The sequence below is a fragment of the Paramormyrops kingsleyae genome, chromosome 10 (genome assembly GCF_048594095.1).
Source record: "Paramormyrops kingsleyae isolate MSU_618 chromosome 10, PKINGS_0.4, whole genome shotgun sequence".
In the NCBI taxonomy this organism is placed as follows: Eukaryota; Metazoa; Chordata; class Actinopteri; order Osteoglossiformes; family Mormyridae; genus Paramormyrops; species Paramormyrops kingsleyae.
In genome coordinates, this window is record NC_132806.1 from 2441209 (window position 1) to 2549897 (window position 108689).

At 44.5% G+C, this 108689-nt stretch overlaps 1 protein-coding gene and 1 long non-coding RNA gene across 11 annotated transcripts; one reads left to right on the forward strand and one right to left on the reverse strand.

Annotated features, from left to right (window-relative positions):
* The first annotated feature begins 18952 nt into the window (after nt 1-18952).
* On the forward strand, nt 18953-34518 carry LOC111834220 (uncharacterized). 7 transcript variants are annotated; one of them, XR_011993476.1, is made up of 6 exons: nt 18953-19017; nt 19485-19602; nt 27527-27581; nt 28787-28930; nt 31984-32034; nt 33854-34518. It is a non-coding gene; the product is annotated as an uncharacterized lncRNA (long non-coding RNA). The 7 variants fall into 7 exon arrangements; XR_011993479.1 differs by having other exon boundaries at nt 18954-19044; XR_011993475.1 differs by lacking the exon at nt 18953-19017 and adding an exon at nt 19264-19326.
* Nucleotides 25741-59475, reverse strand: LOC111834219 (galactose-3-O-sulfotransferase 3-like). 4 transcript variants are annotated; one of them, XM_072717154.1, is made up of 4 exons: nt 59140-59475; nt 47993-48325; nt 41396-41489; nt 25741-33911 (listed from the first exon to the last, which is right to left on the reverse strand). In XM_072717154.1, exons 3-4 carry the CDS (start codon nt 41473-41475, stop codon nt 32627-32629), a joined length of 1365 nt encoding a protein of 454 aa, XP_072573255.1. In that variant the 5' UTR covers nt 41476-41489; nt 47993-48325; nt 59140-59475; the 3' UTR covers nt 25741-32626. The 4 variants fall into 4 exon arrangements, with proteins under 4 accessions (XP_072573255.1, XP_023649027.1, XP_023649029.1 ...); XM_023793259.2 differs by lacking the exon at nt 47993-48325; XM_023793261.2 differs by lacking the exons at nt 41396-41489; nt 47993-48325.
* Between the last annotated feature and the right edge of the window lie 49214 nt (nt 59476-108689).

Sequence of the window (108689 nt, forward strand, 5' to 3'; positions counted from 1 at the left end):
GTGACCACGGGACACATTTCGATAGTATTAAGCTGTTACATTTTTAGCTTTGTGAGACAAAAACATTTCCTTTCCAGAAAGTGTATGCAGTTATACCTTCTAACACAAAAACCATATATATATAGCCCTAATGGAGGTCCCTATATTATTTCTATAATTATTTTCGAATTGTCATTTTAGTGTGACATGTTATTCTTAAATAACCCTTTTCCTAAGTAAGGTACAGCGCTAAAATCTCATCACAATTGCTACCTCATTCGCTCGGCTTTCCGGTATAAGGATGCACTTTCACCATGGAAACGTTAGATGTCGCCAGAGCTTTGTGCACTGTGCGATGCGCCCTAGACCAGACCATGGTTTCGGGAAACACTCGAGTCGTATTTGAATAGTTCCAGTCACGTAAGTTAGCAACTATGCTTTTGGGAAACGCACCCCAAGATAGGCGGTTAGCAAGATTATGGTTAACATGAAGATGAATAAGACTGACTTTATTAATCTCAGGGGTAAACTGTGGCGCATACAGCAGCAAGAGCGCAGTACACAGATGAACATGCACATAGTGCAAAACAGACAACGTGCAAAGACAGTACACATATACATGTAGAACAAACAAGTAAGCGTGGTGCAAATGTAACTCGGTGAAATATCCCTATTAGATAATTATACTACTATTATAAATACATAACTAAATTAATTAGAAGTAATACATAATTAGATGTAATAATTAATAAGTAGAAATCTAGAAAGAAAATATGAAAGCAGTGTACATTATTTACAATGTAGACTTTTGTTTATTTACTTATTGCACCAATATGAATTGGTAAAACTAGGTAGGAACCTTTCCACATTTCCTTAGTAATTTAGTAAATTTAATAAAGCCAGGACCATTCCCACCACCACCCTATACTTCAGGCGGTCTGCTAGACGTACAGTATAGAGAGAACAAACGCACCGTAGCGCAAAAATACGTTGTAAAATTTCTCGTTTTGCTCTTTTTTTGTTTTTTATTTTCGTGCCGATTGGTCGGAAAAACATAGTGAGTCACCGGAGGACCAATGCGCAGGCAGTTTTTTTAAGTGGACTGGGCCGAGTTATTCACGTGTACAGAAAATTTAGCTTGTGTCTGTTCTTGTTCATGGGCAGTATAGTTTGGAAGAAGAGATATATACATGCACGTGATTTCTTTTATAATTCATCTAATTATTTAAACAGGGTGCACCTGGAAAGTCAGGTATAACTGTCATACACTATATGGACAAATTTATTGGGAAACCTGGTCATTACACCTACAGGAACTTCTGTGACATCCCATTCTAATTCCATAGGCATCAATATGGAATTGGTCCCCCCTTTGCAGCAATAACAGCTGCTACTCTTCTGGGAAGGCTTTCCACGAGATAGTGGAGTGGGTCTGCGGGAATGTTTGCCCATTCATCCAGACAAGCATTTGTGAGGTCAGGCACTGATGTTGTATATGCAGGCCTGCCTTGCAATCTCCATTCTAGTTCATCCCAAAGGTGTTTGATGGCGTTGAGATCAGTCAAATTCTTCCACACCAAACTCACTAAACCATGTCTTTATTGACCTTACTTTGTGCACTGGGGTGCAGTCATGCTGGGACAGAAAAGAGTCTTTCCCAAACTGTTCCCACATAGTTGCGAGCATAGAATTGTCCAAAATGTCTTGGTATGCTAAAGCATTAAGAATTCCCTTCACTGGAACTAAGGGGCCTAGCCCAACCCCTGAAAAACAACCCCATACCATTATCCCTACTCCATAAAACTTTACAGTTGACACATTGCAGTCAAGAAGGTAACGTTCTCCTGGCATCCGCCAAACAAACACTCATCCATCTGACTGCCAGACAGAAGTGTGATTCGTAACTCCACAGGACACGTTTCCACTGCTCCAAAGTCCAGTGGCAGGGTGCTTTATACTACCCCATCATATGCCCGGCATTGTGCTTGGCTATATGAGGCTTGCATGCAGCTGCTTGGCCAGGGAAGCACATTCCATTAATGTCCCTGTACATAGTGTTTGTGCTGGGGTTTATGCAGGGGAAGTTAGGAACTCTGCAGTTATTAAGTCAACAGAGCATTGGCTGCTTTTATGCACTATGCTCCTCACACAGATTCTGTTCCTAAAAGCTTCCACTTTGCAATACTACCACTTACAGTTGACCATGACTATCAGTCAAATATAGTCCTATTTATCCTGTAACCCAAGTCTTCAGTTGTGTAACTATTATCCTGGGGAGCTGATGCTTAGAAAGTGATGCTGACAAAAACTATGCTTTGCAACAGTTTTCAATGTGTCATTTCTGAAATACAGTCATTATAGAAATACAAGTAAAATTAATGGAGTGACTTGATTAAAATATGAGTAGGCTACACAGCTTAACTCTTTTGTTCTACGTTACTTGTGCAGTACAAACATACCAACAAAAGCCAGAACATCATTGTAGCAGGATTTCTCATTGTTTCCTCTAAATGCCAGCTCCGGTTCACCTAAGAATCTACATAGCATGAATCAGCATTTTCACAATACCAGTTTTTCTTAACCAGTTTAGTTTTGTTTGGTTAACTGGAGACGGATGGCTTCATTAATCAGACAATCAATTCTCATTAGGATTGTCATTTTCTGTCACGACTTGGACTCACAGCACACAGATTAATAATGTTTATTAAGCTTCATAAAACCAGGTCTGTGACAGAACACCTCACCTTGGGCTTCCCCTCCATCATGCCTGGTTTTCTGCCCCCTGGTCCACAAGACCTACAATCCCAACACTGCTGTTAAGAGGGAACCGGGAGGATTGGGCCACTGATTGGGTGGATAGCTCCAGGGAACCAGAGAATGAGAATAACTAGAAGACAGACTCAAATGCAAAGGACTGGTAAACAGGAACCAGGGAACCTAAAAGAGAAAACATAAAACAAAACCTAAGACACTGGTAAAAAAAAAACCCAAAGGCAGGACTGCAGCAGACAGCACACCGGCTATTGAAGGCTGGCCATTTGGGGTCATGAAGCCCCCAGCACAGAAACTGGCTAACCAGAAGCCCAAGGCCAAATGCCAGTGAAAATGTACCATGAATCCCAAGCTACCCCAACCCACCAAGGCAATACCTGCTGGCTACTCCACAGGCACAAATGAAACATATCTACAGAATAAAAAAAACCAAGAGATGATGACAATAAATAAGGTTGAACCCAGCCCAGATCAGGCTGATTAGAGAACCATAAAACGTATTATAAGTGGGTAAAGTTTCTTGGGAGTAGTACATGAAAATATCAGTCAAAGGAAAACTTAGATATACAAAAACTCTGGCATTTAACTTACCCCTACATTGCTGTTTCTTAAAATAAGGTTAACACACGACAACATTTGTTAACACCATGACAACATCACAGATGAGATGCACATTGAGGGAATAAAACTGGTTTCTGGTCAGAAAAGCAACTTCATTCTCTGATGGTGTTTTTGTTGCAACGTGCTTGCAGTCAACAGCATGGACAGCATTAAGAAAGCTGGACATTGCTGCAAATTGCATTGCGGTGTTTGTCTGTAGATCCACGCCATAGGCAAACTTAATATACTGTCTTGACAGTCTCTTAACATCAGCCACAACCTGAGGAATAATGGAACTCGATGTAGACTGGGATATCCCTGATATGTCAGCCTGTTGGTATGTTCCGAGGTCAATTCATCACACAATTCCAACAGAATCACTCTTCCCAGTCTAAAACAACTGATAAGCCACAAATCATCAAAAAATAATCATTGTGATATCTAAATACTTGCTCCCTTTATATTTGGCCATGCACAATGTCCTCTAACAAAGCTAAATATGCCTTTATGATGCTGCATGTGACATATTTATGCATGGGCCTGTTACATGTGGGTGGACATTTGATTTTTCAGTTCACACACCTGTATTAGATTATACACAATAATTGTATTGATCTATAGAAGGTCGTTCATTTAAAACAATATGTTGAATTATGCAAAACAAAGGCTGAATTTTTGTTGTCAGATATAATACTAATGTTTCTGTATTCCTTCATAAACATTTCACCAAGTGATAAAACTAGCTGTAAATGCAACTTACATGCACATTTCCATATAAGCTCTAGATGTTCCTTTTTTCTATTTCCTTCAAAACATTTGTAAAACAGCTCTGTTCATAAAGTTCATAAATATGCAAACTTTTCAGTGTAATTTTTTCTTTATAAATCCCAAGACAGTCATAAGAAGGTGCTAATGATGGTTTCTCATCTTTCTAGTTTGTATGAAGCCTTTATAAATCAGCTCCAAAATGCCTACGCACTGGAACCAATGTTCAATGGGAATGGTTACACAAGCAGCACTTCCCAATGCGAGCAATGGGCAGCTCGGAAAGTGGAAAAAAATGTTTAATGTCAGCAAATCATTTTGAGTACTGTATAGTCTGCTGCCTGGGTCCCTCAATGCAGCCAGGTGGGCAGGTCGTTTTGTGTAATCCAGAGGCACTTGAAGTTCAGGAATCTGGGGCCTCATTTATGAAATTCAGTATAAATTTCATTGTGGAAAAAAAAAAAAATCAAACTTATCAAATCTGCTGTATGCACATTGGAACTATCTTGCCTGAGATCCTGCCCAGTTGCTGTCCACAAATAACCCTAAATGGTCAATGCAAATGAGCTGCATGCTTATATAGTATGCAGATCAATGATAGCGACTGTAAATAGAGATAGAGGCATGACAAAATGTTATATTTAGGGCACATTTATCACAAACAAGAAAATGTATAGACATACATTGTGTAATGATTTATTTATCACACGTTTATATTGTTGTATCTGACAGAACAAAGGACGCAGGAGCAGGCGAGGTTCAAAACAAAAGTGGTTGGCTGAAGAAACACTAACAGAAAATAAACAGAACAGGGATCCAGACAGGGGTAACTGAGGAAGGCTGGGAACGGACAACACATGGTAACAATGTCAATGATAGACCTGAGAAACACTGGACTGGGAGGTGCTTAAATACAAGACTAACTAAGGAGCAAACAGGAGGCAGCTGGAGTGATTAACACGAGGCGTACCTTGTTAAAGCAACACCAGGGAGGAGACAGGAGGCAGACATGACAGGCAGGACATGACAATTGTACAGCTGTTTCTAGCACTTTTGCACTGTCTAACACTTTTGGATTTTGGCGTCTCCATAGTTGTACTTTGTGCAATGATAATAAAGTTGAACCTCTGATGTGGTACGTGAAACACATAATGAACCATAATCATAAGGTCAATGTCATGTTGGCGTCAACTTGCACATCAGTAGAATTAAATTAATTGCAACTGACAAAAAGCAGCTTCATTAGTACTTATTTCTTTGTCTGCATCTACTGTACTGGTATATGCTGTACTGTTGTGCATTTGCTAAACTATTACTTGATTAGAGGTGCCGTTATCACAATGTCAGTGCAGTCAATGCCCCAAATTGGAAAACGACAATACTGTAAATATAGTTTTTACATTTGCCTGTTCACGCACAGCACAGAGAAACATACATTTTATGCAAAACAGGCAAATTGCAAAGACATCACACAAAGAGAAAAAAGTAAAAATCTTAGTCGTCCATGAGAAAGCTGTTTTTAAATAAGTTGATCCATGCATGCAAATCTCTGACGCCAATACACATTTATTGCAATTAGTGACAGATATTTCCAACTTATAGGAAGAGGTGACGAATTAAAGGAATACTTTGAAAACACATCAGTCTACAATGGGGAAAAAATCATGCTGGATATCTACAGTATACTGATATGGACTAGGTAATGTGTTAGGAATGAAAGGATGCCACATTGTTTGATGGAAATGAAAACTATCAACCTACAAATGCTTAATTCAAAGACACCCCGAAAATCAAAGTGAAAAAATGATGCGGCATGCTAGTCCATTTTGCCGAAATTTCATTGCAGCAACTCAAAATTGTACTCAGTAGTTTGTATGGCCCCCACGTGCTTGTATGCATGCCTGACAATGTTGGGGCTGCTCCTAATGAGACACCGGATGGTGTCCTGGGGGATCTCCTCCCAGTTCTGGACAAGGGCATCACTGAGCTAAGGTGCAACCTGGCACCTTCGGATGGACTGAAACATAATGTCCCAGAGGTGTTCTGTTGGATTTAGGTCAGGCGAGCGTGGGGGCCAGTCAATGCTATTAGTTCCTTCATCCTACAGGAACTGCCTGCATACTCTTGCCACATGAGGCCAGGCATTGTCATGCACCAGGAGGAACCCAGGACCCACTGCACCAGCGTAGGGTCTAACAATGGGTCCATGGATTTCATCCCGATACCCAATGGCAGTCAAGGTGCCGTTGTCTAGCCTGTAGGGGTCTGTGTGTCCCTCCATGGATATGCCTCCCCTGACCATCACTGACCCACCACCAAACCGGTCATGCTGAACAATGTTACATGCAGCATAATGTTCTCTGCAGCTTCTACAGACCTTTTCACGTCTGTCACATGTGCTCAGGGTGAACCTGCTCTCATCTGAAAAGCACAGGGTACCAGTGCCGGATCTGCCAATTCTGGTATTCTACGGCAAATGGCAATCGAGGTCCACAGTGCCGGGCAGTGAGCACAGGATTCACTAGAGGACGTCGGGCCCTCAAGCCACCCTCATGAAGTCTGTTTCTGATTGTTTGGTCAGAGACATTCGCACCAGTGGCCTGCTGGAGGTCATTTTGTAGGGCTCTGGCAGTGCACTCCTAAAGTAACTGCCTGTCTCCTGGAATCACCTCCATGCCCCTGAGACTGTTCTGGGAGACACAGCAAACCTTCTGGCAATTGGCATGTATTGATGCGCCATCCTGGAGGAGTTGGACTGTGCTGTGCAACCTCTGTAGGGTGCAGGTATCACCTCATGCTACCAGTAGTGACACTGACTGTAGCCAAATGCAAAACTAGTGAAAAAACAGTCAGAAAACATGAAGAGGGAAAAATATCAGTGGCCTCCACCTGTTAAACCATTCCTGTTTTGGGGGTCGTCTCATTGTTGCCCCTCTAGTGCACCTGTTGTTAATTTCATTAACACCCGACCGGCAAGATACCACCCCCAAGCACTGCTCCCCGGGTGCTGAATTAACTGCCCCCTGCTATGTCACAATGTCACATACGGGTTAAATGCAGAGGACACATTTTGTTGTTGTGTGCTGTGGTGTGTCAACAATGACCACTGATCACTAAATTCTAAATCCGAATAGGACACCATTTCACCAGGACCAGAACCTCTTTTTTTTTTCCTTTTGTCCTGTCTGGCATCTTTAGCAAACAGAATCATGGTCTGAATGCACTGCTGTGCCAAACGTGTTTGCTTTACCATGAGAGGATCTATAAACTCTGTATAGGCCCCTCATGTTGATCAACTTCTTTTTATTTTATTTATTCATTTATTTCAGTCTTAGCACATGTAAAAAATTGCAGTGGCTGAGCTGGCGAAAGAGGAGGGACAGATTAGGAGGGGGAAGAAAGAAAAAAAAAAGGAGTGAGTGAGAGAGATAAGTCAAGAACGATAGGAGTAAAGTAGAAAGCATATAATCTCCAATTGCTGCATTTGTAAAGTGGGGGGAAGAAAAAAAGGTAAAAGATCAACAGCATCTGAAAGAAGTGCAAAAATTGATAAATACATAATCACAAACAAAAATAAAGAATAAAGAAAATAAAAAAGTCAAAGATATTTTATTGTCAATTCACAATATGTGCTAGACATACATGAGAACCGAAATGCTGTTTCTCGCTCACTGGTGTGTGTACCAGACATTCTATACAAAAAAAAGACAGATAACAAGACACAGAACAAACTGACAAGGCCAGAGACATATCGACAAGTGCAAATGGTGACAATAAATATATAGTCAGTTGTGCAAATGATAGCAGTTTAAGAGGCAGTTGTGCAAATGGTAAGAGTAGAAGAGGCGATTGTGCAAATGGTAATAATATTAAGGTAGTTATGTAAATGGTAAACATAGATAAAGTAGTGATGCAAATGGTGAACAATATAGTGCAATACAGTGCAATCATACAAGTCAAATACAAATACAAATTAGCAGCGGAAAGGTATGAGTAAACAGTTCTTGAGGTAGTCAGTGAATAAATAAATTACTGTCCAGGGGCAGGAGGCAGAGTAGGGAGGTAATGGACAGACTTCAGCCTCCTTACAGCCTGGTGGATAAAGCTGTTTAAGAGCCTTGTGGAGCGGGCCCGGAGGGTCCGGTACCTTCTCCCTGAAGGCAAGAGGCTGAAGTGGGAGTGTAAGGGGTGGGAGGAGTCACCAACAATGCTGATGGCTCTGCGGGTGAGGAGGGTATGGAAAGTGTCCGTGAGGGGGGGCAGGGAGGTGCCGATGATCTTGCTGGCTGTATTCACAACCTGTTGCAGAGCTTTACGTTAGGAGGCAGAGCAGCTTCCAAACCACACAGCGATACAGCCAGTGATGATACTCTCAATAGTGCCTTTGTAAAAAGAGAGCATGATGTGTGGTGGAACTTTCGCCCTCCTTAGTTTGCGGAGGAAGTAGAGGTGTGTTTGTGTCTTCCTGGTCAGTGATGTGGTATTATTGGTCCAGGAGAGATCCTCAGAGATATGCACCAGCAGAAATTTGGTTGTTGTCACCCTCTCCACAGTAACACCATCGATGGTCAGTGAGGCATGCTGAGGAGGTCTTCTCCTGAAATCTATCACCATTTCTTTGGTCTTCCTCACATTGAGGAAGAGATTATTCGTCTTACACCATTGGACCAGGTGGCTCACCTGACTTCCATAGTTGGTTTCCTTGTCATTGTTTATGAGGCCCACTACAGTTGTGTCGTCCGCGTACTTGACGAAGTGGTTTGTGCTGTAGGTTGGCACACAGTCGTGTGTCAGTAGTGTAAAGAGTAGTAGGCTTAGCACACACCCCTGTGGAGCCCCTGTGCTGAGCATCCTGGTCCTGGAGGTGTTGCTGCCAACCCGTACTTTTTGTGTCCTCCCTGTTAGGAAGTCCAACACCCAGTTTCAGACGAATGTTTTGAGTCCCAATTGTCCAAGTTTGTGAGTAAGCTGCTGGGGAACAATAGCATTGAATGCTGTACTGAAGTAGAGGAACAGCATTCGTACATATGAGTTCTTTGAGTCGAGGTGTGTGAGGGCTGGGTATAAAGCAGCAGAGATGGCATCATCTCTGGACCTGTTTGACCTGTATGCAAACTGCATTGGGACACAGCTATACAAACGTAACACAGCTATACAAACATACAAAATGGTGGGAGGCCGCAACCACACCCCACAAGAGCCAGAGGTCAATGGAGACAGGCCGAGAAGGCCCAGGACGTCTGCAGCCCCCAAAGAGCACGGAAGAGCCGGAGCCCCACGTCCCAATGACAGCCGCGCCCCCACTCCAGCTGGGGGAGGAGGGAGGACCCAGACGCAGCCCCCGCAGCCAAAAGGGCATGAGCCCCAGAGAACCAAAGGCAAAAGGCAGCTGACCCCGAGAGGGGGCGGCCACACCCATATGAGCCAAGGCCAGGGCCCCTAGGACCCCAGATGGCCGACCATTCCCCGTTAGAGAGCCCCGCCCATGCGGGAGAGGCCCAAGCCCCCCCCGGGCCACCACCCCAAGGAAAAGAGCCAGCAACCATGCCCAGGAGGCCAACCGTCCCCAGGACGGAGCAGCAAGCTCTGGACCCAGGCCCACACCAGCCACACAGACACCCTGCAGACACACCTCTTAGCCATGCACATAGACCATACAAAAAGACATAAGCCCATCCACTCCTGTCACGGATCAACCCCGGGGATCCCCAACTGACGTCAGGAAGACCATGCCTCCGGAGATTCCTTGATCCACCTTTCTCCGTAGCTATACAGGGTTGTCCGGTTTTCAGTGCAACCACCTACCGCAAGCTGTTGCAGGTTATTTCTAATTTAGGGAGACTATTTTAGCCATCGGATCTTGCACTCTGATGCGAGATCTTCTAGAGTTCTCTCTCAGTTTTGCCCTGGTTTATCGAAGATTGAAGAAAACGGTGACAGCCGCTCAAATCCCCATTATGCTGGCCGGGATGGCAGAGCTGTTGGCACTCAGACTGTGACTATAGATCGCAAATTGGATACATCACTGTGACTATTGATCGCAAATTGGATAACATTACGGAGAAGCTCACGGCTTTGCAAAGGATTTTGGATGGCGGAGACCAGCGTGGACATTAGATGAGCTGTGAAATTACAGCTTCTCGCCCGAAAACCCAAACAACCGTATTCTATCTGCTTTTGGCTCCCCACTAATCAGCCCTGGCCTTGGCCAAGGCCGCTGCTGAATTTAACAACACCCCCAGAAGAACAAGGCAGTGAGACTCTCTTGCATTCCTCTCCCCCAATCCCAAGGACACCTGGATACACACACACATATACATATGTACAGTTACGCACTCACCGCACCCTCCCCCCAACCCACGCCTTCGCGGCTTCATACCCCCAGCGTGAACAGGCGGGTCTGTGACTTGCGCTGGATTTGGCTGCAGGACCGGATGGCTGTTTGTCTATGCTGGACTACCTCCACCTCCCCATTTCCCTCCCCTGTTACAAGTCGCAACTTTTTATGTTGTTGGTGTACTGACCATGTGCTTATGTTGCTGAAGTGTTTTTTTCGGTTCCTACAGTCCGTACAGTCCGGGGGCTGTTTTTTTTATTCTCCTCCTCTCTCCTCATGTAATTCTGTTTCTCTCTGTTCTTTCTATATCTCCTGTCTTCCTGACCTGTCTACCCCCCTGTAATGTTTGTGCCAGGGTGTGTCTGTACTGTGGACAGGCTGGTCAATTTATTGCCCAGTGCCCAGTAAAAGGGCACACCCACCAGTAGGGAAGAGGGTACTTGTGGGTGTGGTTCCGGTCAATCCCTCTTCTGTGCAGCGGACTTTTCTCCCAGCAGTATTAATGTGGGAGTTCTCCTAGCAGTCCCTGGCCGTCCTTATTGATTCCGAGGCTGACGAGAGCTTCATAGATTCCACGCTGGCTCAACAATGGGGGATCCCCACCACTCCCGTCCAAGGTTACACGGACACGGAACTTAAGCTCTGAATGGATGGAAAATGGCTACTATCTCCCAGGTTACGGTTCCGGTGAGTCTGTCACTAGAGGGAACTCATGTTGAGACCCTTTCTTTCTATCTAATCAACTCACCCCAGGCACCACTGGTGCTGGGGCATCCTTGGCTTGTCTGTCATAACCCACACATCGACTGGGAGAGGAGCACCATAATTGCCTGGATTTCATTCTGTTTTTCCGTGTCTGCATGCTAGCCAACCACTAGAGGTGCCTGCACAAGATGAGGAGTTCCCGGATTTGTCAGGCATTCCGGCAGAGTACCAAGACCTGAAGCTTGCTTTCAGTAAGTCCCAGGCCGCCTCCCTTCCGCCGCATCAGCTGTATGATCTGCTACCAGGAACCTCCCCTCCCAGGGGCCATCTCTATTCAATTTCGGGCCCCGAAAGAAGGGCAATGGAGGAGTATGTTAACGGAGCTTTGGCTACAGGCATCATCCGCCCTTCTTCTTCCCCTGCTGGGGCAGGTTTCTTTTTCATAGATAAGAAGGACGGCTCTCTTTGACCGTGCATTGACTATAGGGGTCTGAATGAAATCACCGTTAAGAATCACTACCCCCTCCCTTTGTTGTCCTCGGTCCTAGACCTTCTCCAGGGAACCAAAGTCTTTACTAAATTGGATCTTCGTAATGCCCACCACTTGGTGAGGATCCGGGAGGGAGATGAATGGAAGACAGCCTTCAACACCCCTACTGGTCACTACGAGTATCTAGTGATGCCTTTTGGGCTAACTAATGCTCCAGCTGTGTTCCAGGCCTTAATTAACAATGTCCTTCGGGATATGCTGAATAAGTATGTATTTGTGTATCTAGACGACATCTTGATATTCTCGCAGAATGAGCAGCAGCATGTTCGGGCAGTTCTTCAGCGCCTGCTGTCCCATAGATTGTTTCTTAACCCTCTGGAGTCTGAGGCCTCTTTTCCACTTTCAGGGTAGTCTGACATGCCTTGACATTTCAAAATATTTCACCTATCTAAAAAACATTTATCCCAAAGTATTACATTTGCTTTTATTCAGCACAAACTCAGCACCAATAATCTGAGACCACTTAGAATGTTATTATTCTATTTTTTGTTAAAATCAACTTTAAACATATGCTTTCCAAAAACCTATTTTCAGGCATGCTGAGAAATTGTAAAAAATCATTATAGACATTTCTAGCCAAGACTTTTGAGCTCTGAAGCTTATAGACACAGGGGTTGGCTACACATAGGTGAGATATTCTGAAATTTTATGTGGTTTGATTACTAACCACATAAACTACTACTTACTAACTACTTTTTCTCAAAGTCAGTGGCCTGGACAATGAATATTGATGAGATAGGTGTCCTCACACCTGTAGTAGTTTGCATACTGTCAGTGGCCCATCAGTCTGGAATGTCACTGCACCCCACACCCATCACTTTGGAAAGGTAGTTTGAAACGCTAAAAAAGTAGCAACAATAAAATCCGTTTCACAGTTTATTGGTAGAGGGAATGAAAAATGAAAAATTGTGACCATATAAATATAAGAACATAAGAACTACTGTATACAAACGAGAGGAGGCCATTCGGCCCATCGAGCTCGCTTGGGGAGAACTTAACTAATAGCTCAGAGTTGTTAAAATCTTATCTAGCTCTGATTTAAAGGAACCCAAGGATTCAGCTTGCACTACGTTATCAGAAAGACTATTCCATACTCTGACTACACGCTGTGTAAAGAAGTGCTTCCTTAAATCCAGTTTGAAATGTTCTCCCACTAATTTCCACCTATGGCCACGAGTTCTTGTATTTGATGCAGTGCCTATGCAGAGTTAACGGAAATAAAAGAATTCACAATTATTAACGCTCTGGGGACGAGGGCATCGTCGACCGCGTACCTTTCTCGTGTATTTCAGTTTATATCTCGCTGAAATCATTATGTAGAATCATGAAAAAAAACACTGACTAAATCCATAATCTTCCATTGTCAGAAATATTAAAGTTTTTAATATATTTTTTTATATATTAAATATATTTTAATATATTTTTAATATATTTGTTATGCTCGGGTTGCAGGGAAGCAGGGGAGAGGAGCCAGGAAGTAGGGTAAACGTGACTTTATTGCACGTAGACTGGACCGGTGAAACACGACAGCAACGTCAATGACCGGACTGGGGATACAAACGGAAATGCGGACTAAATACACTGAACTAATGACAACAATCCGAAACAGCTGTAAAACACTGGGATTCCACATGAGGTTAACGAGGGGGCGTGGCACACAGTAGGATCGGACGGAGCGGGGCATGACAGAACCCCCCCCCAAAGGCGCGCACACCGGGCGTGCCCAAGAGGAGGCGACGGATGAGACGAGACCGGGGAACAGGACCCGAAAGACAAAAACCAAAAAACATCAACGAGAAACAGGAAACAAGACAGAGACACAGAACAGGAACAAGGACAGGAACCAAGACAAAACCCGACAAAGGACCGGGAATGCAGAGAGACAGACAGAGAAGGGAGACACAGAGGGCACAGAAGGAACACTGAACGGCGACACAAAGGGGCCAGGAGTGAACACAGGAACCACAGGAGGAACAGAGGGACAAGGAGCAAAAACAGGCGGGACTGAGGGAAAGGGAGGAGGAGCCAGGGGAGCCTGAGAGAGCCCAGGCGGGCAGCGGCCGGAGGGACCGCAGGCGACAGGGAGGAGGGAGCAGGAGGGAACCACACAGGGGCCGAGGGAACGGGACGAGGGAGAGACGGAGGGGACACGGAGGGAGCAGGAGGGGACACCAGCGGAGGCAGGTAGGAGGGGGAAGCCGCGGCAGGCGATGGCGCAGCCGGAGCCGGCGAAGGCGCCGTCCGACGCCCCGCCGAAGCAGGGGGGCCCGGAGGCGACCGACATGGAGCCGGAGGCGACGCCGAGGACCGGCACCGAGGCACCGGGGGGGGGACCCGGAGGGGACCGCCGACCCAGAGCCGGAGGACCCGCAGGCAGCCACCGAGCAACAGCTAGGGGCCGAACGGGCGAGCCAGGGGGCAGGGCGGGCGGGACCCGGGCCCGACGCAGGTGTCCCCGCCCTTTCCGGGAGACAGATAGGCGGGGACCTGGCCGGGGTCTGTCACACCGGGGTGACGGTGGAGGAGTCACAGGGGAAGTCAAGGGGGCAGTCACAGGGAAGCCACGGGGGTAGCCAAGGCAATCCCCGAGGGGTCCCACTCAAGCTCCCCCTCCGACTCCACTATGGAGGGAGGAGCATAAGGGCAGCAGTCCGGGACCTCCTCGGAGACAGGGGCCTCGGGAGCCGTGGGGAGCTGACCCGAGAGCTCAGGGGCCGCGGGGAGCTCAGGGGCCGCGGGGAGCTCAGGGGTCAGGACCTCCGGCGAGGTAGCTTGTGAGGCCGCGGGCGAGCTGGGCTGGACAGGCAGAGCGGCGGCCTCAGGCAGGGCCGCGGGCAGAGCGGCGGCCTCAGGCAGGGCCGCGGGCAGAGCGGCGGCCTCAGGCAGGGCCGCGGGCAGAGCGGCGGCCTCAGACAGGGCCGCGGGTACACGGCCAGCAGGCAGCGCCTCAGCAGGCGCGGGAGTCACCGGGGGCGCCTCAGCAGGCGCGGGAGTCACCGGGGGCGCCTCAGCAGGCGCGGGAGTCACGGGGAGCACTGGAGTCACGGGGAGCACTGGAGTCACGGGGAGCACTGGAGGCTGCACAGGGGACTGGGCAGGGGGCACCCACTCCAGGCCAGCAGGGGGTAGTGCAGCTGGAGCAGGTGGCACAGGAACCTCGGGGGGTGCTGCAGGTGGCACAGGAACCTCCTCTGGAGGGGTCAGCTCCGACCGCAACCGGAGCAGCCTTCCCAAGGTCTCCTCCGCCCTCTCCAGCTGTGGAAGTGGAGCCGCTGGAGAGACGGCAGCAAACTCCCTCCGGAGCTGCTCCAGGAGCGCAACTGGCCCCTTATGGCGGGTTCACCCACCTCCCGCCAGTACAGACCCTGGAGGGTGAAAAATCTCCCAGCCATCTCCAGACAGGGCCGTGACTCAGGAACCACGGAGGGAGCTGCAGCCTCAGGAACCACTGGGGACGCTGCAGCCTCAGGAACCACGGGGGGCGCTGCAGCCTCAGGAACCACGGGGGGTGCTGCCCGCTTCCGAAATCGCGGCACCCGCGGGATAGCGTCCTTAATGGACCTGGCCCCTTTAAGGGCCAGGCGGGTCCCATGGAAGGGAGAAGCTGGCTTGGGCAGCGAAGCGGTGGGCGGACGGTCTTCGGGCGTCCGCTTAGGGGAAGCGGCGGTGACGTCACTCGCGAACACCGCCGGGTGGAGAATCGGGCAGGGATTCTCCCTGTGCGCAGCAGGGCATGCAGCGGAAACTGAGACGGCCCCCAGACAGACCTCATGCATGCTCTCCTGTCTTCTGCTTCTCCGCTTTCTTCTCCGCGCTGAGGCAGGCGGAGGCAGGGGCACAACGGGTAGCTCGCTGTCTGTAGGCCCGCAGTCCCAAGCAACCTGCCTCAGCGATATCCTGGCAACCCCCTCCCAAAGCTGCCGCACGTTGTCACGCACCTCCCCCGCAAGGTGCGCGTCTCCGGGCAGGGACATCTCCTCTAAGACGTCCCTGCTCCGGCTGGCTATAGCCCGAAGCAGGGAATTCTCCTGGACTTCAGGCTGGGCAAGCCAGTACAAAACCTCGTCGGTGAGGTCAAGGAAGTCAGCCTCACCGATCTGGGGTTTCTTCTCGTAGAGTCCGGTCATTCTGTTATGCTCGGGTTGCAGGGAAGCAGGGGAGAGGAGCCAGGAAGTAGGGTAAACGTGACTTTATTGCTCGTAGACAGGACCGGGGAAACACGACAGCAACGTCAATGACCGGACTGGGGATACAAACGGAAACGCGGACTAAATACACTGAACTAATGACAACAATCCGAAACAGCTGTAAAACACTGGGATTCCACATGAGGTTAACGAGGGGGCGTGGCACACAGTAGGATCGGACGGAGCGGGGCATGACAATATTTAATTTCATTGTAATGAAATTGTTTTCCACCTGCTTTCTGGAATGTGCTGAAATAAGTATGCAAGAGGAAAAATCTGTCATATAAAAAGATAAGAATACAATAACAGTAAATTAACAATCAAGATCTTTCATGTGTGCTGCAATCCTCATTCTCTGGCACTTCTGACTTCATTTTAACTGAAGATTATCCCACTTCTGCTACCTAAAATTAGGTATAGACTGACTCTCAGTATGCTTGCATGAGATTATTTTAGATGTTGTTCCCAGTTTTTGTATTTCTGGCTCCGCTGAGTAAGCATTTCAGGCATTAAATGTCAGTTTTCACCCAGCAGAGACACAAGCAGTTGCTATTTAGGAACAGTTTAGATTTGCTATTTGTGAATGTAGTGCTGGTCTGGTTGCCTTGATTTTGAAAGTAATTACAAAATATGAACTGTAACATTGTATACTTTTCATACTCCACAATATTTAGTGAAGAAGTTAAGGGTAGAAAATTGACTAATTTATTTCAGTTATGTTAAAACACGCCACAAAAATACCAAAGATTATTTTAAAGTGCCATTGCATGATGTGTACCTTAAGTCAGACCAGTCCCTCCTTGAAGTCTGGAACCGAGTTAAAGCCGTCTTCGGTTGCTACTGTGGATGTTGTGCCAGTACCTGCTGTCAACCTTGAGGATGATGGTCTTATAGGAGTGAACTCCTATTTGACCATATGTGTGTTCGATTGTGCAATTCTGAAATTTTGTCACATCTGGGTTCCCGTTTTAGTCATTTGACTCAGGAACAGGCACAAAATCTCATTCAGTTGATTGAGAGTTTTCCCTCTTTGTTTGGAGATGTTCCTTCTCGAACTACAGTATTAATGCATGACATTCAGGTAACTATTCCTATAAAACAGCGTGCATATCGTGTAAACATGCAAAAACGGAGATTTTTTAAGGGAGAAGTAAATTATCTCTTGGAGCATGGTATGGCTGTGCCTAGTTCAAGTCGTTGGAGTTCCCCTTGTATTGTGGTTCCAAAACCTGATGGAACTTCTTGTCTCTGTACGGATTACCGGCACCTAAATTCTGTGACGATCCCTAATTCTTTCCCCCTTCCTCATATGGAGGATTGCATTGATAGTGTGGGAACGGCCAAGTTTATCACAAAGTTAGATTTACTTAAGGGTTACTGGCAAGTTCCCCTTACTCCTAGAGCTTCTGAGCTCTCTGCTTTTGTGACCCCAGATGCTTTTCTCCAATATACAGTAATGCCTTTTGGTCTGTGAAATGCTCCGGCCACGTTCCAACGACTGGTGAATTTACTGCTATCTGGTGTCGATAACTGTTCAGCATATTTAGATGATCTTGTTGTGTACTCCTTGGATTGGGACCATTATATGTCAATTTTGATTGTGGTGTTTCAGCGTTTAAAAGATGCCTCTTTAACCCTTAATTTAGCGAAGTGTGAATTTGGAAAGGCAACGGTCACCTATTTGGGACATGAGGTGGGTCATGGTTGTGTGCGCCCTATAGATGCTAAAATTACTGCTATCGTTGCCTATCCTGTGCCTAGTACTAGACGAGAATTACGTCGTTTTTTGGGGATGGCCGGTTATTACCGGAATTTTTGTAGGAACTTTTCGACTGTTGTGTCTCCATTAACCTCTCTGCTTAGTCCGAAGAATAATTTTAATTGGACAGAGGCTTGTCAGCATGCTTTTGATAATGTGAAGACTCTATTGACTGCTGAGCCTGTGCTTGTTGCCCCAAATTTCTTCCGCCCTTTTAAATTGGAGGTGGATGCCAGTGCTATGGGGGCAGGAGCTGTTTTGTTGCAAGAAGGTGAGCATGGAGTAGACCAGCCTGTATCTTACTTTTCACGTAAGTTTAATTGTCATCAGCTTAAATATTCCACTGTGGAAAAGGAAACCCTTCCTATGCTGTGGGCATTACAACATTTTGATGTCTATATCGGCTCAACTTCACTTCCTGTGGTCGTTTTTTGGATCATAATAAACACTTCTGGCACTTTTTTCGAGTCTCTTCATTAGTTTTGTTTTTCCTGTAAATGATTCAATAAATACCGTACCGTGCCATTCATACCGAGGTATTACCGTACCGTGAAGTTATTGATACCGTTACATCCCTATTAGAAATCCAAACCTCCCGAGGAAAACCTAAATTTACAATCCCACCACAATATCGACTTCCCCAACACAGCCACAAAATCACAGAAGAGCCAGTGGAAAACGAACGCCGGCATCTTGCCACGCCGGAACATTCATATAGGCCAAGCACCACCCCCAGTCCACTTCTGATCGGATAAGGGCAACGCCAATCTTCATCACTTCATCAGGACAACACAAGACACCTGAAAAAACACACACGTGCCTTCTACAAGCACGTAACATCCCCCCACATAAAAAACACAAACCCCAGTTTGTACACAAAACAACCACTTAAACACGAGACAAAGCATAAGCGACTATATTATCCAAACCCCTCTTATGGCGAATGTCTAACTGGTAATTTTCAGCTACCAAGGCCCACCTCATTAACCGCTGGTTATGATTATACATCCGTGATAAGAATACAAGAGGGTTAAACAGTTTACATGAACACTGAACATATCAATGGCATACAAATTAGCCATCTATCTGTAAACTATGAAACAGTAACTTCAATTTTTCAATTTTAATAACAAAAAATTATTAAACCATGTAAAAAAATAAAGTTTCAATTTAGTATTTCCATCTCTTTTCCTTCGCCGCTACTAGCAGCACCCGCCATTTCCGCATTACTGGATCTGTAGCGACAACAGACCGCAAAGGATGATGACCACGCCTGGGCTGATGGGAATTGTAGTTCCCGCTACCTCCCGTTCACTCCATTCGCCTGAGCAAACCTATCGTTTTATCGAGTCATGCGACCACGGTAGTTTCAAAAAAATTTGCTATTGCGGTACGACGGTATTTACAATACCGTTACATCCCTAATTTCTAATGATGTTTAATATGTAATTATTATATATATGTATATTTATAAATATTGTCAGATGTACCTAGCCCTGTTTTATACCCATTTGGCGTAATCGTGAAGTGGAGGAGTAAGTTAGTTGTGCGTGTAGACTGGAATCTGTCTAGTGACGCTAGCTGAAGTGGGCGGGCGCCAATCCCTGTAAGTTTTTAAGAGAGAGCTAGCCTAGTTAACTATATTTTGTTTAGACAGTTAAAGCGGTATAGGGTAAGTGTTGTTTCTTCGTTTGTTTCTTTGATTTAGCGTCGCCTTTTGCTCCTCCCTAAGGTATTCTGGGTATAAACAGAATAAAATACGCATGTGTTACTAATCCCTTTGGTATTTTTATGGCGTGTTTGGGTTGGTTAATGGTTGCCTTTGCACAGTTGGCGAACAGGTCCCACGTATTCATATTCGCTACCCTGCCCTAGACCAGGGGGTGCGTAACAGTCATCCTGGAAATTTTAACGAAAAAACGAGCGTTTTGGGAGAGTTGCTCTGAGGGTGAGTAGCTTCCCATGATCCCCCACTTGCTTGCTCTGATGTTGCAATTTAATTGATTAATTTTGTGTGTTGTTATATTCCTTTCACTTTGTTAATGGTACATAGTTATAGTGTGTTGTCTTCTTTAGTTAATCTGTATGCTTGTTGGTGGTTTCACGTGTCTTTCTATTTTCAACTGTGATTGTGCCTTGTAGCTTCAATGTTTAGGTCCTCTCTCCATTAGTACTTGTGCATTTTGGTTTGTGTGTAATTATGACGCAATAAAGCCATAGTTCTTAAAGAGGAGATTCAGGTGCTGTTCTTCCACATTGAACCTTGATGTCCTAAAGGCTTGCTACAATATTGTACTTCCAATTAATTTGCATATTAGTGTAAAAGACTTTCGATCCCTTTAATAGGCAAGTGTATGGTTTCAAGCAAGTTTTGGGGCCATTCCGAAATGCATTCATCAATTCCAATCCAAATCAGGAAATGGAACTGTTGGGATCTCCCTGAAATTCAAATCTGTTCCCCATAGTTTTTTTTTCCAATCCCAACTGCAGTTCCATTTCCTAATTTGGATTGGAATTGATGAATGCATTCCGGAATGGCCCCAACCCTGGTTTAAAGTAAATGCACTCTGTAAATGCAACTTTTTTTTTTCTAAGATGGTGTGAAATTTGAATTTGGGGATGGTGTGTGCCTACATTAATTTTATTTTGTTATGACTTAATTCATTCAGTTTCCATAGCTGTTTGTCCCATGCAGAGTATCGGGGTCTGGAGCCTATCCTGCAAACTGTGGGAGAAAGGCAGGGAATGACAGTCTACTTAGTTTGTTTAATGACAGTTGTTCTAACACCGTGGACTTTGTTCCTCCAAAAAGGTTAAGCACTTAAAAGCTAAACCTGAACCATGGCTAACTGATGCCACTTGTGCTCTCAGGCAGGGATGTAAGTAAGCTGAGCTAAAGTGGAAACAAGACCAGCTTCAGGTGTCTTTTGATACTTTTGAACATTTGTCAAAATATCAGAAAGATGTGAAATACAGTGGTACCTCAGTTCTTGAACTCATTAGAACTTGAATTTCTTAAGTCGAACCAACCAGTTTGAAAAAAAATTACCTAGGACTCTATCTGAATCTCAGAAGTCAAACCGTGAACGCCGACCTAAGATACGCGCCGGGAAATGAGTCATGCCGAATGTCTCTCAGCGGATACAAAGGGTAATGCTTCAGTCTCAGCCTCGCATTAGCTGTGATAGCATCGTGCATTTTTACACTAGCTGAATACATATATTTAGACAGTAAAATACATTTAGACAATGATAGACAGTAACAGTAATTATTATTATATAATAAAATACATTTAAAAATAGATTTCTTATTAATTATTGTAATATCATTAAGAATAAACCATTAATACATTTAATTATAATAATATTTTCGGAGACAAAGGCGCAGACGTCAGGGTATCGGGGAATACGGGTTTAATTGCAGGTAAGGCAGGCAAAACGCAGACGGACAATACAATAACCGGACTGGGGAAACATACTGAGACGCTGACTAAATACAGAGAACTAATGACAACAACCAGAAACAGCTGATCACACGGGGATTCCACACGGAGTTAACGAGGGGGCGTGGCACACGGAAGGAGCGGATGATCGGGGCAGGATACATAGTTTTTTTTTTTTTAACTTTACACATTGTTTGGATACATTTATTTTCTTACTTTACAAATTACTGTTTTGATAAATGTGCTTAGATGTGTTTAGTACAGTATATGCTCTTCTTGTTTTATCCAGTTCGTTTTGTGTTGAAATGCTAAAAAACATATTTAGGTGTAATTTTTTGCGGCCGGGAACCAATTAATCGGGTTTCCATTATTTTTTTATGGGGAAAATTTGATCAGAACTCAAACGTTTTAGGATTCGATCTGGAGTTCTGAACGGATTAAGTTCGAGTTCTGAGGTACCACTGTATAACAAAGAACTTTTCAGATATTACTTAAAATAACAGGTCATAGTCCTAGAGTTTTACTTGACACTACAATCACAGTCCTTAATCCTTTTGTTCCTTCATGCCCTAAAATGTCATCAACAGTTTGTGAGGATTTTCTCAGATTTTTTGTTTAAAAAATTGCTGATATGAGATCTCACATTATACCTGCTGTTGATGATCCATCTGCCCTTCCTACAAGCTCCACTGTCTTTCATCACTTTGAGCCTGTATCTCTCCCTTTTTTAGCCACCTTAAACGGAGAACCTGTAATTCAGGTATTGTTCTGTCTTGTTTTCTTAAAGACGTTTTTGATACAGCTGGTCCTAGCATTTTGGGCATTTTAAATAGCTGTCTTAATACTGGTTCAGTCCCAGCTTATTTTATAAAAATGCTGTAGTACACTCTTTAATAAAAAAAAAACCTAATCTGGATCCTACAGATTTCATGTCCAAGTTGCCTTGTCTCCAAGTTGTAGTACTACTTTTTTGAATGAAAATAGCATTCCTGAAGCTTTTGTAATGATACTTTATTGATCCCCATGAGGAAACTCTTTTGCCTACCCTGTCTTGTTCTCCATGATACACAGACACATGTAGGCTTGGCAGTGAAGGGTAACCACCCGCAGCAGTGTCCATGACTTCCACTGAATCCAGGCTCAAAGTGGCAACCTTCCAATCACAGGCACAAAGACATAGACATGTTGGGTTTTAAGGTACAACAAAGCAGGGAGCACTTCTAAGCATTCTTAATGATCTTTTATTCAATGACTCTGGAGGAAGACCATATTTATTTATGATCATGTCACGTTTCGTCTTCCATAAAGGCATGGGGTGAACTCCATCAGGCATATGATCCTTAGCTAGGGGCATGACATCTACTGGTATGCCATGTTTGCTTGCAGTATTATGCAGTACACTGCATACCTTAATGGTGTGGGACACCTAAATCGAATAGGAAAAGTGATGTCAGACATGGCAGTAGTGAGGCGAAGTAACCTCCGTTCACAAATATAGAATCTTATCTAGTTAATACTGCAGTGTGTCTCCTCTCTTAGACTGCAGAGTAGTGAGTGTTCAGCATTCCTATTGCTAGGTGTACTGTTCTTGGAGGTAGCTGGAGTGTATGGTTATAACTGTGCTCCTGCTGAGTTGCAGGATTTGCTACAGGAGTCATCAGCCAGGGCTTTAGGGCATATCCACGATCTCCTGCAATAATGCAGCCTAAAACACAAGGCATTGTGCACTGCATAATGAGGGACAGTCACAGTTTAGCAGTCACACACTTACCAATAAGCAGCCATTTCCTATTGAAGTTTGCTGTAGGCGACATCCAGTGACAGTATTTGGCTCGATGAAGGAGCTGTGTGTCCTACCAGGCCAGTTAACAACAGCATTCAATAGGTTCAAATGTGCATCCTTTTCAGTTGACATATGAAAACTCCTCACCAGCGAGACATGTGAGTGCAGTGTGGGTGCAGTCAATAGCCCTAACTACATTTGGAAAGCCTGAGATGGCATGGAAGTCATTCATTGCTGCAGTTTGTTCTGCTGCAGTATTTGGAAAAGTTGATGTATTGCGACATAAGGTGGGTGGAAAAATGCCTGACGTCCCCAATTTCTCGTGGGAATATCACGGGCAGACAGCACTTGATTAGCCACTGGCTGTACTGGTGTGTCTTGTCAGCTTCTCCAAGAGTTGTGCAAACTCCTGGCAGAGACCACAGAAAACTGACTGATGTGCTATTCATCACTCTCACCAAATATATCTGTGCGTCTCTGCCCAGAGCTGCATGTTCCAAATTCACTAGAAGCCCTAGGTCTGCCATCCTGTGCTTTGCTCATTGAATCTTTGGGCATGTACCTTATAGAATGATTCCTTGTCATTAGCATGACCTGCCTGCACATATTTTGTGTGAACAAACTAGTTCACTCCATTTGTCAATCTGTCAGGGCTGATATTTAAGTGGGAGTCTGTGCATATCCCATGTGCATGTCTTTTTGCTTCAGTTACACTTCTCTGCCACTAGAGGTTTGTGTATACACACGGTCAGGGGTGTTCATAAATATATGCACATTTCTATGCACAGGAATTGATAAATACCATTCTATGTGTAAAAACGTGTGTACGAATGCTTTATGCCACAACTGTATGTAAGCACAGTTGACAAATGAGACCTAAGGTCTGGGTGCGAGAACTCTATTGATGGAAAGAAAAAAACATTCAACTATTCATGGATCAAAGGACCTCAGACATTTTGATCAGAAATTAAAGACTTTTCCCTTATGCTGTTTGATCAGTAAGAATAGTTGTTTTGGTCCTCTGTGCTTAGATGAAGCAGAAGGGTTTTATTGCTGTTGGTAAAAATGGATTTGATTCTGCTGGGTTCAATATTAGGTAAAAGTAAAAGGTTTGCTTCTGAAAAACATCATCAAAGCAGAGGAAATGCTTGTCAGAAAATATCTGTAGAATGAAAAGGGGCAAAAGGAAGAATTTTTTCATTGTTATACTTTTTAACACGTCACCTTTTAGGGAATGTATTATGTTAAATTATAAATTAATTTATTGAACCTTTACTGAATAGTGTTTTATGGATTTAATACTGATTTAACTGATGTTTTGTTGCCCACTGATTAACATAGACAAACATTTCTGGAAATTAGACCGGGGACATCCTGTGCAAGGCTGCAGTGATGTTTACCATGTTGTAACTTCTACAGTCTTTTTCCTTTGTTTAACTTTCTGGGCTGTTCTGAAGCTGTATACTTATATTTCTTGTACAGTGGAGGTCATACCTGCTAAAATGAACCACCATAACTTTTACCTGGTTTGAATCAGGGTATAGTCCATCTGCTTAATGCACAGACATGTCAGTGAAGGCCAGTAATTGTCTGATATTTGATTATTGTAATAAAGGGTCCCCTTTGCAAGCCAAAAGGATGAGCCTTTTTGTTGTTTAAGCTGCTTTCAGTCAGTTATACAGGAATAGTGCTGACATCTGCTGAACTTCAGCCTAGATGCTGATATCAGTGACATGGATATAAGGGGCGTGCTCTCCCTGGGGGGGGAGTAAATGATGATTCTGCATTTGAAGTGTCACCATGGCAGCCTGCCCTCATTGTTTGGGCCAACCACTCGGAGCTGCAGCAATTCATGCACTTTGAAGGAGCCAGAAGGGCTTTGGCAGGCTTGAAGCTTTACTGTTACACACAGAGAAGGAGATCAGAGTGATGCTGATGTCTGGCTCATAGACCAGGCCGCAGGGCCACTTGCTCTGGTGCCGAGCAGAGGGTTGCCAGAGCTGTCTGCATAGGTGGGCTCCAGCAGAAGGGAGCTGGAAGGATGCTAAGAAAAGATATCATTCATTTTCCCGTGAAATAAAATATTTAATGTTTTAGCAAGTGTTCTTCTGGCAATGTGTTGGCACCCCAATGCAGGACCACCTTGCAGTGTTCAGTGTGCCTGTGAACCAGTGTGCTTCTCTTTCTCACGGTAGCTAGGGTAGGTCCTGCCTTGCAGGTGACCACGAGTCCCTTGGCACAGAATCAGCGCTTTACTTTGATCTGATGTAACTTAAAAACTGCTCTTAGTGTGACTCTGTAAGCACTGCCCCACAATGCCGCCCACAAGCAAAGGCAGCATGGAAATTTCAGGTCAGATGTTTGTCACTCTGCAATAACACCTGTCAGTATGTGCAATTACTCAGCTCTGACAGTGACTTTATGCAGACTCACTAAGCCACAAGCAGTATTCTTGCTCGCTGAACCATTGAAAATGTTCAGCTCTTAAACGAGACACCATTTCCACTGACGCCAGCTGTAAAGCTATGAGAGCTGTGCCTCTGGGAGACATGGCTAACAATGTGTTTTCAAAGGGTTCTAAGCCTTCACTCTCCTGTTTATTTAATCATATTCCCTCCATGCCACTTCTGCCCACCCACAATATTCCTTGTTTATTCTCTGTGGATTTCATCGGTTCATGGTGTTCTGTTCCTTGATAAATTTGCATAGCACTTCTCTTTTTCAGCCATTTAATTTTATATTCCTTTGACCTTGTGCTAGCATCTCTTTCCAGGCCAGCAAACACTCTGCTCTTGATGTGAATCCTATAATATCTGTTTGCCAGATAAGAGTTATTGATGTAAATATGAAGCTTCTAGACATTGGATGGATCCATTCCTGTATTTGCAGACATACCTACTGCTCCAGTCACCTCCCCACATTGACCTGCTTCCACCATACACTCCTCACCCCCTCCTCACCATACAGTAACCTGTTTCCAAACCTGTGCCAGCCACATCCTTCCTTCCCACCTTCCCCGCTTCACACAAAACAGAAAAAGAACCAGATCTGTGCGTTAAAACCATACATTTCACAGTAAAACAAAATATAATGAACATGTTTTATACAAACTAAAAGGTTTTATATGAAATAAATACATTGTTCATTAAATATTCTTGATATATTTATGTTTATAGGTTTCGTAAAATCCTCCTAATTCGATTTCATGCACATCATCAGTCAGCTGAAAATCAGGCAGCAGCACAACACCCAGGGGAGAATGTGCCTCATGTTCTCAGAATACTTTAATTTATTCTGGCAGGACATGATGCAGGGGACATCCTATACAGGATGCCAGTCCATGCTAGAGGCATGAGGCAGGGGACATCCTATACAGGATGCCAGTGCATGCTAGAGGCATGAGGCAGGGGACATCCTATACAGGATGCCAGTGCATGCTAGAGGCATGATGCAGGGGACATCCTATACAGGATGCCAGTCCATGCTTGAGGCATGATGCAGGGGACATCCTATACAGGTTGCCAGTCCATGCTAGAGGCATGATGCAGGGGACATCCCATACAGGATGCCAGTCCATGCTAGAGGCATGAGGCAGGGGACACCCCAGACAGGATGCCAGTGCATGACAGGGCATGAGGCAGGGGGCATCCTATACAGGATGCCAGTCCATGCTAGAGGCATGAGGCAGGGGACATCCTATACAGGATGCCAGTCCATGCTAGAGGCATGAGGCAGGGGACATCCTATACAGGATGCCAGTCCATGCTAGAGGCATGATGCAGGGGACATCCTATACAGGATGCCAGTCCATGCTAGAGGCATGAGGCAGGGGACATCCTATACAGGATGCCAGTCCATGCTAGAGGCATGATGCAGGGGACATCCTATACAGGATGCCAGTCCATGCTAGAGGCATGAGGCAGGGGACACCCCAGACAGGATGCCAGTGCATGACAGGGCATGAGGCAGGGGACATCCTATACAGGATGCCAGTCCATGCTAAAGGCATGATGCAGGGGACACCCCAGACAGGATGCCAGTGCATGACAGGGCATGAGGCAGGGGACATCCTATACAGGATGCCAGTCCATGCTATAGGCATGATGCAGGGGACACCCCAGACAGGATGCCAGTGCATGGCTGGACACACAGTCACACAGAATTGGTGATTTAGAAATACCAGTTCACCTATAGTATTAGCATATATTTTGGATTTCATAAGGAAGCTACAGAGCCCAGAGGAAGCCTGCATGGCCTTGAGGAGAGCATACACAATGCAGATAGAAAGAGCTAGCAGGAGTGATGCTTCTGTGCTGTTCACTTGGCAACTGCATACAATATCATATTTAAAATATAGCTACACATTTACAGCTGATTTAAATTACATATACTTATTTACAAGACTTTTTCGATCTCAAAATGGCATGAATATATACAGCATGAACACTGACCACACATATACAGCCATGGCCAAATGCCAGAAATATAGATTTTCACAAAGTCTGTTGCCTCAGTTTTTATGATGGCAATTTGCATATACTCCAGAATGTTATGAAGAGTGATCAGATGAATTGCAATTAATTGCAAAGTCCCTCTTTGCCATGAAAATGAACTTAATCCCAAAAACCCATTTCCATTGCATTTCAGCCCTGCCACAAAAGGACCTGCCTACATCATTTCAGTGATTCTCTCGTTAACACAGGTGAGAGTGTATACAAGGACAAGGCTGTAGGTCACTCTGTCATGCTGATTGAGTTAGAATAGCAGACTGGATGCTTAAAAAGGAGGGTGGTACTTGAAATCATTGCTCTTACTCTGTTAACCATGGTTACCTGCAAGGAAACATGTGCAGTCATCATTGCTTTCCACAAAAAGGGCAAGGATATTGCTGCTAGTAAGATGGCACTTAAATCAACCATTTATCAGGTCATCAAGAACTTCAACACTTTCTGTTGTTGTGAAGAAGAAAGTCCAGAAAGTGCCAGGACCATCTCAAGCTGATACAGCTGTCGGATCAGGGCACCAGCAGTGCAGAGCTTGCTCAGGAATGGCAGCAGGCATTATGACATGCTTGTAATTATACTTCAGTATACCATAGAAACTTCTGACAAAAAGATCTACAAACAATGAAGCAGCAGACTTTGTGAAAAACAATATTTGTGTAATTCTCAAAAGTTTTGGCCACTCCACTAATCAGATCGCTTGTTTTGTCATGCATATTTATATTTAACAATCCCTATTCAGTCATTTTGAGTTGCATGATTACAATTCATGCTTTTGCATGATTTTGTTCTATTTATAGAGTATGTTTCAACTAAATTTATAGAGTGCAAGTGATAAATAGTTCAGGAAAGAAACCAATCAATTTATTTATTAAATGTAAATCCTTCACTGTGATGTGATTTTGAGGTATTTTGACAGATATTTCAGCCTACCTAGAGATTTATTTTGTTCATTCATCCAGGTTAAAAGTGAGTTTCATCAGCATTTCCACAGAAAGTAGAATCACTGACTTGTTAGGCTCTGTGGGCAGCAGAAAGTCTTAAGCTCCTTCTATTGGGGCTGCCCTAAATTGAGTTGGTATTTCAAAACTAAAGTAGTAAATTCAATGGCAGTGCATTGAGCTACCTTGGTGACTCTGACTGAGCCAACTCTGTGTCCTTGGTCTGAACCAGAGGTAGGTGCCTCAAGGTCAATTTAGACTGCACTTCCAGTCTAAATACTGGGCTCAGTCCGATTGCTCTTTCGAGCAATGCTCAGTGCTTGGCTAGGTTCTGTCAGTTGTTCTTTTTTCTGGGGCTATTTTTGTCCATTGTAGTTTTGTTTGCAGGATTGTTTACTGTGTACATTCTCCTCTAGCTTTCATGTCTGAGTTGTTGTGGTGGGTTTTCTGTTTTTATATTTCAGCCCCATCTCCTGGTCTACGTGTCCTAGTTCCTGTTCCTGGTTCCTCTTGTTCTGAGACTTCTTTGGACACCTCATCCAGCACCAACAGTTACCTGTTTCCTGTTCAATGGACTTCGAGCCCCTCGGGCAGAATGTCTGGCATAGGTGAGGCCCTCCAGTTCAGATTTTTCTTTACTTTTACTTTATCAGTTGAGGAAGCAAATAAAAAGAATATTACCAAGTGCCTGGAGTCCTTGTGTGACAATAGATCAGTTACAAATTTTTTTATAAAGCTGGTTGTTTTTTCTTTCAAATTTACATTCATCTGAAGTACAGTAAAATCATAAACTTTAGGTTTTGTTTTTGCAGTCACAGTTGTTACCTGTGTTGTAGCATTTAAAGCTGACATGCATTTGTGTACGAATGTGCTGTGCAGGATATTAACTGCAGGTGTTGTTCATCACTTGTTATTTCAAACCAAATAAACAATGGAATTTTTAATGAAAAGCTTAAATACAACATGCATGTTGTTTTAACAACAGCTTTAAATGAGCAACTAAGTGTCTTACATTTTTAAAAAATAAAACATGAATTAAATGCTGCATAACGTGCCATAAAGTAACCATGGAAAAGCAGATGCTGACAGAAAAATGCACATTTCATAACAAGCAATTTAGTGCAGAAGCAAGGTAAGTGCAACAATGTAAGTTATTAACATTATGTACCTGCATTCTTATTTATGAACACCTTTTATCAGACATTAACATTAAATGAAACCGAAACATTAAATGTTAATTTAGAGCAACCCAACATTTACAAATTTGCATTGACCATTTATATCTATCATGAAAAAAGAAACTACAATAAATAATGAACAGAAACACATTATCATATTATCATGTCTGATATTTGCCCGTTCGGCAGGGAAAAATTCCAAAGTGCGTGTTTTCTCAGCCTGGAAAATGCATTTTGAGTAGGAAATCTCACAGTCTTTGCACCATGACTACTTGGCTCCTTAAGGGTTTTTTCTAATTGTAGCAAATGGCATGCAAGTGGATAACTGCAGATAAAGTATCTAGACTTGTGTTGCCAACAACTATTTGGTTTTTATGACATACTGTTTATGACATGTTTGTAATTTTTCATTTCTTGTGGCTTATGTGGTTTTGAATTATACAGTATTCTGATAAATCCAAATTAGTTTGGGGTCTAGGTTGATATATTTTACACAGAAGGTCTTGATAATTATTGACAAAATACTATCACAATAACTTCTCACAAGACAAAAAAAGACATACCTACACAGGTGCACTACAGGTTTGTTGAGATACAGTGGATATGAAAAGTGTGCACACACCCCAGTTAATAATGCCAGGATTTTTTGAGGTAAAAAAATCAGACCACGATAAATCATTTAAAAACTTTTCCCACCATTAATGCAACCTAAAACCTGTTCAATTCAATTGAAAAAAAATCTGTTAGGGTGAAAAATATGTTAAAAAAAAAAAAGTACAATAAGCTGGTTGCATAAGTGTGCACCCCCTTAAAGTAATACAGATGCTCCTCTACTTACGAACTCTCAACTTACGAGCTTTCAGACATACGAACAAAGAGGACTGTAAGTCCAAATTGTGTTAATTGCGCTCCTGTTTCCTGTCTGCAACATCATTTTTTTTTTCCGTGCGGCAATTCCGGGTAGTACGACTTCTGGCCGCTACTCCCGCCATGCAGCAGCGTAGCGTGTGTACTCCCAGCATATCCTAGTTATCTGTACTTGTGTATACCCTTAAAATTATGTTGAATAACGACTTACGAACATTTTAAGTTATGAACGGCTGTTCGGAATGTATCTCATTCGTAAGTGGAGGAGCATCTGCACTTTATTGAAGCACCTTTTGATTTAATTACAGCATTCGGTCTTTTTGGGTAGGAGTTTATCAGGCAATATTTGCCCACAATTCCATGCAAAGGCGCTTCAAATCTCTTCAAAGGGCATCTCTTGTGCACAGCCCTCTTCAGGGTCACCTACAGATTTTCAATTGGATTTAGGTCTTGGCTCTGGCTGGGCCATTCCAAAACTTTTCTTCTGATGAAGCCATTCTTTTGTTGATTTGGATGCATGCTGAGGGTCATTGGTGTGAAAGGTGAAATTCCTCTTCAGCTTTCTAGCAGACACCTAAAGGCTTTGGGCTAAAATTTATTGGTATTTGGAAGTATTCCACCTTGACTAAAGCCCCAGTTCCAGCTGAAGAAAAACAACTGTAAAGCATAATGCTGCCAACACCAACCTTCACCGTGGGTATGGTGTTCTTTTGGTGATATTTTTGTGTTATTTTTGCGCCATGTATCTTTTGGAACTGTGGCAAAAAAGTTCAACCTTGGTTTCATCAGACCATAAAACATTTTCCCAAATGCTTTTGGGAGACTATGTATTTTTCTGGAAAATTTAGGATGTTTTTCCATCTTGCAACCCTACCCCATAGTCCAGACATATGGAGAATAAGAGAGATTGTTGTCACATGTAGTACACAACCAGCACTTGCCAGAAATTCCTGTAGCTCCTTCAGTGTTGCTGTAGGCCTCTTGACAGCCTCCCTGACCAGTTTTCATCTTGTCTTTTCATCAATTTTGGAAGGACGTTGAGGAACCGATAACCACTTTTGTCCCATATACTCTCCACTTCACTCCATGTTGCAAGGTATATCTAATGCAGTGGAATTGTTTTGTACCCTTCTGCTGAATGATATCTTTCAACAATGATCCCTTTGATGCTTTGTTAGCTCTCTGTGAACCATGGCTTTTGCTGTAGGCTGCAACAGAGTAAATGTCAGGAAAATTCTACTACGACAACTGAACTTTATTTGGGGTTAATCAGAGTTAATTTATTTGATGGCAGGTGTATATCCAAAAAGACTGAATGCTGTAATTAAATCAAAAGGTGCTTCAACAAAGTATTAGTTTAACGGTGTGCATTTTTTGCCCTAACAAATTTATTTTTCAGTTGAACTGTACAGGGTATAATAATAATAATACATTTTATTGATCCCTGTGGGAAATTGTCTTTACACCTCCCTCAACTTGCTCTATTTTGTAGAGTAAGTTGTCCGTGAAGGGCAGTCACCTGTAGCAGTGCCCAGGGAACTGGGGATTATGGACCTTGCTCAAGGACCCGCAGACATGCTGAGGCTGGGTTTAAACTGGCGACCTTCTGATTACAGGCACACAGGCTGAGCCCACTGAGCCACACACTGCCCCAGGTCACATTAAAGGTGAGAAGTGTTTTTAAATCATTTATCATGGTCTCATTTTCAACATTTTGGCATTTTAACAGGGATGTGTGTACTTTTTATATCCACTCTAGATCCTTAACCTGCTTATAAGTGTAGAAAACTTACTTAAGTGTTCATAGCCTGAGACCTTCCTATTCAATGTGCATTGGTATACAAAAGTTACGATTTGAACTAGAGGTTGCCCTCTAGTGCAGTGTTTCCCCTGGTCCTCGGAGACCCCTAGACAGTCCACATTTTTGCTACCTCCCAGCAAAAACATGGACTCTCTGGGAGGAAGTAAAAACAGACCGTCTAGGGGTCTCTGAGGACCGGGTTGGGAAACACTACACTAGACCTTGTCCGATGATAATCCAAGGGTTAGTTTGAGGGCTGGGGTAATTCTGCACTGCAGCAGAAGTGTGTAATGATGCCAGCAGTGGAAGATGAGAGGGAAGGTCTGTAGTGAGGAGGAAGTGGAGAATCTGTAGTGTGATGGTGTGTGCTCTGAGAGGATGGATGAGGGTCTGTTGTGCACCAACCACTCCTGTGAGGGCAGAAAATTTGTTGTTAAAAGCATGGAGTCAAGTCAAACCTACAGCAGCTCTTTGTGCAGCACCTGGGGCACAGCCCCTGCCTGCCTCCGGGCATCGGTAGCCTGGGAGCTGAGAGTGGGGCTGGGAAGGGTCAGAGGAGACCGTACTGTCGAGTGAGCGTGTGCCAGGATGGGACGCTCAGGCGGAGGAACCCACAGCGAGTGGCTCCGGCGGTAACGTTGAGACTGAGAGCGGAGGAGTAGCCGGGAGTACTGCACCTCCGGCATGAGGAGCTTGACGCATAGGTCATGTGACATGGCGCCTGCCCCTCTGCCCAGGCGTGAGGCGTTGGGTGGCAGGTCATAGCCCATGATATCCACCTTGGGGCTTGGCTGCCACGGCCGGAGCTCCTTGTTCCTAATGAAGGCAGCAGGTCGCAGCTGGGGAAGGCGGCCCCCAAAGCAGCCCTGTACCAGTCTGACCTGGGCACTCTGGAGCAAATGCACCTCGCGCCCTACACTGCTCAGCCCCAGTGCTCGCAGCCGCTCCCACAGTGATTTGTTAAAGTGCTCGTAAAGCGCCGTGTCTAGTGCATTCCAGCTGCGTATGCGAGCCGGCAGGTCAGCGCCCAGGCTGCGACGGGAGCTCGGCCTGCGCATGTTCATCCTCACATACAGCATGTCCTCCAGGTCCCAGGCCAGCAGGTGGCGCAGCAGCACCAATGACTCGTCAAAGTGCTCTGCAATCATCACCAGCGAAAATATGCGCTCCACCTCGCCAATAAAGCCTTTGATGTAGGCTTTGTCCTTGGGTGACCGGTCCTTATCCCCTCCCAGGTCAAAGGTCAGCGTGTTGCGAGCATACATGGAGTCTTTCTCATGTGGCCGGTAGTAGTGCCATGGCTGCTCCAGGAAAGCTTCCAAAGATCCATTAGGGACACGCTTGAAGCTCAAGCAATACTGGTTGTAGTAGCTAAAGAGGGATTCAAACATGGAAGTCGGCTCCCGCAGAATGGTTATATAAACAGTGTCATTGGGCATTAAGCGACGCAGCTCAGAATGATTAAAGCGCATATGACTAGTGATGACCTGGGGGGACATGGTGTGAGAATGCACAAAGCGGGTGCTGAAAGTCCGTGGGTAGCAGAACTGGTGGTCACACGCCTGGATTGGCAGCGCCACCGTTAGGTTATTGCGTTCAGCGAAGCGGAAGAGGAGGTTCTGTACAGTGGTGCTGGCTGTTTTATGCGTCTTCAAGAAGGCAATGCTAGTGTGCTTGGTCTTCAGGCCTGAGGCAGAGGATGACTGCAGTGAGGAGTAGCCCAGGTGGAAAGGCCTCATCGTCCTGCATTCAAGGTGACGAAAAAAGATGGGGGAAGTCAAGCATGGAGCAAGACAGTTAATGCATGAATAATCAGTTACATCAGGTGTTATTGTCACAGTAGGTACTTTACTCTTACAATCCTAAAGTTCATTTGTTTCTGGGGAAATTCTTGATTTGATTCAAGGAAAATAAGGCAATGCTTGGTGTCTGAAAGAACACACTAAGTATAGAATTCAAAAACTAATAAAATCAGACCAACTTCTTTATGCATAATCGTATTCTACATCGTAAATTCTTAAACAGCATTTGCTCAGTCCATGATTTAATGCCTACCTGATAACTTTAAAGCTATAATTACATTCTGAAATTATGCAATGTATCATTGTGGAGTTATAAATTTACCTAACATAACTTTATTGAACTTTCCCTTAGTAATGTATAAACTATTTCCCAAGACAAAACTATGAGTATCAATAATATATCTTGCATTAATTTATCTATGGAAAAAAATCACCATAGTCACGTTAACAGTGCTGAAGAGGAGAATGTAAAACCACCCGATGTTGTTTATAAAAGATATTGCTTTATCAGGAATGTAAATTGCTCAATAAATTATTATAGAAATTAATTAATTAGCAATGATAAATACCTTACAGTATTATGTCAGTTTTGCAACCATGACATGTTTGACAAAGTGCAGGTTGTTCACTCTTAATGAGACAATCAGGTACAAAAACAAACACAGTCACTGAACTTCAGTCACTGTGTTTCTTGAAGACTTGTGTCATTGCTGGTTCATATGTAATTGGCACAAGAAAATATCACTCTATGGATCTTTTAATGTACAAACCTGTATAATATATTTGATCCGTAGCTGAGCAGTATATAAAATATGATGGTCCTCAATTATGAAACAAGTATACGACAGAAAAGTGTGCATACATTTCCATGCAAAGCTTGCCATTGATCAACTTGGATGTGAGTGGAAGCTATGACCTAATCTCACACAGAGTGCGAATTACCCCTCCATAATTGGGGGGTACTGCCTTCATAACACTTCTATGACCATTATGGTTCGCTACCGCGTCAATATGAATAGTTGCCACCAGGTTCAATGTTAAGAGTGCAAGATGCGTAGGGGTGTTTACTAACATGTTTGCAACACACGGTCATGGTCTGGACATGCGACAAAATGAGAATCAATACAGAAGATCTCATTATCCTTATCCCAATCCAAAAGATTTTGGTTTTGATAACTCCCAGGAATTATCCTAGAAGAAGTATACTAGTAAAAGTAATAAGCCTATACATTTACAAACAGCCTGGTCTGGTCCAGCAGTCTGGTGTTATTCCTGCCCTCTCAGTCCCCCCAGCTCCAACAGCCTCCAGAAATAAATATTTGCCTATTAGGCTAATATATGTCTTGATGACACAGTAGATCTTAAAGCTCAGCCTAATTTCTAACTCACCTCTTGGCCCTGCGCTCTGTCCTCATCCTGCCATCTTCCTGCTGTCTGCTCACTGTCCTGCACACTGTCCTCATCCTGCCATCTTCCTGCTGCATGCTCACTGTCCTGCACACTGTCCTCATCCTGCCATCTTCCTGCTGCCTGCACACTGTCCTCATCCTGCCATCTCCCTGCTCCTGTGCCTCTCCTGCCTTCTGCTGACCACCACTTTCCTTCATACACATTAACAGTTTGCAAAATTGCACCTATACTTTTAGTGTAATGTTCTGTAGCTCTTAACACTTATGTTTCCTACTTACTCTTCTTTTACCAAAAAAAAAGGGTCTGATGTCTCCATCTTTCCTTTTCCTCATAGTGTGTCTGTGAATAAAATCTAATCTATGTTTAAAAAATCAGATGAAGCTTCTAAAAATGTCAATAAATATGAAATTGTGGAGTGCAGAATCAGTACTACTAAAATTCAAATAATAGGGCTTATTATTTGCTAGCTATTTTTTTTTACATTGCCCCTATAGGTTTCACTTATAGTAATGTTTTTTCAGAGCATAACGTTAGACCTTCTTATGCATTAACATTAGCCTAATAACAAACCACACAGGCTAAGTGGCGAATTAGTTTCATAAAGGCACAATTTATTCATGATAAAATGAGAATGAAAACATAGGGAGTTCATCTCCTTGGAAACTGACCATGATTTTACCTCACCAAATAAACCTGGTTTAAATAGAGAACTTAGCTTATCTTGCTTGCTAACGTCACATAACTGACTGTAGCGGTGTTCTGTCAAATTGAGCTACTTTGTCGAGGTAAGCAATTGTTAGGGCTATCGATTAGCACTACCGTAGCTTACCTCGACAAAGTAGCTCAACTCGACAGAACACCGGCCTCAGAAGGACAATGGTAAGTAATTCAACTTATAAAGACGGCAGCTTGCATTAGTAGATGAAACACTTAAATGAATAAATGAAGGTTGTAAAATAACACATTTTCAACAGGCTAGACTTCTGCTGGCTACTTACATTTACCAATGCACGACAAACAGTATCATGACAGACGAACACAATGAGAATGAATGATGCAACCGACTGGCTGCTTCTAGCGCCGAGGTAGTTAAAATGGTACGGTCCACATTAGGGGTGTCTGAAATCGTTTTACATAAAATATATATATATTTTTTTACAACAAAAGAAACATTTTAAGACCCCCTCAAACTGCTATTTTTGTCTCTTTGGGGGGGTCTAGGTCTTGATCAGGGGGTACAGTATCCCCCAGTACCCCCCATAATTCAAACCATGATCTCACGTTAGCTCCCAACTTGTGTAAGCAAGTTTTCAATTCATCCTGGTCTGGCATGCAGCATAGCAAATCTGTTGGAGTATGAGATTTATCATATATTCTGACTTAGAAATATGTAGGCTATGGCAAAAAACTGCAACGTGAGAGCTTAGATGCTAATTCATTCTCCTATTTAAACGAGAACCTTGACATTCATCAAATCTTGGGAATGGCAGATTGGGCTCTTTTAGAAGATCTCTGTGCATCCCATATGAGAGGGTTTTTCTGGAGGGTGACAAGTGGTTATTAAGTCAGTTTTGTCTCCCAAGGTATCACCTCACTTAAGGAGAGAATGCCACACCTGCTAATGCAGGTGCTCTTCATTCTGGGATTTTTGGCTACCAGTACCTTTCAGTGGAGATCGGGGAAAGGTCTGGAATATCACAGCCCACAATTAGTAAAACGATGTCAGCAGTATTGGAGGTTGTAAAGTCCCTTTCTCTTCAGTACATCCAATTTCCCTACAATAAGTCCCAGAAAACTGGGAATCATGAGTAAGAAAGAATTTTATGAGATTTCTGGGTTTCCTACTGTAATTGATGTGATTGATTGTACCCATGTGCGTCTGAAGCCACCATCCATGAATGATTATATATATGCATTCATCAATCTCACCTAGACGTGGAAGCCTGGTGGCCTGGAGGTATGTACTACTCCTTCATTTCCCAAAATAACAGTGTAGGGACACGGCTACAGGAGGGCGCCCTGCATCTCCTTGGTTAATAACTACTACATTGAATTTTCCCATTAGAAATAATGGAAACTCAGATAATTCGTTCCGCAACCCAAAAATATTCATATAAAAATGATTCATACAAAATATAAAGTAAAAATACATAAAACCAATTATCCTGCACTTTACCTTTGAAAAGAATTGTGGATGGTGTGAGGGAGACAAGAGAGAGGAGAAGAGGAGGGTTATTTTGTAGGACAACTTTCACTATAACTAACGGAATCACTACTATCTGTTGGCTCACTGGAATCTTTTTCTTTTTGTGCGACTTATCCAATCCAACCTATCCAATAACAGCCACTTTTGCCTCCTTTTCGATTTTGCGGAAATGTGGACATTACACTGTTGTTAAACAGATTCATCACTCGCACTGCTACACCCTTATTTGGGTGGTGCTTTTCTACAAAATTTTGACTATACGAGTGAGGCACGCCAACTGGGACCGAGCATAGGAAACAATTACCTACAATCCCGCAGCGAGAGAGAGAAGAACCATCGGCTCAGTTGTGATTACGTGACGCTCAGCAGACAAAGCGTATACATAATACTTGTATTGCAAGACCTCACTCGTTTATCAAGTTAAAATTTATAAAAAAAAATTGCTCATCTTGCAAAACATTCGCAAACCAAGTTACTCGCAATCCGAGGTTTGACTGTATGGGGTACAAAAATACTATCTCAGCTATTCTTTATTTTATCTTTTTCTGACTGACAAAACTGGTGCATCTGTGTGTCCTCTGACAGTCGTTATGCCCCATATTGAGACTCGTTAAGCACAGCCACACACTCCTCAGTCTGCAACAATGCAAGTCTGGGGTCTAGCTGGCCTCCTCCAATCAGCATGTTGCTGTGCCCATGGGCCACAGCATCGTGGAAAAAGATTATAGGCTATTATTAGGCTATTATTACTATAACGTACCGTACATATGCTATACGTATCACAGGTGTATAAATAAAATAATCAAACCTCAGCTGGAGTTCTGCTGTCAATGGCAATGCCAAGTAGAACCAACTGGTTCAACTGAACTTGTGACATTAACGTGTCTATTTCCAAGCTGGAAAAGTTCATCTTCTTTGCCGTATTTCATTTCTCCATGTTATAAATTATAGGGGTGAGGCTTCAAAAGTGAGAATAAATAGGGGCGTGATATTTAAATAACATTTTCATTCATCAAATTTATCTATTCCCGATCATTCGTATGCTGTGATTGGCGAGATACGAATGTTTCATGAATCACACATGAACAATGTTGTGTGATGATTTCTGCTTGCAGATCTGCACTGGTTTCTACATTAGACTAATAAGTGAGGGCTGATGTCATCCTGTAATCAGTATACTCATGCAACCCACCATGTTTTCTTTTGGAGCATCAGAATTGACTTGCAGTACATCCCAATACACAAATGAAAAGGTTCCAATCGTTCAAAGTAACTGGAACTAATTTTCTTAAAAGTTACTATTAAGGTGCTTTGGTAAGCATAGTAAGTGCTATCACACTATTAATCCATCCATCCAGCCATCCACTTTGGGCTTTTTCAATGCAATTCAATTTTTAATACTTCCATCTGACCAACCTCAGAACATCACTGACACCAAAGACTAGTAACAAAAAATATCAACAGAATCAAGATAGATGAGAAAGAGAATGGTAAGCAAAGAGCAAAATTATCCCCAAAATACTGAATGTTTAGAGTAGACATATTTTAATTTTAGTGTAAAATACTTTACCTTAGTGTCAACAAGCTCATTACTTGTATTAGAAATAAACACAAAACATGATGCTGCAGTAAAACATTCTAAACAGCTTGAAGTTACCGATGCTGATGTTTCAGAATAAAAGAATAACTAAAAACTGGATAGTTCACTACAGTAGGTATACTTTATACTTGAAACACAATATATCCATTCTTCAGTTTGCAAATGTAACCATTTCTCTAAAATCAGATTGAATGGGGGAGAGAAGTCACATTTGAGAGACATTAGGCTATGCAGTGCCGATAAAAATTCATCATACTCTGTGAAAATCTATAGCCTACCTTTTGTCACATTATACCCTGGAAAATTAAAAAATGTAATTTTTTTAGCTATATGTACAAAATACAGCCCTCATTGTCAATATGACAATAACATTTTAAAACATTTTGGACAATTATTAAAAATCAATAACTGAAATACCTGGTTTGGTAAAGTGATCAGCCCCATAGAATGTACAATTCTAAAGTTGCTCAGATGCAACCAATCAGCTGTCAGATCACACACTATGCTAATTGCCCCACCTGATGTCACTTGTAATGGTTCTGATTGTCTCAGAACAAAATCAGCTGTCTCTTGAAGATTTCACTACTAGTAGTGCAAGGTTCGGAAAAAGAAAACAACATGGTTGGAAAAGTGCTTTCAAAAGGCCTCCAGGATAAAGCTGTATAAAGGCACAAGTTAGGAGAAGGCTACAATAAGATTTCAAAGGCTTTAGCTATCCCTCTGAATACTGTTCAGAGCATGATTAAGAAGTCGAAGGTGTATGGCACCACCAACATGTTGCTTAGATCAGGCCATCTGTCCAAACTGGATGACTGAGCTAGAAGGGCATTGATCAGAGAGGCTACCAAGAGGCCAAAGGCAACTTTGAAGGACTACAAGGCTTCATGGCTAGGGTTGGTCAACCTATGCATGTGACAACAATCTCTCAAGCTTTACACAAAGCTATCCACACAGCATACTATCCAAAAAAACCATACCCACTATGGCAGCATTATGTGTTTACTCAGCAGGAACAAGATGATTGATCAGGATTGAAGGGAAATGGATGCTGCCATGTACTCCAAAATTCTTGAGAAAAACCTGCATCCCTCATCTAGAAAGCTGAATATAGGTTGGTCATTCGCCTTCCAACATGACAACAATTGTAAACATAGCACCAAAAGAACAACACTGTGGCTTAAGAATAGGAAAGTGAATGTCCTTGAATGGCCAAGTCAGAGGCCTGACTTAAATCCAATAGAGAGAGCAGTCCATTGCTGCTTACCACAGAATTTTGCTGAACTCAAACAATTCTGCAAGGAAGAATGGGCAAACACTCCCCAATCTAGGTGCGCAAAGCTAGTGGAGGCATATCCAAAAATATCGACGGCTGTAATTACAGCAAAAGGTGGCTCTACTAAATCAGGGGATTGATAACTTTTCCAAGCCTGTCATTTTGCTTTTTCATTTCTTAATAAATTTTCTCAGTTTCTTTTGAATACTTTGATGTTGTAAGGCAAAGTTTGTAAATAAAGCTGGTTAAAGTTTTTATTTTCAGAATAGGTTTTGAATTCAGGCTGAACGATAAATAAAGTAACTATTTCAAAAGGATATGATGACTTTCTATAGGCACTGTATATTCCATGTATTCCAGACCAACACAAGCGCACTCAAAGATAAACCTAAAAAAAAAATTAGAAATGGTAATGTGTTTCTTCAGCAACACGATTTCCTCAAAAGAAGCTGACTAGAGATGCAAGATAGTTATAAATGAAATAGGTAGTTTGTCTTTGCACAATAGGGTCATATGTTTTTGGATTATGTGTACATAAAAAAGTGAATAACATAAAAAAAAACTATTACACAATAATATGAGGAGGAGATGGGAAAAGGATTTTTCAGGATTTTTGAGAGAGTGTACAGTACAGAAAAAGGTGGGGAATACAGCAGAGACATAGGTAGGGTGAACAGTACAAACAAAGGTAGGGGTATACAGCACAGACAAACAGAAGTCAAATGATCCATATAGTAATTCATTTCAAAACACTTCTTTATGGTTTGAAAGCAGTAATCACCAAACAATAGTGAAAAATTCTGCATCACAAATGTTATCATTTCATGCTGTCAAAAAGATTGCATCCTTAAACAGGCATGCCTTGTGTGTCTGTGTGTTCATATGTTCATATGTACATCTGTGAGTTCAGATGCTGAATGCCAGAAAAGCTCTCACCAGCTCACATGACCCCCGTGACGAAGCAGGAGCGCGCTGCTAATCGCCACCAAGAGCAGAAAAATCTTCTTCTGAGACATGGTCTGCCACTCAACTAGGACAGAGAACACAGGCATGACAGTAAGTGGGTGAAAGTAGATAATATGCTGTACAGACAAAAGAGGGATTTATTCAGTTATATGCCTAAGGATGCCCGCTCTTCTGAACAAGACAGAAAGGCTGACTGTATCTGTCTGTCTGTACGCGTACAAGCCTGACAGAGGGGCTTAACCATTTTTACATTGGCACCTAGGGCCAGATCCGGATTAAGAGTATTACGTCACTTCAGAAAGAAACAGAGCTGATTGTTGGCTCACAAAATACATAAATGCACCTAACACAGGGAAAACATTACATAGGCTTTTTAGTGACTTCCATATTAAAATATATAAAATATATAATCTTATTAAACGTATTAGATATTGAACCGTATAAACTTGTAAAAAAACATTTGGGAATGGGACTGGGGGGGAGGCTTATGGGGGGCTGCTTTTCTTGGTGCCCCCTAAGGACGAGGTGCCCCTAGGCACGTGGCCAAATGCCCATATGGTTATTCGGTGCCAGCCTAGGGCTGGGCAATATGATGAAATTATTTGTAATGGACAATATCAGACAAGTAACCCGACTAATTGGCAATTATCACAGTAATTATGTGTTCGCCATTCTCTTAAGTACGATTTCTAGAAGTACTGGATGGATCACCTGGAAATGTGAAAGCCAACAAATGTGTTTTAATGTGTTTTCTGAGTCCTAGTTGTGATAAGTAACTCTGAAACTATACCTAATCATTTATCGCACTTCCACTTACAGTACTGTACATGCCAATTTTTTCTCCAGCAGTTAGATGGTTTTGGGTGGCACAGTGGTACATTGGTTAGCACTAATGCCTCACACCGCTGGGACCAGCATTCGAATCTCATGGCTCCATGTGTGTGGAGCTTACACGTTCTCCCTGTATTGTCATGAGGTTTCCTTTTGCTACTCCAGTTCCTCCATTAGCCCCTCACAGTCCAAAAACACACTGAGGTTAATTGGAATTTTCAGATTGTTAAAGGTGTGTTAGTGTGCCCTGCAATGAGTTGGTACCCCATCCTACGTTGTTCCATGCCTTGCACCCATAGTTTCCAGACCTCCCACAACCCTGAATAGGACAAGCAGTTATAGAAAATGAATAGAATTAGTAAATTACTTGTGTTTCTTTGTGTGTCTTAATATACATTACCATTTACATTGACATGCTTTGGGCTGCTTTAGTTTTGGAGATATAAATGTTTGTTTACATGGTGATCTCACCACCGTGTGTCCTGTTTGGGCCAAACCACTCTCAATTGTTTGTACCATGTTTGTGCTATTTAAAAATGTTTGTGTTTTTGTTATTTCAAAGTTATAGCTCTTGGTTTACGCCATTACATGTAAATGTACTGGAAAAAAACACCTACATTAGTTGCAAGACAGATTTTTATAGAACATTGTATCAACTTATCAAAATATATAAAATGTAAATGTGAAATAGAATACTCAGACATCTGCAGTTTAAACTGACTGATCTGATTCTACCTTCAGAATATCTCATCTTTAACCATTAAGCGATAAAAAACAATTTAGGGTACAGGGTATTTAGGCCACTCCCATACCATACCATGTATAGAAGCAGTCTCTCACTTTCCAAATGAAGTTCAGAAGGTTTTTGTGACTTGTGGCCTCTCAGTATAGCTGATTATTACTATTCCACAACAAATCAGGCAACGAAAAACACATTATATGCACTTTATACTAAGGATGCATCAGTACCATTTTTTTCTGACCGAGTATGAGTACCAAAAAAGTAATATGCAATACTTTAATTAAAAAATCCAGGATAAACAATAATATCAAAATTACCCCCCACACACACACCCACATGCACCTAGCACAAAGTGGGGAACTGTTTTTTTCTATAAAATATGTAAATTCATGTAAAAATGACATATGGACATTAAAATTTGTCAATAGATCAGTGCACCAGATTTATTCATGATTCAATAACATGCCACAGGGTATCTAAAAACTTATAAAGCAGTGGCTCACAAACTTTTTACACCACATACCAACTCAACTCAAAAATTACTACAATCTCGACACCGTTACGGCACCTTATGTTCAATCGTCAAGAACAATATATTGGGTTAGCGCTTCTGTTAGTTTCACTGCACAGGGTTTATCGTTTGACATTTTCTCTCTCTGTGCTAGTGTTTGCTGCATGGTGGGTTGTTGCAGAGTGCTGCTGGGGGCAATTGCATCATAATCTTACTTCTGTTTAGCTTTTACATGTTTAATTGCATTATTTGTGTTGTATGAACTTGTTTTCATACATGCTCTAAATCTGGGGTCTCAAACTCCAGTCCTGGAGGGCCAGAGTCCTGCACAGATTTTGGTTTCCCCTCATTTAACACATCTGACTCAGCTCCTTGTGCTAATTACCACACAGCCCTTGAGCTGAATCATTTGAGGTGGAGCAGGGGAAAAAAACTAAGCTACACACTTTTTTTTGCTTGTTAGTGACATCACTAATACGTGATGACACGGTGAAAATTATAGGCATTGGGGCATTGTCACAAGGAAGAGAACAAGTAAATGAGTTTTGTATCGACCCTAGTACTTGCACTAGGGTATCAATGCACCCCTATTTTACACTATATACAAATAACCTGTCCACAGTTTATATATTTCTAATGCGGATTTCAGGAATAAATACTCTAAGGTAAAAGAATGTTAGAACAGTAATGGATAAATACAGGCAAATGCAGAAGCTCAATCTGCATAAACAGCAGAAAGCTGAGCTTTGTTTGGAATATAAAATTGGTCCCTTCAGGGATACTGTGTCACATAGAGTTAATGATATAGGAACCTAATCGGCTCTACGTCAGCACAGTCATCTCACACCCCTCTCCCTTGACACTTGAGGTGGGGGTGGACTTTCATTCAAATGAACTGTCTAGCCATCTGTATATATCTGAGAGCTGGGCCCAGACTCGTCCAATATTTTTTTTTTTTGCTTGGTGTGTCACTGTCTATCACCAAGTGTCTGCTGGCCAGATCATTATCACAGCATTATTACAGCATTATCACAGCACTGGGCTTCACCATTAATCTGGTAACATAGTTCAATTGTAGTTCCAGCATAGCTTTCCAGTCTTGGTTCTTGTATATAGCCATATTATTATTAATTATTAATGAATAATATTATTAAGAAATTCTTAATATAATGTTACAAATAGTTTACATTTAGCTTCATAGTATAACTAACATGTTTTATTAGATTATTAATATATATTCAGCTCAAGAGCAACATGTTTTATTGATTATAACCATGTAGCTCGAAAAGAATTTTTAAGGAGTTATATATGCGAAATTGTTGTGTTATAAAGTTACAGCTGTTAGTCAGTTTGATACACACAGTTAACAGGGGTCCCCTCTCAATACAATCTGCACAGCGACCCATAGCACTTATAGCAGCAAACAATATTACATAATTTGCTGCATTTTGAAGCATTACAGCTGCTGTTTCAGCTCTTGGTTTATGCCAGTACATGGAAATGTAATGGAAAAAACGCATCCATGCTAGTTGCAAGGCAGATTTTTTTGTAGAACATCATATCAGCTCCCATACCTAGATGTTTTTTCTGACCAAATATGAGTACCGAAAAAGTAATATGCAATACATTAATTAAAAAAATTCAGGATAAACAATAATATCGAAATTACCCCCCCCACACACACTCACACACACACACAGACATACATTTTCCATAAAATATATAAATGCAAGTAAAAATGACATACAGATTGTACATTAAAATTTGCCAATAAATCAGTGCGGCACATCTATTCATGATTCAATAACATGCCACGGGGTATCTAAAAACTTATGAAGAAGTGGCTCATAAACTTTTTACACCACATACCACCTCAAAAATTATTACAATCTCCACGTACCACCATTACATTCAATCGTTACGGCACCTTATGTTCAGTCGTCAAGAACAATATATTGGCTTCTGTTACTTTCACTGCACAAGGTTTTTCATTTGACATTTTCTCTCTCTGTGCTTTCCAAGTAGCTGTATATGAAAAATTCATACCGTGTGGGAAATACAAACCAGTAAACAGGTATACCACTCAGCACTAGTTCACACATACACAGGGAATTTATCTCCAGTGGTTCTCAGTGCTCACATACATACAGACACAGCTAAGACAAGACAAGCAGGGAGAAAGAAAAACATCAGGTCAAATAGCAGCCCAACCCCTCCTGGGCATGCTAGCATATAGAATAAACAAAAACCAACAAACAAACAAATGAGAATGAATGAATGAATAAAAGTAATCATCAATGGTGAGGTACTGGACAGAGTCTATAATCTTGAATTCTTGTGGGTGAATATCGCCAAGGACCTCTCCCGGACAACACACATCTCCCCTGTCACACAATGTACTGGGAAGTCTACTGACGTGCTACATCCCAGCAGCAGGAAGGAGGACCAGAAAGCTCTGCAGCAGGTTACTAAGATGGCCCAAAACATCATCAACACTCAACTGCCGGCATTTAAGGACCTCTTTCTGTCTAGATGTAGGAACAAGGCATTCAGCATAGTTAGAGATCTTGCCCACCCTGCAGTTGCTGCCCTCTTCTCAGGCGCCACAAGACTGAAAAATAGTTTGGTCCCCAGCAGTTAAAACTGTTGAACACCGTTTGACGCTCCAATGGCTGGTGACACATGCACACAGTTACACACACACACACATGTGTGTATGCATTCTTTAAAACTGCATACACAGTTTTACAGTTATTTTAATTTCTCATTTTTTAATATGCTGTAATCACACTTGATTTATTGTCGTTTTTCATTATTGCACTTTATAATGAGTCTGGTATCCTGGGACCTCGACATTTCAATTCAAGAGGCCCAGTGCTACAAGCCCATGCCTACCAACTATCCCCCAGCCAAGCGCTTCATTCCTGCCAACCACTGGCTTGCAGAGCTACAGTGGATGCATACCTCCTTCAGCTCGGGACACCCCAGGGTAGCCACCACAGCCTGTCTTCTGGCCCGCCCCTACTGGGCCAGGCTGGAGGGAAGCCATAGAGGAGTATGTCCTATCATGCCCCATCTGCGCCTAACATAAGGCGAACATCTGCCACCGTGCCAGCCTACTGAAGCCCTTGCCTGTGCCCCAACATCCTTAGTCCCAACTGGCACTGAGCTTCATCACGGACCTGCCCTGCTCCCAAGGTATCACGGTGATCCTCACGGTGGCGGACTGCTTTTCGCAAATGTACAGGCTGTCACCTCTGCCCAAACTCCCCACCACAAGCGACCTGGGTGAGATCCTACTAACCAAGGTTTTCAAATTCTCTGGGATCCCAGAAGGCCTCGTTTTGGATCAGGATCTGCAGTTCACCACCAGGGCCTTCTGTGCCTTCTGGTCCCGCCTAATCTGGTCACACTCCAGCTACCACCCCCAGACTTGCTGAGCGCACCCCATTTCCTGTGTGCAGACCTTCCTGTGCACTGCGCCTGCTTTCTGCACTGGATGGAATAAACCATGAGCTCCCACATACTCCCCAAAAAGGGGCTCTCCCCTTTCCAGTGAGTCCTAGATTACAATCACTGTTGTTCCTGTGGGACTGCCCACCCAGCTCTGTCCCTGCTGTGGAAGACTGGTTCAGGGGAAGCCACACAGTATGGAGACAAGCCCACCGTTAAATGCAGATTTCTGACAGCAAAAGCTACAGGCTGACTCGCTCCTGACAGAAAAAGGTGCAGACTGACTCGCTCCCACTGTCCGGCCCAGACACCAAGTACGGCTGTTCATGAAAAACCTCCGCCTCCCTAGGATGCTGCAACCTGACACCCCGCTATATAGGGCCCTTCCACATTCTCCGCCAAGGGAGCCCAGTCACATATCACCTGCAGCTGTCTCAGATGTACCGGATTTCCCCCATATTTCATGTGTCCCTTCTCAAGCCAATTCGGTACTGCATGGCTCGCCTGGCGAGGGAAGGTGAGGCGATGCCTCCCCCTGTTCCTCTGAATGACGGAGAGGCCTATGCCGTCCCTGGCCTGCAATAGCTGGTGGATTGGGAGGGCTAAGGCCCTGAGGAATAAGTCTGGGTGTCTACACACATGCCCTTTATAAATCCCAATGAGCGTGAAATTTTACGTACATGAAGGAGTCCACAGTCACCACCCCAACCCGCCCATAATTATGTATATTTGCATATGTAGATCTGTATAAATAACCGCTTTGTTCTATGCTTTTCTTAAACAACGATGGATAAACCACGTGGGGAAAAGAAGTATTTCAGCGAGTGCGAAGTGGAGGTCATGTTAACAGAAATCGAGAAAAGAAAAGTGATATTATGTGGTGGTTTAAGTGGCATCAGCAATAAACGAAAGTTGACGGAGTGGCACAGCGTGGAGTCAGTTAAAAGTGTTGGTTCCGAAATTCGCACGGTAGCCGAAATTAGAGAAGTAGTCGGACATTAAAGTCGCCGTGAAAAAACGAGCCACTCACCGTAAGAGTCTTAACAGCACAGACGGAGGAAGTGGAAGTCCCGGTCTCACACTTTTATCGGGGGAGGGGGTCGCCGATGTCAGCGCAGGTGAGTTTTTCTCGTACCATACTTGTTTGAATTACTTGCATGTTTATGAATAACAAGTAAGGTGCAGATGCGGTGTTACTTTTGTTTATTCTGTTTGTTTATTCTTACAGACAATAGTACAAGAGGTGCCCCCAGTGCCGAGGACGACACAGGTGGTGATGGTGCTGCTGTGCCGAGCAAATCTTGGGGCGTTGGCTGCACACATTCCCATGCCTCAGAAACCGGGGGGCGACCATCCATTTGTGCTGCAGTCACAAAAAGAAATCATGAATGCTGCAAGGTGTTGCCAATGAATTAAAACATCTAAATGATACGCTGTGTGATACTTAAGTTGTAACGCTGTTCCATTTGACGGAAAATTTGGTGGCTCAGGGTCAGGTTCATCTTGCCTAAGCTCTTCAGATACCAGCAAGCCACGATTTTGTGCCAGATTATGCAACACACTACATACGTGTACAACGCAACACATTTTCTGCTGGCTGTATAGTGGCACCTCAGCGGTCTCGTCCAGGCAGCGCCAACAGCCTTTAAGCTGCCCTACAGTGCGCTCTACCACCGCCCGAGCCCGAGAATGCAGGGCGTCACGCCTCCTGTTCATTCAGTGGGTTTGCGAGCGGCGTGAGAAGCCACGACTTCAGTGGATACCCACTGTCCCCTAAGGAGTTGTCAAATGGTTAAATCAAACAAAGCTTAGAATATTGGGCCAAATTATAAAATTGGGAAAATATTCTTACCGAGCAGCCAGCCATCACATACCACCCCATTTTCAAGTTTGTTTCCAACACTACTGTTTCTGAGAATGAACGAATCATGGGTTGAGCCAGGCCATCTCACCACTACATTAATGAAGGAAGCATTTTGAATGTGGGGTGGGGGGAGGACACACTGGCATGAAACAAATATTTTATGTTAACTGTGGGGGGGACACGTCCCCCTCAGATTTAATGGCAGCGACGCCCATGCATTAATGAGACGCATGTTCGAATCGCACATAATTTGTACATTAATAGAGTGAAAGTGCTTTCTATTTACATAAGCAAATTCATTCTCTGAAGGTGCTTTTATAGCAATGTGTGTGCAGTCGATTACATTTGGAAAACCGGTCATCACTGCAAATTGCACTTTAATCTTTGCCTGTTCAACCACAGTGTAAGGAAATTTCATATATCTGGGTGATAAGCGGATTATGTCGTCCCATACAGCTGGCATGGCACAACTTGGTGTTGACTGAGAAATACCCGATCGGTCCGCAAGTTCTCGCTGAAAAGCACCTGTTGCTAAGAACCCGAGAGTGGACAGAACATGTAAAGGAACAGGTAGCCTATAGCGCGATTCCTCATCGTCTGCCTTTGTAATGCTGGCCCCAGTTCAGCACACAGCTCCAAAAGGATTGCTCTTGGAAATCTGAATCGACTTAGAAGCCAGTCATCATCATGGGCCAAGAGATCACTATGATCCCTGAATATGCGCTCTCTTCTAATTCTTCCATAAGCTATGTCTTCCAATAACGCAAGAGCTGCCATGGTACTGTAGTTGTAATAGTTTAGTTATTTTCGGCACCGTTTTATTGTTAGAAATTGAATAAAATCGGGTGCCGTACATTTATAAACAAACAATTAATGTTGGTGTATTTGATAAAGTCAGCGTCATGATTGTGAGTTTAAAAAGGGAAACCACAGTAGCAATTACTTGCCACTGGGTGCCGTCCGTTTACAAAACTGAGCACAAACGTGCGTGTGCCGTGTCTGGAGTTGCCATGAGAATGTGCGTGGCGGTACGTCAAGTTTCATTTTTATACATCTCGACGTGAGCGTGGAAACGGACGTACGCAACATTTTCGTATATACATGAGGCCCCTGGTGATGAAGGCCCAGCACCCTCCTCGGCCTCCAGGAGGCAGCCATCAGGTGGGGGACTTGCTGTCACACCCACCCAGTGAGCTGGCCAGTTTACCAGCAGAGCTTAACTGCACCTGTGCCCCGCTCCTTAAAAGAGCCCTGCAACTTGAACTCAGTGCGAGGTATTGTTGAGTCTCATGCAACTCACAGAGCGTTTCTCTTATTTTTTATTTAGCCCTAACCCCGACCCGCCTGCCTTATTCCAGCCCGCTCAATCCGCCTGCCTTGTTCCATTCCTCATCCCAGGATTCCTGCCATTCCTGCCTGTATTGCACCTCAGTACTGTGAATAAAGCTGTGCCTGGGGATCAACCCTCTTTTGCCTTCTGCGAGTGTTCTGTTTGCTTGACAAATACAAGTAACTCATACTACATGTATAGTTAAATTAACATCTCTTTTCTTACGCGGATTATTAATGAAAAGGTGCAGTATCTACAATTTCCCAAGAAACACAAAGGAAGTTTAAAATAATGAAGACCTGTTCTGCCTGCTCTAGGTCAACCCGATCTCACGAATTTTCGTGCAGCCATCACGACATAAAATCTATTTAAACGTGCTGTGATCACGCGACCTTGCAAAACAGCGCTTGGATTTTACTTCTGTTGTATGAATGAGTTAGTGTATGGAGGGAAATCCCGGACATTATTCAAAAGGAATTATTATCAGAAGTAAAATCTAAGCGCTGTTTTGCAAGGTCGCGTCACACGAAATGGAAAGCGTTATCAGATCACAAAAAACAAAATATGATTCTGGCCATGCATGACTTTCCCGTCCCTTAGTCACCAGTTAGCGCTCATAGTGGCGGTGTTAGGCACTGCCCATTAAAACACATAGGGAGGGGAAACGTTACCCCAGCACGTAAAAAAAGCCGAAAACGTGATCACAGCACGTTTTTATGTCGTGATGGCTGCACGAAAATTCGTGAGATCGGGTTGTCTAGGTAGAGTGCCATGTACATCAAACTAAACTGATGCAACATTATTTTAGAAATCCATTTTAGCTTATTTTTGCGACAGACTTTTTTATTTGTTCTGGTCCCACCCACTGTCCGTGACTGGCTGACATAAATGTGATGCCAAAGTCAGCAGGACTAATTATGCAGTTAGCGGCATGCTTTGCACCACACCATTGGTATCTTTAAACAGTGTAAATTAATATATATATTCATGTGTTTATGTTCATACTAAATGTCGTAACTGTTTGTTTGCCCCATAATGTGTCTGTTTCATTAGCATGTAACCATAATTGTTGTGTACATTGTTTGCTTCCCTGACTTCACCCCTGTTAGTATTAAACCAACAGCAACTTCCATTTAAAATGACTCATAGACTTTTTACAATAAACTTATTTGCCAGTCCCTCCAGGATTTTGCATAAATTAATGCAAAATCAAGCAAATGCTGCAATATTTGCAAAAGCTGGCAATTTTTCAAACTAGCCACAAGTTTCCTGAATGAAATGGCCAAATCATACTGACTGCCCTTGCTGACAGGGAACATTCCCAAAACATTAGGCAATGTTACGTGATGTTCTTCTGAAAGTTCTTAGTAAGAAGATAATTGTCACGCCCACAAGGGTGAGGCCGAGCGCCGGTAGACAATCGGCAGCTAGTAGCGCTTCTATTTAAACTGGCATGTCCCAGAAGCCTGTGTGAAGTATTGTTGCCGTTTCCGAATGAGCCGCACTGAGCGTTTTGCCTGTGTCTTGTCTCCCCTGCTTGTCCTGCCCTGCTTTTCCACCTACTCTGCCTGCTCCTCGCCCTTCTCCGACCTGCCTGATCCCACCTGCCCTGCCCTCCTGCTCCGTCCTGCCCTGCTGCCCTGACGATCCTGCTCCTTCTCCTTCGTCGTCCCCACCGTCTCGTCCATACGTGTAGGATTGACCTTCCCGGTGCCCGACTTCTGCCCGTACCTCGACTATTCTTTTGGATCTCCCTTCTGGTTTTGGTTGTTCTCGGTTCTATTAATAAACCCTTTGGCTACTGCACTTCGGGGCCTGCCTCCTGTGTCAGGACTGTACCTGACAATAATGTTCTTACTGTAACATTAATGGAACGTTATTTCCACATAAAAAAAAATTAACAAAGGCTCTGTCAATGTCAGCACAATAAAATTAATACCCAAATATCCTTTAAACACAATTAATGCTGAAAAATATTGTTTCATAATAAACTATTATTTTATAGAGATGCTTTAAACGTATACCTACTACGTGCACACCATCCAGCCTGGAACCCATGATCTTTGATGTGTAAAGTGACAGTGTTACCTACTGCTCTACCATGCCCTTCCTATATTTTTATTTCATTACTATATTATTATTATTATTAGTAGTAGTAGTAGTAGTAGTAGTAGTAGTAGTAGTAGTAGTAGTAGTAGTAGTAGTAGTAGTAGTAGTAGTAGTTGGATAACATTCTGGGAACATAAGGAAAACTGGATACTTTGAACATTTCCAAACCATAATTTTAATGTTTGGAAAACTTTCCTAGAATGAAAACTTGTTAATAGGGGGGCCACATCATATGATGCCATCATACTGCACATTAATGTGTGCTTTTTGCTAGACTGCACTGCATGTAAGATGACCACAGCAACATCTAATTTACCAACAAAAAAGCAAACTGATCTGCACACATCTGCAGCACTGTGGTAGAGTACAAGCAGAAATCAAATCTGGGCAGTTAATTTTTGTAACTATTTAAAAACTGTGTATTGTGTTTACTCAGATTATCCTTTATATTGAAATTAATTTGTTTGCAGATCAAGCACAATTAACTGTTATAAATAAGGAAAAATAGAGGAAAATAAGATGGGGGCAAATAGTTTGTCATGGCACTGTAAGTAAAACAATGGGTACTTTGGAAATGAAAAACATTTTTCTTTATGCAAATGTTCCACAAAAAAGCACATACAACGCTACTTGTTGCACTGCAAATTTTGAAAAAAGTCACGGCAATATCAAGCCTTTTTCACTGCAAAAATCAGTGAAATCTTGTTTTTTGCACCCTGTCTGCTGCATCAAAAACATTGTGTCCTCTAGGGTTGTGGAGTGATATAGAATGAACAAGGTGGCTGCATTGTTCTTGCTGACTTGTTTGATTTCATTTTGTCCAGGTGTCATTTGAAGTATGTGGCCAGACAGTACATTCTGCAGCTGAAGCTTAGCTGATGCGCTGCTGTTAACCAGAGATCTAGTATGGAAAAGAGTACCTCTGAAGAAAAGGAAGCCTGATGACTCAATATACACCTGGGAAGATTAATTAAATGACTGTTGTTCCAGGGAGACCCTTGTCCCTGCTGTGCATGGAGGAATATGATTCAGTATATCAGCAAAGATCACACATGAGGATAGCTTGAATTTCTGTTATTATAGGTCCTAACTAAACCTTCACAATATACTTGATGCAAGTTCTTCAAAGTTGCAACAAAGTAATCAATGGCAATGGCATTGTGATTGAAAAGCAGTTTTTACTAGTAGCGATTTTATTTTCTTGTTGTTTAAAGTCTGAAAGCATCAGCCAACAGTCAGTATCGCAGAACAGTTGTGAGTACTCCAAGGTTCTCCCTGGTGGTCACATTATGTTCTGAAATGTAGGATGTGTGACTCAGCTTCCTCCAAGTGCTGTGGGACTTGCAATTCTGATGTACAGGGGTCTTTAAAAATTATGCGTTTTTAAACTCTAATTTACAACATAATTTATAACTAATCTTAAAGGGACTATGTATTTATACAAACACACACACAGACGTACATACATACATAGAGAGAGAGATTAAGACTGCAACAATAATATAAAAATTTCAAATATTACAATGTGATTTTTTCTTTATAAAACAAGAAATGGGTTGAAATATACTCATTATCTACCAATTAGGGGCATATCTAGAAATTCTGTGCACCATGAAAAAATCTGGACGACCTGACAAAATTTTTCATGTAAGTTATGTATCCAAGGGCCCCTGTCAAGTGCCGGGCCCCCTGAATCTGCCAGGATATTCATGCTCCTCTGATGCCCCTGCTATCAATAGAGTCTGTCAACAAAGTTGGCGGTGTTACTAACTTAAAGCAGTGCTGACAAATAACTTGCTTTTGCTCAATAAAGTCTCTATGGCAGCCAAGACAAATGCCTTTTATAGACCAGCTCTTGTTCGTGTTTCTACTCCATACTCATTTTTGTTAAATTTCTCACAAACGTGCCACAGTATCTATCAGTGAGTCTGAAAGCAGGGAGAGCATGCAGCGGTCATGCAAAAGCAATAGTAAACTTTACATTGTTATTGAATATCTATGTTCAGTGAATTTTACTGCCAACATTTTAAAGGTACCAATATATATTATTTGAGTAATGGCACAAAATTCGTGATTGAGTATAAACCTTGATTTTCGGTACAGTAGATCTATCAACCTGTCTGAATAACAGAACCTAAAACATTCTAAAAATAAATATGTAAAATAAAAACATAACATCTTAAACACAATGACATAAATACAATATCGATTCTGTTTTCTTTCGCAGAGTATAGTCATATTATCTTTTCTACTAAACACCCCTAAAGCCGTAATTATTATTATTATCATTTGCCCAGTCTGAATATTCTGGCAAAAGCACCTTAGATGCCTTGAAAAGACCAATTTGCTGAGGCTGTTTCTGCCTTGCTCTGGTCATACACACACTCAAATGTTTTAGCCTCAAATGAATTAGCATGTTGTATATGTTTCTAGCAAGGACAGTATAACGGAGCTGACAAACACTCTTGATCTCATCAACTACTCTCTCTCCAGTGCTGGTGTTATTTATTGGGAAATCAAAATGTTCCCAAACTGCCAATTATGACTGACTGTGACCAGCAAGCTGTAACCACCTCACAGCCACAATTAGCATAATGTTTTCAGTATTGAACATCTACTTGTGAATTTAGGTTCTGCCCTTGTCAATAAATGTATTAATTCATTTCATTATGTATACTGAACCAAATATAATGTACCAAATGGTACACAATGAATACATGTACTATTGCAGCCCTATAGTATACACTATATAGAATACACTATTGAACCAGGGCTCGATACACAGTGTGTCGTGACAAATTACTCTTGTGACCATCATTAAAATTATCTGTGATTTGTACCACAGTAGCCCTTCTGTTAAATCTAAAATCAGTGTCACTTAGGTCTTTACCCTGCCCCATTTCTTCTTCATTCATGGCTATGAGTATTGAATGTTAGGTTACCATCTAATATATCTCTGTCCTTGACATGCACTGTTTTATGAGATAGTCAACATTATTCGCTTCATATGGAGGTGGTCATAATGTTTTGGCTTATTGGTGTACAGTCACCCCTTCACATTCACGAGGTTTAGGTGAAGAAGATCCCCCCGACTGGGAAAATTCACATATTAATACTTGGGCACATTATTACAAGTTCAAAATAGATGTTAGTGAAAAGTTTAAAAGTTACCGCATGAAATGTGAGATTCCATTTTCACAAAGACAATGAGTGAGGCTGGATGCCAAGACAAAACTGTGTGCCGTACCCAAGCCAAGATGCATAGATCTCACAGATCTTTTTATTAACAAAAATAACTTTTTAAAGATATACTATGCGCTTACACTAACAGAGAAAAAAATAACACTAACATTCATATATTACATGATTTCAGGTGATCCAAATAATTTTCAGTACTGTTGTTTTTGACTTACATCTTATCCGTGAGATTCTGTGATCTTTCAGCAAGCTTCAAAAATATTCCCATTTAATTGTTCATGACAAATTTCCAAGTAACTTGAACCACAAATTTTGAGGGGAGACTGTATATATACAGTATGTATGTAAATGTGTGTGTGTGTGTGTGTGTGAGAGAGAGAGAGAGAGAGAGATCTAGAGAGGGATGGGGGTGATTATATATACATATTTTTGCACCATATATATTACACATGGATGCATGTACCTGCGAATTTCACATTTTATTCACCTTTATTAGCAGTCATATTTGTCCAAAGTGATGTACAAGCAAGGACAGCTTGGGAATTGAGAGTAGCGTTAGCCATCATCCCAGGCACAGCTAAGGTTAAGGGCCTTATTCAATGGTGATATGTTTACTCTTCTGGCCACAGAGCTGAACCCCAGGACCTTCTGGACATAAGTACACTCCTCTACCCTACTAAGTGATACAGTGCTCTCACTAACCAGAGCCAACCTGCCTATGGTGATGTAAAAAGTCACAGATTGTGAAAAGGAACAACAGAGGCAAAAATGTATTAGGACGTCTGTATTAGGTTGTGAATTCAATTTTAAGCTAAAAAGTCTGTGCAACATTTTAAGACTGTTATCTTGTTTTTCTATATAAACTATGGTGAAAAACCATAAACCTACAATTCATTTTACAGCATGAATTCAATATCAGGCACGGCTTGCTGTCTTACAGTGATACAATTTCTATAATGCTAGCTCTACAGCCAAGTGATGAACAATCACAGACTCCATCAACAGATTGATGTCTGCAACATTAGTCCCAGTTAATTTTGTCATAAGGATTTCAACATACTGTGGTATGACTTATTACCATAATAAGGGCAAAGTCTTAACTAATAACTTTAAAACTGTTCATAGAAGTTTACCCATTTCACTACACTGCTTATATTTGTGTTTGTTGCAATACATCTGCCTTCTCCTGGTCTGGTGGATTATCACTGCTGTATGCATGCACCAACTGCAACCACCTGCATCTACAGCTAAATGTAGTATGAACACAAGTTGCTGTGCAGACAACCATCCCCAGCCCAAAGTGCATGTGGAATAGTGAATATTAAACTAGGCTTTAGCAGTAATTTTTGTACCAACATTTACTTGTTTGTTCAAAATTACACATGTGAGGATCATAGACCAGGTCAGTCAGAATTCCTGTAGGAATTGGGGAAAACAGCCTTGCTGAAGGGCCCAGTATAGGTAGCCTATTGTTATTCCAGTCCCGCGGACCACATCTGGCCTGGCGTTCAAATATACCCGGCCCGCAAGATCATTTTATATATCTTTCTTTTTTTTTAAAGGCCCGGCGATATGAAGCGCAGATAACACACAAACTACAAATCCCACAATGCAGTGCAACAGCTGCCTTACCGAACCTTACCGATGCCTACCTGCGATAATTCCCGCGTCAATTACGTCAGATCAATCAAACGTCTGTTGATGTATACAACCCTAATTTCAAGTCAAAGCTAGCCCCTAACAATGGCAAAGAGAAAAGTTGATTCTGAAAACAGAGCCTTTCAAAACCGGTGAGAGGCTGAGTATATGTTTACTGCCATTGCCGGTAAACCCGTGTGTTTTGTTTGTGGAGCTAATATAGCTGAGAGAGAATCTATACAACACAGAACCTTACCCCAAACATAAACGAACTTGTTACCAAGAATGGAGCATGCAGCTCTGACAGAATGGCATAAGAGCAACGAAAATGTAATGTTTTGATTTGTTATTATTTTAACTTTCACTTAAAAGCACAATTTGTATTTATATTTTCAGTTTTTTTTGCAGCATATTCATATTTTGCATTTGTATAATTTTGACAGGAGATATTTTTATGGAGAGCAAAATATTTTAAGTTATTTTAAGTTTAAGTTTGTTCATTTTGGAATAATATTGTATCCTATCTGTTTCATTTCATATTTATGTGCAAAAAACGTTCAGTTTTAGTCTGTTCAATGGATGTTTATCCTGTTCGGTCCGTGACCTAAAGTGTGCTTTGAGTTTTAGCCCCCTGTGCGATTGAGTTTGACACCCCTGTTCTAGCACATCCCACAACCTCCCAGACATGACAGTTCACTAACTCATGAAGCTTACACACAGCCCTATAATAGCTTTACATGCTTCTACAATAAATTACATCTCACTACATCAGCATGTAAAATAAACATTTTACAACAAAGGAAGAGGACATTGCACAGCATAATTCAAGCTATGGAGACTTTCCAATGACATATTACTGTACAGTATTTGGTTATCCTTTTCATATCTTCCTTTTTGGACTCTCCTTTTTATTGCTATTAATCAGGCATGTGCCCCCCCACCCTCCCTTTGATGCTCCAAGGGCCCTTTTTCAATAACGGATGATCGAACAAATGACGCAAAGAAAAAAACTTACTGAGGGGGACTACCCCCCCCCCCCCCCCGAATCGTGAAGATTTACCCCATGGCCGGCAAAAAGTAAAAAAAAAGTTCGAGCACCTGCACCTCAAAAAGTCTGGCCACATCAATGCTGTTAATGCGTTTGATTTTCAGTTTCATGGTCATATTTTCATGATACCATTCTGAAATACACAGTATCTTACTTTTGCAATAACATTCCCTGTTTGAGTGTCTTATGCTGGATCACTGTTAACATTAAGCATAAGCCCGTAGGAATGTAGGAAAACTTCTTAGGTTATGGTAATGTAGCTATGGTGCACAAGTAACAGTTTAAAAAGGTAAACTGCATGCAACAGAAACAATACAGTTGCTACAGTTGTGAAATACCGCTACTTTTTAAAATCAAATTCCTTTAAGGTTACTTAGTAGACGAGTTTATCTCACTTATATTATAGCCTCTGGTAGGCTCAAAGAAAACTAGAATAATTTATCGCAATTTTATTTGTACTTAACACTATACCCTCATCATTCTCTAGGACTGCGTTTTTATGAGAATGACTGTCAAATGTTATGCAATTATTAACGTTGTAATTCCGCAATGATTCAATTAATACTGAGAATGTTAGGCTACTGCTTTGAAAACAAACGTGCTCTTGGTGATAAACTGACATTACCGAGCTTGCAAGTCGAGTAGATATTATTTTTCGCGGAAAAATAATATTAATTATTGGAAGTACAATTTAGTCGACGAAGGAAGCAATAGTGTGTATTTTCATTCATTTATCTTGTCATTTTGCTGTAAATCGGGTGAAAGACTCTATACATCATTTAAAAGCAAGGAATTTCAGTAAATAATGCCATCAATGAAATCACGATGTTGAATCGCTGGCATTTTACACAAGCAATATAGAGGAGGTAGGCTATATTAATAATAACATGAACAAAATAGCCGCAAATCGATAGTCTTAACAGTAAAATTCAATTGCATGGCATGTCTGGGTTAAAACGGCATGCAGTTAACACAACATGTCACCCTCACCTCTGTCACCTCACGACGCAAACCTAGAGAGGACCGTTCTTGTTGGCCGCTTTTTGTAGCGACAGTAAGGTCGCCTCCTGTTCCCGAGTAAGGTTTCAGTCACAAGGCAGGTAGCGGAGCTTTGAGGGTGAACGGCTTCTCGGACGCAGGGCCGTTTCGAAAACACCGTCACCGCCATCACTGTGACAGCGCTCCACGCCGCCGCTGCCGCAGTCCCGAGGCCGTGTCTCTCATCGTCGCCACGAGACCCTGTAAGCGCGACCGCAGGGGAGAGACTATCTCCAGCCCGCTTTTCTTCAAATGGACTGCGCGCGCACGTGTAACCACCCGCCACCTCTCTCTCTCTCTCTCTCTCTCTCTCTCTGTGTCTGCCTGTCTCTCTCTGTCTCTCTCTCACACACACACAGGTTTGTAATGATACCTTTATGGGGACTCTCCATTCATTCCTATGGGGAAAACTCTAATCACAACATGACGACCTTAACCCCTTTCCCTACCCAGCCCTATCCTAACAAAATATGAGACTATGGGCATTTTTAGTTTTTTGATTACAATCACCGATCTTTGCGGAGATCTGAAAAATTTCCCCGTTGTTCCCACAACGTCAAAATAACAGGTTCTTGTCATGGAACGTGTACGCGCCCGGAGCACAGATAAACAGGGCAGGATTCCAGGGATCAGGAACAAGGGCTTTAATAGCAGCACGCAACGAAACAACGTCACAACGTCAATGACCGGACTCGGGAAACAAACGGAAACGCGGACTAAATACAATGAACTAAAGACAACAATCAGAAACAGCTGTAACACACTGAGATTCCACATGAGGTTAACGAGGGGGCGTGGCACATGAGAGGAGCGGACGATCGGGGCATGACAGAACCCCCCCCCAAAGGCGCGCACACCGGGCGCGCCCCAGGGGAGGCGACGGATGAGACGAGACCGGGGACACGGGACCTGGAGACAAAAACAAGAGCAAAACACATCAAGGAAGCACAGGGAACAGGACAGACACGCAGAACAGACACAGGGACAGCAACGCAGACAACCACCGACAAACCACGGGAAAAGCAAACAGACACAGGGGCAACAACGGAGACCCTGGGGAAACACCAACGGGAGGAACGAAGGGACCAGGAGAGAACGAAGGAGAAACAGGAGGACGAGGAGCAGACACAGGGGGCACAAAGGCAAAGGGCGGGGGGAAACAGGGAGCCAGAGGGAACCCCAGCAGGCGAGGGGCGGAAGCCGCAGGGGCCACAGGCGACCGCGAGGAGGGAGCAGGAGGGAAGGCCGAAGGTGAGGAGGAGGAAGGCGAAGGGAGCAACGGAGGAGTCAAGGAGGAAGATGAAGGGGACACAGGCGGAGGGAAGGAGGGAGCAGCAGCCGCGGCAGGCGAAGACGCAGCCGCCGCCGGCCAAGGCGTAGGCGACCGACGAGTCGGAGGCAGGGGACCCGCAGTCGACCGACGAGGCGTCGGAGGCGGGACCGCAGCTGGCCGACGAGGCGCCGGAGGCGGGACCGGAGGCGACCACCGAGCCGAAGCCACGGGAACTGCAGGCAACCGCCGAGCCGCAGCCAGGGGGACCGCAGGCGAGCCGAGGGGTAGGGTGGGCGGGACCCGACCCCGGCACAGGTGTCCCCTCCCTTTCCGGGAGACCGAGAGGCGGGGACCCCGCTGGGGTCTGTCACACCGGGGTGACGGTGGCGGAGTCACAGGAGAAGCCACGGGGAAAACCAAGGCAATCCCCGAGGGATCCCACTCAAGCTCCCCCTCCGACTCCACTATGGAGGGAGGAGCCTCAGGGCAGCAGTCAGGGACCTCCTTGGGGACAGGGGCCTCGGGAGCCGTAGGGAGCTCAGGGGCCGCGGGGAGCTCAGGGGGTGCAGAAAGGGCCTCGGGCGGCGGGTCAACAGGGGGCGCCGTAGCAGCAGCAGTAGCAACAGGGGACTGAGCTGGGAGCTCAGGCTTTGTAGTCACAGGGAGCACGGGAGTCACTGGGGGCGCCACAGCGGGCACTGCCGACACATGGCCAGCAGGGGGCGCCACAGGGGGTTTAGCTGGGAGCTTAGGGGCCGAGGGGAGCTCAGGGGCCGCGGGGAGCTCAGGTGACGCCTGGACCGGGGCCTCGGGAGGGGCAGCAGCCGCTGGCTCAGGAGCCTCAGTGGGCGCTGCAGGCATCACAGGTACCTCGGGAAACAGAGCAGGGGCCTCGAGGAGCTGAGCAGGCAACACAGGGGCGACGGGGACCTCGGGGGTCGCAGCAGGCGCCTCAGGAGCAAACAAAGGTGCCTCTGGGGGTGCCGCAGGAGCCTCTGGAGGAGCCAGCTTTGACCGCAGCTGGAGCAGTCGCCTCAAGGTCTCCTCCGCCCTCTCCAGCTGTGGAGACGGAGCCGCTGGAGAGACGGCAGCAAACTCCCTCCGGAGCTGCTCCAGGAGCGCTAAAGCCTCCGGGGAGTCCCTTATGGCGGGTTCACTCACCACCCGCCAGTACAGGCCCTGGAGGGTGAAAAATCTCCCAGCCTTCTCCAGACTGGGCCGTGACTCAGGAACCACGGGGGGCGCTGTAGGCGTCTCAGGAACCTCGGGGGGCGCTGTAGGCGTCTCAGGAACCTCGGGGGGCGCTGCAGGCGTCACAGGAACCACGGGGGGCGCTGCAGCCTCAGGAACCACGGGGGGCGCTGCAGCCTCAGGAACCACGGGGGGCGCTGCAGCCTCAGGAACCACGGGGGGCGCTGCCCGCTTCCGAAAACGCGGAACTCGCGGGATAGCGTCCTTAATGGACCTGGCCCCTTTAAGGGCCAGGCGCGTCCCGAAGAAGGGGCAGGCTGCTGGCTCAGGCTTGGGCAGCGAAGCGGCGGTGACGTCACCCGCGAACACCGCCGGGTGGAGAATCGGGCGCGGATTCTCCCGGTGCTCAGCAGGGCAAGCGACGGAGAGAGAAACAGCCCCCAGAAAGACCTCATGCTTGTCCTCCCGTCTCCTGCCTCTCCGCTTCTTCCTCCGTGCTGGGGGAAGCGGTGTCGAGGGCGATCCGTGCTGGCAGCAGTCTGGCAGTCCGCTGTCCAACGCGACCTGCCTCAGCGATATTCTGGCAACCCCTGCACGAAGCTGCCGCACGTTGTCGCGCACCTCCCCCGCAAGGTGCGCGTCTCTGGGCAGGGACATCCCCTCTAATATGTCCCTGCTCCGGCTGGCTATAGCCCGAAGCAGGGGATCCTCCTGAACTTCGGGCTCTGACAGCCAATATAAAACCTCGTCGGTGAGGTCGAGGTATTCAGCCTCACCGATCTGAGGTGTTTTCTTCCGTAGTCCGGTCATTCTGTCATGGAACGTGTACGCGCCCGGAGCACAGATAAACAGGGCAGGATTCCAGGGATCAGGAACAAGGGCTTTAATAGCAGCACGCAACGAAACAACGTCACAACGTCAATGACCGGACTCGGGAAACAAACGGAAACGCGGACTAAATACAATGAACTAAAGACAACAATCAGAAACAGCTGTAACACACTGGGATTCCACATGAGGTTAACGAGGGGGCGTGGCACATGAGAGGAGCGGACGATCGGGGCATGACAGGTTTTATCACATTGTGGGGAACATGTGACACCCTCAATGTAATATAAACATAATACATACACACACACACACCAGATTTTTTACAAGCACAAAGAAATACACGGCACGTAATATTAATATACGTAGCATCCGCAATGGCCGACTGTAGGTCTATAATACCCTTTACACTCTAATGCAATAAATTAATTATCCTCTACTGATATTTCTGCATATTGTTGTTTATCTGTGTATGCAATATTAGTTTTTCATAGTTGGTCACACATTTCTCAGTGTACCACAATTTTACAAAACTATACACACAAATCTCCATCCATCCATCATACACCGCTAGTCCACCGCTTATCCGAGGTCGGGTCGTGGGGGCAGCAGTCTAAGCAGGGAAACCCAGACTTCCCTCTCCCCGGCCACTTCATCCAGCTCCTTTGGGGGAATCCCGAGGTGTTTCCTGGCCAGCCGAAAGGGACTTGCCCGCAACATCTCACCAGGGAGGCGTCCAGGAGGCATCCTCAGCAGATGCCCGAGCCACCTCATCTGGCTCCTCTCAATGCGGAGGAGCAGCGGCTCTACTCTGAGTCCCTCCCGAATGACCGAGCTCCTCACCCTATCTCTAAGGGAGAGCCCAGCCACCCTGTGGAGAAAACTCATTTTGGCCGCTTGTATTCACAATCTCGTTCTTTCGGTCACTACCCACAGCTCGTGACCATAGGTGAGGGTAGGAACGTTGATCGACTGGTAAATCAAGACCTTTGCCTTTTGGCTCAGCTCTTTCTTCACCATGACAGACCGATGCAGCGCCCACATCACTGCTGACGCCGCACCGATCCGTCTGTCGATCTCCCGCTCCATCCTTCCGTCACTCGTGAACAAGACCCCGAAATACTTAAACTCCTCCACTTGGGGCTGGACCCCCTCCCCAACCCGGAGAGAGCATTCCACCCTTTCCCAGCTGAATTCAAATATAACATTCCCAAAAACCTTAAACAAAAAAATGAGAAACAAATCTGTACACAGATGTCAAAGGTAAATGTATATTTGAAAAATTACATAAAGCAAACCGCAGAGAGCAGAAAGCCACAGAGAGCACGGTGCTTAACAACTGCATTAAAAACAAATAAAAGCTAAAGAACAGTTATGAGCACAAAATAAGGCAAGAAACCAGAAAACACTGCAAGGGGCCTGTGTATAGTACAGCTAACTATAAGATGCAGTACAACAGCTGTTCCTTGTGCTTTTGGCTTGTGGGAGTCAGGGAGATAACCAATCAGATTGTAGAGGAGGAGGATCCAAGCGACTAGAGGAGGCAGGACCAAGACACCTGATTGGTTAATACCACCTCCTCTAGTTGCTTTGACCCACCTCTTCTACAATCTGATTGGTTATCTCTCTGAAACAATCATATTTTTCTGCCCTTAGAACATTTTTGTGTAAGGAAAACTCCCATGAGCGTGTTTTTGTACTATGGTTTGAGGTTTAGTGTTATTCTTTGCCCTGTCTGTGCCTATAGATTGTATCTACGTCCTGTGCTTCTTGTATCCCCTGGTGTCTGAGTCCCTAGTACAACAATGATTGTTAATGACCCTCACCTGTCCCTTGTTGAGACCTCCTTCCCTGTGTATATATGTGCCTACCAATGCTTTATTCCTTTTAGTACTTGGTGTTTCCTTGTATTTGTTTCTAATCTTTGTTAGTTCTTGGGTTACCTGCCTGCCCCTCCTGGTCTCATTTTTTTCTCAGTGTTTTGAGTTAGCAGTGTTGCCACATACCTCTGGGACTAGGGTTCCGCTCTCTACCATGGCTCCATGTGTGTGAAGTTTGCATGTTCTCCCCATGTTATCGTGGGGTTTCCTCCAGGTAATCCAGTTTCCCCCCACAGTCCAAAGATGCAATTAAGACTATAAGAAACCTAATGACAAAAACTATGGACATTTTATATTTTACCAAAACCTCAGGGCAAGGTGCTGGCCATCAAAAATCATGGACCCAGGAAACATTAGCACCCAAAACCACAGAGCCAGTGACAATGCTACCTACTGCACCTAGCCCCACAAAATAAATTATACTGAATCTGAACCGAACTACCCTCCATCAACCATCTGTACCTTACTTTCTGTCATAACAAGGTTCAGTCTATAATCCAAAACCCTATAGCCTCCCCAGCCACAAACTCATTAGTCCACTGTAGTCTAGTAGGAGGTTCTACAGCAGCAGAATACAGACTACCAGATTCAAGAACAGCATCTTTCCCTAAGCAATTTGCATTTCCATCATATACATATTAATACATACTAATCATGATTAATCACACATTTAAAATGGTAGTAGGCTATTTGCTTGTATTTTTTGGAAGATGACACAAATATACGTATGGTCTTGGAACAAAGAAATGCATGACAAACTGGTAAGAGGAATCACACTTTTTTTTAATATGACATCTTGGTTTTGATAGAGAACACGTAAGTTGCGTGTGAATTACACAAGTGCAGTGTTATTAGTGCAAAGCTTAATATGTTACATAAAATGTCTTATTTTCAGCAAATATAATCCATACTATTTTAGGATATTTTACAACATGCATTTTGTGAAACATATTAAGTTAAATAAAACGACTGGTTTGTAGTCTTACACTTGTAAAAAAAAAAAAAAGTCTCATAAACGTAGTGAAAAATGCTAAAAGAACAACATACGAGGTAGTTAATTACCAACAGTTTACATATATTTTTTGTCTTTTTAAAGACAAGTTTTTACAGTAATTATCAAAGTTAGAAAACAAGTGTCATTCGGCAATTTACAAAGTCATGGCTTTTAGCAGTTATCCACGAATTGAAAAGATGTATTTTTTTATCATAACTGTTATGTTCGGGGTGACTCGAACCAAGGAAAACAGGAACAGGGCTCCAAAATCGGGCGAACGAAGTTTTTAATCACATGGAGACAAACAGAACTATATAACACAACGTTAATAACAGATCTAACAAGACGGACTGAACGAGGACTTAAATACAGGACATGACATCAGAAGAATGCACGCAGGACAGCTGGTACGTTGGGAATACACACGTGGGTAAGGAGGTGGGCGTGGCACGAGAGGGCTGGACGGAGGGACTTGACAATAACTCTCACATCACAAAATAAAAGGTTAAAGCTCCTCAGTCAGTGTTAACAGAGCCCAGACATGTGCTCTTGTTTGTGGGAGGTTTATGGGAGTTTTCACATGTTTGCGTTGCCCAGTAACAACACCGGGATCATATCGTTAACATATGAATAGTGCTATTTGCAAATGAGTGGTCAGTACTGCTTTTTCATTCAGACACTCGAGTCAGTGAGTCTTGCAAAACTCTAAAGATATATTTATTTTCTACCTATACATATTTGAAAAGTAGACTGTTCAAGATTTCTGGGGTGGTTTTAAAAAAAATTCTATGACAAAAACTCATAGTTTTTTAGGCGGTTTGGCGAGATGTCTGTTTATCCCATAGGCAGGATCGCTGAATGCAGAGGCTTAATTTGCGTTAAAACTCAAATAGGTTTCCAGATTAATCACAAGCGTTAACCTGTTAACGTTGACAATACACACACACACACACACAAAATAATATATATACATTCATTTTGGTTGATTGTGTTTGTACAGGTAATGCGTGTGTTTGTGCATTCACACCTCATCGTGTCTTGATTGCTGGCTGACTGGTGTTTCTTCAAAAAGAACTGGTGTGCTCATCATGATACCTGTGCTGTTGCACTGAGATGTGTGTAAAGTTTTGAAAAAAGGTGTGTGTCATAGTTATGATGAAAACAGTGTTTCTGAATTGCTTTGGCACATTTCTTGAAACATATTTATTCTCACAACTATAAGAGCATTTTTCAAAATAGTTTAAGCATAAAGAACAACACTATGGTTTAGATGAAAAAGACCACAACTCACTCAAAACAATTAACTCATTTGTCAAAAGTAAATAATTTTATCAGTGAATTAGTTAGCGCCACCAAAATGAAAAGTACCTTCAGTTCAGATTTATTGTCAAAATGTTAGCGTAAGTATCCTTCTGAGCGCCACAATCCTGAATGATAATTCCCACTTTTCCACTGTCATTAACTGATCGTAATTTTTAGCAAAATGATTCTTATTTTCATGTCAACATTACAAGGCTCGGCATTACAATACGTAAGGTTCACTGGCAGGAGAAGGCACTCGCATGCGCATGTACTTTCATCAAATCTCAAGACACTGTACAATAGCAAACACAAAAGTCACACAGAATGGTATAACACAAAAACCGCAAAATGGCAAAATAATAACAATAAAATGGCAACAAAATCATGTGCTGTAGGAGCCAAAAAATGAATGGAATATATTTTAGAAACATTTTTTAAAGTTTGGTGAACTGTATTGCATGTGGTGGTTTACACAATGATCACATACATATATAGTTTTAGGTGCAAAATTATTAAAGTGGGAACCTACACAATCTCTTTTGACCAACAAGCCTGAAGCAACTGAAATGATGTCAAATGCAATTGCAGAAGAACATTTGCATTTGTGTAGTGAAACATTTGGAAATTTGTGTGAAAGAATAGGAAATGACATTCTGCTGTGCAGTAGTGACATTATGGTGGGGGAGTTACACTTGTTTTGCAAATGTTAATTGTCATTTGAGAAATGTGCCATAGCAATCAAGAAAAACTGTAGTAGATAATGCATCTTGACGCTGCAGGGCCAGGCAATAGAGACTTAAGTTATATGCATACTGGCACGCCTTGCTCAGCACTGTCACTGTAAATTAATGTGTATTCGTGTATTTATGTTGTAAACAGTAAGTGGTATCACTTTGTGCTGTAAGTGCTGAATGTAATATTTTACTGTGGTGTACTTGTGCCTGCATAGCGGTTAACATGAATGTGCTTAATGAGTAAACTTTTGGCTTCCCTTATGTGCCGCTGAAAGTTATCTCTAGCAGTACAATATTAATAAAAGTTAACTGCTCGCTTTTATGCTTATTATTAAACATGATCCAGTGCATTGATCAGAGTAAACTGGTGTCTAGCGTGGGATGCTTGATCATCAGACTTCACCAAGCCAGACTTTTAAGACGACAGCGAGAGGAAGCAGCAGCGAGCCAGAGGGAAAACCTGCCAGCTGAGCATGGTGCCTTGCCTAGGGCGGCCTGACGGATCTAGTGTGCTCTGCCTATCATACCCCCATGCCTGCCGGACGAGAGAGGGGTGAGGCAAAGACCCCATTGAAGCTAGTGTGCAGCCCCTGGAGCCTTATCTTGCCGAAGTATGTCTGGCGGGCCAGCACAACGTATGGAGTGATGCAGAGATGACAGTGCACCAGGTGTTGGACAAGAAAGCCTTCCAAGTCTTCCTTAACCTGCCTCCTAATAAGCAGTAGGGCTGCTCCACTCTGATGGTGGCATGGGAGCAGTGATTTAGCTGGAAGCCATTGGAAGAAGCCATGAGAGGACAGCCGGACCCTGGGGATCTCTGCATATATGCATGGAAGGGCTACCCACTCTTCCCTATAAGGTGCTATTTGTAAGAACTGGCTCTCCAAGCCTTTGTAAAGTAGTGTTGTTGCCGGAGTGTTTACACCAGCACGTCCAGCTGTGGGCCCTTGACAGAGGCATAGAGAGCAGAGGTAATCCTGTCCCTGCGCAGAAAATCACACCAACCATGCACCAGTCTCACTATGTCACCGCTGTGGAATTACCCAGTTAGAAACACAAAGAGTTACACAGCAATCAGATAGATAAAGGCCATCTGCTTGGTACCCAGACATTTGGAGAGGAAAATAGGTAGGTAATTTACATACTGATCTGTGCTGTAATTTTGCAGTGCTGTCCCCTTCGCTATTACAGCACATGCATGTACTGCAGCTGTTTGCTCTCTTGTACTGCATGAAATGCATTGTCTTGCTGCATTACATGTAGTTACTGTAGTTTGGACACACTGTATGCTCCTGTTTTGTAAAATGAATGATTTACAGTAATGTTTCACCTCTTTTGTACAGAATCTTTGAGGTTGATGCTAGACACACTCCTATGAACTTCTCTTTGATGAAGCAGGATTCAGTCTCACTAAAAGGAAGAGAAGGGGTTATTTTCACATAGCAGTTTGTAAAGATGAGTTTGCAGTTATGCATCTGTGTTTAGAGTTTTGTGAAATGGAGCATAATTTCAAGTCTTGGCAATGAAGAAAAACTGTAATAAAAACAAATTGCTTTGAGTTTTATTAAACTTGACCCACCGCACTGATCTGCCTATATTTAATTTAGAAAGTTTGTTACTGCAGTTTGGTTAGAAACCAACGTTTAAAATACATTCTAAATATATTCTAAAATACACAATCATTGATGAAAACATACTAAAAGTATAAGGAAAGTCATACGTTGTATATGTGCCATTCGTTTTTTTAATTGTTCACATACTAAAACTGAAACAATTAGTAAGGTATCTTAACATTTCAGTTTTGCTCTCAAAAGTTTCCCAGAACACACTATCACTGAATAAAATTATCTCAAGTCGCAACCTGAATTCAAATCACCTACAGCTCTCCAGATGTAAACACTAAGCTGCAAAATGATTCATACACCAATCAGGAGCCAAGTTTATTTGCTCTTCTTGTTCAAAAATGGGCACTCTGGCCGCCAGAAGACTGAGCTTGAAGAGGAAGTGGCAGAAGAGTGTCTTTATTTAATAAAATCTGTGCCATACTGGTTGACTACGTGCTAGACCTCGGACTAACAGCGAGAGAAGTGAATGTGAACTGATTCACCATTCCTCTGATATTCATACTTAAAGAAAGGAGAACAGGGAGAACAGACAATTTGTACTGCAATCTGCTTTAGACAGATAGTTTTCAGTATTCATATTAACATTACTGGATAGTTTACTGTACATGTCTGAAACAGCAAAACTGTAAGCTGGTGTTGTCATATATATGCTGTAAGGCAACTGGTTCCTGTTCATACTCCATGTACCATACAAATTATATATAATAGAACAGAGTATTGTAACCTTTGATACACTAGGAGTACTTCTCATATTGTAATACAGGGGTGGCAAACTTAATAATTGAAAGGGCCATATTATAGTTTTTCTCAGGTGCTGAACTGCATTGAAAAAGCCATCAGCACATCTTGTTAATTCTAAACATGTATGAGTGAAACAGCAAACAACAGTCAACACTGTCTCATTCCTCACACATCGGTCTAATGGAAAAGAAAAATACATTATAACCACAAAGTACATTACATTCAATACCCAAAAAAAAAAAAAAAAAAGCCAAATAGCAAACTTTCACTGTATATAGTCAAGTATACTGTTGACCTGGCCTAATCCATTCGGTCCTCTGCATTCGGCCATAAATTTTCATCGACATCACACCGTGTCAGGGTCAGCCCCTGCTGTGGTCCTTCCGTGTCCCTTCCCCGTTTGACCAGCAGGCATTGCTGGTCATCCCGTACTTCATGGTTGTCTTTGAGTTTCCTCTGTTACTGCTCTGGTCTTGTGGCTCAATGTGTTGAGCATGTGGTTGTCTGTGTACCCTTCTGTCCTATGTTTGAATCCCACCTCCTGTTTTTGTATTTTGCTCCCTAGTGTTTCATTTGAGTTTCTTTAGTTCTTGTGTCTGATTTTGTATATGGTTTTTGGTTTTGTTCCTTGTGCCCCTGCTTGTCTTAATTACCTGTCTAATTCCCCAGTGTTCTGTTTCCTTGGTTAGTTATTAATTTCCCTGTTTAGTTCCTTTGAGTATTAGTTTCACCTGTACCCCGTTTCCCTGGTCTTTGTTAATCAGTCTCACCTGTCCTGTGTTAGTCTCGTTACCCCTTTAGTATTTTAGTTCCTGCTTCTGTTTAGTTCCTCAGTGGTTCATTGTTGTGGGTGTGTGTTGTAGTTCTTTGAGATGTTCAATGGTTTTGTTATTTTCGGTGTTTGATCTGTATTATGTTTCCCTGCCCTGTTTATGTTTATTTGTGATTTGTAGTCTTAGTTTAAGCCCCTTCAGTTTTTGACCCCCTTTTTGGTTTTGTAGTTTTTTTTCTGTTTTGTTTAATAAACCCCTTTCTGTTCTTGGAGCCGCAAGCGGGTCGTTCGCCATCCTTTCTGTGCCTGCACCATGCCTCGTTCCCGTGCCCGAACCGTCCGGATCCCTGACAGAATGAACCACTTGCAAGGATGATCCCCAGGCTCCACAACACCCCTCATGCTGGGATATGTGTCCCTAGCACCTGCTACTAGGCCTGCAGTGCTCCAGTTGGAGCACTCACCCCCTGGACCTGTTCCTGACTCACCCCGACTTCGTGATGTCCGTTCTCTGAGTGCCTACTATGGTACCCGTCTGGCTTTTAAATGTTCCCGGTCTCCTGTGGATGCCATCCCTCAAGTCCCCAAGTTCCCTAGAAAAGGGAGTGGGCAAATTTTCTCAATCGCCGGCTGATGGATTGGGCCAAGGGTCTCTCTTCTCCAGTGTCTTGCCCAGCTGCAGCCTCCGCCGCCCTGCCCAGGGGAAGCCGCCACCTCCGCCGCTCTGCCCGAGCCCTGCCCACAGGGGGCAGCGGCCTCTGCTTCTGCTCCGCCCTGGCTGCCCGCTCCCGGCCCATAGGGGGCAGCGGCCTCTGCTTCTGCTCCGCCCTGGCCGCCCGCTCCCGGCCCACAGGGGGCCATCGCTTCCGCTGCGCCCGGCCCACAGGGGGCCGTTGCTTCTGCTCCGCCCGCGCCCGGCCCACAGGGGACCATGCCTCTTGGCTTAACTCCTACCTCCACCCAAGCGGACCTTGCATGGCGCTGGTGGAGGTCCAGCAGAGGGCCAGGCCGGTTCTCTGTCTCCCGAAAGGGGAGACGGGGACACACTAGGCGGTCCAACCGCCCTGACCCAGTCTCCTCCTCGTCACCCTCTGGTCCTAGTTTCCATCCCAGTCCTGCAGTCACCTCATCACCCTCCAGTCCTGCACGCCCTTCCTTGTCACCCTACCGTGTCTTTACCGTGTGTTTGTATTTGCCCACAATAAATCTCCTGTTTGTTGGACTTCGGTCTGCCTGACCTTGATTCCGCGCTCCCTGCTCGCTCGACCGGTGCGCGGTCATCCTATGTCCATACACCTAGCAGCCATTGCATCTAAAAGTGACATCTGATCATGTGGCCGATGGTCATATACTGTACCTTCCATCTCCATGCAGAAAGAAATTCTTCAATGGGGTTCAGGAATGGAGAGCATGGTGGCAAGAATAATGACATCATCCTGGGATGGGCAGTAAACCACGGACTTGGCGGGAATGATGAAAGGTCACATTGTCCCACACAATCACAAATACTGGAAAATTCTGCCTCTTTCACTCTCTCGCTGCTGAAAGTTTTTCATACAGTTCATCAAGAAAAACAATAAGGTCTGCTGTATTGTATGGGCCAATGACGGCCTTCTGCAGCTGCAGTCCATCATTAGATATTGCTGCACACATGGTGATGTTATCCCCCCTCTGGCCTGGAACATCTGCCTTTGCCCTCTTCCCAATCACATTTCTTCCACTGCGGTGCCTTTTTGCCACAAGATAACTATGTTCATTTTCACTGGCTTCAAGCTCCATGACTCTCTACAGTAAATTAGAAAATACCCAAGGTAACACAAGACACAAATGGCATAGCATACTATATTGTGCACAACAAATGAAAGAAAATGCCTGTGTGTGTTGCACTGTTCAAAATCACCATAAATACCATGACTTACATGGACGTATTTATACCTGAGTTCCTTAACCTTCCCCCTGTGGGAGGTAAACGCTGTGTTCTGCAGTAGTGAGCCAAAACACCATGTCAAATCATATTACAGTTTTTCTCAATTACTAAGGCATATCCTGCAATACTGAAGTAACTCTCTGAAAACTCTACACAGTCGCCATAACAGTGTATGTGGGCTAAACTGAATCCTTTCTCATTGCTTTGATACAAAATGCATTCAATGACTAAATGCCTCAAAATTCATAAATACTTTCCTCGCTCAAAATCCACCACTATCAGTTACAAAATTTAGTTTTTCTTGATTGCTTTCATGCAGCAGTCAACTCAAACTCCACATTTTCAAAAGTTAACACACAGGCCTAAACAGTGGCACTCATGGTCAAAGGGGCACATTTTGTTTGCGAAGGGCAAACAAAACCTTGCCAAAACATTTAAAATATGAAACAAAAGCAAATTTTGCTTTCAAACAACACAACTTACAAACAAGTGTATAAGCCCCTCCAATCAATCATTACACAATGGACAACAAAATACAGCACTAAGTACGAATCAGTGCACCATTGCTTGTCATTGTAGCCTATTACATAGCTTTCATGCCATTGCCATTTGTTATCTTTCTACATAGGCTGTGTCAAATTTGTCAAAATTGTGTCAAATTAGGACACCATCATTGGAGATGGCAGCACGCATGGTTATGTTGGCGCCCCGCTGTCCTGGAGCTGCAAGTGGCCCTGTACCCAATGAGGTTCCTTCCACGTCTCCTCAATTTACAGAGATTGAAGCCGGCTTCATCAGCATAAATGAAGACAGGATGTGCTACCTCAGCTTCAAGCTCCATTATTCTCTAAGTAAAAAAAGGCAAAATTACAATGAAAAGTGACTCCAGTTGACTAACTGCATGATATGACAAGGTATTACAGTATAGTAATGTTTCCTTACCTCCACATATTGGCATCTGGCCTTCACAACATCAGAGTTCCTTTGAAATGGAACTCTGTAGAGCTGCTTCATGGCCATATGGATGCTTCTTAGGACGCGATCAATGGTGGTCAGGCTCACATTGTTGATTTTCCTCAATATGCCCTGATCTCTGAGCACTGCCGCCTTGATTTCACCCTAGATATGCCCTGATCTGCGAGCACTGCCACCCTGATTTCACCCTGAATATGCCCTGATCTGCGAGCACTGCCACCCTGATTTCACCCTGAATATGCCCTGATCTCTGAGCACTGCCACCCTGATTTCACCCTAGATATGCCCATATCTGCGAGCACTGCCACCCTGATTTCACCCTGAATATGCCCTGATCTGCGAGCACTGCCACCCTGATTTCACCCTGAATATGCCCTGATCTCTGAGCACTGCCGCCTTGATTTCACCCTAGATATGCCCATATCTGCGAGCACTGCCACCCTGATTTCACCCTGAATATGCCCTGATCTGCGAGCACTGCCACCCTGATTTCACCCTAAATATGCCCTGATCTGCGAGCACTGCCACCTTGATTTCACCCTAGATATGCCCTGATCTGCGAGCACTGCCGCCCTGATTTCACCCTAAATATGCCATGATCTGCGAGCACTGCTGCCCTGATTTCACGCAGCCTTATGGCATTGTTTGCCATGACCATGTTCACAACGGCTGCCTCCTGTTCAGCACTAAAAATTTATTTTCCCTCTACCACCAGAAAATGGCAGCCTTTGGATTCCATAAATAATACATGTAATGGGAATGAGGAAACAATTACATAATGTATATCACTGAATATATTTCTGTATATACTGTACAGCAAGATTACCTGTTTTCCTGTTGAAAAATTCTGACAATGGATGCAACAGTGTTTCTGTTTAGAACAGGTTGTACTCTTCGTCCAGCCTCTCTACATGAAAGGCCATGATTGTTAACGTGATCAATAACAGTTGCCCGAATTTCTACTGAAACTTGAGCCCTTCCAACTACACCTCCACCTCGCACACGTACTCCTCTTCCTTGGACCCCTCTCACTCTCACTCTCACTCTCATCTGCCTTAGACCTCCTCCATCCATGCTGGTAAAGAACAACACAGACGTGGCACCTTTTAAGACCTGCAGACTGATTGCTAATTGAAGACTTGTGTGAAGGAGTGATTTCATACTGATCTAGGTAGTTTCTAATAGTTAGGAACAGAAGATTTCTCTTTGGTTACCATACCTAAAACAATAGAGTTTGGACTGCTTGAATGACATCCATGTTAACTGTTTTGCAAAGGGGGAGGGGGGAATGTGTCAATTCAACGAGAAAGGGTTAACACATTTGCAAGAGGTGTCTTCTGCTCTGCTGAGACAGTGATGATGAAAACTGAGTGGATGCCAGTTCCTTTAAGCAGGTGAAAGCAATCAAGAAAAACTGTAATATTTTTAGAGGGCATTTTGCAATCCTTACATACTGTTAGCAAAACGATTAAACATATATTCAAAACTAAATTAGTACAATTTACAAGATTACTATCAAGGCTTTTATGAAATAGATTGTAAAAATGACCAGAGGATGAAAGAGAGCGAGTGAGCACAAATGTTTTGGTATTTGTTGTGGTGTGGGATAATGTGGCATTCCAGCACTCCAGTGCAGTCATAGAATGCTGTAGTGCATTTTGGTGGAGGGATTAACTGTTTGGCCAATGTGTCTTGGTTTTGCAGACTATGTGTAGAGTTTTGAGAAAGTGATCTCAGTATTGCAGAATGTGCCTTCGCAACTGAAAAAAACTGTATTATAGTACTGTGCATATATATACACACATCAATCAGTCAAAATACTGTATAGTAGCCTACCTGTTGGTTTGCCTGAAAATCGTTTCTGTTGATGCCACTTTGGATCTTGGTAAGTTTGGTTGTACCCTTAGACCTGCATCCCTGAGGGACAGACCATGGTTTCACAATTATAGTGGCTCTGATTTCATCAGAAACAAATGTTCTAGCTCTTCCGCATCGACGTCTCCTTCCTCTGCCTCTTGCTACATCCATTTTATTCACACTTCTAGGTAAGGAACGCAAAGGGCAAATCAAAGATGGCTCCTTTTGTATATGTGGTAATTAGACACAAACTTTAGCTGAAATGACAGTCAAGTTTTTTCTATACTACCACTACAAGCTCATCCATCCACTGAAATTGTATGAATTTCACATGTGCAAATACGAAACATACAGTAAACAGCACCACTTTTGTACAGACTGCAAATAAACTGAATTTATTTCAGTTTATCTGAAACTTTCAACTAAAATCAAAATAATCTGACTGATAGTAATTCACAGTGCTTTTACAGTAGTCTCACTTGCAGAAATTTAGCATATTAAATATAAATATAAAGTGATTTCAATTTGGTTAGCTTTTGAAGTTAATTGTAATTAGAAAATAATTTAAAATGATTGTAAGTGAAAAAGTGGACATGGTATTGAGACAAGTGTGAAAATGATTGTTGGTCTAAGGGTACAGCCACACAGTCATGTCATCAATTATTGGAACATTCAAGCAGGAAAAGAGGTATGTGACATTTACTTGCTGTAATTCAAATATAGGCCACAGTTCATGCAGTTATCAGATCTATATTTACTGCAGTATTCTAGATTACATATTTGCCTTTATAGAATTGAAAGAAGACCTGCAGCTGGTGGGTGTGGCAAGATTTTCACTGCAGAGCAAAAAGCAGCACTTGTTCAGATGGTGCTGAGGAACAATAAACTTCATTTACGGGAAATACAGGCTGCTGTAATTGCAGACCACACAACATTCCACAACATTCAGTCAGTCAGTTTATCAACTATTGATAGGGCCTTGAAATGCTCCAACCTAAGCATGAAACAAATCTACAGAGTGTCATTTGAAAGGAACCGTGATCAGGTGAAGGAGCTGAGATATCGCTATGTACAGGTAATGAGTTGTTCACTATATGTTTACTATAACTCTGTGCAGGACCTGTTTCATTTCACATGCTTTCAGGTGTTTCCCTTTGGAATGCTTGTTGTGACTTCAGAGAATCATGGAGCTGGAGTCCAGTTCTGAGCCTCCTACATTCATTTATGTGGATGAAGCTGACTTCGATCTCGCCGAGACCAGGAGGCGTGGGGGGAATGTCATTGGGCACAGAGCAACAGTGCAGATACCAGGGCAAAGAGGTGCAAACATAACAATGTGCGCAGCTATATCAGAGACTGGTCCTGTAGCATACATCCCAAGAAGATGCTACTGTCACAGCTCAGCATTATGCTATTATATGGGACAATGTTGTGTTCCATCACACAGCTGCAATGAGGGACTGGTTTGTGCCTCATCCACATATGACAATGGAATTCATACCTCCATATTCTCCGTTCCTCAATCGAGGAACTCTTCTGCATGGCAATGGAAAGTTTATGATCACCATCCATATGAGGAAAATCCACTTTTAGATGCCATTGTGACAGAATGGCTATTTTGGATCGCTGTGCCTTTAAATTTGCGGGGCGATCATTGGCTTTCAAGGTAGCACCCTATAAAAGTGGCAGTGGTTGGCTGGGGATCTACATGTAACGCTGGCAAGGTGTTCTTCCGGTTACCTGACTTCGCTGTTTAAAGGTGTGCAGCGGGCTGTTTCGCGTCTGTCCTTGTAAGTCACCCTCGCGGCTGTTTGAATTTATGGTTTATTTTATAGATCTGCATACGACGGATTCCTTGGAAGCTACTGTTTGGCAACGCGGAGGGAGTTTATCCGGCCGGTTGGGAAGATCATGACGTGCCATTAAGTGCTGCTGTTTTGCCTGCTCTATTACAGCTGTGGTCTGGATTGCCTGCCCTACAGTTGCTGCTGCTGCTTTGCCTCTTTGGTTGTATTGTGAATGTGGATTGTAATTCTCTGTTTTAACTGGTTCTTCCAGGTTTACCTGTTTAGAGCTAGGGTTTTTTAGTTTTGTGTGTTTTAAAGACTGTTCTGGGTTGGTACGCCACTAGGGAGGAAGGGAGCTTTGATGTGGTGGTGTGGTGTGTGTGTGGCAGCAGGGCCCTGGTATGTGTGCATGGGAGTTGTAGTGCTTTTGTTCTAGGATGTCATCTTCTGCCTGACTGCTTTACCTCCTGTCCTGTGTGCGGCAGCCCGGAGGTTCTACTTTGTATTGTGGACGGTGTTTTATTGTGATTGTTAATAAAAGATTGTAAGTGGAGTCACGTCTCTTGCTGCCGTGTATAACGGACCTGAGTGCTTTTCTTTGTGGAGTGTTAGGAACTATTTCCCTGGGTGTAGTTCCCAGGGTGGCGTAGTCGGTGTCTTAAGGGGTGGTTCCCCCAAACTCGCAGCTTAGCGTCGCGACAACTTGGCGCAGTCGGCAGGATCTTACTTTGGTTAGCAGAGACGTGTGCTCCATTTTATGTGTATACATTCTTTTTTTTTTAAATTGTAAGAGGCAAAGCAATAGTTGGTTTGGTGGCTAACTGGTGAAGCGATTAGGTGGGAGCGAGAAGGTTTGCCGAGTGGTCATGGCCGAAGTCAGTCTGTTCCATCAGCTTGCGGTATCCAGTATGGAGTACAGGGCAATCCTCGGGGTGTGGGTGATTCCGTCCAGGGTTCTGAGATGCGTGAGCTGAGGGAACTATTAAAGGGCCAGCAAGAGCAATTGCGCCTGCTGACCCGGAGTGTTGAGCTCTTACAGAGCTCTCGTCAGCGTAGTCGTTCACCTCACAGCAGTTCCATCATTTGTAGACGCTGCCAGCGGCCTGGGTATACTGCTAGGGAGTGCGATCGGGTTCATGCTCCTCGGTTCCAGTCTTCATCTGTACCCCCATACTCTGGGGCAGAGACTCACCCAGCGCCAGCATCGGGAAACTAGTGCCCCCCGGATTGCAGAGCCACGGTTCGGGTGGGGCTTTGACTGGCTCTGGGTTGGTTCCTAGCAGTTTAGGCGCTGCCTCCAAATTGATGTCCCCATGTTCACATTTAGATGTGGTGTTGGGTGGGGTTATAGTACCTTGCTTAATAGACACTGGGTCTATGGTGTCTACCATTACAGAAAGCTGTTTCATTCAGCACTTTGGGCAGTGGGGTCAAGAACGCCTTCAGGCTTGTCACTGGCTACAACTTCGGGCGGCCAACAGGTTAGCCATTCCTTATATTGGCTATCTAGAGTTGGAGGTTGAACTTTGCGGTAAGTTAATGCCACAGTGCGGGGTGTTAGTGGTTAGTGTCATGCAGGCGTTGCAACAATGCCATCGTTCTAGGGTGCAGTTCTCCAGTGACACTTCAGGTAAAGTCAGGGTTCGGGGCCGTAAGGTATGTCGTGTCCCAGGTGGTACGATGAAGTTGGTAGCAGCTACCTGTTCAGGGCAGTATGCGAGTGCTACGGTGTTTGAACCTACCTTCTCTGGCCTACCTGGTGGGTTGCTGGCTTTTCCTGCATTAGTCCGAGTGGTAGGAGGCACTGCTTATATACCAGTAATCAATGTAGGTTTTACTGATGTGGTGTTGTATCCCCGTACCATTGTGGGTACTTTGAATAGTGTTCATGTGGTCAGTTTACCTGCTGGTGTTGCTGAAGTGCCTTATATTGCAGATATAGCATCTCTATCAGTTGCCCCCGCCATGTTGGACCAGGTAGAGGCCTTGGATCTCTCGTAATTGTCCATTGAACAGCAGGTCCAGGTGAGGTCCCTCCTTAGATGGTATATTTCGGTCTTTTCAGCTCAGGATGGGGAGGTGGGCTGTACCAACTTGCTGGCCCATGATATTCCCCTCTTGGATGATGTACCCGTTAGGCAACACTATAGGCATATACCCCCCTCTGAGTACGAGGTGGTAAAAGAACATATTAATCAATTGTTGGAGACACAGGTGATCCGCGAGAGCTGCAGTCCCTATGCTTCCCCCATTGTTCTTGTTAAAAAGGACGGTAGCCTGCGCATGTGCGTAGACTACCGCCAGCAAGACGAGGAAGGATGCATTTCCTCTGCCACTGATTGAGGAATCCCTGGATGCACTGACTGGTGCTTGTTGGTTCTCGACTCTGGACTTAGCGAGTGGTTACAACAAGGTCCCTGTCGCTGAAGAAGATAGACCCAAGACGGCATTCTGTACCCCCTTTGAGTGGAACCGGATGCCCTTTGGGCTTTGTAATGCCCCTGGCACCTTCCAGCGACTGATGCAAAGGATATTTGGTGACCAGCAATGTCAGTCGCTGTTATTGTATTTGGAAGATATTGTAGTCTTCTCATCCACGGTGGAGCAACATCTGCAGAGGTTGGAGGTGGTGTTGGGGGCGGCTTCAACAAGAGGGTTTGAAGGTGAAGCTCTCCAAATGTTCATTCTTCCAACAGAAGGTGCAGTACCTGGGACATGTCATCTCGGACAAGGGCATCTCTACTGATCCTAGTAAGATCGAGGTGGTAACTAACTGGCAGCGTCCTACTACTGTCACGGAGCTGAGGTCCTTTTTGGGCTTCGCTAGTTACTATCGTCGGTTTGTGGAGGAGTTTGCCAAGTTGGAAGCCCCTTTGCACCGGTTGGTGGCAGAGCTGGGAGGCAAGAAGCTTAAGGGGGCTATGCAGGGTGTGATTGGCAACTGGACCGACGAGTGCCATGGGAGTTTTGAGGAGCTGAAGCTCAAGCTTACTACATCACCGGTGCTTGCCCACGCTGATTTTTCTTTACCATTTATCCTGGAGGTGGATGCAAGCCATGCTGGCTTGGGGGCAGTGCTATCCCAGGAGCAAGGAGGCCAGGTGAGGCCAATTGCCTATGCTAGCCAAGGTTTGAGACCATCAGAGCGCAATATGTCCAATTACAGCTCTATGAAATTAGAATTTCTGGCACTTAAGCGGGTGATGACAGAGAAATTCAGGGAGTACCTGGTAGGCTATAAGTGTATTGTTTACACTGATAACAACCCACTCAGTCAATTGTCATCTGCTAAGTTGGGTGCTACTGAGCATCGGTGGGCAGTGCAACTTGCATCCTTCGATTTTGACATCAAGTATCGGTCAGGGAGAAGCAATAACAATGCGGATGCGTTGTCTCGCCAATACCCACTAGGCCGACTAGAAGTGGACGCAATGGTTCCTGGCAGTTCACTCCCTGATTTCTTGCAGCAAGCCTTGCCATGTGGGAAGGCTGAGGTAACCCAAGCTGCTGTTGCAGTTTTTCCTTGCTCTACCCCTGATTTGTGTGTTCTCCAGCAGGCTGACCCAGTTATTCAGGAAATCTTGCCATTTTGGACTTGCAACAAACATCCTGATGTAGAGGAACGGAAACGACTCTCAAGGCCAGCTTTGGCTTTGCTCCGACAATGGGATCGCCTGGTCGAAAAGAACGGGCTCCTGTACCATCAGGTTTTCCGCCCTGATGGTGCTGAAGCTACATTTCAGTTGGTGTTGCCCGGTACCTTAAAGAACAAGGTGTTGACTCAGGTATATGAAGACCATGGCCACGAGGGCGTGGAAAGAACATTGGAGTTGTTGTGCCAGCGGTGCTATTGGCCAGGTATGTCCTCCGATGTAGCCCAGTGGTGTCAGCAGTGTGAGAGGTGCCAAATGGCTAAGGATACACATCCAGCAGCTCGTACTTTTATGGGGCATTTGTTAGCTTCTCGGCCCAATGAGGTTTTAGCAGTTGACTATACCATGTTGGAACCTGCCCAGAATGGACTTGAAAATGTTTTGGTCATGACTGATGTCTTTAGCAAGTACACTCTGGCTGTCCCCACTCGTGATCAACGCGCCTCCACTGTGGCCCAAGTTCTAGTGGCTGAATGGTTTTCAAAGTTTGGTGTTCCTGCTCGGATACATTCAGACCAAGGCCGTAACTTTGAGAGCTCCCTCATCCAGCAGCTTTGTGGTCTCTATGGGATCGAGAAATCTCATACCACTCCATACCATCCAGCGGGCAATGGCCAGTGTGAACGCTTCAATAGGACTCTCCACAACTTGTTGCGTACTCTGCCTGTGTCCCGGAAGAGAGATTGGGATTCCTGTCTGCCACAGGTGCTTTATTGTTATAACACTACTCCCCATCAGGCGACTGGGGAATCCCCTTTTTCTCATGTTCGGTCAGGAGCCTAGACTGCCAGTGGATTTCCTTCTAGGTAGAGTGGCGGAACCTGTGAGTGGATATGTCCATGAGTGGATTGAAGAACATCAGACTCGACTACAGTTGGCCTTTGAAGGGGCAAGGGGAAGGTTTAAGATGGCAGCTGAGCGTTGGAAGAAGAACCATGACCAGCATGTTCGAGACCGCCCACTAAGTGAAGGCCAGTTAGTACTCCTCTGTGATTACAGTACCAGAGGGCGTCATAAAATTCAAGATTGGTGGAGTTCTGTGATGTATCGAGTTCTAAAAGCACCTAAAGCTGGTGGAGCAGTTTATGCCATCGCACCTGTGGATGATCAGACCCAGGTCAGGCACGTCCATCGAACCTTGTTGAAGGCCATAGTAAATGTCTCCGGTGTCTGCCCTAGTAACCCTTTGCCTATGGAGTCAACTTTTGCATCAGATGAATCCTCGGGTGATGAGGACCTGGTGGTGTTGAGGCAGGAAGGCCCTGGGGAGGTGTCTAGTTCTTCATTGGCTAGGCCAGTGGCGATGACATGCGCTACTCAGGGGTCTCCTTTGCGGCCTGCTGAAGTTTTGGGCCCCTCAGTGGTTCCTCCATCAGTAGTGAGTCAGCCACTTATTTCCAGAGTGGTCCCAGTAATGAGTCATCCTGACTCCCAGGAAGTGCGAAGGACGACCCGAGTAACTGCAGGCCAACACTCTAACGTTTACCACCTTCCTAGGCCTGCAGGGGTGATGGCACAAGGGACTGTAAGCTCTCTGGGTCCTGTGTCTAATGCAGTTTCTGCTCTGTTTAGACCTTGGAGTTAGATTTTGTATTGTTCCATCGTCGGGTCGACGATGTAAAAAAGGGGGGGGGTAGATTGTCGCAGAATGGCATTTTGGATCGCTGTGCCTTTAAATTTGCGGGCCGATCATTGGCTTTCAAGGTAGCACCCTATAAAAGTGGCAGTGGTTGGCTGGGGATCTAACGCTGGCAAGGTGTTCTGCCGGTTACCTGACTTCGCTGTTTAAAGGTATGCAGCGGGCTGTTTCGCGTCTGTCCTTGTAAGTCACCCTTGCAGCTGTTTGAATTTATGGTTTATTTTATACAGTAGATCTGCATACGACGGATTCCTTGGAAGCTACTGTTTGGCAACGCGGAGGGAGTTTATCCGGCCGGTTGGGAAGATCATGACGTGCCATTAAGTGCTGCTGTTTTGCCTGCTCTATTACAGCTGTGGTCTGGATTGCCTGCCCTACAGTTGCTGCTGCTGCTTTGCCTCTTTGGTTGTATTGTGAATGTGGATTGTAATTCTCTGTTTTAACTGGTTCTTCCAGGTTTACCTGTTTAGAGCTAGGGTTTTTTAGTTTTGTGTGTTTTAAAGACTGTTCTGGGTTGGTACGCCACTAGGGAGGAAGGGAGCTTTGATGTGGTGGTGTGGTGTGTGTGTGGCAGCAGGGCCCTGGTATGTGTGCATGGGAGTTGTAGTGCTTTTGTTCTAGGATGCCATCTTCTGCCTGACTGCTTTACCTCCTGTCCTGTGTGCGGCAGCCCGGAGGTTCTACTTTGTATTGTGGACGGTGTTTTATTGTGATTGTTAATAAAAGATTGTAAGTGGAGTCACGTCTCTTGCTGCCGTGTATAACGGACCTGAGTGCTTTTCTTTGTGGAGTGTTAGGAACTATTTCCCTGGGTGTAGTTCCCAGGGTGGCGTAGTCGGTGTCTTAAGGGGTGGTTCCCCCAAACTCGCAGCTTAGCGTCGCGACACCATGACAGGGGCAAGTACAGTGGTCACAGCAACAAAATGCCAAGGCTGGATCAGATGTGCCTGGAGGTTTTTCCCAAGCTGCATTGGCAGGGACAATATTGTTTGCAACGTTGATGAAAACATGTGGCCTAATATCATTGATCGAAGAGATCAGGCAGAGTAAATCAAATGTCATTTGTTATCACATTACAGAATTTGTTTTCTCTATTTGTTTGCATTCACACCCAATAAAACTACCGTCCCTGCAGTGAAGACGTGTTTTCTCATTCGTGTGTTGCTCTCTCTGTGTGTGTACAGATTTTACTGCAGTGAGTGCTCTGTCTGAGACGGTTAACTGATTGCTTGTATGTGTTTACTATTGGACTGATGTGTATTACTGAGTAAATTACACAATTTTGCAGCATGTATATATTGTTTTGATTGATATGGAGGGTTGTGCAGGGGAAATGGGGAGTTTTGCCAGATATGTGTTATGCAGGCTGCACTGGCTGATTTAAGAATGTGGTTATTGTTTTGAAAAAAGTAGTTAAGCGCCTGAGAAACTGTAATAACAGCCCTTAAAAGGTGAAAAATGGTATAGAAAAAAGCCATCAAATACACATACACTACAAAATAGCCAGTAACATGGCAGGGAAACACAGGGAGGTCCCATAATGGATAGAAAGGCTTCACATGGTAGGTCATTACACAACAACTAGAGCACATCAGGATCTGGCAAAGACTGAGCACAACCACAGGCAAGGACCATCGAGTACATTACCACTGACAAATGAATCAGAATCAGAATCAGCTTTATTGTCCAACTTTACACATATAAGGAATTTGTCTCCGGTTTTTCTTCGGTCTCAATGTACTCGTATTTACACAAGACAGACACACAGCAAACACAAGATTTCAAAAAACAAACAGTGAAATGCAGTATATACAGTACCGACTTCCGACAGGGCCATAGTGCAATGGTGCAGAGTGCAAAGAAGCTGGTACAAACATCCAGGGGATATTTATAACCACTTGCGAGGAATGTTGGGATATGCTATTCAGAGCCATCTTGCTGGTACTACACTGCCACCCAAAAGGTCAACTCTCCCGGTAACCAGTACACCTAGTCCCCATCTCATTTTTGGGACAAGTCCCACAGGTCCGGTGGCCGCCATCAGTGCACCATCTCCAATGGAGGGGAGCTGTCAGGGGAGTAGAGGAGACTGGGAGGCTGCTGGATGTTGGGCTGCTGGCAGGCTTTGAATCACTGGTGAGTGCTAGCATCACAATTGCAGGTCCCTCCGACCCCGACCCTTTCCCCTTACATGGCTTAGAACTGCAGCCCCTCCAACTCCCTGGATCAGGTGGCTTTTTGCAGCCACTCCTCCTGCAGCTTGCGGCGCTCCTAAGGCAGCTGGGCCTTCCAGCTGCAACACGCCTCCTTGCGGTCATACAGCTCAGCCTCTGCCTCCTGCTCCTCCAGGTCATGCTCATGCTTTCAGCAGGCAATCTTCTCATGCACCCCTTCCACCAGCACATCCTGCAGTCCCTGCTCCTCCTCCTACAGCTTGCAGCGCTTCTCGGTCAGCTGGACCTCCGAGATGCTACTCATCATCTCGCGGCTGCGTAATACTGCCCCTGCTGCCTTGGCCAGATGCTTCTTGTGGTTGTTCTCCTGCTCCCAGCTGGCCAGCTAACCACACAACTGCTCTAACTGCTCTAGCTTTGTGGACTCACGTAGCTGCTCCCAGTCCTGCTGTTTCTACTCCCACTGCTCATCCAGCCAGCCTCCCAGCTGCAATACACTTCCTCACAGCGAAATAGGTCAGCCTCCACCTCCTGCCTCTGATGGTCATGCTAGGGTTGCACCACGGCACTTCGCAGCTGGTGAGCCCTCCATGGCCAGTAAGAGGTCAGAGTCTCTAGCAGTGCCTGCCTTCCTCATTTGGCGATGATGTTGTCTCCAGCGGGCTGGCAGGAGTGGCTTGAGGGTGTGCTGCATGGGGCCGGTGTACTTCAGGAGGACTGGGCAGTACCTCCCTCACTGCAGTGCCCTCTGCTCATCTGCTGGCTGCTGTGGCAATGGCTTCTGGGTTGTAGTGTGCCTGGTGTCATTTCTTCCTGCAGCACCAGCAGATGAGTTTCCTGTTGCAGTTCCAGTGGTCACGAGCAGTCTGCTCCCTGGAACCACCACCTCTCCCGGTTTGCCACTTCACCACTATCTGCACATGTACTAGACTACATCAGACTTGCTGGACAATGTTGTGAAGCATCCACTACAGCAGTGCCAGTGCAACCACTTCCAGCATTCCTCTTCTGACACCATTGTATTGCTGGGCAGACCGAGGCATGATAGTGGCAGAAAAGAGATGAGACAAGATGGTTTCACAGGAAGCTGCCATTTTAATAGCAGTCCTTAAAAGGACCGCACATAAGCAACAACAAAACCGTGACAAACACATGGCATGAAAACACAGGGATGTCCGATAATGGATGGGAAGAGATATGGATAATGGATGTCACGTAATCACAACTGAGCCGATGGTTCTTCTCTCTCTCTCTCGCTGCAGGATTGTGGGTAATCGTCTCCCATGCTCGATCACAGTCTGCGTATAGTCAAAATTTTGTAGAAATAATGGTGCAGCAGTGCAAGAGATGAATCTGTTTAACGACAATGCAATGTCCACATTTCCACAAAATCAAAAAGGAGGCAAAAGCGGCTGTCATTCGATAGGTTCCTTGTTAAAGTTGCATAAAAAGAAAAAGATTCCAGTGAGCCAACAGATAGCAGTGATTCCGTTAGTTATAGTGAAAGTCGACCTACAAAATAACCCTCTCTATCTGAAAAGAATCCACGATTCTTTTCAAAGGTAAAGTGCAGGTTAATTTCTTTTATGTATTTTTACCTTATATTTTGTATTAATCATTTTTCTATGCATATTTTTGGGTTGTGGAACGAATCATCTGAGTTTCCATTATTTCTAATGGGAAAATTTGCTTTGATATATGAGTGCTTTGGATTACGAGCACGTTTCCGCAACGCGGACTGTACTGTACTAGATATTTTCAAAAGGGGATCATTATTAGAATTACAAAGCTTGCTAAGTTTTCTTTCCTTTTGACTAAAAATATTTTAGTGCAACGTATTGATAACTTGAACCCAGCAGACTATTGCGGTCCTCAGCATGTCACAATTGTGTGTGCATGAAATGCACATCGTACAAGCCTATTAGGGCAACACAGTGATGCATCAGGTAGCGGAGTTGCTGCACACCACCGTTTTGTGTGTATAGAGTTTGGATGTTCACTCTGTGTGGCTATGGCTTTTTGGCGGTCTGTCCAGAAACATATAACTTAAATGCTCTTGATTTACTCTGGGGCATGCTTTGAGCTCTTTTTTTAACAGACAGCACCATCTAGTGGGCTCAGAAAATGCAGCAAATGGTTCATGAAACATCATTTTCGCTATCATTAGTCACGAGCAGCAAGGTACAGCCACCATGCACAGAGCATACATGCAATGAATTACAGTATGCAGAGAGGCAACATGGTTACAGACAGTATATGAAAAGCAAGTGCGTGAATTAAAAAATTATTGCTGTGTTTTTATATGATACTTTGTCAAATATGTTTGGATTATTATAAACTGAGACTTTGACCTGTGCAATATGACTGAAAATCATACAAATACACATGCAATTCCACTTTGTATTGAAGTTGGGAACTAATAGGCCTAGAACTAATAGGTGCTAGAACAAGATTTGCGGTGTGATTTCATTCATTGTAGCAGTACTGTCTGTACTGACTGCATGCATTTCACAAAAATCTGCTTGAAAACTACATACATTGCTGCTGCTTTTTCTGCATTCTAAAGCATTGCTTTTGGAAAGACCATGTGTGAGTTTGTGTGACTGACACTAAAAGACCACACCAAACCATTTTTTTCATTATAGGGATGGAAAGTAAAATTGTTTTTTTTTTTTTTTTTTTTTTTTATTGCCCACCACCACCCCCCCTCTTCGGAGGACAACTTTATTTTACATTACATTCAAGAGTAAAGATTGTGGCCGCTCCGAACTCACCAGTACCGTGGAAAAGGAGAAAAACAGGGGGGGTACAAAAACAACAAGCGTAACAATAACAGACATCAATCACCATGGGGAGAGGGGGAGAGAGAAAAGAAAAAAAAAAAAAGGTATACAGAAATAATAACACTAATAATGTAGGCGGGATGGAAAAAAAATGAAGTATAGGGGAATACAGAATACAAACAACCATAAGAAACATAACACTCATCAAACAACAAGAATTATAACAACATCAGTGATACTAATAATAATTAATACAAATCGTTATTATATATATGTAGCATACACACACGTAATCGTACCGTTATATATGTATATTTCAATTCCTAAATCTATAACATACCCTAAAAAGTAATAATAATAATGATATTGATCGCTCAACCAGTCTTGTATGCATGTGCAAGTGTAGGTGTGACCTGATTTGTCATTGGATGTGCTGGCATTTAATGCCGTCAGGGGAGGCGGCAGCACCCCCCCCCCCCCCCAGGCCCAAGGCGAAGGCAGGAGAACCAGGCAACCGAGGCCACCCTACTGCCCCTCCGGCACAAGGGCCCACAGCCACGCATCCCAGAGACAACCACCCGCCCAACCCGAGAGGGAGCCCGCGAGGGACTAAGGGGGCGCCAACCCCCGCACAGGGAGGCCCGCAGAGGGAGGACGGGCGGCGAGCCCCCCAGCCCCACCCGCAACCACCCCACCGGGGCAGGCGGGTCCAGGGCCGAAGGGCCCCACCCACCGGGACCACCCCGCCCACCCCCCGGCGGACGGCCCCCCACACACCGGGGGAGCCCCAGCCCCCCCAGCCCGTCCCCCGGGAGGACGGGCCGCCGCCCACCGCAGCGACCCGGCACGCCTCCCCCCCAACACTGCAGGATGATCCAAGGGGGGCCCATACAAAGAGCCCCCCCCCCACCCGGGAGCGGACCCGCGGCGACCGGGGAGCGGCAGACACCCCGCCCAGCCCAGACCGAACCCCCCAATCCGCCTAGCAGGGCCCAGAGTGTCCCAAGATTCCCTGGACCGCCCGCCAGGGCCCCACCACGGCGCAGCAGAGCCAAGCACCACCCGGCCCGCAGCCCAAGAGAGGAGGCCGCCCATACCCGCCAGGGCCACCCGAACCCCCCCATGATGGGTCTTCCCCCCGGCGGGCCACCCCACCAGCACAGGGCCAGAGACAGAGAGTTAGGGGGGGCCCCTCAGCCCCCATCCCCTCCCTGACCCATGTTGGTGTGAAGTGTGCATGTACATGTGTGAGAGAGTTGTGTGTTTATGTCTACTATGCATTAAAATTAGTGGGTGCAGTTCGGGTATGAGGGCCCCACCACTGGCAGATGGCAGAGTCCCCCATCCCCCTCCCCGCACCCCCAAGGCCCTAATGTAATATGGACTGCGTATATGACTAAGGTGCAAAAAGTGGGCGAGCAGTTGAGGCATGGGCACCCCACCGCTGGCAGACGGCAGAGCCCCACCTGCCTCAACCCACCTCCTCAGCCCTAGTGTCATGTGGTGTCTAACATGTAAGTAAAAATTGAGGGGCAGTGTCTCGGCGCACCTCCCCACCGCCCCTCAAGGCCCTAGTGTTGTGTGAAATGTGGTGTTGGACCCAGGGGAGCAATAAGGGCGTGCCAGGAGTGGGCCCCCCCCGGCACCGGGGCCAGATCCCCGACTGGCCCCGATTAGTCCCCATCCCTGACCCCGCACAGCCGGCACAGGCAGCCCAGCAGCAGGGAACGCCCCCCCCCCCCCAGGCGCAGACCGGGAGAGACCCACCCCACCACGCCCGATGAGACCCCAGCTAGCGGCCAAGGACGGGACAACCCCAGACCCCCCCGGCAAACGGGGAGCCGGACCAGCCAGGCGGGGTGACCCCCGCCCCCCGGCCACCCCAGGCCCCCCCCAGGCGAGGCAGAGGCTCCCCCCACCGCCCCCCCCAAACCACCCCACAGCGCCCGAGGGCCCCGCGCCGGAATCGCCAACGGCAGACAACGACCCGTCCCCACCAGGCAACGGGCCCGGGCAGACCAGGCCCCCCAGCATGCGGGCGACCACCCGCCCGGGAGCCGGAGCAGCGGCCCCAGCAGATAGAGCCCACGCCCCCAAACCCACGCACCCCAGCGCAGCGGCCCAGGCGGAACCCAGAGGCCCCACCCCCCGATCCCCCCCCAGCGCGCCACCCACCCCGCGGGGGCAGAACCCCCCCACCCCCCGCACCGCCCCCACCAGGCCAGGCCAGCGGCCACCCAGAGACACTGACCACGCGCCCTCAGCCAAGAGAAACACCAGAGGACCCCAACAACCCAGCCCCCCCACCCCCAGCCCCCAACCCGGGACGGTGACGGCAAGGCCCCACCACCCCTGACGACATTACGTTAAAAAATTCATTATTGGAGTCCAACTGTCTTCAAAATCGATCAATTGATTTTTCTTACAGGCAGACATCCTCTCCATGGAAACATAATCCCAGAGTAGATTTTTGAACAGATTTATGTTTAAATTCTCTTTTGACTTCCAGTTCAGAAGGATTGTTTTCTTAGCAATGGTTAGTACTGTGAGAAGCATGCAAGATTTATTCATGTCCATATTAGTGTCAGTGAGGTCCCCAAGCAGGCAGAGTGAGGGGGAGGGTGGGATGGGATGCCCTAGGTGTGTCGATAAGTCTTCACAAATCCTTTGCCAGAATTCGTTGACCGGTGTGCAATACCAGAAAGCATGCAGGTAATTATCTGGTGCATCCGTCTTACAAGTTAGGCATATGTCAGTATCTCTGATACCCATCTGGAACATCCTCTGCCCTGTGTAGTGTGTTCTGTGTAAAATTTTGTATTGTAAAAGCTGCAGGTTGGAGTTCCGATTCATTCGAAAGGTATTCAAGCAAATTTGCCTCCAGAAGTTAGTGTCTTGATTGATAAGTAAATCCCTTTCCCATTTGTGGGTAGGGAGTGAGAGCGTTGTATCAGATTCTGCTAGATGCACGTAAATCCTAGACAGTAGTTTTTTAGTTGGAGTTATTAAGAAGTTTGCTATTTTAGGTGAAAGCTCCAGATCTAATTGCTTACGGCACCATCTATTGTGTATTATTGATTTAAGTTGAAGATATTCTAAGTATTTGTTTTTCTCAATGTTATAAGTTTCTGTAATTTTGTCAAATGATATCATGCAATTGTCTTGGATTATATGTTCGAGGCGCTTGATTCCTTTATTATGCCAAGCCAGGAAGTTTATCACTTTTTTATTTAACAGGATGTCAGGGTTGTTCCAGATGGGTGTCAGTTTGCATGGGACCACTGAAGTTTGGTTTATTCTAAGAAATTCCCACCAGGCTGCCAGCGACGTGCTGATGTTGATGCTCTTAAAACAGCAATGTCGTTTAAGTATATGACTGATAAATGGCAGGTCCTCGACTCGAATATCATTACAGAAAGTTTGCTCAATATCCAACCAGTTAAGGTCTAAGTTATTTTGCGTAGTCCATTTTAGGACATATATCAATCTATTGGCAAGAAAGTAGTTGTAGAAATTGGGAAGCTCCAAACCCCCACAGTTTTTGGATTTCTGTAAAGTTTTTAAACTTATTCGTGGTGGTTTGGATTTCCATAGATATTTTGAAACTAAGGAGTCCAATGATTTAAACCAAGTCCGCGGAGGTTGACTCAGAACCATTGAGAACATGTAGTTAATTTTTGGTAGGATCATCATTTTGATTGTAGCTACTCTTCCCAGAAGTGATGTGGGTAGATTGTTCCACCGTGCAAGGTCATCTTCTATCTTTTTAAGCAGCGGACTATAATTTAATCGCGTCAGATCTGACAGCTTGGCAGAAATGTTAATACCCAGATATCTAATGTTCCCAGATTGAAGTGGGATAGTTGGATTGGACTGGAGGTCACAAGATATTGGAAGAGTAGTCGACTTGTTCCAATTAATAGAGTAATCTGATATGGAGGAGAATTTATCTATAAGTCTTATCGTCTCCGTGAGGGAACCCTGTGTATTTTGAAGAAAAAGTAATACATCATCTGCATAAAGACTAATTTTATGGGTTATACTTGCTGTTTGAATACCTTTGATATTATTATTATTCCGAATTGCTGCTGCCAATGGTTCAATAAATATAGAAAATAGTGATGGAGAAAGTGGACAACCTTGCCTAGTGCCCCTTCTGAGAGTGAAGCTTGGGGAGATTTGATCATTCGTTTTTACACAGGCTTTAGGTGAACTGTATAAAATTTTAATCCAGGTTACGAAGTTCTCACGAAATCCAAATTTTAGTAAGGTTGCCATTAGAAATTTCCAGTTGACCCTGTCAAAAGCCTTTTCTGCGTCCAATGACATGATTATGGCTTCCTTATTTTGAATGTTGCAGTAGTCTATTACGCCAATTAGTCTCCTCATGTTGTTAGTGGACTGTCTGCCTTTAATGAAACCCGTTTGATCTGGATGTATTATATAAGGTGTCACTTTTTCAATTCTACTAGCCAGTGCCTTGCTGATGATTTTAAGGTCCGCATTTATAAGTGATATTGGTCGGTAGCTAGAGGGGAGAGCAGGATCTTTGTCAGGTTTGAGGAGCAGGTTAATGTCTGCACAATTCATATTTGGAGGGATGCTGCCAGTTTCTTTAATTTCTATAACCATTCTATGGAAGAGTGGTGCTAGCAGAGGCCAAAATGTTTTGTAGAATTCTGCTGGAAATCCATCTGGACCTGGGGCTTTCCCGTTAGGCATACATTGTAGTGCATCATGAAGTTCCACTATTGAGAGAGGTAACTCTAATGCCGTTATTTGTTCATTATTTAATATTGGTAGGTCGATGTTATTTAAGAACTCTTCTATTTCAGAATTGGTTGGATTAATATCAGGTGAGTATAATTTTTTATAGAAGTCCCTAAATATCCTATTTATCTCTCCTAGGCTATGAGTTGCCTTCCCATTGGGGTCTGTAACTGAAGAGATTGCTGCCTTCTCCTTATTCTGTTTTAGTTGGTTTGCTAAAAATTTACTTGATTTATTACTATGTTCAAAATTGTCCAAGCGTAATCTCTGTATGTAAAACTGAGTTTTTTTGTCTCTTAATTCTTGCAATTTAATTTTATTTTTTCTCAGGTCATTGAGAAGGTGTTTTTCTTGGGAGGCAACATGTGCTGATTCCAAAGTTTTAATTTTCTGTTCTAGTTCAGTTTCGAGTGCTTTTTCTTTCTTCTTTTTATGTACTGAATATGAAATTATTCTGCCTCGTATTACAGCCTTTGCTGTCTCCCAGAGAATGCACGCAGAGATACCTGGCAGGTCATTTGTTTCAATAAATGTTGTCCAATCTTTTTTAATAACTTCTAGAAACTCTGAGTCCGTTAGTAATGATGTATTCAGTCTCCACCGTTTAAAAGGTGGTGCACTAACTTTTACAGTGACCGTCATAGTGACAGGTGCGTGGTCACTGATTGTTATAGGGTGAATTTGTGTGTCAGATATATCTTTCATAACTGTATTGCTCGTAAGAAAAAAGTCTATCCGGGAGTAAGAATGATGGACTGGTGAGAAAAACGTGTATTCTCTGAGCGTGGTGTGAAAAGTACGCCAGACATCGCATAGGCCGAAATCCTTCATATATTGTTTTACTGTTTCAGATGATTGGCAAGTACGGTAACTAGCTGCTGTACTACGTCTGTCAGATTCTGGGTTAAGTACTAAGTTGAAGTCCCCTCCCAGTATAAGTTCTGTGTCTGAGTGCGATGATATTTCAGCAAAAAGGTGGTGGAAGAAGGAGGAGTCATCACTATTTGGACCGTATATATTGGCAATACATATCTCTTTGTTATATGCTGAAATTTTAATAATTATGAATCTACCTTCTGGGTCTGCGATAGTGTCTTTACAGTTGAAACATATTCTTTTGTTGATTAAAATTGCTACACCTCTCTGTTTTGAATTATAACTAGCTAAGTATACGTGTGGAAATTCTGGTGAATTTAATGTACACTGTCCTGTTTTGGCTAAGTGAGTTTCCTGCAGTAGGACAATGTCTGCCTGTAATGTTGTTAGATATTCTAAGATTTTATGTCTCTTAGCAATTGAGCCAATACCACGCACGTTCCAAGTGACAAAGCGTAGTGAATTCATGCTGTCCTAACTTAGACCCCCTGAGTGCAATCTAATGTTAAAATGGATGGATGTGTGTGTATGTGAAAGACTCTGTGTGAATGAGTCTGAATAAGTCAGGATTAGTGTGTGTGCAAATATCAATGTGTGAATGCCTCCATGTGTGTTATTAAGGTGAGGAGATCTGTCTGAGCTTGAGTGGGCATGTGTATATGTGAGTGTATGAATGCATACATGTGTGATGTTAAGATGAGGGGGTGCGTGTATGTTTGAGTGGGCATCTATGCATGCGAGTGTGTGACTACCTACGTGTCGGTGTGGGTATATAGTATCTGGTAGACTGCTTCCAGATAAAACATTTTTGAGCGTCAATATCGATATGCAACAATTAACATAACAACCAAATTGACAATGATGGCCATAACAATAACAACAACAACAACAACTGCGACTGTAGTGAGACATTAAACAAGGGGGTTGAGGAACAGTAAGGGATATAAAGTGAACCAGCCTTAATAGTCTTTAGACAAAGCCGTGTAGTGTGCGGCGTGCGCTAAAAACCTGTATTAACTGCCAAACTTTAAAGTCAGTTTGTTAAATGCGTGTTACCTTAGTCGGAAGTGGTTTCAGTAGAGCCAAGCAGTGGTGTTCTGGTCGCGAAATAGTTGTCCATTAACATACAGTCTGTCTACCGCGATGACAGCTCGGGCTCCCTCCGCAATGAATTTTTTCCTGAGCTGGAACAGGATTCTGCGACGATCCAGGATTTCTTTGGGAAATTGGTCGTTGACGCTGAAGTCCGTTCCTCTGAGCTCCCTGCCTCGGCTTTTCACCAGTTCCTTTTGCTTGAAATGTTCAAACTTGGCCACGATAGGTCTTGGACGCTGAGCTTCTTTCCTCACCCCTCCTATGCGGTGGACCCGATGAAACGTGATGTTGTTGACGGTGTCCCGAGGAAGTTTAAGTTCTTGTTGCATGAAGTTTCTGATGGTAGCTTCTGCGTCTTCCTCTGCGCGCTCCGGAATTCCGGCGAACACTAAATTGTCCCGCATACTTCTTGCTTGAATATCAAGCAGGGACTCTTTCATGCGCTTATGTTCTGTGGAGAGTTTCGCCATACCTTCCGTGAGGGATGTTACGGAGTCTCTGAGAATCTTGTTTTCAGATGCTAGCGATTCCACCTGTTGTTGACTGTACTCCAGAGATTCCCGTAATGCTTGAAATTCCTTGTGTAGGATTTCTACAAGTGCCAGTCGGGCGTCAAAACTGGAAAGTTTGTTGTTAATGGACTCTAGGATATCTCCGTATTCCTTATCAGGCGATGAAGGGCTACTTGAGGGGCTGTTTGAGGTACAGTCCGAGCGTGTTCTCTTCGTGGACGGAGTCGCTTGGTTCTTCTTCATGATGAGTCGTTCGTAACACTCGTCCACGTAATCCTGTAAATCTTCCAAGCTTTCTTCGTCCAGGATGTAAATGAGTGAACTTATTTATCCGATAAAGTACTATAAATACTATTATTAATATTTTGGCTTGGTTAAGTTGGCTATCGAAGTAAGTTTTGTTTTGTTTTTTTTTTTAGTAGGACGCTGCCATGTTGGATTACGCACAGCTCTCGCGAGATCTCACAGCATTACTGCTCTCCTGTAAAATTGTTTTTGACCACTACGTCAAGGAGGACTAGGAAGATTAAAAAACTAGTTTTTTTGTGATTCATAACTACTATATAAAGTTTTCGTAAATATGTATTTTGGATAAATTATTCCAGAAGATCATTTAAAGGTTAGAGGGCCCTTTCAGGTGCAAATAACATTATAAAGGATAGCCAACATGGATTTAGGAGAGGTAGATCCTGCTTAACGAATCTACTTGAGTTCTTTGAGGAAGCTACAAGTGAAATTGATCACAAAAAGGCCTATGATGTGATTTACTTAGATTTCCAGAAGGCCTTTGATGTTGTCCCCCACAAACGGCTCTTGCTAAAGCTTAAAGCTGCAGGGATTTTAGGAACTGTGGCAGCTTGGATCGAAAACTGGCTAACTGACAGGAAGCAGCGAGTAATCACACTGTCACAGTGGGCCTCCGTTCATAGTGGGGTACCGCAGGGTTCAATTTTAGGACCACTATTGTTCCTAATTTACATTAATGATATTAAGAACATAAGAACATAAGAAATTTACAAACGAGAGGAGGCCATTCGGCCCATCAAGCTCGTTTGGGGAGAACTTAGCTAATATCTCAGAGTTGTTAAAATCTTATCTAGCTCTGATTTAAAGGAACCCATGGTTTTAGCTTCCACTACAATAGCAGGAAGACTATTCCATACTCTGACTACACGCTGTGTAAAGAAGTGCTTCCTCAAATTTGTTTTAAAATGTTCTCCCGCTAATTTCCACCATACCATACAAATACATACAGTAAACTGGTTAAATTTGCAGATGACACCAAGGTGGGCGGTGTAGCAGATACTGATCTAGCAGCAAAGAGGCTTCAACGGGATCTGAATTTAATTAGCGAATGGGCTGATACTTGGCAGATGTCTAAATTTAACACAGATAAATGTAAGGTAATCCATGCAGGGAGCAGAAATATAAAGTACAGATATTTTATGGGTTCCACTGAAATAAAGGTAGCTGATTACGAGAAAGATCTCGGTATGTTTGTTGATGCTTCCATGTCCCACTCTCGCCAGTGTGGGGAAGCAATAAAAAATGCCAACAGAACGTTGGGTTATATCTCTAGGTGTGTGGAGTTTAAGTCAAGGGAGGTGATGTTACACTTATATAATTCCTAGAATACTGTGTGCAGGTTTGGTCACCATACCTTAAGAAGGACATTGCTGCCTTAGAAAAGGTGCAACGGAGGGCTACGAGAATGATTCCTGGTCTTAGAGGACTGTCTTATGAGGAGAGGTTAGCTGAACTGAATCTGTTTAGCCTTGAGCAAAGGAGACTAAGGGGGGATATGATTCAGGTCTATAAGATTCTAACGGGTCTGGATGCTGTTCAGCCAAATGACTATTTCAATATTAGTCTAAATACTAGAACTCGTGGCCATAAGTGGAAATTAGCGGGAGAACATTTTAAAACAAATTTGAGGAAGCACTTCTTTACACAGTGTGTAGTTAGAGTATGGAATAGTCTTCCTGCTAGTGTAGCGGAAGCTAAAACCATGGGTTCCTTTAAATCAGAGCTAGATAAGATTTTTACAACTCTGAGCTATTAGTTAAGTTCTCCCCAAACGAGCTTGATGGGCCGAATGGCCTCCTCTCGTTTGTAAATTTCTTATGTTCTTATGTTCCTTGACCCAGGGCCCAGGGACAACTGATGTGTTTCTCTCCCCTGTCAGCAGACCTGGCACAGGTGGATTAAGTTTCACTAAAACATATTTACTTTGTCATAGGAAACAAAACTTAGCAAGCACTGCAATTTTAATGATAGTCCTGGGTATGACATTAAACTGCATCCAGCCCTGCAAGTGGATCTCCAACTGGCAAGGAAAAATTTGGGGGCTGGTGGCAGAATTGGCAACCCAGCCACCGTAAATATTTCATGCAGCTCCAAAACGGCAGACAGGAATCTTTTCTGCTCTCCACAGGAGTAGCTCTGCTGCAGCTGACCACAAGAAGGCTGCATTCATCATGAAGGGGATGAGGGAAAGCCCTTGGGAGCCTCATCCCTGGAAGAGTCAAAACCGCCAGAGAGCCAATGGAATCAGGCCTGTTGGGGACTGGAACTGATGTGATGCTGAGGTGTCACCTGCTGGACTGCAACACTTGGGGCCTAATTTGAGGCAGCCAATTGGGTAGGTGCATGGATTGTCTCATCTCTCTGGCATGATGACCATCTTCCCCTGCTGTCAGAGGAGCTTTGTAAACTCTGCATTTCAGTGGTGGCACTCTCTGAGGTACACAGCCCAGGGAGTGGCCAGATATCTGTAGGTGAGTACAGATATCTGGAGGCTGCCAAACTTGGGGAGTAGCTGTTGCTGCAGCGGATCGGCTTTCGGTTTGCAGAGGAATCAAAGCATTTTGCACATCTGAATCTGTTCCTCGGAGAGTCACAGTTAGGGCAGGTGATGGAATAGTCCTTACGGATGACACTGCAGTTGTGATCCACTGCATCGGCTAGTTTGAACAGCTGTTTAAAGCTGATCCTCTGGCTAGGATGCTGGACATCTTTGGGTCCTCAGTTCTTGAGGCTGATCCTCCAATTAGCTGTGAACTACCCAGTCTCACTGAGATTGCATTGGTGGTAAACCAACTTTGGGTAGGGAAGGCTGCAGAGATCTGTGGTATCTGGGCTGAATTTCACCAGGCTGGAGGTAAGACTGTCATCCTGGCACTGCAAGAAATTTTTGCTTCCATTTGGGAGATGGACGTCATACAAACTGACTGGGAAACGGGACTTTTTATCCCTATCTGGAAAGGGAATTGTGATTACCTGGATTGTGCCAACTACAGGGGGATAACACAGCTCTCAGTGCCAGGTAAGGTCCTAGCTAGGGTCATCCTCAACAGCTTGTCTACCAGCAACTGGAGCAATCTGGTTTTACACTTAAGATATCTACCATCAACTGCATCCTGGTACTGAGGGTTCTCACTGAGCACAAATGCAAATATAAGCAGAGTTTCTTTGCGGCCTATGTCAATTTTCATAAAGCATGGGGTCCAGCAGCTGCGGGGCGTCAATTGTTGAGGAATCATTTGCTGATCTTGACTTTGCCAACAATACTATGATCTTTGAGGAGTCAATGGAGGATCTGATCAGTGCTCTCAAGAGACTAGGCGAGAAGTTTGAGTGTCTGGATTTGCAAATGTCCTGGATAAAAGGCAAGATGCAGGCCTTTAATTACCTCTTAGGCATGGCAAACAGCAGTGTGTCTGTCTATGGAGAGAATGTCGACCACATCAAGAGGTTCACTTACCTCGGCAGAGACATTGATGTCTCTGGTGGCTCTTCCTATGAAGTTAGTATATTGATAGAGCTTGAGGGGGGGTCATGAGGTCTCTGGAAAAGGGTGCATGGCACTCCCCATGGGCGTCGTTAGGTCTATTTAGGGTGGGCTTCAGTCCCCCCAAAATGATCCCAAGCCCCCCCCCCCCCTAAAAATATAGTAATTATCATACTATTTTTAAATTATATATCTGTCACGCCCGGATCGTGCTGATCCTTCTGTGCCACGCCCCCCTCGTTAACCTCATGTCGATTCCCAGTGTTTCACGGCTGTTTTCAATTGTCTGTATTAGTTCGATGTATTTAAGTCCACGTCAGAGTTTGTTTCCCTAGTTCTGTCATTGTAGTGTCATGCGTTATTATAGTCGTGTAGTTCCGTGTTATTGTTTTCCCTGTTATGCCCCTTCGTTCCCCAATTAAACCCTTTTATTTAACCCCGTTCCTGATTCCGTCCGCCTGTTTCCCTGGTCCGTGTTTTACGCGTCGTGACAGAATGACAGAACTCGCGAAGAAAACGACGACCTTAACCGAGGAGGAATACCTCAGTCTGGTCAATGAGATTTTGCATTGGCTTGAGCGGCCGGAGGTAAGGGAGGACCCCGTGCTGCAAGCCCTTGCTATCCGGGCGAGGGATACCCTCGAGGAGCTCTCCCTGCCCGGAGACACGCACCTCGCAGACAAGGTGCGTGAGGACCTGCGCCAGCTGAGACGTGAGGTTGCAGAAGCGAACATGAGGCAAGTAGCCACCGACTGCGGCATGCCTTTCGGTCTCCTGTCCCCGCTTCCTGAGGTGCCCCCGACTCTACAACCCGCGGCAGCAAGCAGGAAGAAAAAACGGAGGAGCCGGAAAAAGGAAGATGCTACAGAGGTTTTCCTGGGGGCTATTTCGCTCTCCACGTCCTGCTCTGCTGCATGTCGGGAGGACCCGCTCCCGACTCTCAACCCGGCGGAGATCACCGTCACCCCAGCCTCACAGCAACCGCCCGCCGCTTCGCTGCCCTCACCAGCAGCGCGTCCCTTCTCCGGGACTCGCCTGGCCCTTAAAGGGGCCAGGTCCATTTGGGACGCTATACCGCGGGTTCCGCGATTTCGGAGGCGGGTGACGCCTCCCATGGTTCCTGTGCCTACAGCTGCTTCCCCAGTGACTCCTGTACCTGCAGCTCCGCCTGCCGTGGCACCCCCTGCTGGCCGCGCGCCCGAAGTGCCAGCCGAGGTGCCCTCTGCTGGTCGCGCGCCCGAGGTCCCCGTGCCATCCCCTGCTGGCCCGGAGTCGGCTGCTGCTGCACCGCCCGGCCTGACTCCGGATCTCCCCGTGACTCCGGATCTCCCCGTGACTCCGGATCTCCCCGTGACTCCAGTGCCTGAGATCCCAGCTCAGCCCCCCGTGGCCCCTGCTGCGGCGCCCCCTGCTGGCCCAGAGTTGGCGGCCCCTGCTGCGGCACCCCCTGCTGCTGCGCCGTGCAAGGCCTCTGCTGCTGTGCTGCCTGAGGCCCTGGCCAGCCAGACTACTGCTCCTCTCTCCATAGTGGAGATAGAGGAGGACCTAGAGTGGGATCCCTCTGGGATTTTTTTAACTCCCCCCTTGATTTTCCCTGTGACTCCTGCTGTACTTTCCCCAGTGACTTCCCCCTTGACCTCCCCAGTGACCCCTCTACCCTTGCCCCAGAACAGCAAGTCCCGGCCTGGTCCCCGCCTTTCAGTCTCCCGAAAAGGGAGGGGACACCGGCGCCGTGGTCGGGTCCCACCCGCCCTGCCCCCTGGCTCGCCTTTGGTCCCCCTGGTTGTGGCTCGGCGGTCGCCTCCGGTTCCGCCTTCGGTGCCCCGTCGGCTGGCTGCGGTCCCGCCTCCGGCGCTTCGTCGGTCGCCTGCGGGTCCCCCATCTCCGGGTCGGCGGTCCCCTCCGGGCCCCCCCCCGGTGCCTCGGTGCCGGTCCTCGGCGTCGCCTCCGGCTCCGTGTCGGTCGCCTCCGGGCCCCCCTGCTTCGGCGGGGCGTCGGACGGCGCCTTCGCCGGCCCCGGCTGCGCCGTCGCCTGCCGCGGCTTCCCCCTCCTGCCCACCTTCGCTGGCGTTCCCTCCTGCTCCCTCCATGTCCCCTCCGTCTCTCCCTCGTCCCGTTCCCTCGGTCCCTGTGTGGTTCCCTCCTGCTCCCTTGTCCCCTTTGCCTGGGTCCCCTTCTCCCTCCTTGCCCCGTTCGTCAGTCCCTCCGCCCTCCTCCTTGCCGCCTGCGGCGTTTCCTCCGGCTCCCCCCTCGCGCTCGCTTAGGGTCCCTTCGGCTTTGGCCTCGCGGTCGCCTGCTGCCCCTGCGGCTTCCGCCCCTCGCCTGCCTGGGTTCCCTGCGGCTCCCCGTTTCCCCCTGCCCTTCTCCTCTGTGCCCCCTGCCTTTGTGCCTCCTGTGTTTGTTCCCGGTCCCTCTGTGCCTTTCGGTCCTTTTGTGTCCCCTCTGTCTGCTCCTTGTCCTCCTGTTTCTCCTTCGTTTGCCCCTGGCCCCTTTGTTCCTCCCGTTGGTGTTCCCCCTGTGTCTCCTGTGTTGTTGCCCCTGTGCTTGTTGGCTTTTCCTGTGGTTTGTCGTTTGTTGTCTGAGCTCCTGTCTTTGTGTCTGTTCTGTGTGTCTGTCTTGTGCCCTGTGTCTGGTTGATTTTTTTGCTTTTGTTTTCCAGGTCCTGTGTCCCCGGTCCCGTTTGTCCGCTTCCCTGGGGCGCGCCCGGTGTGCGCGCCTTTGGGGGGGGGGGTTCTGTCACGCCCCGATCGTGCTGATCCTTCTGTGCCACGCCCCCCTCGTTAACCTCATGTCGATTCCCAGTGTTTCACGGCTGTTTTCAATTGTCTGTATTAGTTCGATGTATTTAAGTCCACGTCAGAGTTTGTTTCCCTAGTTCTGTCATTGTAGTGTCATGCGTTATTATAGTCGTGTAGTTCCGTGTTATTGTTTTCCCTGTTATGCCCCTTCGTTCCCCAATTAAACCCTTTTATTTAACCCCGTTCCTGATTCCGTCCGCCTGTTTCCCTGGTCCGTGTTTTACGCGTCGTGACAATATCCATACATTTCATACAAGATATCACTGAGCGCAGGTACGCACTTAACAAATAGAAGCAAGCCTATTATTAAGAATAATGCTGTAAGTCTAGCTATCATTATTTAATTAAAATTATTTACGGGCTGTTTAAGCTGCTTTAGGTAAAAGCGGGCATTAGGACCCAGGCGGAAGCTACATGTCGCTGCTTGTTAGCGAGTAGCAACGGTCAACAGAAAGAAGCAGCCAGATAATTTCATTGTCAGAGATAGTGAATAGGTGTCAATAACTGTTAATTGCTTAACTTTACTTAGGTTTCCGTAAGTGATAGGAAAGTGACGTTGTTGGCTATTTTAAAACTAATTTAGACTAACATAATACTGCTGTCATAATTAGTTATTGTGATCAAAAACTTAATGGTAAGTGTCACAAAACAGGGACACTTACCATTAAGTGGATATACTTTTACAACAGCAAAAACAGGGACACTGAAGTTCAGTTTATATACCAGATGGATATACGAAAGTATTTTGAAAGATTGAGGGAGAAGCAGGAGAGCGGCAGGGGAGCTGATGCTGAGGGAGCGTGCATGATTAAGACTGGTGGAGCTTTACAGGTAAAGAGATTATTTGTTTTGTTGTTGTCGTTTTCTTCAGGGTGGATCCGGATCCTTCTAGATTAATGAGATAATAAAATTAAAGAAGCCTGTTTAGGTTTGTTGAAAAATTTTCAGCCCTCTATACGCGCTAATTCCTTCCTACAACCCTGGGGGCTAAGCCCCCCTCTGACAAGCACTCTTCCTCCTCTTCTGTTGTAATGCTCCATGCTGAATTCAGTCACGCCGCTTGCATTTGACTTGGCTTATATCCTGTTTATTGAATGGGTTCCACACATCACAGATTGGGCACATGTGTGCTCAATTTTGAGTGGTAGTGTGTTAATGATGAAAACAGGGTGTTACTTGTGTGTACCTTTTGGAATCTGTGTGTGCCATTCTGGGTCCAAGTGCACCACACTACTAAATGTGTTTTGTGAATGATTGTGAATGTTTAGAGTTTTGCTAACTGGGAGATTCAGATTTGCTAATTGTGTCTAACCAGATGAACAGTGTTTAAGATTTTTCCAACTGTGGAATTGATTTGATGAAGGAGTTTTGGTAGTTGACAGTTTAGTTTTTGAATTGAGGTTTAGTGTTTTAACAATTCAGAAAAACTGTAATAAAGAACTAAATATTTAATGGGGTGTCCTAATTTTTTTCACATGACTATGCAGATGTCATGGGGTTCTGTAATGCTTGCCGCACAATACAATGATCCTTCCTTTGTGCAGGCCCGGCACCACAGGGGGGTGTAAGGGGGCGTCGCCCCCTCAGAAGGATAATGCCGCCTCCTCTGTTAAAATGAGCCCTAATTGAACTTTAATTTTTTTTAAATTATTATTTATTTTCATTTTAAAAGACCAATATATAAATTACACCACTATAGCTAAAAAATAAAGTCTACATTTTACATCCGTGTCGGTACGTTCTAGATTAGATTTTCAAATCCAAGCACTTGATTGGTCAATTGGGTGAGTGGGAGCAAAGTAACTCGTTCACAACTTTGGGTTTTAGCAACTGGAAACATGCTACAGACACAGCAAAAGGGTTTAACAGACATGACAATAGTAAAGAACATCAAACATGCATGGCTTTTTGGAAAGAGAGACAGTTGCGATGTTCTACAAGCAGTGAGATTTCAACTCTGGTTAATTCCGATCAGCTCTCTCAAACCCACCTGTATGTCTCTGCCATTGTAGACGTTATTGAATTCCTTGTCTCAAACTAATTGCCATTGAGGGGATCCATCGATTTGGTTGATAACCGAGATCAAGCGGGAAGTGGACTTTTTCTGTCTTTGTTTGATTACACTTTGAGACAGAATGAAATGCTTGCCCGGGCTTATAGTACAGTTCCGAAAAACGCTATTGAGGTATTGTTTAATTTTTAAATGTTTTGGTGTGTTGGCTTGATTGAGAAATGCGCACCCACTTGCTTTATGTTTCATGTTAAACATCGCTGCTGTGCCATGGTGTTTGTAACGCACGTTTAGGGTTTGTTAAACAGTAGCGTGTTTGTGTGTGCGATCAAACAGTTATTATCATGTAGAACTAACAATTATACAGTGTGCATATTTTGGGAGTTAAATCGCCGTCCCCTCTCTGCATTTCAATTGCCCCCCAACTTGTTTTCCGCTGGCGCCAGGCCTGCCTTGGTGTGGTCTGTCTTGGGCAACTGGAACCTTCATGACGTGTGTGGGTGCCCTCACATGCCCATTGGGTCCAACATTGGGCGACTGTGACATCTGCATGCTTCACAAGCCAGGCAATTGCACAATACGACCACCCAGCCTCATGCAAAACCACAATGTGACCCCTATCAAACTCCAAATCAGACCATTACTTCTGGGTGCTTAACTTTTTTGTCACTGAGTATAAAGGTTTATAATCAGATTATATAATCAGTTACTGAATCAACAGAGTGTTGGCGACTTTTACACACTATGCGCCTCAGCACTCAGAGACCCCACTCTGTTACTTTATGTGGTCTGAGTTTCTGTCGTTCACAAACACTTCTACTTTGTGTGGCAGAGCAGTCTACAAGACCCGGAGCCCAATGAATACCTGACTACGCCACCCCAGGAATATCACCCAGGAACTGAAATGAGGTTAAGGTCACACTCTGTGGTGACCAAGTCATGTGTGAAAATGATTCCTCATGCTTCCTGAACCACTCTTTGACAATTCGAATCCAATGAATCTTGGCATTCTTGTCCTGGAATATGCCCATGCCAACAGGGACGAAAAAAATCCATTGATGATGCATACAGGTGTAACCTGGCTATTCAGTAGACTCAGGTACTCAGTTGACTTTACTTTAGTGCTGCATAACGTCGCTGAGCTGTAATAATGATCCAGTCATTGGCTCTTAAGTATTTGCTGATATAAATTCAAATGGCGACTTTTTTTGCCCAAGCACTGCCCCTGGGAATAAGGAAAGCCAATCAAATGCAAGATGGGCAAAACTGCCCACCCTGCTACATTTGTAATAATACCACTTACAGTTGACCGTGGAATATCTATATAATGGCCTCTGTCAGTCAAGTTTACCATGGATGATGTGCCCTAGTTGTCATTTAGGGCCGTGATCATAAGAACATAAGAAATTTACAAACGAGAGGCCATTTGGCTCATCAAGCTCGTTTGGGGAGAACTTAACTAATGGCTCAGAGTTGTTAAAATATTATCTAGCTCTGATTCAATGTGGCTGATTAGTCCAATTCAGGAGTGGCAGTCTCCTTTGCATCAACTACAGGTGTGGGTGGTTGCAGTGTTGTCTCCATATCAGCTCGCTCTCTGTCCGGCATCCTATGACAGGACCATGCTTGAATTCACTGAGCTCTTCAGAATGATCTATTCTTTCACAAATGTTTGTAAATCTGACTGCATGACCAGGTGCTTTATTTTATGCACCTGTGGCAATGGGTCTGAATGAAACACCTGAAGATTAAGAATGCTTTCGTCCATATGGTGTATAAATCCATTTTCAGATGGTACCGCCAAGCACTGTGTAACTGGCTTTGTAGTGAAATGTTTACAAGCTTGTCTCTTTTAATACACACACTAATCTGTTTATCAAACCCAGTACCCAGTAGCAAGATTATTATTTAGTGCTTCTTTAAACATATTTGAATGAATTTTTAAATATACACTGTTGAGTTTAATAAAAATGTTGTATGTTGAAGAGAATTACTAAAGGATAAAAAATGTTTTTCATTTGAATAACTTGCCAGTGTTTAACATTTTATGATTCAGTGATTATGTTGTCACTTTTAGGTCCTGAACATCAAAATTAGCTGTAGATGACTGATTAATGTAAATCATTGCAGGCATTCTTAAACCTAGGGACCCTGTCACCAATGTGTGACTACATTTTCACATTGCGTAAATCCTGCTGTTTCCACTATTTATGACGCATCTCTGTGGACCCTGCAGCTACTCTATGCCCCCCCCAGAGGTTGCAGCCCCCATACTGAAATTCTCTGATGTAATTTCATTTTAGTAATAATTTATTCTGGTTTATTCTATTTTCTTACATAACAGAAGCATGTTTCTAAGGCAACAACACCAGAAAGTTTCCTAAAAACAATGAAATAATGAACGCGGAATGGGTTGTAGAAAAAGACAGCGAGGAACCGTGGCTAAAAAGCAGCACAGAGCTGAGAGCACAGTGCATTATGTAAGAGAAAAGCTGCAGACTCAAAAAGCATGAAGGATGAAGGTGTGTCTAATCGTGCAGCAGCGTGATGGAGGTCAGAGCCATTGTGTAACCGCTCAAAAGGGGGACCTCCTTATATAATGATAAATAATAAGTTTTTTTCCATTTATTGTATGCAGCTACATTTTATCTGAACATGATATTTTCACAGAATATTAGGGCTGATGGCACTTGTATTTGTTGTATACCAGGGGTCACAAACCTTTTTGAAACTGAGAGCTACTTCACAGGTACTGAGCCATACGAAGGGCTACCAGTTTGAAATGCCCTCCTAAACTTAGCTAAACTTCATGTATAATAAACATGTTTTAAATGCCTTTTTTAGATATTTTCAAATCTATATAAGTGCAATTGTGATTAAAGAAGGATAGCAAACGGGATAAAATTAAATTGTAGCGATGTTCACTGGTGAGTTGCGCTATTGTTAGAATAGGTCTGTGGGCAACTCATGTGACCCTTGGGGGCATCATGTTGGTGACCCCTGTTGTATACCATGTAGTACATCATTTTGGGGTTGGTACACATGGTGAAACTAATGTATACATTTATTGACAACCTAAATTCACAAGTAGATGTTCAACGCGGAACAGATTATGCTATTTGTGGCTCTGAGGTAGTTACAGTTTGCTGGCCACAGTCAACCATAATCAGCAGTTTCCAATAAATTACACCAGCACTGGAGAGTAGTTGATGAGACCAAGACTGCCGGTTGGCTCTTGACATCATCATGACATCATCTGAGAGTGTGTATGATTGGAGCAAGGCAGAAACAGCCTCTGCAAATAATCTCCCTGTGGCATTTAAGACACTCAGACAAGGCTGAAAAACAATTATAGGCTATAGGGGTGTTTATGCTGCAGATATGCAACCTATGCCACCTTCACAGGCTACCCAGACAGTCCTACTCCCCACTGGCTGCAGTATGCTTTACAGGGCCCCTCACAAAGCTCTCGGTGTGATCCTGAAGTAATTCTGCAAAGTGTACCGTATAACGTACAAATAAGCATCTCTTAGGTTTTGATATTTAGACACATGAAAAGACACTTTGCCTTTGGATTGCTACTGTTCCTAATTGTGTTTGCAGTTTTTATAATAAATAATTTCAAATCAAATTCTGTTTTCACTGCTGTCCCAAAATTGCACCGAACCGTGAACCCAAAACCAAGGTTTGTACCAAACTGTGAATTTTGTGTGCCGTTACACCCCTACTAAATATACAGTTGTGCTCATAAGTTTACATACCCCACCAGATTTTGTAAAATGTGTACCATTCTTTGGAAACATGAGTAATCAGGCAAAACACATCTTTTATTTTTTATGGGATTCAAATTAAACTGTGACATCTCAGAATAACACTAATCATTAAATATAAATCATTAAAGAAAACATATCAATTAAGAAAATACTGAGATGGTCCCTGTTCAAAAGTTTGCATACCCTTAGTTCTTAATACTGTGTATTTCCTCCTTTAGCATCAATGACGGCTTGTTGCCCATTCTTCTTGGCAAAAAGTCTCCAGTTCCTGTAAATTCTTGCGCTGTCTTGCATGAACTGGACATTTGAGATCTCCCCAAAGTGGCTCAATGATATTGAGGTCAGGAGACTGTAATGGCCACTCCAGAACCTTTATTTTTTCTGCTGTAGCCAATGATGTGTTGATTTGACTTTGTGTTCGGGATCATTGTCATATTGGAAAGTCCAAGTGCGTCCCATGCGCAGCTTCCAGGCTGATGAGTGCAAATTGTCTTCCAGTATTCTCTGATAACTTGCTGCATTCATCTTGCCATCAACTTTGACCAAATTCCCTGTGCCGCTGTAGCTCATGCGCCCCAAAGCATCAGAGATCCACCTCCATGCTTCACAGTAGGGATGGTGTACTGTTCATCATAGGCCTTTTTGACTCCTCTCCAAACATAGTGTCTATGGTTGTGACTATAAAGTTCAATTTTGGTCTCATCACTCCAAATTACTTTTTTCCAGAAGTTTTGATGCTTGTCTAGGTGCATATTTTAAGCGGGTTATTCTGTGACATTGGCACATTAATGGATTTCTTCTGGCAACTCCACCATTTTGCCCATATTTCTCCAAGTGCCTCCTTATTGTGCATCTTGAAACATTCATACCACTTCTCTGCAGAGAAGCCTGGATGTCAGCTGAAGTTATTTGAGGCTTTTTCTTTGCATCCTGAACAATTCTCCTGGCAGTTCTGCCTGAAATTTTTGTAGGTCTACCTGACCGTGGCTTGGTGTCAACAGAACCCCTCAATTTCCACTTCTTTATGAGAGTTTGAACACTGCTGATTGGCATTCTGAACTCTTTGGATATCTTTTTATATCCTTTTCCTGTTTCCCAAGTTGAACAACCTTCTCTCTCAGGTCCTTTGACAGTTCTTTTGCTTTCCCCATGGCTGAAATATGCAGGTGACTGTCAAGAGCCCAGAAACTCACCTACTTTTTATACACAAACACTAAATACAAGCAAACAAGTCACAGGTGTGGACAATTACCCTTAATATACAATTAACCAGTGCGTGTCAATTTGTGTGTATATTATCAGGCCAAAACTTCAAGGGTATGTAAACTTTTGATCAAGGCCATTTGGGTGCTTCCACTTGTCATTATGATTAAAAAAAATACACAATTGTGTAATAATAAATAGCTTTGCCCAGCCACTAACTCTGAATGAGCTATACTTGGTACAGGTTGGCCTCAGCTCAGGCCCTGAATAAATTGGCTTGCCCTAACACCTGCCCCTCGTCCTCCTGGGTACCCCATATTACCCCAGACTGGTGACTGGACCAGAGACTGGACTGGCAACTGGACCTGACTGAAAACAGGACTGGAGACAGGACTGAAAAGGAAGGCCAACTGGACTAGACTGGACTGGAGACCGGACTGGACTGCTGACTAGGACTGGCACCGAGACTGGGGACAAGATTGTTCTGAAATTGTGTTATAAAGCTTAAAGAAATATAAACTTACCTCCACATTCATGGA

What these genes read in the sequence shown, in the direction of transcription:
- LOC111834219 (XM_023793258.2), bottom strand. Translation starts at nt 41,511, where the DNA reads ATGCCTGTGTTCTCTGTCCTAGTTGAGTGGCAGACCATGTCTCAGAAG. An exon ending in CACGGGGGTCATGTGAGCTG is followed by an intron (nt 33,912 to 41,395) that starts GTGAGAGCTTTT and finishes CCTTGAATGCAG; the next exon opens with GACGATGAGGCCTTTCCACC.